The sequence below is a fragment of the Anoplopoma fimbria genome, chromosome 3 (assembly GCF_027596085.1).
Source record: "Anoplopoma fimbria isolate UVic2021 breed Golden Eagle Sablefish chromosome 3, Afim_UVic_2022, whole genome shotgun sequence".
Lineage (NCBI taxonomy): Eukaryota > Metazoa > Chordata > Actinopteri > Perciformes > Anoplopomatidae > Anoplopoma > Anoplopoma fimbria.
In genome coordinates this window covers 5,811,814-5,916,166 of record NC_072451.1, presented here as the reverse complement: position 1 = coordinate 5,916,166, position 104,353 = coordinate 5,811,814, and the positions used below count along the sequence as shown (strand labels likewise).

The window sequence follows — 104,353 nt, the reverse complement described above, 5'->3', positions numbered from 1 at the left end:
AACATTTCAGGATCAGGACTGATTCAAAACACCAGCAAATGACGCAACGTGCTGCAACCCCTGCTGTTTCATGTTAGTGCCATTACCTCTCATGCATCTGGTGTGTGCTTGATCAAAGGTGACAATGCAGAATGTTTTCACAGTAGGGCTTGTGCTGATCCCGGTGATTAGCACCATGTTATAGGAGTGTTGACTGCGCTCGCTCGCTTTACCCTGGTGATCTCACTTTAGCAATGATAATGAAAGATTTGAAACACCCTGCTAATTGAAATGCCTGTGCAAGGCAGCAGCTGGGATGCATGCTTTGCTATTATCACTACTAATGGTTTTGATCGGAAAAAGGAAACAGGAAGAGGAAAAGGGAGCCCCATCTCAGTCCCAGGAGCCCCGGAGACCCTCAGAGGCACAGTTTGTGTTTTCCCATTATGGCACCTATGTATATTTTATCCCAACTGATATTCTGTCAGCAACTCATGCAGAGTAGAATTTGGAGAGCTGGTTAATTGCGAGGTTTGTCGATAATTGTTCATTAATTCTAGTTGGCTCCCATTGTTCCTGGCCAGGCACATGGGTCCAGGTCTAAGCAGAGCTTGGCAGTAGGTTTTAAACGAAGGGGAAATGGAACAATCTGCTTCACTGCCCCTGCTGATCCCTCGGGTTTCAGCTATTCTTTTCTTTTTTTCTATCATACCTCATGTGTCAAGGGCATTCCCTGTTTCCAGCTTCTGGAAACCTGCAGAGGACAATCATTGTAATAGCTGGTGGAGGCGCACAGCAGGGGACCAGATTTACGTTCTCTCCCCATATTCCCCTCAACAGACTGTCCAGAACGTTTGTTCTTAATAAATACCACAGCTTTTTACAATCCTGTAAAATATTCTCTTCAAAGAAAATGCACACCGAAAGGTTCATACATCATTTGTTTTGCTTTCGACAAAAGGGGGGATTAGCATGCTGTTAACATTTATGTTCTGATTCTGCTCCATATGAAGTGGAAATTCTAATGGATTGAATTCTTACCAAGCATGTGCATGCTAATCACACCGCTCTGCTATTTGAGATCCGCATGCTGACTGCTGAAGGGGAGAGAGAGGCGCCCATTGACTCTATTTGAATCCATTGGTGAGCACATGCTCCAATCTCAACACGGAGAGCCGGGGTTATAAAGTGTGGCGATGGGAAGTACACCAGAGGGCAGAGGCCAGTGGCTTTATTGCTATTTGGAGCACTGCTGTGTGTCTTTGAGGTTTGAAAAGTTTGAATTAGATTTGCTTGAGCACATCTCCAGCTGGGAACTATGTAAATTGACAGTAAGGAAACTTATCTGTGTAAGAAAAGTTAAAGCCGCTACCATCGGCTCCGCAGCCACAGGCCCTACCATTTTATGTCCTCTACACTGAGACTAGTCTATAAATCATCATGTTCCAATGATTGAATGGAGCTCCTCTTGTTATCTGGTGGCCATCAACACCGACAATGTAACCTCATGAGCGTATCCTGCTGATACAATCTATTTCTGGTTTGGTCTTCGGGACTGAACTTTTTTTCATTTGAGGGAATCAACCCAGCATGAAAATATCTGTCAGTGTCTTTTTTGTTCTTAAAGAAAAACAGGATGCCTATTCATGTGCTGTTTCTCAAAATAAAGGAAGAATCCTATCCCTTCAGTGTGCGGCTTAGAAGAATACATTTCAGCTTTGATTCAGTGTATATTCAGTGTGCTGCAGGCTGCTGTGGCCCGTAGACCCGGGGCAGGGCAATCCTCCGTCATGGCTGGTGGCCGTTTATTCTCTTGAACCGCAGAAACATATGAGGAGCCGAAGCACCTCTGTGTTGCAGAGGGAAGAAAAAAAAAAGGCAATCATTTATTATTCAAATGAAATGAGGTCCGGCAGATGGTGGAAGAGGGGCCGTGGGCATACGGCAGAAAAACCTCCTGCTCTCTACCTCTGTGATTTCAGTCAGCCCATGACAAAATAAAAGTTCAAAGGGAATCAGCAATCGTGACTGATCTCATTAGCATATTTCCAATGAGCAACATTAGAAGCTGGAGGAGTTGGGGGATTTATCCCATGCAGGAACTAATCAATGTATGCTGTGTGTGTATATATATGATACTGCAGGCTTCACTTACTTAATTTACTGTTTACTGAGTATACCAGCTATTCATTTGTACTGTGGTATACAGGCCTTGGTTTTGAAATGAAATGAAAATATTCTGATCCGAAGTTCATTCTCGTGGAGTCAAGGATTTTTTTATTTTTGTTCAATCTATTCACATTTAGTATACAGAATGTTCTGTTATTGAATAGTTGCGGAAGAGTGAAAGGGGCCATTGTTTGTCATGAATTGTATAAACATTTGCATTTATTATACAGTACATGTGTAAAAAACATATTTTCAGGTTTCTGTAGCTTTATATAATTCCAGTGTCAAGAAAGAAAATGAAAACTGAATAGTTGTTTAAGAGACTGTAAACAGAGCCCACACACTTTGACACAAAAATGGCGTGTTAAAGGAATAGATAAACATTTTGGGCTTTCCTGCTGAGAGTCAGATGAGAGGATCGATAACACTCATGTCTGTTTGTTAGTTATGAAGCTAGAGGCAGGATACATTGAGCTTAGCGTAACTATTGGAAACATGGGAAAATAGCTATCCTAAAAATCCTCCCACCAGCAACACTAAAGCTCTTTAACGTGTTATTTCTTGTTTGCTTAATCCGCACTAAAACCCAAAGTGTAAGTAACTTCATGGAGTCTCTGGTTGCCTGGAGTCACTGCTTCCAGCCAAGAAATAGTCCAGTAACACCCTGTAAAGCCACTTTGTTTTTTTGGATGGATTAAACAAACAAGACATGATGTGTTAATTAGTGAGCTTTAGAGGTGCTGCTTGGTAAATTTGTATTACCTTCAGACAGAGGCAAAGCTATCTTATTCTCTCTGCTTCCATTCTTTATGCTAAGCTAAGCTAAGCTAACATGCTGCAGGCCCCAGTTACATGTTTACCGTACATTACATTACATTACATTACAGTCATTTAGCAGACGCTTTTATCCAAAGCGACTTACAGGAAGTACAGCATGTACATACATGAGAGCGGTATTGATCTTCTCATATAACTCTCTGCAAAAATAAGCATATACCTCCCTCAAATGTTGACCTATTTCTTAACAAGCCATGTTTGTGTCAAATGGAGCTCTTTTCCCTGTCTCCTTCAGGCTCTTTCAGTTTTTCACAAAATATGCAGACCCCGGCATAACATAAAATCTATGTATTACTACACAATAGTAAACACAATAGTAAACTGTATTATATACTGTGAATAGTTATGTATTTCCATAAATGCACAAAAGCTCTTTTCAACCTGTGGACACTGCAGCATTGTGGAGTGCAGTTGTGTCGTGCCATTTGCCCGAGCACTGTGAAACACGGCCATGTGTTGGGTGAACAAACCAAGGCTGGGCTTGTAAAAAGAGTAGAAAACTCTTAAGCTGCCCTTCAGACACATAAGACTTCAGCACCTGTCAAGGGGTCACTAAAGTGTCAGCCTGTGACCATGTGCAGCCAGAAGCTCGCAGTCAGCCTATCATACATGGAGTTTACACGTTATATTCTTTATTCTGTGGGAGGCCGTTCACCCTTCTTTACAGAACAGAGTACCACTCCATCTCTGATTTGAAATATTGTGCTGGGAGATGCTCTCGCCCCCCTTAGGCACGACTGTATTTCAAAAAACTGAAACTTGAGCGAGTTTTTCTGAAGTTCCCTGTGGTGCTGTTCTTTTGGACCACAACAGGCCACAAATCTGGCAGCGGCAGCTTTTTTTCCTCAGTGAAAATACAGAAAAAACATCTACCCATTAAAGCATAAGAGGAATTTGGTTTGGGAAGGAATGCAATAAAGTGTGTTTAAAAAAAGCCAAATTTGACTTTACACAAAGGATCTAAGAATGTCGCGGAACCAAACGAGGCATATAAAGGAACAAATAGATCACAATCTTTTTATTTATGGGTTATAAAAGAAAGGGGCGGTCACATCCTGCAATAGGGTTTTTGGTTATCACATCACATAGGAATGTTCCGTCTGCAGAGTAGAAAGAAAACTGCTGCACATAAAATCATTCAATTTGTTAATCCTAATTTGGAACTGATCATGGAAACAGTAATAGGTTGGCAGTTTTACTTATATTTGCATATTAATTAATAGGTTATAATTCTAACACAAAGCCTTCCTCTTTGAAAATGTGTTACACTAGTCATAATGGAGGTCTTTAAACAGAAACATTTGGACATTTGGTTTGGCATCACATGGCTCCTTTGTTCAGCACAGATGAAAAAATTGGCTTAATACATTGCAGATTAATATAAAAAAAAAAAAATCCCATTGCTGGGAAAACACCCAGATCTTGCTTTATTGCCTATAATCATGGTTATGAGTGTCTGTTTTGTAGATTAATGACTAAGGCGTTTTAAAACAGAGACAAAAGCGGAACAATTGTGTGGTAAATTGTAAATCTTGATTTAGGAGGCAGATCAGTGTTAGAAGCTTTGACTTTCTTGTTTCCTCTTCCTGCTGCCAGATAACCAGAGTCCTCACTGAAGCTTTTGGCAGCTCACACCTGATACTCTTGCAATATCAGTTTGTGAATCTCTCTCCTCTTTGCAGTGGCCCCTTGTAAATTCCTCCTGCCTGCTTTAAATGCATTGTAGTGCTTTTGAAAATGACGAGACCACCATGTTCCTTGGAACATACCTTAGCTCGCAACAGGTTCTTCTTTCTTTTCTTTTTTTCTGCCTCCCACTCAAACACTCGCCCACTTGCTCCTCTCCACGACCAGAATAGAAGCAGAGCAGCGACATTGACGAGTCCTCCGGGCCTGCAGGCTGACGTTAGCCCACCCTGTGCTGAGGCCGGTGGAGGACCACCCCAGTAGGCTATTAAGCCAAGGGTGCCTCGGCCAATTTACGACACCTACACGGGAAGATCGCACTGTAGACACTTTAGAAGGCAAGTGTCTGAGTCATAGTGTCTGCTTCCTGCTTCCATTCAAGGGTTTACTTTTCATGCTTTATCATGCCAACAGATTTCTTTGTTGCCGTTATTAGCATAATTGCTATCCTCCAACAGTCACACTCACGTTGTCTTGCATACTTATTATTATTTTTATTATTATTACATGCCTTTTTTTGGTCACTTCTATCTTGTAAACTGTTTATGCATCAAATACCATTCATTCTTATGTTGATGTGTGAATTATTTTTACTTAGTTTTCTGCATTTCCATAAAATGTGCAAAATACCTCTTTGACTCGTATCCCCTCCTACAGCTCCCAAGATCATGTTCTTATTGATAACTGTGACATTTTATAAATGATCCCATACATACCTACTCTGTATTGATATCCCAGAATGCTCAACATTGCACGGTCTTGACAACATGTACAGTTTACGATATATGTATAGCATTTAAATGCTCATTATTGCACACTGATCCACTGTATATTAACCCACTATGATGACATGTACAGTTTATGAGTTACATAATGCATTGCTCTCTCTGGAGCTTAGTTGACCTCCATTTAATTGATATGTCTTTCACTGTAATTAAAGCAAACTCCATTTTAATTGGAAAATATTCAGTATTTCACAATAAGCAAGTGTTGACAAACTCATTATAATAACATTTACAGTATATGAGTACTTAAGAGTTTTATAATGGAGACTCACGTTGTTTTTTCTAACATATTTTATTATTATTGACTCCTGAAATCTATCAAAGTTTAGTGAGCCTTAAAAGCGATAGACAAATCAGAAGCACTCCCTCCGTCTGACTGCACAAAAGGAGTGAAATTAAGACCAGACTGTGGACGAGGCTTAATCCACAGCAGATCCCCCCCCCCCACCCTCAGCTTGAATAAAGCTTTGCAGCGTGGCTCTCCGCTACGTCTGCTTGCTCTGGAAACAAGCCTCTTCTGTGAGCGGGGGGAGAGAAAAAATTTCATAAGCAAGGCAAAAGGTAAGGGATAACCTCCCTGGCTTCCTCTTCAAATAGAGGCATGCTGAGCTTCCCTGGAGAGGGTGGAGGTATGGGGGGGGCACAGGGGAGCATTCAAGCCCCTGTCCCCCGTCGCTGCTCAGTTTTTAACCAGCCTTTTCCACAACCCAGTGTGCACGCAAGTAAAGCCAAAATAGATAATGAGGAATGTCAGCCTAGAAACAGAAAATCACCTCTACCAAGACCAAGCTGTTCCACGGGACTGGATGGCATTCCACAGCAGCTCTGAGTGATTTATTACTACCCCCAAAAAATAAAACAAGTCCCCCAAAAAGACATCTAGCTACACAGCTGGTTAATACCAACTGGTTGTGACTTGTGATGAGTAATGACATCCCCTTTGAATCCGTCGCTTTGTTCTGCCGTGTCTGGATGATGGATCATTCTTTTAAATCCATTTTCAAGATGTGCAGATTATCCGTTCCATAATTATTATTGTTTAAAATCGGAGCCGAGAACTCTAAGAAGTCATTTTCCCCTCCGTCGGGTCAGCTGTGTTATCACGTTTCTGCGGAGAGCCGAAGCCGTGGATGTCCACTTTTCACTGGGGCTCATCAACAGTAGATCCAGGGTCCATACAAACCCAATTAAGAATCAATTTGAGCCAGTGTCAGACAGTCTGGCGCCTGGAGAGGGGTAAATGCTTTTAATATGAACATTTTATCGTTGTCTCACAGTCTTCCATCGTCTAACAGTCTGGCGTGTGTAAAGTATCTGTCATGATTCCTTACGCCTGAATGCTACCACAGTAGTATGTCCACAGACCTCAACACATGGCATGCATGTGAAGAGGAAAAGGTAGAAAAACCTGATATGTGAAACAATCCCACTTGAAAGGCATAAATCACAAAATGCTCCAGAACAATGAGGTTTTGACAGTAGTCGTGATTGGCATATTTATTTTCTCTGCTGTTCAGTCTCATTTCATTCCCAAGACGAATGGCATGGCATGAAATGTGCTCTTGAATCATGTCAAACATATTTGACGTGGGCACAGATTGATGTTGTTGCCGTGAATGCTTTAAATAAAAGGAAACCTTTGCCACTCATGTATTGCATATAGCCTTAGTAACTCATGTTTCCTCCCACCTCACATCTATCACAGTAAGAATAATGAAGTTGAGTATGTATGTGGATCTGTGTGTTTGTTTATTATTCTCATAGCTGCATGGAAGACATTATATCACATCTCTAACGGAAAAAACACCACGTTTTACACCAGGTAAAGTCATAAATAATATTCTATATCAGACCAAATAACCATGTTCACTTCTCCCTATGTTTTACAGCACACATATGTAATTTATAGTACCATACTATACTTCTGCCATCTACTCCCAACAGGTTGCACACTCTAGCTGTATTTCCCATCAATTTGTAGCATTTCAGATAACAAGAGCATGCACTTAGAGCAAACAGCGCCTGGAAAAAAAACCTATGCCACAACAGCCTCCTTCTGGCGTCTCTCTCCACGCTGACATACCTGTGGCTGTGAAATGCTGTGATTACCATTTGATGCAACGCTGTGCCGAAAGGAGCTGTGCACAGAGTTGTATGCCTCTGAAAAGCTGAGTGACTGTCAAGGAATGAGTCATGTTTTCTGAACATAGTCACCTGAGCATGAAAGTAATTTTTACACAAGTCAAAGATGGCAGCGATGTTTTCATGCTGTTATTGATTTAACAGTTGTTGTTGTTTTTTGTTGTTGTGTCTGCCGTACTGTTTATTGATGTTTTGGATCAAAAATCTGGCCATGTGAAGAAGCTTTGGTGACTCAGTGACTTGGAGAACCAACTTTGAGGCTAGCTGGTGTGCTACAAGCATTTTCTAAACAGAACTTATTTTATTGTTCTTTGTGGAAAGCTGAGACACAATACTGAGGTTTTCTGTCACACATATACACACATACAATTTTTAACAGACTGTTAGCATTCAGGAACTACAGCTCCTGTGAAGCTCTGAAAGTGAACTGGAAAAACAAGAAAACCTCATGTTGTTCTGACTTGTGTGTTCAGTGTTTTCCAAGTAGATTACCCCCACTTGGCTAATTTAAACATGTTACATACAAGCAGCTGTTGGAGGTCAAGTGAAATCAGACACAAACAACTTGTGTATCGCATAATTAGCTATATTGACTGAATTAAAGTCAATGTTGGATTTTATTTAAATGTAATCACCATCAGAAATTCCCAATATCTACTGTATTTGTTGTATGACTGCAGAGGTGGTAATGAAAGGGTTAAATGCTGAGCATTGACAATATGGGGCTACATACGTTGAATAACCTTGAACTGCGGACAATGGCTGACCTGAAGCATCCATATTTGTTCCATTTTCCAACATATTATTTAGCGTGTTTACGCAAACAGAGATCGTATTGACAGAAAGTCTCACATTGCAGCATATGATTCATAAAAAAAGCGACCACAACCACACCCACGCAGGTGTGGCCGTGGTTGGCCTCTGTTCAGGTTGAAGATGGGTGAAGCAATGCTTGGAATTAATTAACTTCCAAAGAAAGGTGGTAAAGGGGTGATTTGTCCCGCCCCAACAGATACCAGACTAACAAACAGTGTCAATCAAACAGTCTGTACAACCAAATCCCTGAGAAAATATCTTATCAACCCCCCAGTGCTTCAGCGTCACAGAGAGACCAATTAAAGACACTGTTTATGAGAAGCTCATCATTAGGTAAGATGAACAGAAGGGCTTAAGGACTACATTCAAAGTCCCAAACCACCATAAAGACCGCTTGCGTTCCACTAACATCGATGCCTCCATGTGATTTTTTTCATGACGGATTTATTTCGCCTAACCTCCTTGTAGGCTCCTCTGCAAATCAATGACTTTCAACCAACCTTTGAACAGGTAATATCTTCCCGTTTGGTGGATTTATTATTTATTGCGTATGTGTTTGTGTCAGGGTTAAACTGTACGGTATGCGTCTGAGCTGCAGGTACTAAAAATAGAGGCAGTCCCAGAACTCATACTTGAGTGACAGGATTCCTTTTCGCTGGCACGCAAAGATGACCCATTTCCTCTTTTCTTAAAAAGTTAACCACCTCCTACTGCATGATGTTATGGTATACATTTACTGCTTCATTCAACTATGGTATTTTCTGCCAGACCAGTTGTTTTTAGAATTACATAGTTTTTTTTTTCTGTCTGTATTCCTTTAAAGAAAGATCTAACTTGGGAATTGAGCAGAAACAGTGTGAAGAAAACGTAACTATCAGCTACCGTTGAATGGAATCATTAGATGCTGTAAATCTTTTTTTTTTTTCCCTGTCGTTTTTCTTTTTTTTTTTTTTTTTCCTCCTCGCCTTTTTCACGCTGGAACAATGAACATCTGTTTCCAATGTTTCAGTGTTTCTGCCTCATGTGAAAGAGGGTAGACTCGCTGCATAACAACAGAGCAACAACATGACTACACTCTAAGATAAACATTCACCGCTGGAAAGTAAATTAAAACAAATGTTCCCAAGTGCTTTACCAAGTGCTTTAAAATGCTCACATTTAGATTGAGATGCCTTCTTAAGATAACACTGTTTTTTGGCTGAGACACGCTGGTATTTTTGGAGCAAATCACACAGCTGGAAAGCAGTCACTCCGGTACATTACTTTTATTTGCTTGGTGCTTTTCCCCCTTATAAGAGCATTTTTACAGACGTCCCAAAGACGGCAGAGGCAAAGTCCTGTGAGCCAAAAAGATCTAGTGAGGAGACAAGTCTGGATCCATGTTGCTTGTCAGATTTTATCTATTGTAGAGAGGTGAATTCGCTTTCTATGCTTGATCTAACTTCTGTCAGTGGAGTCTGCAGTCGACAGTCTCAAGGGGGAAAAATGGAGGACTACGTACTGGAACTTCCAGAAAGGAGAATATACTGTACAGTTCTGAAATACTGAGCCACCTCCAAAGCAACTTTAAAGGTCCTAATTAATAATTGAGTAGCCCTGTGCTGTCTATAAATAGATAGACTTTATATGGATGGATTTCTTTTTTTGACTGACAGTATTTAGCTTCCAAATTAGCTGACTTTTAGCTAGCCTATGTGTAATGTTTGAATGCATTTTTGCAAGACCAAAGATTTGAGGGAGTGATACACTACTTATTTACATTACATTACAGTCATTTAGCAGACGCTTTTATCCAATGTAAACAAGACTTTAAGAATTTAAGAAATAAGAATTTTCTACGTATGAAATTTGTCTTATAGTCCCTTTAGGTAGAGTCACTTTCATCAGTGCGTTGTGAGTTTAAACATAGCTTAATTGTAATGTAAGTCTTTACTGGAGATTTAAGAATTGCAAAATGTGTAAATGTAAATTTTGCTGATAAGTTCACGGAGCTGGATGCTTGGGAATTGTGTCAAGGAACTGTCATTTCAACTTTAGCTTCCCATAACCGTGATTGTCTGTTTCAAACATCTTACAGCCAACTGACCGTGTTGCTAGCTATAGCTATCGAACCAACACTGCGCAAAAAAATGAACAGTGAAAGCAAGTGTAGGCGTGTCAATCATCTTGTCTATACATCCATCCATCCATCCATCCATCCATCCATCCATCCATCCATCCATCCATCCATCCATCATAAACACTTATCCTGTTCAGGGTCGCGCGGGGGCTGGAGCCGATCCTAGCTGACATTGGCCGAATGCAGGATTCACCCTGGACATGTTGCCATGGTATCGAAAGGCACATAGAGACAGTCGGCCATTCACGCTCACATTCACACCTACATGCAATTTAGAGCCCTCAATTAACCTATGCTGCATGTCTTTGGACTGTGGAGAAAGCTGGAGAAGCTGGAAGAAAACCAACGCTGCCACATGAACATTTAAACTCAACACAGAAGGCCATCCAGCCCGGGATCAAACCCAGGTCCCTCTTTCTCTGAGGCGAGTCTGCTACCAATATAAAGGCTATGGTCAACATACTTGACTTTACTAGACTGGAAAGTTTTATACAACTCTTCTCAAAAAAACCCACAATAGTATACTTCAAATTACAAAATGTTAAGCTAATTCATAAGGCTAACTGTCAGTTAGCTTTTCCACATTGTAAAGCTTCTAATGTTATTGGTGTAAACCGGATTTAGTAAATAAATTAGTAGTTGCTAAGAACTTAGGAAAGACTACAAAAACAATCTAAGTAATGGATTCATGAATGAATGGTGCCAACCAACTTTCCTGTTCCTCATTGGATTCAATCATTGTCTTATCGTGAATGTGGTGGAGTTCACTTGTGGCTGAGCCTTATAATCGAGCCCTTTCCATCATGGGAACCGTCATTACAAGACCATCAAGATCATGATCATTCCCACCCTTTTTCATGCTGCCCTGTGATTACAAAACTATAGAAAGCTTCTCCACACAATAAGCTGGGAAATGGATGCCGCAAAGAATTAGCTTTCCTCTCAATGCAAAAAGAACAGACAGGGTTTTTGTCTGCGTGAAACGAGAGCATTTATCAAATCCCTTAGAAAATCCTCCAAAAACTCCTTTGATTTTTTTTTATTATTTTCCCTTACAGCTACGACATTGCTTTTGAATTTGTGGCTTTTGATCTTAATGAGTAAAACCACCAAATAATGACTCAAGACATATTTACCGCAGCATGCCCAGCTGCCCTCTTATTTATCGCATGAATGTTTGTTGGAACGCCCCCATTATTACATGAGGTTTAACCCCGTAATGTGAACAGTGCATTTAAAGTGGGAACACACACAATGCATGAGAGGATGTAATCAGAAACAACATGTAGAGGTGAAGAATTCTGACACTGCGTCTCTCTGTGGGGTCTCTGTGGCTGCGAAATACCACAAAAAACGCTACCACCCAAAAAATGTAATTATCACTCCCATAATCAAATGAAACAGCTGAGGTTTGGATTCACAAGAAGTGGAGTTGACATTGTATTTGAAGGCATGTGGGCTGCTGTTTTCTTGTGTTTCTCGAGCTAATCGTCAACAGGAGGGCAATTTCAAAGCAATGGGTGTTGTTGCCCTGAAACTCCAATACAAGAGTTTAGTCCAGGTCCTCACATTAAAGTGGGAAAAGATCAGCTTGCCTATTTATTTTCAGAACAGGTGTCTTATTAAAGGAGATTCATCGATCTATTAACTGTCTTCTTCCTAAAGCCTTCTTTTCACCAGCAACCCAAGTGACCTGATGTTAAAGATACTTTTTCTTAAAACACTTGAGCTAACGACAGCTACTTTCCAAAATAAATAACATTTGTTGTGGCTGCTGGAAATGGTTTAAACAGCAAGTATACTTTTGCTGCTGGGGAAATGGTACTTTTTGAGTCTAGACCAACGGATAAGAACTTTCATCTGTGAACCGGGCTGTATTTTTATAAACCTTTTTGCTAAAAAATAAATAAAAAAACATTTGAAAAACTCAACAGCCTCTTTTGAGAAATCACGACCCGCTTACTCAGGATAATCCACAGATCTCGTTGTCACATAGGAGTTCCTACGTGAAACAGCTGTTGAGAAATTGCTGTTGAGTTTTTCAAATGTATTTGTGCTTTGAAGCACCAAAAGCCGTCTGCCTTAGAGTCCAATTATACTCAAGCGAAGACAGGCATCTCAACGGACGATATCTCCAACACTAGGCAACTCATACTAAAAGAATGTAGATTGATAAATAGCACTACAGCTAAGAGGAAGAATAAGTATTTTGGATTTTGGGGTGAACTGTCCCTTTAAGCTATAATGCAGAGAAAAGCAGTAGCGATCATGGTGAATTATTGGTGTGGATGGCATTCATTCTCCCCGGTGTTAATTAACATAAATTGAGTCAGCGAAAAGCTGAAGACAAATGTGGAAGTTAAGCTACGGCAAATACTGAGGGAGTATACAGGAGCGTGTTGTTTCTGCGCTGCTATAATTTCAATGTGGCTTAAACTGAACTCATAAAGACCTATAATTTACAGCATGTAAGTCTGTTGTTATGAAAAAGTCTGCTCTCTCTCAGTGAAATTTATTTACACTCTTTTTCATGAGTCAGCAGCAAAACTTTTCAGTTCTTTTGTGCCATTACTGGGGTTTTTTGATTGCAAACTGAACGCAGACAAGAATGACGGGTTGCGGCAAAAAAGCAAAGCTAAGCATTTTCTGACAACTTCGCCGGTCCTTTAAATAAAAAAAAAATAAGAAGGAAAAACAGAGACGAGAACCGGCTGTGTGTATTTACATATATACTGCATTGACCACAATGAATAAAACACCAGCGAGCCAGGCTCTCCTGGGTCAGCTAATATGAAATAGAGAGTTTACACTTTCAGTAGTAGGCCATACATAAACATTGTCTCTCTAAATAAGAATATGTGCCATTGGATCAGCATCATTACATCTGTTTTCTTTTGACTCTTCCATTCTTTATTATGTAAAACTACACCTCAGAAAACATGCGAGCTCTGCACTAATCCTCTCACTTTCCACCTGGTGAATTTGACCCAAATTCACATTTCCCCCCGTGCGGCCAGGGGACTGTTTTTTTTATTGAAGCCATGTGTAACGGAGACCACTGACTCGGCTATGTACTTTGGCTCTTGAGAGGAAAGAGAAGTCATATTTAGGACATTAATAGTTACAAACTTGGCCATCGAGTGTTTGTTCTTAGACGGACACTTTTTTCAAGGAAATATGTCCTTTGCGTGAATTTGCACCACTGAGGTAGCTCTTTTATTACAAGGCTCTAAAAATAGGCCGAGTGTTGGGGTGGTATGAAAGCTCCTACTCGCAGTACAATATCATGTTCAAAAGAGAGCTGCATGGGGCTGAACTTTAGAAACCTGAGGAAAATGTTACCATAAACCGGCTTCCAGCTGGGCAGATCATTTTCCCTTCCAGTACATCGATTGTTGTGAAATTACAACAGAAACCTCACATGATATTTAGAGGTAAAATGATACAGCTCAAGACAACGTATTAGATATTGCATGTCACATACGCAGAAAGTCCGTCTGTGCAGAGAGACACCTCTGCTGACAATGAGGAAACAGCTGGTAGAACAGCACAGGTAGACATTGCACATTTCATGAACCATTAGCGTGCTGTGTTGCTTTTGCTTATCACGTGCGTAATGGATTCTAATGATAGCCTTAAAGTGGTGACTGAATAAATCAGAACACTATGAGATACATTTATTTTCTCATGTTTTCTGGGTACTGTTTTTGCGAGACAGAAAAGATACGACGCCTGCAGCTTGCACATCCAAAGCAGTCAACAAAATCATGACTAAATAATTGGGGGATCTGCCGTGCCCAAACACGCTGTTGTCCAGTTTGTCGTCGGGATTATATCATATTTGTTCGCAAATGGCAATTTAATGCTAATGTTTTGCAGCTTACAGTAAAACCCTAATGGGCTTTCAGCTTTGAAGTGTAATTTCATCGAATCATTTCCAGTCAACTCAGTTATAGTGTCATGTTTTTTGGGGTGCCAGGTCCGTTACAATTCTGGTTTCCATTCACGACCATAATATCAGGATCCTGTTTGCCATCTTTTCCATTGTTACCAACAAACGAGGCATGGCGTGCGTTAAATATGATCAATGCAACAAAACTCCTAATTGCATCATGGATGATTTCCTCAGATAAAGACAATCATCTGTGGAAACTTTGGAAAAACTTGTAATGTGTCCCTGTTGACAATAACACAGATTTGTTGTTGACTCTGTGTGATTATTGCTCAAGCAAAGAGTCTGATGCGGTTCACACCTTACATAAATGAATGGAAACCAATGGCTGCCTTGACCATTAGGAAAAACACAAATGGGGATATTAGACCGATACTGACTGAAATAGCTAGATATCAATAACAATGGGGCTGATCTATTCAATTCAGTATTCAATACATTATATATATATATATATATATAACTCCTTAAGTTTTCATCAATTTGTTGCCGCATTAAAAAAGGTTACATTGAATTGTACACAACGTCCCCACAGTGAATAAAACACTGGAATACATTTTTACCCCAAATACCTTCAATTTTGAACTGTTTTGCTGTCCAGCTGATACTCTGTGATCCAATGTCAGTAGTGCTCACCTTCTATTTCTACTGTGAAGTTTGAAGAATAGCTTTGCTCAAGCAACACACCTGTTAATTCCAGCCGGAGACATTGTTGTGCACTTGACACTGACACGGCAACCTGTTTCTATTTAAATCTGAACAGATGCTAAGCCTCTAGCTTCTTCTACTAATGACTTCTTCTATTCCTATTTAAAGGTGCAATATACTGAATACATATCATATGTGAAGATATATCAGTGTAATGTCAACCTGAGTAGAGAATAAAGTAGTTCTTCCCGTTCTTTTGGTACGTGTGTGTGCATGTCAGTGTGCCGCAGCTTTGCACTGCACTCATACGGCGGTTTCAGCTGACCGACGGCGACTTCGTGGAGGCGTAGTGTCCACCTTTCAGTCTCCCCTGAGGTCAACACTGTGACCTCTGTCCGCACTTTTTCCACGGCGCACTGTTAGCGCCGTTAGCACCGTTAGCTCAGAGCTGCCGACTCAGCCGTCACCATGTTGCAACTTCAACTGTTGCTCAGACGGATATTTGTCTCTTTCAGCCCTTTAAATTGTGAGTCTGACTGAAACATTAAGCAGCATTTTGTTCTCCATGTGCAAAACATGACTTCTTGGCGAAACCTTCATACAATATAACATCTATTTGTAAAGAGGACTGTCAACAACCTAAAAAGCATGAATGACCAATCATAAGAATGTAGAGTAGTCCTCTCAGCCATCTCACTGTTCCCAAGCAAGTTTTATAGGCAGGCAATTCGAAACCTTTGAGTGCCCTTGTGTGTATATATGCGCTGTATAATGGGAGGGGTAGTAGTGAAAATGATATTCATGAATCCCGAATGCACTTTGAATTTGATGCAAAAAGAAAAAGTTGTTGAGAATTTATATCAAAAGATTTATGTCTCCAAGAAGCTCATGTGATTTAGTAGCTAGGGTGCACGTTAGTATATTTATGGCAACTCGATTTATTTTGTGCGAGGTGACGGTTGAGGGTTAAGCTTTAAAATTGTTTATTGCCGCTGTCCTTCAGAGCGTATATTTATGCATTTTCATTCACACTGTACATCCTGCATACTTGCTTGCTGGCTATATTGTACATAACAAAGCTGGATTCTTTCTTACATACTATTTACTGATTCTATCCAAAATGTACACATCACACATACATTTCTGACGGACCGTTAAATTGTTCTGCGCACTTTATGTATGTTGGTTATTGTTCATATTGTAACCTATAAATAAGATACATTCCTTCTTACTCATTGGTTGACTGTTTATTTTGCACATAATAGACCTGCAACAATTGAGTATTTTCATTTTCCAATTAATCTGCCAATATTTCTGAGCTGTCATTTGATCAATAGAGTTATAGAAAATAATGAAAAGGTATTTTTAAAAGTCCCTAAAGTCCAAATTGACATCTTTAAATAGCTTGCTTTATCTGATAAATCCTAAAAAAAACTAAAATATTTAGTTCATCGTCAAGTTAAAACAAAGAAAGGAAGAAAATCCCAGTGAGAAGCTGGAACAACAGAATGTTTGACTCAGAGGATTAATCAAAATCAATACACCTGCAGATTAATTTTCGGTCAACTGACTTTTTAATCAGCCTACTTATTCTTTCAGCTCTGCTGTAAATGATCTCATCTTTATACATCTTTATACACTTCCCTGCTGTTTACTACATCTGACATGATGCTAAGCTCTTCTAGAAAAGCTACAAGAGGAGTTTCAAGTGCAGAAAGGAGGATTAACCTCTCTGATAACACCACCCCGTTACAGAGCTCTTCTTGTTAAACAAAAGCAGAAGATAAAAAGTGATTTCCTCTACTTTACTTCTATGAACTCCACCATAAAAAAACAATTATTTTGTCTTTTTATTTCAGGAAAATACTAATTTTCAGTAAGGTGTGTTTTGGTAACGAATGGCCCTTTTACACTCCTGATTAAACAGTGGGGGGGATCCTGATTAAAATACTAAGCAACATGGGTTTGTTTAAGCTCGTGAGGGAAACAGCAGATCGTGTTTGTGCTCTAAATCTGAGCACACGAGATAAGGGTTTAATATTAGCCTTAATGTCTGTGTCTGTGTAGTTGTATAGTATGTGTATTTATTGTCTGTGTAGTTGTATAGTATGTGTATTTATTGTCTGTGTCTGTGTAGTTGTATAGTATGTGTATTTATTGTCTGTGTAGTTGTATAGTATGTGTATTTATTGTCTGTGTAGTTGTATAGTATGTGTATTTATTGTCTGTGTCTGTGTAGTTGTATAGTATGTGTATTTATTGTCTGTGTCTGTGTAGTTGTATAGTATGTGTATTTATTGTCTGTGTCTGTGTAGTTGTATAGTATGTGTATTTATTGTCTGTGTAGTTGTATAGTATGTGTATTTATTGTCTGTGTAGTTGTATAGTATGTGTATTTACTGTCTGTGTCTGTGTAGTTGTATAGTATGTGTATTTATTGTCTGTGTAGTTGTATAGTATGTGTATTTATTGTTGTATAGTATGTGTATTTATTGTCTGTGTAGTTGTATAGTATGTGTATTTATTGTCTGTGTAGTTGTATAGTATGTATTTATTGTCTGTGTAGTTGTATAGTGTGTGTATTTATTGTCTGTGTAGTTGTATAGTATGTGTATTTATTGTCTGTGTCTGTGTAGTTGAGCTGCTGCAACACTTGAATTTCAATAAAGGAATATAATAATAATAATAATAATAATAATAATAATAATAATAATAATAATAATAATAATAATAATAATAATAATAATAATAATGTGCAGGCTGTCATGATGAACATTTCTGGATCCGGTCCGCGTTCTCTCCAGGAACTCCGCTCCGGGTTTTGCGCTCCGCCCTCCCCAGCCAGCTGCTGCAGAGCAGGGGACCGCTGCTCCGTTCCTCCTCCGCCTTGTTCGCCTCCAGTCCGGCTGCAGCTCCGACGGTCTGCGCGGCGTGTGGATGCGGCGCAGAGGGAACGACCGAGAAGCGCACGGACAGCCAGACGGTACAAGCCATATAATCTCTATTTGCTGGAGGGCTGGAGGTGGTGGTGGAGGTGGAGAGGAGGTGGTGTATATGTGCAAAGCAAAGGCCCGCAGGAGACCTCCAGACAGACTCTCCGACGCGCACGGAGTTTCATTTTCGCAGCCAAACCAGGACGCGCATCTCCGTCTCCTTGAAGTGATCCTTTTTTTTTTTTTTTTTTATGCAGTCTCTCCGTCGGAAGGAGCCAGGACGCACGCACCAGAGGAAGCAGCAGGAGGAGGAGGAGGAGGTGGTGGAGGAGGAGGAGGAGGAGGAGGAGGGTGGAGGTAACGAGCGTTACTTTTCTTTATTCTAACAAACAGACCTCCTCGTCATGGAGCTATCCGTGCGCTCCCGGACCTTTTGGCTCGCAGAGGAGCAGATACCTGCCACAGGAAACACCTCCATCTGTCCGCTGTGAAGAAAGTGGAGCATGCAGCCGAGATCCAGCCGTGCTTAGTTTCTGGGGGCCTCTTGTGAGAAAGAAAATAAATATATAAAGGAGAGAGGAGAGAGAGGAGGAGAGGGGAAGGTGGGGGGTGGTGCGCTCCTGGTGTTGATCTGAAATTCACACCCCATGCTGGGATCCATATTTTGGCACGGCGGACCACAGTAAGTAGCCTTTAAAAAGCGGATGTTTTGAGTCTTTCAGGGGGAGATGCCGGGTTATGCCTCTGCTCAATCGATACCATTTATTTACGCTCCCAGGATATCACAAGGCAAATGTCAGAAAACGGGCCCACGGGCTCCTCCAGCAGTTTAAAACTGTTGTGATGAGATCAATACATAGTCCATAGTATGGGATGTTGCTCTGTGGTGTCTGGAGCCTGCGGGCGTTTTGATTAAAATTAAGTTGTTAGGTCAACACAATGTGGATTTCAGTGTGTATATATATATATATATATATATATATATATATACACCTCTATGATTAAGACAAAGAGCCCTCTAAAGAATGCATATTTAGAAAACATTGACAATGTGTGAAAATGCTCAAATTCAAGGTGTTTTCAGGTGTGAAAATGTTGATTATTTTGTATATATGATAACACTCCTACTGGATATGAGGCAAAAGCCATTTAGGAGTTGATTTATAAGATATTCAGCGTGATAACATGGTGAAAAAAAAAAAAAAAAAAAAGAGAGAGAGCTCAAACAAACATCTCCACCCAGTTCCAGGACACCAGGAGCTAAGTAGTTAGATGTCAGTTACCGTCTCCATTTACTTCTCCATTTTTTGCGGCTATAAAATAAGATCATTTCACAGGGCATGTATAATTCACAGACCTGACCCAGCCATGTGTGATGATGGGACACACACACACACACACACACACACACACACACACACACACACACACGCACACACACACACATTTATGCACACACACGTAGAGTTTTTACAGGCGAAAGGAACCATATCTCATTCTCACGTGAAGAGATAGGGCCGCATTGACTTCAGCAAGAAACCCCCAGGAGAGCGGGACTACGGTGGGCTGAATTATGAAGGTTAAATAACATTTACACATAATCCATACTGTCAATGCCAAATCCGGATAGTGCTGCAACCTTATATAACGGGCAAGTTAGGAAACTGAGAGCTTCCCCACTGCTCTGCATGTACTTATATAACAGCTGTCATGCAGGGAAGTATATATATGAAGACTCTTTCCCCAATCCAGTTGTCTTCCAACATGAAAGCAAACCAAAAGCATTCAGCAATTCAGTTTTGATCTTTCAGAGCTGCAACATTATATAAGACGTATGCACAGCGTGAGAAATTGACTCGCCACCAGACAAATCCGAGCAAATTTTTTTTGACCAATTGCGAAGAGAAGTTTTTTCTGTTATGCCAGCCATTTTGGGGGGGGAACTAGATAATAAAAAAAAGAGTCTCCTTGGTGGATGTGGCTGCTTGATGCTGACATTCTTATCAGTGATTCCTGTAGAGGAAAAGGTCATTTTAAGCCTCCGCCAGTGGGCCATAAATGGGACGCTTTTACTGGAGATGTTGCGCTTTGAAAAAAAAAATCCTCCTCGGCATTTCAGCTCAGACTAAAGTCTATTTCATGAAACAAATGCTTGGACAGTGGGTTGAAGGAATTCAAAAAGAGGAAGAGGGGGGAGGCGAAATGTTCTCCCTTCCTCCTCCTCCTCCTCCTCCTCCCTCCCCTCTACCTTCCCTCCATCTCTCACCCTCCCCAGACGTGCTGGTTTGGTCCATTTGTCTGTGTGTTGTCTTGGGAGGAAGTGCCATCTCATCTCACATTGGGCAAATGGTTTCAATGCATGCTAGTGTGAATTCTAGCGGGTTTTTGTAACTGCCAATTTCCATATCAAAGTGTCTGCATTTCAATGGGGGAGAACTTGAGCTACCAGCCCCCTTTCCTCTGAGCAGTTTTGTTCTGATAGAGTGCTGCTGCTGCTGCTGGTGGTGTTGCTGCTGGTGGTGGAGGAGGCTTCTGACAGGCTTGCTGGACACTGCAGTTGGTTGTGTGTGTGTGTGTGTGTGTGTGTGTGTGTGTGTGTGTGTGTGTGTGTGTGTGTGTGTGTGTGTGTGTGTGTGTGTGTGTGTGAGAGAGAAGCAAGTGTTTGTGTTGGAAGCCGATTTAGTGTGGATTGGGAGAATTTCGTTGGCCATAATCTAACACCAGAAGCCATGTATTTAGTGGAAACGTTGGACGGCGTTCAGACGTAGTTATGTGAAAAAGATTTGGTCCTGTTGTAACATTTCCCCCAGTGTTCCTCTACAAGAGCATAAAACACACGCAAGGAAAAGTCTGTGTTTGACTTTCAAGGAGAAAGAGAACCCACTGCATACGAGGCGCGTGGAAAAAAACTAATTATAAATAACTTGACAAAATTCTATTTACATATTTTGACTGGTATTTTTTTACCAAAAAATGGATTTGTTTTCAGGTTCGAAAAATAACTGTCTTAATTCCACATTCAGTGAGTATAGATGTTGAGATGCAGAGCATTCAAAGCCTTGTGAGCAACTCTGAGTACCGAGCGGTGTCTGATTGTTTTTCTGTCGCAGAGATAATATTTATTTCCCATTCTGTGCAGCTGTTGTTTGTCAGCCAAAGAATGCGGCAAGACTCTGTTTATTTTTGATGGATTTCTTCTCCGTCTTACGATACATGGCCCTAATGTTCCTCTGCAAATTTGAAGGCAGGGTTAATAGAGGAACATTTTGGACCAAAGAGACACAAAGAAGTGCCTTTGTGAATGCTTTTACTTCGGGAGTAGGATCATCGTAGGTTAATAGTGAAAGAAAGTGCAGTGTGTGAGATGTTATTACACAGACACAGGGAATGTAAATGCCATTGGGAGCGCAGTAGGGGTCGGTGCCCCCCCCCTTCATGGTCATCCCGCTCCTGGGTAATAACATGAGCCAACTGCTCCCCAACCTGCTGCAGGAGAAAGCTCGCTCCGTCTTTTGTTCGGACGAAATAACATCACAAAAACTTGAAGAAGAGCCAGCAGTGGGAGTTTTGCATCCAGAGAGCAGGAAGGAGGAGGGTGGGGGTGGGGTGGGGGGTGGTGGGGAGGGGAGGGGAGGGAGAGAGAATAAAATAGAGGACTTCACCTGCCATCTTCACTCACGACGGGCGGGTTTGACAGCTGTCTTGTTCTGTTCCTCTGACACGCTCGCTGTGAAAAAGTTTGGACAAACAAATGGACAGAGAGAGAGAGAGAGAGAGAGAGAGAGAGAGGGATGAATCACGATAGATGAGACAGTTCTGATTGTCTTAGGGGAGGAATTCTCTTTACATCAACTTGTGATGTTCGGTGCATTTTCTGATGAATTGTGTGTGTGTGTGTTTTCTTTTTTTTTTCTCTCTTGTTGTGCTGACTTTACACCAGTCATCTCCTGTTAGTGATTTCTCCTACAACGACTTCTGACATATCCCAGAGAATAGGGCTCTCTTTGTTGAGTGGAGGAAAACTCAGAGTGGAGTGGAAATCCTGCTGTGGTGTGCTGTGCAGAGTCTGGTTGTTCAAATTATTAAAAAAGCTGCTGAAGGGGGAGAGGTACAGGCATCCTGCTCTGCCGAAGCTGCTATCGGTGGAGAAATTGGCATCGGGGCTCCTCCTAAGATGGATTTCATCCTGGGTGAGTGTTGCTGCAAAATGGTCTAGAGTTTGGAAAGTAGTCTCCGATTCTGAGGGGCTGACACCAAACCTGACATTTACCGGTGATGCTGTTGAGAGGGCCAACCCAACTCAGAACGGATATTTTTTGACATCGAAGTTGTTCACATTTGGCCTGTTAGCCAGAGAAAAAAGAAAAACACACAGCAGAGGAGCGAGAGAAAAAAAAAAAAAAAAAAAGCAAAGGGCATTTTGTTTATTTAACTAAGTGCTTTGGGGGTAAATTTCTCATTTAACTGCAAAAACCCATCGTAGCCATTTTGCGGCTTGCCTCCCAAAAAAATAAAGAGACAGATGACTGGAACGAATGATTATGCGTTTGGGTAGTTAACCCCGATGGATGGATTTATGGTCCTGCTCCTTTTCACCGAGAAAATATATCTGAGGGAGGAAAAGAAAAAAAAAAATCTACCACCTCCTGTGTTTTAAAATGACAGTTAACTTTCCCCCACTGGTTCAAAATGGATGTTTAATGATCAACAGAGGCTTGGAGCTTAGGTCTAGCAGTCACACTGAATCCACTGCAGAATCCACTGAGAGCCCCCCCCGCCCTTCTCTCTCTTGTGTTGTTAAAGGACGCTCCTGCTCTAAAGAGAGGCTGATTCTTGAGTGATGGATCATCGGAGGTCTCTTTGGGATGTGTGTTAACTCTTTTGGTGTGTGCGGATCTCTCTCGGTTGGGAGCCGTCGGCGGTGTGTGATGGATGGGTCCCGGGTCTTTAGGCTCCATCTATCAGAAGATTAGCACTGACCTGTGAGTTGTCTGGGCCGCCCTCGGAGCTTCTTCTCCAACACTGGCTGGCATTAGCATATGAGGACACTGCTCTGTCTCAGGGGGATACAAAGATAGTGTGCTTTATTTGGTTCTGTTTTAGTGTGGGTCACAGGAAGTGTGCAGATTAAAGGGCTGAAGGCTTTGTGTTGGTATTAGGTGTATCTGACAGGTCATCTGTCTTCAACTGGGCGAAATGCTTCTCTCGTCCTCAAATTCCTAAATAGTATCATGTAATTATCCTAGAAATTGAGGTTCAGGCCATGCTTCACTGCAGAAAAAAACAAAAAATCTCTCCCTGTCCTCCTCCACTGTATTCATGAATCACATAAAAATGCAAATCACTCCACTGATGTGGTGTAACATTGTTACTTCTCATTTGGTATTGAAAAGAGAGAAATCGTAACAGGTATGCAGCCAAACTCATGTTTTATTTTCCAAATGAGTAATCTGCAGGTTCTCTGCTCGTGGAAGGCCGCTTGGATTCTTCTATTAAATGCTTTCACATGAACAAGAAACCCGTTTTTCTCGTGGGCTAAATTGAATACTTTTAAAGTTTTACAGCAGATTCTCCATAATGATCATAAAATCCTTCCACGTTTAGTTCTCCTATCTAACTCTTAAGTGAAACAGCCGTCTGCCAGACTGCAATTGTTTTTTTGTTGTCTTTAAGAAAAGAAAGATTGCTTTTAATTCCACTTTCAGAGAGCTGCTTTTTATGGTGAAATAAAGGCACGGGATCACCTGCACCTCGCCGTCCTCCATGTCTAATAGCTATTTGATGCCCACTTGGTGTCACTTGGTGTCTCGTGACGAGAAGCCAATGTGTTTTCAAGGTGAGGATATGTTGTCAAAGCCCTCGAACGTTGCCGGCGCTCTGATTGGCAGGCGTTGTCACAGAAGATGAGAAGCGGTGGGAGTCGCACAGCAAAGAGAATCTATTACCTGGGATGGCAAGGCGTGCTTTCACAACGTGTCAGTGCAGTCAGCCATCTTGCTCTCTCTCTCTCTCTCTCTCTCTCTCTCTCTCTCTCTCTCTCTCTCTCTCCCTCGCTGTCTGTTGAATAGTCCCTCCACGGTGCAACGAGGGAGCAGCTCTCAGGTTTAATTTTGGTGGCTGCCATAAGTCATTTCAGTGATGATACTCGGGTTTCATTCTATGATGAATTATCATGTAAAACAGAAAACATTTAAGTGTTCGTCAGCAGCGGTGTGTAATCTGCTTATGAGTGCTGGCAGTCAAAATTAAAAAGAAGCTAAATATTTCCACGTAAATGGCATCCCGGGGATAAAAAAAAAAAGAAAAGAAAAGAAAAAAGTAGGCCTTTCACGTATAGTTGTGCCGATTTCCTCCATTTCAAAAGCCTCTTTTAGACAGAGAGAGAGAGAGAGAGAGAAAGACTGCAGGCTCTGTGAGTCGCAGTAAGAGAAGGAGGCTTGTTGTTGATCAGCCAAGCAAATCAGATCTTGATATTTGAAGAGTTGAGTTGTGATTGCTAATCACTCCACTGCTGAGTTTTAATTAGGAGACTCATAAGCATTATGTCATTTCTCAGCAGAGCATAGTCGAGCGTCAGATGTACTTAAGAGAACAAATAATTAGTTTTCTTCCTAGTGAGGGCTACAAAAACAAAAACAGGTTTGGTTTTTTTGTGCCATAGACCATTGAGTATTTTACTTTACATTAAATACGTATGGAATTGATTAGACTATCGCAGCGTAGTCGTGTTGCATTTGAAGTTGTGTCCTTACACTATCTTAAACCATATCTTGACCCTATTAAGGGATAAAAAGACGTATTTTGAGCACAGCTGCCACTTCTTTCACCTCCAATGAAAGCCTGAATCTAATCTTAAGGCTGCTTTCTTTTGAGATGAGGCTATAGATTGGACTGAGCCTATTGTCAATGGGTAGGTTGGGTTCTGTCCTGTGCTCCTAAGACCTTTGTTGGGACATTTTAATTACAGCAGAGCTGGATGTAATTGATATAGGCTTAGAGGGATTTCACTGTCAATGAGAATGAGCCTGGGCGTTAATACAGCCGAGCAAATGCTTCCACCTCTGTGCTGCACTGACACACACACGCACACACACACACACACACACACACACACATTCACACGCACTGTGTCTTCTTGTTGACTTTCCCTTAATTCGGCGAGGCGTCTGGCTTTTATGTGTAATGGTTGGAATCAGCCTCACAGGGCTGGCTGACACGTCGTCCTCCCTCTGCCTTCCACTTTAACATATCTTTTGCCAACATTGTCGCCACCTGGAGTGTCCTCTTACGGAGCACATTCTTCCTGGTTCCGTGTTGTCACCCGAAATCTTTAAATTTTTATAAGGCTGTTAGATAATGCTTCCTCGATGAGGGTGAATTATTGATGGTCTTGTTCGTATGAGTGGGACAGGGCAGGCTTTTAAACTCTCCGAGCTGCTGGGTCTCTTATCCGGTAACTAAGGGACACCGCACAAACACCCAAAGGAATGATGTACTGGAGGAGGGTGGGAGAAAAAACGGAGGCGGGGGGCTGAAAATAAAATAAAAGGAGCATGCATCCTTTACACTACTGTTGAGCTAAGCCTCGCAGCACAGGCGGAACTTGGCAGCAGAGAAAAGCATTGCATCTACAGAAGCATTTTCTCTGTTTTTGAAGCATTGAGTACGGTATGGTGGCTGTGTGTTTGCTGCTTATATTTGTTGGTTTATATCTGAGTACACACAGCACTCTGGCCCTGCTTTTTTGTTTTTGCTTTTTTTTTTGCAGACAAATGTTTAAAGTTTGGTGCTTTCGTTAACAGAGGATGCTCAGGCAGTAATGGGATGTGAGGCTGATTTTTAATGTTTTGAGTGGACAATTAAACTTGGTAGCCACTAGAGATGAACTCAATAGTTGATTAGTGGATTTTCTGCTTTTCTCTGTTTTTGTTTCACTGTAAAAAGAACATCTTTGAGGTTTGGACTGACGGTCGGACCAATCAAGAAATAAAAAGATGTCTCATTAGGCTCCTTAGACCGTCTTTATTCTCATTTTTCTGAAGTTTCATACAGTTAAAGATTCATTGATTAATCGTAACAAGTATCAACGGAGGAATCGCTCATGAAAATAATGGTAAGTTGCAGCCCTAGTAGCAAAAGTTAACTCGCCGAGAATGTTGCCGTGTATTCACAGTTCAAGGGTTTTTCTTGAACTGCTTAACCAAAAGTAATTTCTCGCAGAATTTTAACAGATACGGTGTCCTTGTATTGTTATATCGACGGTCCAATGCAGCATAAACATTACTTATGAACACTTGTTGGAGGAAGAAACCGCACAGCTTTTCAGAGTCTTAGCTGTTCTGTTTAGTGAAATGGAGGTTTGACCCTGAGTGACTAACACTGAACCATGCTGTAGAGTGTCACACACACACACACACACACACACACACACACACACACACACACACACACACACACACACACACACACACACACACACACACACACACACACACACACAGCTTCATTTCAGTCAAATCCGTCCTTCGACACTAAATGTACGCCCGTAAATAGCCCCCCAGTTTGCATCACAATGGTGCAAGCAGAAAAAACTTTGTGGAAATGCTGGTAAAGCGTATAATTTGGCATCCTCTAATTCAGCGGTATTGTCCTTTTAAGATACATTCTCGGCTCCTTTTTAACCTTTGTTTAGATTCGAGGACGTTTGTCAGCTTTAAAGTGCTACATTTGGCCTCGTAAACAGTCTGTCCTTTGTCAAAATCTCACAGATTTGGTGCATTAAAGACCAAAGTTGCATTCCAAGAATTGACCCAATTTTTTGGACACTTATCTAGTTGTTTAAAGGCCATGTTGTGTAATTATGTTGTATTTTTGTCCATTCTGACTTCTCAAAGCTAGGTTTGGCTCAGAGATCTCAGGAAAACGTTTTAAGCTTTTTTCTTTAACAGTAGAATGAGTCAAACTGCTATGAAGAAGAACCAGCACTGATCCATCATTAAAAATAAAACCAAGTGCTTTACAGCTGAATCAGGAGTAGTAAGTCTTAAATAATATCCACGAGACTGTCAGGGCAAAGAAAGGAAGAGAACAAGAAAGTAATTATGTACAAAGAAACAAGAAAAACAAGTCCATCCTGTTCCCATTTCCCACTGGATAGGCTGCAGATTGATGCCTGTGTCTTCGTTTCCAAAGGAACAGACAGAGTGGGTGGACAAATTAATAGAAACCAATACTGAGAAAAACGACAATGAATTGAAAACAGGCATGAAACCCATCCAGGCCTACAGCGAGCGTGTGCATATTAAGTCCATGGCTCATTTCCAACTCAATACAGCCAAACTGTAGAGCTGGACAATATTGGTAAAAAAGATATTTGCTTGATATTTTTAAGCCCCAGTGAAATACTGTATCTCTACAAAAGTAGTTTTTTTCTTCTAATTGGAGCAGTGATTCAGAATAATCTGCCTCTGATAAATGCTATTAGATAAGAACAGGACAGTACAATTATGTTTTTATTCAAGATTATAAAGCATTTTTAATAATGTTTCAACAAATAATATTAAAATTAGACGTTTGAAGCCAGTGCCTCCAGGATCTCTGGGAGTTTGATTATTACAACCCCAAATACATGAACCAGAACATGAAACACATCTATGAACGTAATGTTGTTTCCCTGCCGTCTCCCAAACATTCATACGATATTTTTATATTCCCAATTCCCAAATCAGAGTAGACACACACTGGCATTAGCTGCCTCGTTAACTTGGTTCTTTATTGAAATGTAACATTTCAGTTGCTTCTGTGGTGACTGTTATCAAGTTGAATTATCAGATATGTGCCAACTTCAAAAAAGGCTAATCATCATTTTCTAAACAAAAATTAACCAACTACTGGTTAAATTATGGAAACATAGTGCTTAGAACTTTTTTTTATATGAGAAATGAATGAATATAATTTTTTTTTTTTAAATCATGACTTGAAGCTGTACCCATATATTTTTTTTTACATAAATAATGGATCAAATGACTACATGTAATGTTTAAAGTGTCGCTTGTAGTAATGAACCCAGAGAGAATTCTCACATAAAATCTGCAATTCTCTGAACCACAGTATTTAGACACTGACAGTAGCATCAATCATCAGGTATGAGTCTGAGAAAGTGTCCAATGGCAGTCTGGGCTGCATACAAAAAGTGTCAATACGCAGACCTAATCAGAGACCTGCACAGGTCCAGTTCTTTTGGGGCAAGATTGTATGAAATGTCAAATACAATGACCTTGAGACATTTAAATGTGTTTTCCAATGCCTTCCAGCGATTGAGGTTTGTATACACTGAATCACTCTAAACAGCAGCGGGCTTCTGAGTGCGCCTTCCTAGTTTTTATTTTTACACCGTTTTTAAAGCTGGATTTTTCTGTTCTTGAATCACAAGTCCAGCCGTTGAAAAGTCTCTTTCAGAGGGATGGCGATAGCCTACATTTTACGTAATCAGTGTGAGGTTTTCACACGAAAAACAATCCAGGCGACGGATAATATTAATTGATTTAGGAGTTATAATACTGCCCAAGTATTTTAATTTCTGACTTCCTCATATTTTTGTTCTCACCCGCTGCATTCCTGCACTTAGTTCATTTTTACATGCCCCCCACATCTTTGAATGTATATACATATATATGCATATTTTACCCATTTGACAACTAATTTGCGGAATACAATATGCATGACTCTGACGCTGGTAAACACAATTCAACATCCTCAGCTGAATAACGTTGCTTTTACAAAACAAGTACTGATGAGGCAGATGCCCTTTTAGAAAACACACACGTCCAAGGCCGAGACACAAACATGCATTGGGTTACCTGGCTTATCAGCAAAGAAATGAGAAACTGAAAAGATGTCTGCTGTTGAATGTTAAACACGGCGGTGGGTCCATAATAGCATTGGCAGCCATCTCGCGGGACTCGTTAGGACCGGCGATTACTCCACAGTGTTGTGTAATGGCCAAGGTGTATGAGACAATTTTACAGGACCACTGTAGCAGCGCTGTGTTCTGCAGTGGTTTCATGAATGAAATCAAATTCCTCATATGGTTTCCCCCAACGTCATCAGATCTAAACAGCATTTAACATCAAGGGGAATACTGCAGAGCAGAGAGTGAAGTCCATTTCCACCTCCTTTAGCTCTCACACAAGCAGAGGCTTCAGGACTTGTAGATACAGAAGTCAGACCTACCTCTGGCTAGGATCTTAGTATTTGATAGGTTTCCACTCGCTCTTCCATTGTAGCTCTGTTCCTTTAAAGGCATAATTTAATTTTTTTTTTTACTATTTTAATGTAGTTGGTATGTATTGAGTGAGTGAGAAGTGGTGCAGCTATTTTCCCAATTTTCATTTTCATTGTTTGGTCTATTAAATGTTCCAAAATGGTTAAAAAAATGACATCAGAATTTCCCAGAATCCAATATGACTTCTTCAAATAGCTTGTTTTTATCAACCAACAATCCAAAATCCCCATATTTTCTGTTCAGCTTACAATGATGTGAAACAGGACCAACAGTTGACCATTAATGCTCTTTTGATGGACCAATCCATTCTAATTGATTCAACTCTAGATTATTTTATTATTTAATTGTCATATATTCTCGGAAATAATCAATTTAAATAAAACTATACCCTTTATATTTGAACTTTTTACAGTTCTAATGTTCAGTTTCTGTTGGAAAAATAAGTTAATTCACCTTAATGGTCATTTCATCAGCTGTTGTGAGATTGTTGAATAGTGAATGTATTTTGACATCATAAAATTAGTCGTATTAATATCGTGATAGATATTTCAGCACTATGTGTGTTTCGTAACTTCACACCACTTGCTTACTTTATTTAACACACTTTCCCTTGATGATTTGTTTTGAACAAGTGTAACACTCAGGCAGCAGTTCAATGCTGTCACCAGGCTCCTGAGTGCACATTATAGCCTTGAATTAAGGCGAATTAATCCATGTCACTCACCGAAGACACTGAATGAATAGAGACCACACAGACCGTCCACGGTTAGAATGCAGCCCATGTGCTGACCATGCATAGGTAATGCAAAGCAGACTGGATTCAGGACAAAAATGTGCTTTGAGTTGGACAGAAAACTTCAAACTTAACCATGAATCCACTGCAGGAGGTGATAAGACCGGTGCACGTGAAGCCAGCTGTGAAGTCGCCATCGTCACTGCATCACATTGTTTCCAGCTGAAAGAAAACATACAACAACTTTAAATAGCACCTAAATCTATAAGATGCACCGAGCATGACGTGTTGATCGGGATGTGAGGAGATCTAATTAACAGGTGCTGATTAAAAACAGAGTCTTACTTTATAGCACTTGACATAACAGCTGTGTGGCTGAAGGAATGGAGAAGCTTGTTCAATTGGCAGATCTGAGAACTGTAGTAGGTGCTACATGAGTTTTATACAAAGGTAACTTGAGTGTTACATTTTTTAAATATGATCTTATATGTGTTGAGTACAAATTGAGTGAAACATGCCAGTGAGACTCTTTAATTGGTGGAGGTTGTACCTGCAGTCTAAGAGGAGTGCAGCTCAAGGCTGGAAAATATTCTGAAAACTCCTCTGCCTCTTTTTTCTTTCTGGTTAAATTTTTTTTTCTACATTCTCATATCTCCACAGTCAGTATTCTAAAAATAAAGCCAGGAATGAACTTTACTCTAATAAGAGTCATCTATATATCTAGTGTCGAGACTGCAACTAATGATTATTTTCATCACTGATTCATCTGCAGATTATTTACTTGAATAATTGATTAATTACTTGACTCATTAAACCACAGAAAATAATTAAAAACCCTAATTTCCTTGAGCCCAAGAGACCCCGAGAGATTCAATTTACTAAAATGTAAGACAAGAAATAAAACAGTAAATCCTCCATTTCTGCAAGCTGTTATCCGGCTCAGCAATTGTTGTAATTTCCGTCTTTAAAAATATTTGCTGATTTATCTGTCGATTGACTAAACGATTTATTGATTAAATGTGATTTTTAGTGACGTTATTGTATTAATAATGCAGGAATTTACAAAGAATTTAAATTTTTACATATTTTATATTATTTTTGAAAGCTCAATCACCAATTCCATAATGATGTGTTATTTGGTAGATTAATGTGAATATTCAGACATGGATCATATCATCTCTGACATCATGTGCCCCTCGCCCATGCTACTTATGTGCACTAATTCCAAGTTTATTTTTAGGTCACACCACAAACTACTTGCTCCCCTCGAGTGTTAATGGTTTCTGCTCAATTTGCATTTATTTTTCAGCAAAAAGTAAACTTACTGCTGTTTCGCTTTTGGCAACAAACGTACAACTTTGTCCACTTTGTTGTGAGCCCCATTTTGATGGGATTAATTTTACGGGGGTGTGGTGTGGTGGGATGTAATCTTAAATTGGAGCATGTCTGTAATTTTAGTCCCATCTGAATATTGCCATGTCAGTAATTTGTGCGGATTTAACCGGCCAAATCTGGGACCTCCCAAATAACCTCTGATAAAACCTCAGCCACTCCAATCCAATATGACAACCCTGAGATAGTCTGCAAATATTTTGTAATTTCCTTTCAGAGGAGGGGGGGGACTCACACACTCGTCTGGCTTTTACCCAAAATTGACATCATTCTGCTCCAGACGCCCGTTTCTGCTCCTTTTCCTGTTTTGGTCATCGTTTAAACAAGTTTGCTGTCAGTTGCGGAAATTGTGTTTGATTACAAAGATACTTTTTTTTTGTCGCGGTGGCAACACACGAAAAAGCGCTGGAGACTGATTACACACTTTTCCCCCTAGCCTGCCTGTTGTTCATTAACACCACACATGTTACGTATTAGCAGCTTACTTTATGTGCATTTTGCTGGAAGCTAATCCAGTCTGAATGAGGCTCCAGTGTGTAAAAATTTAACATGGTGTTGCTGGATTTTCCCCCCAGAAGGTGTGAACATCAACACATCACCTGCAGCAAATGCGTTGAAAGAATGAATGGATTTGTAGTGAGTGCGTTGTTAGTTTATTGGATGGGGGGGGGTTTTTTTAAGGTTGGAGAGAGCTGGAGGTGAGCAGTGTGCGTGTGTGGGTGTGTTTGTGTTTGTGTGGGGAGTGCTAGAATTATGCACTGAGGAGGCGAGAAGTGCGGCTCTCAGTGCATTTATGAGAAAGACTTATCGAGGAAGAGAAACCTCTCTTTACCACGTCGGTGTGGAGCTGATCTCTGCTCCTCTCCGGTGACCCTACTGCTTAACCAACTGCTCCGTGGTCAGTTTATTCATTTCAGTGCCAAGCAGGATTGGCTACTGAGCTCAGAGTGACCTGTGGCCAATTATTCCAGAATGAAACCGACATTTTAGTCGTTTTTTCACCATACATTTTTAAATTCGTAGTTGAGTTTTTTTGGCAGCCTACATATGGTCTTAATAATCCCAAGTAACCGTAGCAGAATGTTGAGGTGGAGAATGTGAAAATGAGTGTATTAACATATAACATTTCTAGAGCAAGCAGTTGGTTTAAGTATGTTAAGATTACCAGATACAAAGTGTATTTATACGCACGTCAGTCAGAGCTGAAACAGTAAGCTGATTAATCAAAAGAAAATTGAAAAGAATACAAATCAAATCAAACTGGAACAGATTTGAAGCAAAATGATCATAAAAGAAATCACTGGTTCCAGCTTGAATATAACTGAAAGGAATATGTTGGTGGGTTGGATGCTTTGAAGACACTGATTGGTCTGCATTCTCTCAATTTCTGAAATTTTTTTAGACTAAGCAATTACTTTATGAATTAGAGCCAAATTCCTTTATCACAATAAGTAGTAGTTGTATATCTATATAAGAACATAGCATGTTCTCTGATATGAAATCACCACGTTTTTGATACTCATGTGTGAATTAAATACTTGACAAATAAAATATAGAATATTTTTCTCATTTAATCAAGAAATAATCAGGTTTTCCAAGAAATTTCAGTTAGTATGTGCTTTTATTTCTCAGTTTAGACAACGTAAATGTGTATCATGATATGTATTTTCATTACGACTATAATCGATCATATTGAATTATCGCCCAGCTCTACGATGAATTGTACAAAATTAACAGCCGTTTACTCAACAAACAAAAGATAAATATTTCTATTGATAACTGAAGTAAACAGAGTTTCATAATAATTCCTTGACAGAGGATTTCAACTACAAACCTTGACAGAAACGTCCACTTTTTCCCGTTTTTCTTCACCACCCTGCTCCTCCACACGGCTCCTTTTTAAAGCCTCCACACCGCCCTCTCTTCATTTTGCTTGACACTAACCTGGTTGTTCAGTCTGGCTCTTCTTTGTTCTCTTCACTTTACTCAGCTTCTTTGCTCACCCTTCTCTGTTTCACTACGTCCATCTGCCCGCTGGCACTATATCTTATCTACTGCCTCAATCATTTGGCCAAGAGCTGCCGAACACACCAACTGTTGTGCTCTCTCACAATAAAAATTGTAAACGCGTTGCACCTTTCAGGAGGTTTCTGTTCGGGGCTTTTTTGAGCTGCACTGAAGAACATTTCAACTTAAAAGCATATTTTTTTTTTTCTCCAGAAGGTCTGCTTTTAATGTAGAGCCATTTATCCTGAAAACAGAAAGAAAACATGAAAGCTGCAATTTAAGTGCCTTGACGTTACAGTTCTGCACATTTAGATGCTCCAGTGAAAACATTGTGACCCACACCTAAACAGAAGATGTAAGAACTTCCGTGATCTATTAACAATCTTATAAACATCTGTTGACACATAAATTATTTATAGGCACTGAACCGGGCTGTAATTATGATGGAATAAATAGCACACACTGGCTCATAAGAAGTAATTTTCCTAATAATTAATCAAAGCAAAACTAGAGCTGAAACCATAAGCTGATTAATTAACAGAACCTTACAGCAAAAACAGCAGCTTAGGGCAGGGTGATATGGAGAATATCAAATATCACTATATTTCTGTCCAAATACCGCAACATCATAATGATATTGTAGGGATATTGTAATGACTGTAATGTAATGTAATGTAGGGCTGACCATTGGTGCTTTCAAAAAATGTTTACACAATGAGATTTTTGATAAATAATCATCAGTGATGTGGATATAATGATAAACTGGGTAAAAGCAAAACATTATAATAACAAGAACAGTCTGGTAAGTTTAGAAAATGACATCACTTCACTGTAATGCAGCAAAAACAAGGAAAAGACAACAGTTACGACTTATTACGATATCAGAAATGGAAAGCGATATCTATTGTTGTATCACCATATTGATATAATATTGATATATTTGCCATCTCTACGGCAAATGTTTTGATAAATCCTCCTTACTGACATTTCTTGAAGCAGAAAATTACACATTCTGTGACTAATGCTAAAGTCTTTTCTCTGGTTCCAATTGTGAATATCTCTCTGCCTTTTTCAAGAAAACACTGAATATATTTTGGTTTTCTACTGTTGGTTGGATAAAACAAAACATTTCAAGATGTCATTTTATTATTATATTCCTTTATTGATCCCTATGGGGGAAATTCGAGTGTTGCAGGATGTGGTACAGTGAAAAATGTCCAAACAATTAATTTAGATTTCTTTGTTGCATCCCCAAAGGAAACCATGCAACAAACTGTACATCAAAATGGAACAAAACAACATTAATTATTATGACTTCTCTAATCACTAATATGATCTAATGTTATCACATCTGGTTTTCATGTGTTGCAATGAAAAGAAATCATTAAAAAAATGAAATAGGATATTCTATTGCTCTCAAGTGAAAACTGCTCTTAAACCTCATCATCAAGACTTTTCTCAATTAATCAGTTGGTCCAAATACAATATGTTCTGTCCATTCAACAGTTTAAAACCCAATTATATGTATTAATTTGACTATAATAGAAGACTAAGAAAACCAAAGAATGATCACGATTGAGAAGCAAACCAGTGAAATTCTACTTGAAACATGACTCAAAATGAAATATCACTGCTGCTCTTTCTTCAAAAAAAAAAAAAGCTTAAAGAAAGTTTGTTTATATATAAAGTTGTAAAGAGTGAAGAGTTGGTCAATAACATGTTATTTTTGCTTTACAAAATGCCTTCATTTTCTGTAGATCCTCAATTGAGAGATCGATATTGTTTGAGCGCGTGCAGCTTCAAACCGAAGTTAACAAGCTGTTTATCCTAATAGAGAAAACACTCTCTGCAGACGGAGCTCGGTGTCAGCCCATCGCTGTCTCTGGCAGTTGATGGCAAGCTCTCTACATCTCTGGTGAAGCCAAGGAAATGACATCATGTCCCTGTAGGGGTTGAAAGCACAGCCCTGACAGGACTGTCATGACAAAAGAGTTCCTTGGTAACATCAGGGTGCACCAGGACAGAAATGAAAGTGTCTGGAGGCTGTGTTGTCTTAGTTCCTCTAGTTCCCGTCTCCCACTTCTAGCCCATCAACTATTTTCTGAAGTCTGAAATTCCCCTCTCACATGTGTGTGTGGTTTTTTTTTCACCCTGAATGTAGGGCATGGGGGCGGGGCTAGAAAGTTCTCCAAATTAGCAGTTATTCAAAGAGTGGAAGACGAATCATTGTGTTGGTGAGATCCAGCTCAACATCTCTATTTCACTTGTAGGTTTCCAGCTTACACTTGGACTTGCGCGTTGGTTTTTGTTCCAGTCTTACTTGATATGTATGTATGCGCTCTTTATCTCTCTCTGCTCGGCGTTGACAATTGAAAATAAATTAACATTCCTGGGCTTTATTTTTGTCTTCTCTAAGCCCGTGGAGAAAACTTGGAGGCGAACCCGGGAGGTCAGGCCATACTCACAGGCTGTCAATCCTCCCCGGTGACCCCAACGCCCCTTTTCTTTCTCCCCCTTCCATTCTTCTCCTCCTCCGCTCTCCCTCTCCCACCCATTTAGTCCCTCCCAGGCTTAGAAACTCCCCAAAAACTCCCCCCCTTTCTCTCACCCGTTCTTTCACTGGACGCCTCTCCAGCTTGAGTGAGGCAGACACAAGCTTTGTCAAAGAGGACTCGCATTCATTCAGCCGGCTGTTGCACACAGCCTTGTACTTCATGTGAAGACATGTGGGCTGTCTCCTTCTATCCATTTATTTTAATTATCTTTTAATTGCTCGCCGTCCTCTTTTAAATGCTTGCTTATTATTTCTATCAGGCTGATGTGAAAAATTGGCTGTGGACTGTGATTCTCTCCATTATCTTAACTGATGATAGATTTCTCTCCTTGGGTTTCCACTGTGTATGTATGGCAGACAAAAGAAAAACAGATGTCGTGAGTGTTTGCGTATCATTTTTCATTTCGTTGGTGTGTTTTTTTTTGGCCTTGTTTCCAGAAAGACATACTGTTAATAGAGCGAAAACCTGAGGGAATATATACTTGTATTTTTTTAGGACGAGGAGCTGAAGTTGCAGATGAAAATGAATAACTTTTATTTAGCCAGTGGTCTTCTGGTGCATATATATATATATATATATATATATATATATATATATATATATATATATATATATATATATATATATATATATATATATATATTATATATATATATATATATATATATATTTTTATATATATATATACATATATATATATAAATATATATATATATTTATACATATATATATATATATGTATTCTTTTCCCACTCCACTCTCTTCCTTATTCTAAATCAGTCTTTAAGGCAGGTACAAAAAAACAAAAACTTGTATGGCACATTTTAAAGGATCATGAAGATATCGTCTCAGAAACAATGAACTATAAATGTCATTTTTCGTGGCTTCTTGGGAGTTTGGCATTAAGAGTAATTAAAGGGACAGTTCAACCTAAAATCAAGAGTTCATATTTTTCCTTCCTACCTGTGGAGCCACTCATCAATCTGGACTGTCCTAGTGTGAGTTGGAGACATCGCTGTAGAGATGTCTGCCCTTTCTTCAACCCAGAGGAACCAGATCCTGTGGTTTATATTAAATGTTAGAGTTTATTAGATTTAGTGTAGGTGGTGACAGTTAGTCATAACTGTGTACGATTTCTTTCTTTAACACATCTGCCTCACTGGAACACGAGGATCATTATGTGAAAATAAAAAGTTGGCCAAGAAACAAGTAAAGTAACCTCAATTCCCAGATTTATTTGGCGGAGGGTGTAGATAATTCCTCAGCAGCATCTCTGAGGGGTTAACGATGCCTCACCTACCCTCTTAAAATCATTTTCTGCTTGATCTCAGCGCCCCACAATCATCATCTCCCTGTCCCCTGATGTGAAATTATGATAAGTCTGTCACTGCTTGTGTAAAGCATCTTAATGTTAATCGCCTAATCCTTTTATCTCAAGTCCGGACCGATTCAAGGCAGAAATCCCACCAAACAAAACAGTGGCGTTTCTTTTTTAAAGGAAGATGAGCTGGGCTGTGTCCTCCGCCAGCTTAAGGGAGAAAGAAGACGTGTTACTCAGCGGGGTGACGGCTGATCGGGAGAAAGAACCCCGGGGTGGGGAGGGCAAGTCTGCATCCGCGAGGCCCGGCGGGCTCTCGCCCCCTGGTGTCTGCAGGGGCTGAGTGGCTCAGCGGGCCCAGCAGGCCAGAGGGGCAAAGGGATGTCCCCCCAACAGTTTCCAATCTCCTCCTGTCAACCACCATTATGGTTTCCCCCGTGGCCACCGGGGCCTCATATTTGCAGAAGATAAATGGCTGAGGAAGAAGTCACGTGTGTCTCTGGAGATTTGGAGTTATGTCCAATATTGAACTGGTGGCAGTCTCGTTAGAAAAGACTTGAGAGTGCGAGCAGCCTCAGCAGACGTGGAGCGAGACTTTTTTTCCAGCATAGGAGAGCTTTCACCCTCCAATTTGGTCTTATCTGATCTGATCCGGCGCCACTGGCAGATAAACAACTGGAAGACAAATAAAACAAACAATCCGTATAAAACCCACCCAAGTTTAACTGATAAATCATAGGTTAGCTGTATGTGTGTTTCCTTGGCACAGAGCGCTGTACAACTGCACGGCCGGGCTGACCTCAAATGAAAATAAACATTCTCAGGCTGCCAGGTTCGGATCCAGTGGGCCTTTTTTTTAATTTATTTTTTAGATCAGCTAATATCCTTTGGACCAGGTGTCGGTCATGCAGAGAAGGAATCTCATAGCGACTTAAATTATTACTCAGTATGCTAATGTGAAAGCTTCCCATGTTTTGTGGGTTCTCATGTTGCCAAAAATATCCAAGCGCATTAGTGAGACCCGGGGAGCGATCAGAGCTGACTGCTGTGCTGCTCAAATTTAGGTTCATTATAAAATAATCAGGGTAGCCGACGAGTGGCTCTGGAGGAGCGCCATTCAGAGACGGGGAAACATTCGCTCTCCTCTGCATAGCGACGGCTACCAAGTGGCCGGTCCTGTTTACAGTGTGGATAATGTGTGTGCTTGTGTGTGTGTGTGTGTGTATGTTTCTGTGTGTGTGCATTGGAGAGATGCTGAATGGCAACCACATGGGAATAAACAAGATACGATAAATTGGTGTGCGTGGGTGTGTGGATGCTGTCTCTGCATGTGTGTCAAGCAGTGTGCATGTCATCGGTTATATGTTTGTGCAGGCATGGGTTTGTCAGTCTGTGTGTGTGTGTGTGTGTGTGTGGCTTTTCACATATGACACAACACATCCCTCCTCGGTGTTTGACTTCGGTAAGCAGCTTATCTGTCTGCTGTGTGTTAGTCCGTCTCAGGCTCTAACCTTTTGCTGCTTTTGCAGACAAAAGGGTTGTTTTTTTTGCCACCCCCTTGATAAGGATGGGAGACAAAGTAGCTCTCAGAGCGGCTGTGTCTCTAATGGCGTCCCTGCGTGAACGTGTTGCCGGAGCGACAGGCTTTCTCCCGCGGGAGATCCGGGATTATATGGGGAAGGTGGAACGGGGGAGAGTGGGAGAACGAGGCAGAGTAAACATTGTGTTGTAACACGTCGCAGAGACCTGAATAAGTGCCGAGGACCGGGCACCCTGTCTGCTTTGTTTTCATGTCGGTTCGGTCATAAACATTTGGGAATAAAGTTTTAATATTTCTGTGAAAGTTTAGAAAAAAAGGCTTTTGTTTATTCAATTGAACAGCAGGAAGCTTTTTGGCTATATTTATGCACACATCCAGATTAAAAATGAAACACCCGAAGCTGTGATTAGACCAGAGATGAAGGTCCATTTCCTCCATTTTTATGCTCTTTCTTCTAATTTTTTCCAGATGAGATGATGACCGGTGATGCTTCTCCGAGAACTACTGATCGTTGACATCGCTCCAGCTTCCTGCGCCCCCGCTGCCACACACTGAACCACTGTTATTATCCAAAAGGCTCCCTGGATCGTCTGCACGCGGAGCACAATGGCCTCTGCACTGTGGAGGTGTCCGATGTTTCGCTGCCTCTCGCTCCTTCTCCTCTGCTTTCACTGTTCACAAGGTGAGTAACCATGGAGTTGCGTGGCAGAAAGTGTTAATGTGATTCGGCTCAACCTTTCAAGACGCCACTTATTATTCCGCCTATGAATGTGTGGAATTTATTAGCAAACGTTCTTCAGTTTGTGATAATAGTTTTCCCTTCAGTGGTTTTACCCTTCGAGTGTAAAAAAACCAACACACATTGAACTTAACTCGTTGAATATTCCTACCGATCCATGGACACATTTCATTCAAGTGTAGAGCAACACCAACAGTGTGTCGGGAGACCTTCCCCTAAAGGCTCTTAACTGCACTGTGAGCTTCTTAGCAGATTGTCTGCCTGTACTCAAGGTGCTGGAGCTGCAGAGAAAAGATGCATTTACCTTTTTCATTTTTGCCTAAACCAGATCATTGTGAGCAGACAGTGCACCTGAAAGCATCAAAAGCATGATTTAGCGGCACACTCGGGAACCGGGAAAGTGTGTGTCGATGTTTTTAATTGTCTTCAACGACGTCCCCAAAGCTCTTTTTGTAGCTCCTTCCCTCACTTTTTTGATTAGTGCATTTGGCTGTAATTACAAGTATTGTCACAAAACACTCCCGTCTGTTACATGCTCATCAAAACCTCTGATGTTAGTATGTCTGCTTAATGATGATTATTATATTTTTTCCCCCCTTTCATTCGTATTGTACCGGGAAACAAAGTAACCCAAAATCACATGCTTGTCTGCCAAGCATTGATTACAAAAAGATAGTTGAAGCACATTATTTTGGGGGCTTCCTTTTCAATTTGAATTTTGCTTTTTTTTTCCTTCTCCCTCTTGATGTTTTGTTCCGTGATAGATTTCTCTTCCAGTATTATTTTAGGTCTGGCAGTGGTGTACAATTTGTTAACAAAGACGTACTGCTATGGAGCAGGCTATCCCAGCAGTCTTTTGAGCACAGATGCATTTTTTTGGGGTGGATTAGCAATTTTAGATAATATAAAAGGGTCTTACTGAGGCATCTGAAGAATTGCTCTGTGATTTGGCCGGACTTAGAAACTGAATTGAATAGCCCTGTTGGATCTCTTCGAGAGGGATACTGCTTTGGTATGCAGAAAGTCAAGGTTTTGGGTTTCAGTTGATGTGAGGGCTCTCAGGCCTTAGAATGCATATTTGCCCATCCATCAATAAAGGAATGTGTGTGTGTGTGTGTGTGTGTGTGTGTGTGTGTGTGTGTGTGTGTGTGTGTGTGTGTGTGTGTGTGTGTGTGTGTGTGTGTCTGAAAACAATATCTGATTCTATCCACATGCCACTCACCTTCAGCCTGTCCGAGCCCCGAGGGCCTGCATCCCGCCGCTTATGATCTTCGCTTCCATCATAGTGCCAGCAACAAAAAACTCCACTTGATAATTACCTCCTGTCCCTCACCGGGAGAGAGTATAATCAGGTTATCGCTTTCACCCAAAACATTCCTCGCGCTTTGAAATGCTCTTTGACATAGCTGAATAGAAAGATGTGTTTTTCTCTCTGCTGGTATTGACTGAATGAACGCCAGTCAGGACTCTGTTTTGACAAACTTTTTACGAATATGTGCGAGATCAAATGAAATGAACTGCTATCAGGCTTGCAGGTAAAGTTATAATCCTTTAAGCGGCTATAATCAATATTTTTTATTAAAGTTACTACGGGGAACTTTCATTTTCTCTTCATTTTGTGGGTCCCTGTGGACGTAAGCGGGCAGTGTTTCCCAGCACCAGAATCTATTTAGAAAACATCTCATTTTACTGCAGCAGTCCGCCCTGCCCAGTCCTGGTTCTGGTTCTCCTTTTCTTCCCTTCCCTCCAGTGGGCCCAGTAATATGACCTGGGCCTTTAGCATTTCAATGTTGAGGCTGCTCCAGGGGGCAACATTCGGGTCTGATAAGTGGAGGAAGTGCGGAAGTGCCTTTAACTTGCATTCTTTTTAATAGCCATCAGGGTGCAACTCCTCTGGTTGCAAAAATAAGTCCGATTGTATAGAAGTCTATGAGAAAATTGAGGTTGCTACCATGGTGTTGTTTGGTCTGAGAGTTGTCCGTGTTTTCGTCTTAACACTTTCACAGTGTTTTCTTTTGTGACTTTTTTGGTCGCCTGAAAATGTTTTATTCAGAATTCAGTTGTACTTAGCTGCACCCTCTCGTGTCACTGCTGCTTACAAAAAAACAAGATGACAACGGCCAAGTTGCCAAACTCGAGGCTTCAAAAGCATAATCCACAAACCCCGGTGACTACGTCCACTCCTTATATTTAGCCTATGCTCTGCTCCTGGCTGGAGGAGGAGCCACTGCTGCAGGGCTCAGAGCTCTCCAGCCTCGACAGCAGGTTGGTGGCGGCCGTGAAGCCGGATCTCGGTCCGACCCCGGTGGGCAGGTTCCTACAGGTGGCCCTGCTGGAGTCTGAGATGAAGGATTTATCTGTTGAACCTGCATGATTTTATCTGATTTCACCAGAATCCAACATGGTGGTACCGATGACAAGCATTAAGAATAACTAAATAGAAAGAGCCAACCTTCTCCCTGATGGTATCGCTTACTTATGAAGGTCCTGTAGAGGCATAACTATTAAACTGAGAGTGTTTTATAAGCAGTTAAAAGTTCTTTAAAAGTTAAAAGTTTTCAGATAACAATGTCGTAGTGATGAACCTACAGATGGGTTATCTGAATCTGAACCAGCCCTCTGTTTTATGGAGCTTTAAAGCAATATTCTGCTCATTGTTAACCCGTTACAACTTTATTGTTTTGCTTCACTTGCTCTCATAGCAATGCGTTACACTGCAGCAGTTTTCAGCTAAAAAACTCAAAAAAACAGCCCTGCAGAGTACCTGCTCAGCACCAAACAGCAGACAGACACAGAAAGCGAGTAGCTGGTGAACATAGTGGAACGTTTAGCAGCCAAAGAGACAGATATTTCCCTCGGGAGTTGGTAGAACCAAAAAAAAAGAGTGATTATTGGACTTACATACACCTGGCTTCCAGAAATACAACTGCTAACGAATGCTAATGTTGCTCTGTAACTGCTGGAAGTTTTAATTAGCAACTGTTTGCCAACATGTTCTTAATATCAACTTAAACGCTGATGACATTGTTATTTTAGAAGACACACTATGTTGGCCACTTATTAGCTTTTAATGGAAAGTAGTTAGGTAGGAATTGTTTTATTTGCTTCAGTAGTAGCTGACAGCTTAGATACGGTGTAAAGAAAGTGCATGTGAAGGTATTTTGAATCCAGCACGGGATTGTCGGACCCGTCCACTAACAATTAATTAGTCAATATAGAGAAATAATTACAGACTGTAAATTTATTGAATTACTATTGCTAAAAAAATACCATTATTAGCTTTAAAAAATGGGATTTGAAGGCTTGAAACTATTCAACTTTAAATCATGTCAAATCTTTGTCTTTTTAATATTTTGAATCGAGTACACAGACTATTTTAAATTCTCCATATATGATATTTCTTCTTCTCAATGTTTGGCCATTTTTTAATTTTTTATAACAGTTCTATAAAATGACGCTGCCGCTAGCTCAAAAGGAGCTCATGCAGGTATCAGATTTGTTTTAGATGCTTCAGACCGCCCAGTCTGCAGATATGAAAGAAGACGACCAGTTTCAAAGGGAGCAGCCACAAAGGTGGAGCAAGTGCACAGCCACATATCTGCTGTGACTGAATGAGAGCTGTTATCTGAGTCTCGACAGTAAAGAAAGACAGATGTAGGGGGGATTAAGTCGTAAAGTCTAGTGTCAACGCTTTTAGTTAGCTGTTGTGTTTAAATGTCAAAAGGAGAGCGAGCCTTCATATCTAAATATTGCGTAAAAAGAGAAATGTAAAAAGATTAAAGTGCTTTGTGTCACATCTGCAGAGTCGGAGATCAGAGTGAAGAAGGCAGTGTTTGTTTAGGTCCAAGCAAGAGTTCCAGCATGGGCAGAGTGAACGAATGACAGACTTTCTATGCAGTTTTTTTGAATAATGCAGTCAGTAGAAACAAGAATCATGTGTAAATAAAAATGCAAAAAAAAAGAGGCAATAGATTCCAGACAAAGATTTCTCTGCTCTGTTATTTTTAACCCCCTGCTGCTCTGGAGAAACACACTGAACATTTCTCTCTCTAAGGGAGGATTGTGAAATATTCCTTTGGTTAAACATACCAGCATGTTTGTGTTTCTCCCCAAAAGGTTGTAAAGGTTAACAATACGTCTCAGTGCAGTATTTGTCTCAAGCAGTGCCATACATTGTGCTGATGGAGGACCCTCCCTCGTGCCACACTGGCATTTTCCAGCCCTGGGGTTGACTGAATGGGGAAGCTTTTGTGCTCTAACTCCTCTCTGGCCCCGGGCCATACACATCCAGTCTGTCATCCATTGATATGCTTGGCTTGCCATTTTATAATTCATATTGAATGCTGCGGGTCCATGGCAGGGGCGATCATGAATTATCAGCTAAACCATGGGAGATTCACAGATGACTGGTCAATCTGTGTGGTGAGAACAAGTAGTGAAAAAAAAAAAGAAGATATATCAGTCTTGCATGAAAATTCTGCCAGACTGGAAGTGCTTCGAGAAATGAGGCAGGGGTTCATCATCTGGATTGAATGGACTTTCCTACCACATGGAGACAGATAAATCATCACATTTCTTTCTATTTAATACGGTTTTGTCAGCGTTTGCCACAATCCCTGCAGTCTGCAGCTCTTCAGTTCCTGCACAGAGATATATGTCCGTACAGCATTGCGCAACATTATTCTGCTTTAATAATAAATAACCTGGAACCTGGAAAGTTTTGAATCATGCGAGAACATGAAATTGAAATGAGCCATAGTCACATGAATCTCCAGGATCAGTGTTTCGCTCAGAGGAAATGAAATACAATATCACCCTCGATAGGGTCATCCCAGATTTATTGGAATAGCGATTTCCTGTGTATGTTTTTTGGGGGAAAGCAAAACGAAGCAAGAAATGTTTCCATCCAATATGCGAATGTGAGAGCAGAGCTTCTTTTTCCCTTTAGGAGAGGAGCTTGTTCTTTATTGTGTGTTTTAGACGTGATAGTAAAAGTTGTTGTTGTTGTAAAGCCAGCTGATAAACAAACACTTAATTAAATGGGCTAGGGGCAACAGATTTCTGACAGTTTGATTTCATTTGTTAAGCATGCCTTAAATCTGTCCTGCTCGCAGCGTCTCCGAGCCGCTCCATTCACACCCCTTATGGTAACAAGTTGTCTAAACACTGGAGCAGATGCCTACCTCACTCTTTCCTTTCTTAAACGCTGTCCGCACTTGTTTTTTTCTCCAGGCTGGCTAATTCAAATAATAGATGATTCCCGCTTACAACCACAAAGTAGTTTGCCTCAGAATCTAAACTTTTGGATTTGCTCGGTGTAAGTCTGCTTCACAGGAGGCTTCAGCTGTCATAACAAAGTAATGCATCTAATCTTGAGTGGAAGCAGAAGGATTTCAAATAAAATCAAGTCTACACTATAGAAAGCTGTAGATTTTTTCCTTCCCTTTCTTTGTGTTTGGGGAGGTGTTTGCCAACAATATAAATCAGGTTTGGAACAGAGACAAATGTATTTACGGAGGCAACAAGAACCTGTCGGATTTCAACGTTCACCCAGTACTTTTGAATAGCTCGGAGGCATGTCAGAACTAATTTCATTTGAACAAAAAAGCACAAGAGCTAAACAAACATGCAAAAACAAAAGGAGGCGTATAACATTTAACACCAAAGGGACATTGTGCTAAGGCAATCAAAGCAGATTGTTGCTCTCACTAAGTACCTGCGGCAGCGAATTCTCTTTTTTTCAGCACAGCCACTCCAGCTGTTTTTATTTTTTTCTCTAATCGTGACATACATTTTAAGCATTAATTTGTTAAAGAGAGCTTGATTTTAGAGACAGATCGCGTGTAAAAGAACACGAAGGCCGCTTTGAACAAAAAGCCCCCTCGCTGTTACAAAAAGGAAAAGAAAGCGGGGCCTCAATTATATTTACTCGGCGTGAAAATCATTAAAAAAATGATGCATTTGTCTCCACCTGTACTCCTCGTTCCGTATCAGAAATGTCATAACAGCTCAGGTCCCACTCTTTTTTGCTGGTTATGATTTACACAGTAACGGCTTGTGGTAAAACTAATGTCGACAGCGGGGAAAGGATGGCAATCAATAAAATAAATGATGATGGATTCAGTAAATGTGCTTTTGTGTGTTTTCTGTGATTCCATTGTGTGTTTTAGTGTGTGCAAAGATTGTCTTACATGTCCGTTGTTAAAACAGAGAAACTCACAGAGAGGGACTGGTGTGTAAATAGAAGATGAAACTGTTTCCACTTGGTGTCTCTTTCATTTCACTCACTTCTGCATGCCTTATGGTCGTGTATGATTCAAACCGGTGTAATAATGTGTGTTGGCTCTCTCTCTCTCTCTCTCTCTCTTGCTCTCTCTCTCTGTCTGCCGGCTAGCTCTCACTACAGGCCATGAATGCAGCTCTGTTGCTTTCACTGTATTAGTAATCTCCTCAGGCTGAGAGGCTGTGCCATAGAGCATGACCACACCGTGTTTGTCCAGGAATTAAATGTCACCTAAGGGTGGGTCACCTGCAAACAAAAGGCCACCAGCCGATTTGCAGGTATAAACAGTCAAAGATAAGAAAGCCCTCTCCTGCCGTGCAGGAAATTGAATAAGTACGCGGCAAGAAAAAGAAAATCGGAGAAACAGCAAAGCACAAAGAACGTTATTGTTTGCCTCGCTCTATCGGTATTGACCCCCTTCTTGTAGCGTAGAGCCCCGTTGAGTGCGAGAGCTACAATGGCCCTCGCAGACGATGTGGGGCAGGAAGCTGTCCGTCATCAGGATCTCCCCATCTGTGCATCTCTTATCAGCGCTCCTGCTTTCTGCTCGCATTGACCGGAATGCTGGTGGAAGGGAATGGGGCAAGGTCATCACGCTCAAGCCAATCAAAGTGGTCAGTGTTCCAGAGATAGCAGCGGGTTATTGCAAAGGAATGTGCCTGGATGTTTTTTTTGGTTTTCTGCGAGAGACTCCAAACAGAGCTGTATGAAGAAACAACAAAGACTTCCCCTGTTGCACCGAATGTACACTCACATGGGTAGTAGTTCTATGCATACACAGTGTGCTGGAAATGTCTTTGTATGCACGGGAGTCTCTCGAAGGGCCGCTACTACCGGCAAAATAAAGAGTCTCATGCTCGATGCCAAAAGCGTCCGTAGTCTTGCTAGCTGGGCTACTAGCAAGCCTCCTAGAAGCTACTATTTCACGGTTTCCCTTCTTTCTCTGTATAAGAAGAGAAACAGTGATGAAGTGCATTATAAGCGTGCTTGAAAAAATCTGTACAGCAAAAGGGAAAATGTAGCAAAGTTTATTGAGCAAAATCCCATATTTCTTAATTGTTTCACCTCCGTTTAGTTTTTACAAATTGTGATGATAAATTATGATGTATGATGATTACATTAGACAAACAAGAGTTTTTTAGCAAGGCAACCCCCTCCAAATTCAATGATAAAAACTAAATGTCTGAGAGAGTCTCTCCTGTACGCATATATCTATATTATTTCCCTGAAACTGGAGTGCAAGCGCAAATTTTCTAAATTGTGTTGACTAGAAGCCTGTGTTGTTTCAGCGAATGCAGTCTGGAAAAATACCCAAAGCAAGACAAACAATGTTAGCAGGAGCTCAGGATGTGTCCTGTAGACACTCCTAATAAGAAGCATCCATTTATCTAAGCCAGCACAGACTCTGCCTTAAATTGCATTTAATCGTTGTATTTTAATTTGCAATGATATGTGCACTTGATAAAAGAGACCAACTAAAGCTACCAATAATGATTGCGTCTTGATGAAACACAAAAAACTAAATTGAATGCCAAACAAAGACCAAATTTGCACTGCGCCCCTTCATCTGCATAAACACGGAACTCAACTAGGCCACTCCATCCACTTCGGCACAAGTGGGGTAATTTGGAGACGCGAAAGCACCAAAATGGACTCCCGCCTTGTGGAAGTCATAGCACCACTGCGTTAAAGGCTACTTCAGGCTCTGCGTGAAGATAAAGACCGCGTCCCTCATCAAAACTGTCTCGTCTAGGCCCCGATCTCTGTCATCCTTGTATTCTGTGGTTCATTATTCATGTAATCCGTGTTCCAGCTGCAGCTTCTCCTGACACCCTGTCAATGTGACGTACTGAGTAAGCCTCCTGGGCTCGGGCTCTGCTCAGGCAGGGCTGGGTGGAGGAGGGCTGATTAGGAGGGTGAAACGGGGAGACTCTGCCCGAGCAAACAGGAACAGAGACACAAGCATGTGATGGAGACAAACCCACATCCTCCTCCTCTTTCCCCACTTCATCCTGCTCTTTTTTTTTTTTTTTCTTTTTTACCCTTCTCCATCCTCACCCTGAGGGAGGCACCTGACTTATTCTGAGACATTTTCTTGAGCGGAAAATCCTGTGGGGGACGTTCAAGTGCAGGGGTAAAATGTGGGCTTTAAGGGGAGTTAAGCATCACTCCGCATGGATCAAACCTGTGAAACTATACCCCTGCTGCACTTGGGAGGGTTTCTTTAACTCACCTCTTTCTGTATGTTTCATCAACTACCCTGCAAAAAAAAAAAAAAAAAAAAAGGAGATGCAACAATATGTTAGATATTGAACAAGCAATGGACTAATTCTGTCAAAATGGATCTCCCCATGAGCATATAGGTGTTTTCATCTTCCAAGTCGAACATTTTTTTTCGCTCAAATGTTTAGCCTGTGACAGTTATTTATGACGGGGTTGTTTTCTTAGTAGACAATACAAGGTGTCGAATTATACTTTGCTTTAATCCGACTGATGTGTCCATAGACCCGAACAAAAAAGTAGACTTTACATCTGGTAATGTCTCTGAATTATTCTTGTCACTCTGATTTATATCGAGCACTGACCCTCTTTACATTAAGAGGATTATACAGTATTTATTAGTGATGTAATGATGCTTCCCTGCTTCATCGCCGTTCTTCTTTGATGTGCGCCCACAGGGTCAGGGACCATGCAACCAATCGACAGAGGAGAAAAACCTTCATTCTTGCAACCAAATTAAGACACAGTCATTATAGCCGGGCTTTTTTTTCCTTTAGTTCTCACTCCCCTGGGAGGAATTCTTCATCTGCAGCTGAGCCGGCTGAACCAAAATAATCCACCGTGTCGACTGTGCATCAGTTGTGGCAAAACTTGAGCATTTTCTGTGAGTTGTGTAATTCCAGACATCAAAATAGGACAGTCTGTGCATTTTAAATATTCTGTGTACACTGTGGGGTTGCTAGATGCTTCATTAAGAGGTCTGCATGTCTGGTACAAACCCAGGTTTTATGACTGTGGCTAATTTGACTAATGGGTCATGGTAACTTTACACTCCTCGACTCCATTGTGGAAATTCAGAAAACATGACTCCAGTGAAACAATATATACTGGCTAACAAGCCGCACGAACATCCTAAAATACAATAGTTACCAATTACTTTTTAGTTTTTACATGAATCATTTAAAATGCTTATCTTTGAGTCCAGCTACAACACAGACAGTAACCTTTTGGATTAGCTCGGTTAGTCAAGCTAACTGTCTGCATTTATAACTTATTTTATCAAGTATATCTTGATTCTACTTTAACATAGGACAACAGATGTTGGTTCTTTCAGCATCTGTCTTGATTTTGGGGAGGTGTAACAGTCACCAACTCAGTAATGTAAATGAACTAGTGGGCTGATGGATTGGCAGCTATTGGTCCAATGTAGTTGCCTACCAAAGCTAGTCCAGTATGTTAGGTACTTTGTTTACTTTCAGAAAGAGACAAAATAAAATGAAATAGTTGAGTAAATACAGCAGTTCGCATTTGTGCTAAAAGTTAGATGTATGATAAAACTGGAGCCAGCAGCTGGTTAGCTAAACCCAGCATAAAGATGTTAATTGACATGTTGTGCTTGAAAAATGACACTGTTGAGTCGGGAAGTCCAACATCTCATTTTTAAAACTTTGTTTTTTGTATGGGTTAAACAGACGAGGTATACTGTTTAAGTTTTGCAACTTAGATATACTAGATTTTGTTACCTCTGGACAGACTAAGTTGGCCGTTTCCCCCTGTTTTCAATCTTCAGAGTGATAATTATCTAACTGTCTGCTTGCTTTATATTTACCGTACAGACATGAGAATTGTATCAATCTTCTTCTCATCAAACTCTCAGCAAGAAAGCAAATAAGCGTTTTTCTGCAAAAGTTGTATGTACTCATTTAAAATGATTTATGTAACAAGTACATTTACTTAGAAAGCTTCTGGAGGCTCATGCAGCTTCTACAATATTAAACAGAGTTTGTTTCCTGAATCTCTTAAGTTATCATGACCCAGTAGTCAAAATGGCTGCAATTATGACAATTAGACCCAGACGTAAAATACGTCATTTTACCTCCTAAATTGCTTGCTTGTGATCAAGCTTTCCCTAAATATGTCCCACCTGAGGAGTTAAGAGGACGCAGCAGGGTATTTCACACTTAGCCTCAGCAATATGAAAAACCTTTAAACCCCTTAAACGAGACGTGCGTCAACATGGAGGCTTGTGATTCTCTCCTCCCACCTGCTGGGTTTTTTTTTTGTAAGTTGAGAAACATTCATGAGATAAATTAGAGAAAAGGCCATGGCCCTGAATACAAATGGTGTCTTTGGAATGTGGAGTGGCTTCACTGCATTCATGTAAGCTATCACCAGACAGAGAAAAGAGATATGACTCAGAGCACTTCATCCAACCACAAATGGACTCTATCTATGTGAGTCCTATATTGCCAGTTTCTATTTTAGAATATTTATATCGGAATCAAGAGTGTCTGATAGCAGTTGTCTGGGAAAGGCAGGAGTAGCCCCGGGGTTTGTGGTCTTGTCTGACACCGCCTTTAGAAACAATTCCCAGCAAGGTTGGACTACAGCGAGGACTAAAGTGTCATGGGAAATGGTGCCATATGTCCAACTAGATTTCCAGTGTTTCACCACATTACGAGGGTTGGAAATGAAATATGAGCCGAGTTCTCCGGGTTGTTGTCTGTATTTGAAAGGCAGGTGTTATTTTGTGAATCCCAAATCTCCATTCTCATCTCCCACCTCGGCCCTGTGTGCCTCTCACTTCTGATGGGCGGTCATGTACCACACTTGTGAATGCGTGTCGCACATTTTACACAGCAACACTGGAGGCCTCACAAAGTTATTGTGAGAATGGAAATTTTGAGTGTTGTCTTTGTACTCTGCAAGCTGAATTAGTCCAAGTATTTAGTATGTCAGTTTAAAGGCATGTGCATGGACTATGATGTGCTCTTACATTTTATTTAATACATAAAAGGTTCACCGCATTTTTTTTAAAGCTAATTTTATTCCTTGGCCAACAATCAAAAAGTTCCACTGAACAAATAGAAATTCTGCAGTAAAGAACAAAGGAGCTGGAAAGAAGAGGCAAAACGTTGATGATGCTTTGTTCCCTTATATTAGGAATTCAATTTCTTTGCTTATCCTACTTTATGAATTACCATTGAAAATCTCCACCAGAGCAAAACATGCTGTAAAACCACTCTGTCACTCCGGATATTGGATTACGGAGGCATCCCCCGCTGTTGGAAGAAAAAAGCTTGACTCTAGGATCTGCGCTTTCTTCCAAAGATGTTGGCTACCAGTAATATGGGGTATAAAACAACATAAAAAGACAAACAATCTTGAAGTGCTCCTGCTGTGACCACGGTTGGGGCACTCTTATTTGACTAAAGGCTACACCCTCCTTTATGCTGCAGAGAAAGCGTCCCTGTCAAGCCCAAGCCCAGAACAATGGGGGCCAGCCATGGGGAAACAGGGCCATTTGCATGCAGCTGTTTGCCGTTTCCAGGACCACAAAGGCCAATCAAAGGAACCTTAATGGAGGATGACAAGCGTCAACCAACGCCTTTGCTCTCTGTCTGCGCCGGCCCTAGCCACTCTGTCTACCCTCCAAAAAAATGGCCCACTTCTTTTTGTTGTTTTGCTTTTTTTCTCCTTTTAGACGGATCAAACATTCCTCCAGCTCTCTTTATCCCACCGTCTGATGCTCTGATGCAGTGGAGTTTGTAGGGTTAAAGGTTGACCGTGACTGGCTAACACGCAGAGCAGCAGAGATGAACCTCAACATGTGTGTGATGGTCTGGCGCTTGCCGTCGCCAAATGGCAACATCTCGACACCAAAAACCTCCATTATCTTTCCGCTTCATCTCCAGGGTTTTTAAGAAGCCACCGAGTGTAACTCTGTGGATGATTTCAAAGGCACCCATCTGAGTCACAGCACCACTTCCAATTTCAAGGGTGTTGATAGAAAACAAAATATGTATTATGTGGGGGAGGGGTGGGGGGGATTGTCACCAGTGAATCATAGGCTGTCTACTGGAGAAGAAGAGAGACTCCCAGAATGCAACATATTGTGAAGCAGCCCTTGGCCCTCGCTTTGCTCTCCTGAGCTCAATAGACGGCTTAGCAGGCAGGTCAGGGGGAGGAATCTGAAAAGCTACTTTCCTCTCAGTCACTCACTGACCAGAATGCATGATAAGGCTTCGTGTCAACAAGGCCAGGAATAGGGATCACAGCCAATTATGGCTGAGTCAAAGTGGCAGCCATGGCAATTTGACTAAGTGGTCATATAACGCATTATTCAATTCCCTCACCGTTTGTGCAATTTAACGTTTGAGTCTGAGGTACAGACACCAAGAGAGCAGGACATTCCCTTTTTGCCGCCTTTTTTTTTTTTTTTTTTTTTTTAAACTCACAAGCGGGGATCGTGTTATGGATTTTTTCCTGCAGTTTTCTTGACACCGTTTTCCCTGCAGCTGGTGCCCTTCTGTCGCAGTCTTCAACTGCTGCAAAGTTGAGCAGTCAAACAAAGCAGAGAATGAGAGATGAAAAGCTTTTCATACCTCCCAAAGACATTAACATTTGTGCACACAAACAAATCCGCCTCTCTCCCCAAAAATCTCGCAAAACTTGTTTAAGCGGAGAAAATCAACACAGAAGAATACCTACATCCAGAAACCTTTGTTGTCACAGGGTTTTCTTTCCTTCTTAGCTGGGCTTAAATCCTAAGATCTTAGGCAACGTTCAGTTAAGTCGACCAAAAGTATATCCGCTTGAATTCAGCTCTCGTTCTACAGAGAAAAAAATTAATCTTTATATATATTTTAACTTTTTACTCAGATTTGTCATGACTTGCCCAATTACGAGTTGAAAAGACAGTCATTAGTGAGACCTAGACTATACTAGAAGAGGCAATTTGTTCTTTAGGTCGCCTGTGCAGTCCGGATACTCCCCCCTATTTGATGCAGTGTTAGCCTATGACCAGAGAGATCCATACGGGCAAGGGAGGAGGAGGCCGGCAAGGCACAATCCCAATCAATCGCTCGGCCTCTGTTGACAGCAGCATGCCATTATGCCACAGCGGTCTGATAGATGGACTTGCCAACGGACAGCCAGAGAAAGGAGGTTACGCGGGCGGATGGTGTGTGCATGCGTTTGTCCGTGAGGTAGTTTTTGGACAAACAACACTCTCTCTCCGCTCAGAATTTGTTTTAAAAACCCCATGAAAACTCGTTCTTTCTGTCTGCTGTCTGTAGCCGCTGTGATAAACCCGTCGTCACTCCTTCCACGAGGAATGGCAGGCGGGGCGATCATTAGTCTTCTCCAGTAAAGCCTGGCGACTTCACTCTGTTTTTTATCATCCGCCGTTCTGGACAGGTTTTCTGAAAGGTTTGGGTAATTGCAGTGGTTATTGGAATAGATGGAGTGACCCCACAGCCCTCCACTTATGGTTTCGGCTACACTGACGTCTCCTAATGAGGTGATAAACAGTCCAGCTAAGCAGAATCTACTGGCCATTAGACAGATCATGGCACTATAATGAAATGTCTAGTGGCCGAAAGCCAGAGAATTTATAACATTAGTTTCATATTTTGTTATACTGCGACTACCAGCAACGCTGAAGCCTCTCCTAATGTGGGACGACTGCGACATTCTAATCTCAACGATGTTTCACGGATGTGTGTTTGCTGGTGTGACATGTGCACACCGACATAGAAATATCATTATAAGTGAGTTAGCAGGCTGAAATGACTAGCTGAAATCAGGGTTAGGTGTCTTGGGGGGGGGTTCAGGGTAGGAATTTCAAGCCGGAACCACTTCAACTTTGAGCAGTTCAAACAATGCTAATTGCGTCAGGCCCTGACTGTCAGAAGTGTGAGGATAATTAGAGTGAGGGGGCAAAGTGAACCCGAGGTGGTAAGTGTTAGTACATGACAATGCTCTGGAGCCAATGGGAGCACGGTAAAGGCAACAGGCTGAAAGGAGGGCTAATTGGGGGAGAGCGGTGCAGAAACGGTAGCTGCCCCCTCTGGGACCCACTACTGCTGCAAACAACGGCGATTATTGACAGTTCATGCGGTGCTCTGCTTGCACTTCTTAAATGGAACACATTTGCATGCTCTACTTAGATTTTGCCTAATTGTTTTCTCAGAATTGCAGACACTTAACATTTTCTTTTTTTACTTTGGATCACTTGAACTTCAGATAATGGATTTCTTTCTTTCTTTCTTTCTTAGTTTTTTTCCTTGCCTTTTCTCTCTCTTTGCAAATGTTCATATATTTAGATTCACCCTATTTGTGACATGACATTTTGTTACTTATACAAAAAGGAAATACAGATGGATAACCTATTCCGTTGTGACTTGCTGAAAGTGTGTGGGGGGGGGCAGATTTGTTACATTTTCCCTAAAGTAGAGGTATTTGGCTGAGCTCCCATCTGCTGTGTTCCATGTATAGATTATTCCTCCTGTGTGGACTCCTGCCTCTTCGATCCCCGACACTGTAAAATAGATTATATTACGCTCCGTTCTGCCGGGATTCTGCTTTTTTCCTCCATCTTTCTTTGCAGAGCAAGCAAAGCTAAATAAACAAATGAGGGGGCTTTCATGGCTGTAAAGCAAACTATTCTCTGTCCAGATAGGATTGGCCTCTGTGGTGGATGTTCTCTAGGTGGAGGCCTTGCTGATACTCGGTAACCTTTGCGTTTGCTCAGGAATTTATGAGGTTACCATTGGTCTCCAATGACCTGATTTGATGTCTTATAGCCAACATCCAAGACCACAGAGAGATGGAGAGATGAATTGTTTTGTCTCTCTCCATTCCTGTATCGCGTGTAACGGCCCGACTGTTTAAAACTGCGGTAAACATTGGACTGCTGTTGCGTATTTATTTTTGTGCCAGCAGGGCTTTCACCGCAAGATGTGTGGTCTTATTGTATGGAAGCAGTCATCCTTTTAACTCATTAATTGTATTATTTGCCTAAAGTTTCTATATCTCTGTGTCTCCGTCAGGGTTCAGCCGTGCGGCCCTGCCTTTCGGGCTGGTCAGGAGGGAGCTCTCATGTGAAGGATATGCTATTGATCTCCGCTGCCCGGGGAGTGATGTCATCATGATCGAGACGGCCAACTACGGCCGAACCGACGACAAGATCTGTGACGCTGACCCGTTCCAGATGGAGAACGTCAACTGCTATCTCCCCGATGCCTACAAGATCATATCACAAAGGTAAAAACGCTGGGGAGAGGAGGGATCTTATTTCACAAACATAACCAGGAGCTGGGAAAGTACGGACTTCTTTTTTTCTCTCTCTCTCTCTCTCTCTCTCTCACTCTCTTTCTGCGCCCTGTTTTTTTTATGCCCACAAAGGAAAACGTTTAAATTATCGCCCAGCTCGTGCAGCCACCTACATACACGAACAATTAATCAACATCTCACACCTTTTTTAAATTTGTCTTTATTCCCTCATTGACTAGATGTATGTAGGTGGCGTTTTGAAATCAAAAAAAAAACTGGGGCGCAGATTCATTCTTGACAGGCAGGAATTGACATCCGTGCGGTGCGGCAGAGCTCTTCACACCAGCTGCGCGTTGTTGCTGCTGTTTGAGTCATAATCAGTGTAGCTCGGTGAGACCGAGAGAGTCACATGAACACCCTCTTAATTCCCTATCTAGAACATTGGGCTTGCTTTGTTCAAACACTTGTACTGCATTGAAGTGGCGGTGCCTCAGGTAGTGAGCGGTGCCCATCATCGTGCCTTTTATCCCAGCTACCCTCTCACAGGATGCTGCTTCGCTGTCAAACGACAGCATAGCAACACTTCAGCTCGACTGCTGCTTACCCCTAGAGGTGTGTGTGTTTTTAAAGGGCACGGGATGAACTATTCATAGATAGTAACCAGTGCAGTTCATCTTCCAGTGCACTGCTCGGCCCTAACCTGGCCCCCCTTAGGCTAACTCCTGAGCATCACCGCCCACCATCTTACTCCTCTGGGTTTTCTCCCTGATTCACTTCTGTATTTACCCTCATGATGCAGAACTACAGAATAGCTCAGGAATAGATCAAGTCCTACTGTCTTACTCTGTTTTTTTTAATAAATTTACACCCGAGTCCCAGCGCTCTCATACAGTCACACATACCTGACAGTGTCCATGCCCCTTGGTTTGCGGCCCATATGTTTACAAGTCAGACTCTAACTTGCTGCAGTCGAACTTCAAACTTATCTCCATGGAAGATCCCCTGGAGGCGATGTGCGAGCTAAAGCTTTGAGAAGACAAAGCACCACCAGCCATGAGCCAGAATTATTCTAATGATTCAGATCAGAGGAAACAGGCTCCCTGACCATAATTAAGGTTGATGTGATAACCAGGGATGTAAAAGCAGTCACAAAGCTTTGGGAGACCCTAATCAGTCCTCCTTCAGTCCGCGGCAAGCTAAAACAAGGGGGGTGTTTAAACGCCAAAACCATTAAGACACAATTCTCTGCCAATGTCGGGGAAGATAAACAACAGGCAGCAGCATCACAGACTAGATAAACAAACATATTAAACTAGATTGGGGAGACAGAAACAGTGGGAAGTCTGCTTTACAGAGCAGCAGTTTTGTTGGTTTGGAAATTGCCGGGGGAAAAAAGGAATTCATCAGCAACTTTTTTTTTCACAACAAAAGCGGCTCGACTGGAATCGAATGGCTTGATTTTCAACATCTACATCAAAGTGTTTTGTCACGTAAAAAAAAGTCTGGATGATGATGAAAAAAAAAGTGACTGGAGAAAAATGTACAAAGGTACTGATTTAATATACTGTTTAATATTCAGGTGATCGTTCCCTCAGAGATGTATTGTAAATGGATGATATATCCGACCTCTCTCTCTCTGTTTGCCGACCTTGGTCCCTCCACCGCTCTGTTTTCTGCTAGCGTAGGTTCAAAAACTATTCACTCACAAGAAGATAATCTAAATAAAGCTGTTTCGCTGACTTACCTTACCTCATTTCAATGGCCACCCACAACGGAATGGATGTTTTTCTCCGGTCAGAGGTGCAGCTCTTAGATAGAAAGCAAGCAGGATTCAAACACTTTGCTGCCATGAGATTGTGCTCAGTGCAATAGAGATTACATGCAGCAATTTCAGCGGCAGTTTAAAACAGAGGAAGCGTGTCTAAATGCCTAGCAACAATGCCTCCCTTTGCTCCCAAGCATCTAAAAATTGCAGTACATTAAATGCCAAGAGTGAAATCTCACTATGTGATGGAAATTAGCAGTGGTGCTCTTTCAGCTCATTGTTTGGGTTTTTACGGGTAGCAACTGTAATGTTTTGGTTCAGTCTCGCCACTTTCATTGGACTCAACCAAAACAGGCAGCTGCTTCAGTGAAAAGGCGTTGTTGTTGGTGCTGAGCAGGTAGCACACACCTGCTCAGCACCAACAACAACCGACAAAGTGCAGCATTTAGCAGCTATAGAGCCAGATATTTCCCCCAGGAGTTGGTGGAGGAGACCAAAACGGAGCTAAAAAGGGTTGAATAATGGACTTACATTAATCAGCAAGCCAGAAACAGGACTCCAAGTGAATGTTAATGTTGCTCCATGTCATCTTAAATAGGTCATTGTTTGCAAACACATTTGCCATATCGACTTAAAAGGTGATAATTTGTCAGTGACATGTTCACAGTTTACCCCCATGTGGCATAAAAAGTACTCCATTACAAGTAAAAACCCTGCAATAAATGTTTTTCTGAAATATCAACAATTAAGTATTGACAGTGTACTAAATGTACTATCATGCTAGCTGCTTTCAAAGTCTATATTATTAATTGCATTTTATTATCAACATGTAAGCAAAAATGTATTATTGTAGCCGAAGGAGGTGGAGTATATATCACTACATATGAATTTAACTATAATAATCCATAAGAATGCATTATATTAAATGAGCTTTTTTGTATCTCAAAATTGTACACAAGTACAGTACAAGAGTAAATAGAGGTTCTACTGTTTGGAGCTAGTGTCAGTCAGACTTACAAACTTCAGAATTAAATCGATTATCTCTGGATGTATTTGAAGGGACTCTGTCACTTTCATCTGGCGTCAGTCAGTTCACATTTTGACGCGGTGACCCTTGTCCCTCTCAGCAGCTCTCTCCTCAGTGAAGCCATAAAAGTGAATCTCTTAAGTGCAGCTGGCACTGTTCTGTCAGTGATGTTTGAGCTGATGCTATTTGTTAACTTCATAATGGACTTTGCGCCCTTTTTATTCATATATATGATATTTAATAATCCATTAGCTTGAAGGAGAAGGCTTTTGTAATGAAAATGCATAGCTGGATTTCAGGGGTGCAGCCTGAAAAGCAAGGTCTCTGTCTGGTTAATGTACGTACATTTACCTTTTTATTCATGACTGTAACGTCGTGCATAGTTGAGAGTGCAGAGTCGAGGCCTTGTGTGCTTGTTGTGCAACACAATCCCATTTTGAAAGCGACAGAAAGCCTCTTGAATTACTAATGCTTCTTTGAAAGTCATGTCCAATGTTGAAAATGTATGTCCAACTTGCATGACTGCTACTGACCCTCTGAAATATTAATCTCAGGCTTGCAAATTGTTGAATGTCCTATTTTGGTGCCAATTTCTTCTTGTTTGCCTCTTTTACTGCTGACATTATTCTCAATCCCTCGGCCTCAAGAGAAACTTGATTGAAGTGGAGCCAATTCCACCCTATACAGTATTTACACAAACTCCGTCCTCTGCTCTCCTTCTTTCCCCCCTTCTCCCTCTTTACTTGAACTGTTTTAGCACCCAGAAACATCAGCAAACACACACACACAAAAACACACGCTAACTTTGCAATTCACTCATCAGACTGTCAATTCACCATTTCCATTATTTCATACTTGAGGGCAAATAACCTCTCGTAATAAAAAAAATGACATTCACATCTCGTTTTGTTACATACGTACAGAGGAGCAGCCATTCCAGTCCACTCGCATGCCACCGCCACCTGTCCTGTGTGTTTTAATGAATGTCTTCCCCTTTCAATAGCTGTATGAAGACGCTGTTAAAGGAAATGCCATTGCAAATTCCTAACATGCCTGTAGCTGCTCTCTCACTCTCTTATTCATTATCACATATATTCATTTACATTCATTTACACTTCCTTAATGCCTTCATTCCTCTCTCTGTTTGCAAGGTGTACACTAGAATGCATATGTGACAGCCCTGGCTGGGATTTCTTCAATTTCTTTGTGGCCGTAACAATGAACCTTTTCCCCCCTCCAAGCTCTGTGTTATTAATGTTGTCTTTGCCGAGTGCTCTTGCTGTGGGTAGTCATGATGAAATCTCTGGTCAATCTTTTTTTTTTCTAGGTGCAACAACCGTACGCAGTGTGTGGTTGTCACTGGCTCTGATGTCTTTCCCGATCCATGCCCTGGCACCTACAAGTACTTAGAGGTCCAGTATGAGTGTGTTCCCTATAGTAAGTATCGCCATCCAAATCTCACTCTGAACTCTTTATTGTTTGCTTTTTATAAAAATGTCTGTAGACTAGACAGATGTGCTGTTTGTTTTACAGATGGTAATTCACCTGGAGGACTAGCTTTGATAATTATAATTTAAGATGATGTATTAAGTGTTGAAGTCATTTAAAGGGTCAGTTAACCAAGCTTACAAATAAGATTTATAATTAATATGAAGGAAAAAAAAGAAAAAGACCTCCAGTGGAATCCAGCCATGCAGATAGTTTGGGTTTAATTTGTGCAGTTTTTTTAATATCCGTCTTCAGGTCTGGGTTTTGATAGCTGCTTCCTTTTTGGACCTGGCTCCCGTTTGGCAGAACACCCAGATTCGTTAAGCTCAAAGGCTAAAGACCCCCTCATTGGACCTTATTGTTATTTATGTAAATTAATGGTAATTCTGTAATGGCTTGAATGAGACTGCTGGTTGTTGTCCTGTTAATGTGCTCTCTGCAAGCCAGTGTCTGAACTCAGCCAAAGATTGTTTGTGAGGGAGAAGAATCCTCAGCTTATTAGTTCAACAAGACCAACTTCTATACAGATCATATCAATATTTTAGGCTCCATCTCCGGTTTTTAGAGCAAGTAACTGAGCTACAGGTTGTGAACATTAATTGTCTGCCTCTAAAAACTGTAGTGTTTTAGTGTAAGTGAATACAGATAGAAATGTCACTTATGAGTTCTATTGATACATAAGTTTGCTTAGAAATTCGAAAAGGATTGAGGCCACTGGATTTGGATTCAATACAATGTTATCGAACTCCATCCTAGTTGGTGTTAGATTTCTGCTCGCAGCGCAACCAAAATATATGGAATTTTGTTGTTCACAACAATGAAACATTTAAAAATACATTTCAAAATTGAAATCTTTTTCACAAAAAAAAGTGTTGGTGTTGCTCTGGATAATCCACAGAAAACTTTTGATTGGAACATCTTTCTGCTTAAGAGATAGTCCCTCTGTTGCTGTGAGCAGCACAAACAAAATTCCATTCACCTCCGTTGCATTTGGATGGCGATGGAAAATCTCAAAAGGAAAAAACAACCAAAACTATCTGCATGACTGGATACCAGTAGGGGAAACTAAGAAAAAAAAAATGGGTGAACTGACCCTTTAAATCGCTTTAATAACAGTGTTTAGATTTTATGTATTTTGCTGATATAATAAACAAGAGATTACAAAGAAATGGGGTACATTATAGGTCTCATATTAGTACATTACATTCACAGAAACAGACTGCACAGACTCCTAGAGAAAAACAGTCTAAGTGATATAAAAATCATAAATGTTTAACCACATTCCTGTAGTCGGTCATGGATCAGCTTTAGTGTTTCAGAGTGAATTCATGATTTAATTAAATGTACTGTAGAGTTGGTTAAATCCGGCACTATTTTAAACTCTGTCTACAGTATCTGATTTGAGTTAATCTACCTTTAAAAGGCTGTTTCAGAGTAGTTTATAAGAGCAGCTCGAGGCCTGTGAAAGTACTTGGTATTAACATTGATGAATTGTAAACATCTTCAGAAATATTCACCTCTTTTTCTCTTCTTTTAAACAGACCTCCCTTTCACCTCCTGTCCCGTTCTCTCTCCCCCCCTGACTAACCTCTGTGCTCTCATTTTTTAAACTTCTAATCTTTCACATATTGTCCCCCAGCCTCCCCCTCTCCCCCTTTGCCCCCCCCTCCACCCAGAGTGTATGCAGCTTCAACAGTCCACTAAAGAAACTCCATATTAGGCCGACTGCTCATCAGTCATCTCATGTGCTGTTGCTCTCTTTGGCTCATTTAAGAGTTCGATGTGTGTGTGTAACATTAGCACCGCGTCATTTTTTTTACGTGTGTGGGCGAGCGAGTTTCAAGTTTTTTGATTTGTGTTTATAAAGTTTGAACAAATTCCACCCTCAGTCAATACATGCCAAAAATAATAACTCCTGTGATGTTTCTCTAAGAATGTTATCCATCTCAATATGATCAGGAGATTTTGTTTTCTCTTTCCTCGTGCCACTTAGGAGGCACATTTTTAAGAGGGATTTATTCTGCTTTCACATTGGCCAAAGCATTATTTTGTTGGCAGTTAGAGACGGTAGGAATGAGAAGTTTAATGCGCTGGAAAGCATTGGCACATAGCTCGTCTCCAGCCATAACTTGTCTGTTTTTATATCCTAGGATGAGAAGACGTTGCACTGACAAACACTTTTTTCTCCCCCCTCTAGCTCTTCTTCCCAAAGCAGCCCTGCAGTTCATCTCATGGTCATATCCTCCAGCTAATTCTTCTCTTTGTACCTGCTAGTTGACTCATGATAACCTTTCTCTCCCTCTTGCACTCTTTTTTTTTTGCTTTCTTTTTTTCCAATGCCTGAAATAGAAGTGGAGCAAAAAGGTAAATGAGTGGTCTGGTCCCAACTCCCCACCCCCCACCCCTGTCCTCCTCCCCTCTGGCTCCTTGTTCTGTGGTGTTGAGTACGGCTCCCCTCACGTCTCCTCCCCCCTTCCTGATTGCCTCTCCTGTCAAAATGCTAAACCCCATAGGAGGATTGTTTGCACCCATGGAGTCCAAATGAATTTCTTAAAACAGAATTTTCAAATGACATCCACGGTCATCGAATGTAGTTTTTTTTCCTCGCAATGTGAAAGAAAAACACCAACTGTTGGGTGTTGATTTGTTCCAGAGACTCTCGCCTAGCACTGTGTTAACCCTTGAAGAATGAGTAGTTGTGTGTATATTGTCCTATTTGGCGTAGTCTTAGTTTGCTTGGCCCAACTTCTGCTGCACCCATAGCACGTGATGTGAAATAGCAGTGATGGCTGAGTGAGATTGGCACGGACAAAAACGGGAAAAAAAACAACAAGTTTGAAAGGAAGACAAGATTTCACTGTGTCCCTTTTTTATCCAGAACCAATTAATTTAAAACCGTCTAAATGGGAACCTTGCCATGGCCTCTCTCACCCATCAGTGGTTACTCCTGTCTTCTGCCACAGAAGTAGTGAAAATCCTTTACCACTGTTGTTTGGATCTATTCCCCCGACCTCCACTTTCATTTCTTTACCTCTGCTTTGCTGCCGCCACCACCATCAACTACCTGTTGTTCACTCTTATCACAAGATGTGAAAAGTCTGTTCCCTTTTTCATTTTGGTTCACGACCCTCAGTCATGTCAGTATGCATGTCCGGTGTGTCCATATACCCAGCTGTTCATGTGGCATTTGATGACAGAGACAGGCTGGTATAAAAAAAACAAAAAAAAGGAAAAGTGTGAACTCTACTCCTCATTTTCCATGTCTTTCATTTGCAGGATTTTTACCCTTTATGTTCTTTTTGTTTTGTTGTGTCCCTGTTAGGACGTAGCAGCAGACCCTTGAGATGCAAGCTCACGTTAACGTCACATTTCTCATTCTATGACACATTTCTTTTCTTTTTTCCCCATATTCATTAGCGCTTGAACAAAAGCATTAGTTAAAAAAATCTTTCATCCAAATTCACAATCCCTGAACTTTTTTATCCTGCACCTCAAGTTGTACAGCAGCAAGAATGATGCGTGTCAAATGTGTTGGCCTATTTCTTTAAATCAGTCGCCTTACTGTATTCTTGTTTCACTCTCTTCTCTGTCACTAGTTTTCATTTGTCCCGGGACTCTGAAGGGTGTAGGAGACGCCACCTTCCTGTTCGAGGCGGAGCAGCAGGCGGGGTCGTGGTGCAAAGACCCGCTTCAGGCCGGCGACAAAGTCTTCTTCATGCCCTGGACGCCGTACCGCACCGACACCCTCATCGAGTACGCCTCACTGGAGGACTTCAAAAATGGCCGCCAGACGACCACCTACAAACTGCCGCACCGCGTTGACGGCACGGGCTTCGTGGCCTACGACGGTGCCATCTTCTTCAACAAGGAACGCACTCGCAACATTGTCAAGTTTGACCTGCGCACTCGCATCAAGAGCGGCGAGGCCATCGTCAACAACGCCAACTATCACGACACCTCGCCCTACCGCTGGGGGGGCAAGACCGACATTGACCTTGCAGTAGACGAGAGGGGCTTGTGGGTAATATACGCCACGGAGCAGAACAATGGGCGCATTGTGGTGAGCCAGCTCAACCCCTACACTCTGCGCTTCGAGGCCACATGGGACACGGCGTACGACAAGCGCTCGGCCTCCAACGCCTTCATGGTGTGCGGCGTGCTCCACGTGGTGCGCTCGACCTACGAGGAGAACGAGAGCGAGGCCAGCCGGAGCCAAATCGACTACATCTACAACACCAAGCTGAGCCAGGGCGAGTACACCGACATCCTGTTCCCCAACCAGTACCAGTACATCACCGCTGTGGATTACAACCCCAGAGACAACCAGCTGTACGTGTGGAATAACTTTTACATCGTGCGCTACGACCTGGACTTCGGCCCGCCGGATCCCGCTGAAGGTGAGAACCTTCTCCGTGTTTTTTGTTTTAATTCACTGTCCTTTGTGAAAGCGTCCTATTGTTTGGTTGCAGCCTGGCATGTCACAGATGGCTGCCTTTTCATTTTGGATGCAACTCAGGTGTGATAAAGAGAGGAGGGTTGTGTTAGTCTTGGGGAAAGGGCTCATTTGCAGACAGAAATTACAGATTCACCTCGGAATGAGGGAGAGCCCCCAGTGGGATCCAGACCCTTCAGAAACCAGCTTCTTTATTACCATGAGGCACGCTGAGGCACTCGCTCCAGCAGAAGCTTGGACCCTATCAAATTCTTTAATCTCCGGCCTTATCCGAAACCATTATGAATATATATATATATATATATATATATATATATATATATAAGGCTAGGAATACATTTTTAAAGTATTGCGCACAGTGTGACAGAGGTCATTCTCCTTCTCTTACTTTAGGATTTCAAGTTGTGTTGCCATGGCTACCTTTTTTTTCCTTTACCATAGATCAGGAGATATAATAGCCATCCTATTGTGTCTTGATATTTTCAAGCACCAGCGTGTGTGAGTTATGTATATACCACGTGGTGAATCAGCGTAGCGTAGTAGCTGGAAAGAGATCAATTACAGTGAAGAATCTCGTCAGGCGGTTAGAGGGCTTATATTAATCTGTGAAGTGCTGAACGGTGACATACGTGTCATCAGACAGGGACCTTACATTAATACGATAATGGGCTTAATTACCTGACTGCAGCCACCTTATCCAGCAGAGCCGGGCTGAGTCTCCTGTGTGAAGTGGGGGGTTTTGCGGGGGGTAGACAAGGATCTTGACCTGACTTCTGGTTACTTTAGAAGCCCCCCCCCCCGAGCACTGGTCTGAATTAAGCTATGATTTTTAACTTCTGGATATTCAGGAGGGGTTTCCACGGGGGGGGAAATCTGATTCTTGACCCGAGCTGTTGAAGAGAGAGGGGGGGGGGGGGGTTAGTGTCGATGTCTCAATGGCGGCTGTGTGCTCCTGAACTCTGGCCTCTTGTCAACAAGTCCGTTTGTTTTCCTGCCGTTCCCTGGAATCTCCCCGGCGTGATAACTCGACACCCTCGACGGGGGCAGCGTGGCGTCTGCGCCCCGATCTGCTGAACAACCCAAGCCTCAATCAAGAGTATGTTGGAGGACATATGAAAAATACTCAAACTTTAATGAGTTCTCCATGCATGCAAACTGCCTGCTCAACTGTTCACGTCCTGATGTATGTAAATGTAATTAACAACTGAATTATCATAATTACCCTCCTTGTCTCAAAAGAGGCTGTGAGAGGAGGAAAGTGGCCATCACAGAGCATTTTCAATGAAGGGTTTAATGCGCTCTCTCAGCTACTGTAATGCCTCGCTAAACATAAATGCCACATAGGCTTAGCGTTGCCACTTGCTTTGGGAACAGTGCGTTTAATCAAGGGAACCCAACAGAACATAGTTGTTGATTTCACTCATTATTCCAAGTAACCGTTTCCGTCCGCGACGGCGTTATTGGGATCCAATCAAAAGTACGTCCCCGCAGCAGAACTTGTCACTGTGGGTCATTAAGTGTGTTTTATGGGAACACTTTGAAATGTTGCGAGCTCAAGAAGGAGAGAGGAGACTTCTCAAGATGCCACGGCCGGCAGCAGCAGCGGCGGCAGCAGCAGCAGCGGCACACAGGGCTTTGTGAATGGCACTTGAAAATAATTGGTTCTTGTTTATTAGGTTTTTTTCAGATCTGCCCCTTTAACTTCTTTACTGTGAAGCTATTAGGATTTATTGCAGCCCATGATGTGGCGTTGAATTAAACAACCTATTCTGCAGGGTAATCTAATGGTGCTGAAATAATGTCTCTCTCTCTCTGTGAATCTGAGGGGCACTCGAGGCGTAAAGGAAATTAATTGTGCCCATTAAGATTCATCGACCACAGAGCGAAGTTACACCAAACCCACTGTTTTTGCTCTTCGTTGTAGAACTCGTGTAACACGAAGAGCGTCTCTGTCCTTTTCTGTCAGAGGCATCAACCTTTACTGCGATGCTCATCCTAGAGAGGTGCTGAAGCGTCTGCAGGATTAGGGGGTTATATTAAGGGAGTTTGAGCAAAAGTGATCAAAGCAGAAAATAATTGACCTTAGCAACTTGTCTGCATTTTCCTTCACCTTGTGCAGAGTGTTTGTAACAGTGCAGGTTTTCTTAATTCTGGCCGTGGTTGAAGTGATTAAATAAGATCTAGACCCATATTGATCGCTCCGCTTATTGTTCCAAACAATTCGCACACATTTAAAGAAAATGTCTCCCCTCCGCTAATGCATTGTGAACACAAACCAGCAGTGATCAATACTTAGAGAGTCCTCCACCTCAGAGGGTCTCTCTGAAAAGAGGTGCTTGCCAATAAAAAGCACACCAAAGCGAACACCGTTACAAAATTAGAAGGACACCGGTAATGCATTCTCTGTGATGTACAAAGGCATCAACTGATTTCAGTCCAAAGCATAAAAAAAAAAAAAACAATCAAGACGGAGCCAGCAATTGCCGAGAGCATTTCAAACTAACAAGGAGAGAAAGGAGGAAATTAATTTGTATTTGAGGTAGCATTGATCTGAGGCCTTAAGGACGAGACGAGAGCCATAAAAATGAATGGCTTTGTCCAAAAGGCTTAGGCGCTCGCTGTAATCTGGAAGCAGTGAGCACAAGTGGGCTCGGCGCCGAATTGAAATGTCAAGCAAAACCACTATTTCATATCCTGCATGCCACACGATAGATATCTATCCTCACAAAGCTGGTGTTACTTTTTTTTTTTTGCTCAGCCATTTTGTGGCTAAACCCAGCCGTGCACCTCGCTGCACTCTGCGCTGCTTTTACATCCCTGAACGATGCCTCCAGGTGAGCCGTCAAGACAGAGGACATTTATAGATCTATCATGCTCTAAGCCGGTGTTCCACCCTCTGAAGCATGATGTTCGGCAACAGGAATAGAGGCTGAAGTGAAGGACTCAGGAGATTTGCAAGTGCTCTAATTGTTCTGCTTCAACACTTTGGAGATTATGGCAGGAAATTGTTTAAGTATACATTATAGGCATGGACGACAGAGAATTTAGGAGTGTTTTTGCTCCGAATGTATTTCTGTCTGCACATATATCTTCCTGTCTGCATGCATGTGTCTTTATTGTGAGCCACCTTCCTCAGACTCAGACTGGTCTAGTTGTGACTGTGCTATGTCTGCTGCTCTACACAGCTCAGTTTCAGGCCTCATAAATTACCCCTCGAGGACACAGGATATGTCCGGCAGAGCTTTTTCTGTCTGCTGCTCTTTAAAGGTCGACGCCATCTGCGTTCTTTTCCGGGTTTTTCAAATGGAAACGCCCCACTCAGCCGTCAGCAAAAAATGCAGTGACGTAGGTTACCAAAGGAAGCTGATCAATAAGGTTATGAATAATGTGAACGTTAGCTGTGCTACCTCTGGAAATAACTGAAAGGGTTAGGTAGGATTTTTGAACGGGGGTTGTGTTTTTATACTCCCTTTTTCTGTCAAGGTCAAATTACTGTTTTTGTCAGAGGAGTCTGGTGGCGTTTACGAGAACGTAATAACGGCTCCAGTACCCCATCGGAGAGGGCTCTCTGACGGCTGTGGATGGGAAAAGCTTACATTTTTTTCATTATTTTCACAGCTTTACCTTGCCATCAGACTGCCTTTTCTGATGGATAGCTGAAGATCTCTTCAAAGCCATTAGACTCCATTGACAACAATCAGTAATCATACTTTGCAGAACACGGGAGTTGCTGGTCTACAGCTGCATTGATCGGTTATCTTGTTTTGTGTTATTGTGTGGCTTTTGGATCCGAACTAATGTCCACAGCAGTACATTGCTTAGCTTACTCCTGTCTGCACATGGAAAATATTTCTAGAAAGGCTTGGGGAAATAGCATTGAGGCGCTAAAACATTGAATGTTCGGATTTTAATACATAAGGAACACCACTGGGAAGCTCCAGAAATAAAAAAAACCTCAAAGATAATTGAGCCGCCCTTCAAAGAACAAGTGTTAATAATACATTGAGGCCACTAAACAATTCCTCAACGGCTTGAGTTTTTTTCATTTAGCAGAAATAAAGACAAGATAAAGACATTTTTCACAGCGTTAACTAAAATAAGTGCAGATGAATAGTCTTGCGGCTCTCTACCTTCCATTCTTAGCTCTGTGCTCCCGTCAAGTAGGCTTGGATGAAGCAGAACAGCATGAGCGCATATAAACAGCCTAATGTAAAATTCATGTCTTCTGGGACTTGTTTCTCTGTCATTAATTACCAGCGCTGGCTCTAGGTAAAGAGGCAAAAAGACCAACTGTAGCTCGCACACAGTTCTTATCCTCAGAGACAGTCTTGTTATTGTGTCAAGCTTGAACGCACAGCGAATAAAGATACATGAAGACCAACACACATGGAGTCACACCATGTCTCGCTTATTGTGGCGTAAAGGGCCACCGTCAGCGTCTCAACATGCCTATTCTTTTTGCTAAAGCAAATGTTTGGGAAATACATTTATTCACTTTCTCGGAGATCAAAACCACTCTCAAGTCTGTTCAGTATATATGAAGCCAGTGTTGCATAATTTAGTAATATGTTACAAAAATGTGTAATTATTTATTTCCTATACAGTTGCACTTTCGCTGTTTGAGTTGGATGATTTTCATCTCTTTAAGTAAAGAAACTCTCTGGGACGTGATAGCTAGCCTCTACCAAAAGATTATAACTCTGCACAGGCAATGCTGCATTCAAGAACCAGCTAGTTTTGCTCAGATATGTGAAGTCACTGCAGCTAACAGTTAAGTTAGCTGGTCAGTAAACGCCTCCACAACCTAAACTTCTCTATTTCCACATCTTAATTAAAGAGTGCAGTAACGAGTAACTAAGTTATTTTGCTGTTGAGTAATTAGTATAAATTTGTTTTTAAATGAATAGTATGTATGGGTAATTGATACAATATTTCATAGTGAAACCAAATGCTGTAAAAAAATTAATTATTTTTATTTTGTAAGTTTCTAATCTGTCCCTAAGAACGTAATGCAACAAAAACAATCCAAATTTTAATGGTGGTTTATTAATATAAATTTCTTTTTTTTTATAAAAAAGCATATTTTGTCATTTATCTGAAAGACATTAAGAGAAATTGGTCAAACTGCTTTCTAATTAGACTAACAAAAAGGCTATCATTACGGTTTGGTTTTTCCTCCTGTCCTACCCATTTCTTTTTTCAGTCACCAGCCTCCACTGTGTTCACAGTATGATGAAAAAAAAGTCACAGGTGTTTTTCTTTCTTTCTCATTTGGATCGACAATGGAGAGTTTGCTCACCATTTTACATGGTTAGAGAGGTGTGCGGCTGAATCAGGCGCTTTTCAGTTCAAGGACAGCTAACTTCCAAGGGAGAGAAAATGAGACTGGAGCTCACATTGATTGGTTTTCAGCCTTTAACAGTGGCAACAGAACCCGCTAAAGTAGAGATGATTTCTTAACTGAGCTCTGCCTGTTCGATATTTCCTTTTGTCTGTTTGTCATTGTACTGGGAGGGATTAAACCTTGTAAGCGATTCATCTTCAAAATTTAAACCAATTGAAAACAGCTTGATTTGGCTGCCAGTTGCCATTGCTCTTCCCTAATAGCAGGTATTAGGCGGCTTATGATCCATTCATCCTGGCGTTTGCATGGACATGTAGATCATTTTTACTGCTCTGACTGCTTGTGTGTAATTTGAGTTAAAATGCTCTTTTAGTGCAGCGGCGAGAGCTACAAAAGGCAAGGACAAACACAATATACATCTCTGATCATCTGATTATGGTTTCATATTTTTTTTGTCATCTTCCCCACAGTTTCGAAAATGACTCTGGGGGGCTATAAAGTGGTAAAACTAATTCCGCCTCATCTCTGATGTCTTGATTGATGATCTTGCATTATGGTTTTCCCCTTTTCTTTTTAGCCCTGTTTTAATTTACGCACTCTGGTTTAGACTCAGCTGACAGCCATTTTTCAAGTGTTCAATCTCAAACTCTTCCATTATTTACAAGAGGTATTATTCAGCATATGGCAACCGTATGCCTTTGGTGTCAGATTGCCCATAAAGAGTGACTTCACCGCCTCTTGAGGGAAATGGCAGCTAATTGGTGCAGCCCTCTCTTGGTTGAGTGCTACCAGAGGACACAGGGCTCTTACTGGAGGGGAATGTGCTCCTCGCAATCAAAAGAAAATTGTAGCGCGCATGGTGCAGAGACATCAAAATAAGCCCAGGAATGCTTACACTTCTGACAAGAACGTTCCTTGATGCCGTATTAAATGAATATGTTGTTTATTTGATGTTCTCCATGTGCTTTAACGTCACACTCTGATAACCAAAGACATACTGACTGTAAATAGCCACAAAGATAGTATCTTGTCTTTGATTAATAAAAAATCACTCAGTCGGATTAATAAAAGCGATATGTTTCATGATTCTGCCCGAAAGAGTGAACATGAGAGAGAGACAATGACAAAGTGTCTAGTAGCATGAAATGACAAAATAAGAATGATACGATATGGTAATAGAACATAAAATGTATAATTCATAAGGTTTTATCTCCACTGGATTTTGTGAGTGATTAAGGGGATTAGGACGGCCACTCGCTGTTATTTTCATTTTGGTTTAATCTGCCAAACATTTCCTCTATCAATAAGATTAAACGTTTGATCTGTATAATGTCAGAAAATAGTGAAAAAATGCCCATTCCGATACCCTTCACAAATGGGTTATTGATCGATTAGTGATTGAACAACTGGCTGGAAACCCAAGGAATACATTTACAATTTAAATTAACAGAAAAAAAGCCGAAACGCTCACCCTAAAAAACTTACAGTGATAACCAGAGAACAATCTGTACTTTTGCTTGAAAGATGACTCATAGTCCTCATTAGGCAGATCAGCAGTTCAGACTGTTTATTTGTTTATGAATAATACCTGTTATAAATTATATTCAGTGTTACAGAGCGATACCTAAGATTTGCTATGAAGTTAGCAGAAGCTATTGACTCCCTTTTTATACAAAAATACCCCAAAATCCCTGGCTCAGGCTTCCAGTCTGGAACATAATGTGAATATTAACTGGGGTTTTTTGCCTTAAATAATGTTAAATTGAAAATAAATTAGGGTTTCAGACTGTTGGCTGACTTTTCCCCTTGGGCTTTATGGAACTATGGTTGAAATTTTACACAAATTGTGACTAAATTACTAAACACGAGAGAATAACATTTATTAATTATGAAAATAGTAATTAGTTGCAGCCCTAACAGGTGAATGTGGACAAATATATATAATTTTAAATCCCCAGTTTTATGCATCGTCTCTGAATTGATTGCATCACTAATGTTAATATATGCTAAAAGCATCTGCCGGATTGAAAAAGATGCATTAAAACCCAAATGCCTAGGCCAAACTAAATACTTCTCTGTCCCGTGTAATAACTTGTGATGAGGTGTGGGTGGTAGAGGGCTTTGGACCCGTGACTCCCAGCAATATGGTCTCTGGAGCAGGTTAATCAGGGGGATGACAGCAAGCTGTTCCAGGAAATGCATATTAGGTCTCGTATCAGCCGGTGGAAAAGCAGAAGTTTGCTCAGGTATGGGGAGGTTTAATACTTTCAAACCCAATTACACTTGCCCTTGTATTGCATTATATGCATATATTGAATCAACACAGTCAGTCCATGAATCATGCTCACTTTCCCTGAGACAATAAAAAATCTTCACTGGCAGTACATATATTTGAAACACTTCTTGTTTAACCCCTTTTCTTAAACAAAGTGAGCTGTTTGTCTGTTTAGGAACACTTTAAATTCACTTTTCTTTATATATCTTACAAAATAAAAGTGGAAGACTACGGCAATCCTGTTTCTTTTCACATTTCCAATCATCTTAGGTCCTTCTCTAGCCTTCGTTGTTAGTATTTCTGAACCCCTTCATAGCCGTTGGTGCTAACTGAAGGCTTCATCATCGTCAGTTCACTTTAAATGAACATGTCAGCTGTTGCTTTTGCAGCCTCACTGGCCACTGCCAACCTGTGAATGTGCAGCTGACAGTCACACTGACTGAATGTGTAAAAAGGTAATTAGCGAGGGCTCCTTCCAGGGGAAAAGGTCACGGAGTAAAATGTCACAACTCGGCCAACACTGTCGGGTTATTTAGGGTTAATTTTCTTATAGTGACCATCACAGGAACTCTCACAGAAAGTCTTCAACCTCCCGTGGCCTCATGACCACATCGCCAGATATCAGCTTTTTTCTAATAAACTCAGATATTTCACTGGAATAAAATAAAAAAGCAAAGATTCTCCTGAAATGTGGGCTTTGTCGCCGTTCTCTCTCAGGAAATGGAGATATGTGTCTGATGATGGAGTGTCAGATAGCATGGTATTGCATTTTCCCAGAAGCACCCAGGGGAAGTGAAGACAACACTATAACGCCTTTCTCAACGGCAGACCTCTTTGTGGGTAGCTGTCTTTATCTCTAAATATGATCCAGTGGTTGTGGGTAAGAGATGTATGATCATTCATACAGGAGACTAGTATATCCGTGTAGACACACACACAGATACACACTAACAATCACTCCTCCTTTCATATTGGCTGTATAGGATATATAGATTTCCTGTTTCTGCTCTCATTTCCTAGTTATCTCCCGGCCCTCTGCAGCAGCTATCCCTCTGTGTACATGCAGTCATTTCTTTAGCAGGAGCACACCTGAGCAAGGGAGCAAACACAAGCGCAACATGGATTTGCCTCGCACGGAAAGCGTGGATTGAATACAGTGGAATCACATTATTGCTGATGTATGTTTTTCGCTCGGAGCAGTGCAGTTCTCCTTCCGCACACCAGCTTTATCAAAGTGAGAGAGATGAACCAGGCAGACAAAAAAGTGAAATGCAGACAGGCTTTGTCTTCATTGTTGACATTTAATCAGCCCAAGGTACTGACTCTGTTGGGAGGAAATCACTGCTTTGTCAAAGGATGCCCCACCGCCACTGCTTGTCTAATTTATGGGCTTAAGTACACTAAAAATAGCAGGAGATAGATGTGTCGTGTTGACAGGTTTTGCCTTGATTTTGTTTAGTGAGGGAGCAGCAAAGAGGTTGGAGTGACGATTGAAAGCTGCACGAAGCTTTTTATTTCCAAGAATTATGGGCAGCAGTAACTCTGGCAATACCAACAAGCCACGGGACTCAAAACAGTTGCAGTTCCCCTACTGCTAGAAACGATGGGAGTTCAAGGCAGGGACATTTATGACTCGCGCTCTAACAGCTCCACTCTTCTCTCGCTCTTAGTGCCAACCAGCGAGGATTTCTCGCCCCCGTCCTCCGTGCTCAGGACCACGGTCGTCAGCACCACGGCCGTGTCCACCGTGAAGGGGCAGGGTGACACCACTGCAGCAGGCGCCGACCCCAGAGATGGGAGGGACCCGTTCGAGGACAACCGTGGATCATCGGCTACAGCGGAGCCCACCGTCCCGGAGCTGCCACCAACACCCAGACGCTTCTGTGAGGCGACCAGGAGGAGAGCCATCGACTGGCCCCAGAGCCACACCGGGAACACAGTGGAGAGGCCCTGCCCCAAAGGGACCAGAGGTAGGCCCACCACCTGTGTGTTTGAGACATGCTGATGACATCCTATAACTAAATAGTACATTTTTTTTTTAAAGGTACAGGATATTTGATAAATATTCTGAGATGGTTTTAATCCTTTATCCACCCATTGTTCTGACTGCAGGATGCTAATGCTATATAAAGCTGCTAATACTATAAAATAAAATGAAATCCAGGTACATGCAAATGTGTTTCCAAGGAAACTAAAACTCGGAAGTTTAATAGTATTAGATAGTATAAGTATGCACATTTTATTTTTACAGCAATTTTTTCATCTTGTGTAAGTCCAGCTATTTTTAATCATCTTTATTATTCTCTACTGCTACGGCTCTGTAGAGGTTAAACAGGATTAGTGGGGTTTCCTTTTTTTTCTCTCGCTTTTTCCATTAACATTTAAGCATTTCAGAACACAGAATCACACTTTCAGCATACAAATGATCCGGAACAAAGCTTCAAAGATCCTGACTAAATCTGCTAAACTGGCCCTGTCACTTTGTTTGTCTTCATTTAGTCAGTTTATCTGCTATTTTCCATCTTTGCCTCCATGTACTGAGTCTGTGACATTTTAGCTGGGGGGCATGTCAAATTTAAAACTATAATATAGCATGATTAGAGCCTGTCACTTGCCCCCGAAAATTGGTAACATTGCTCCTGTTTGTGTGTAATTTCTTCGTTTCCCCCGCTAGCAGAGCACAGAGAGCAATGAAGATGATGGTCAATATCTGGGAATTTTATGAAATAGAAAGCGCTATCAACGCCCAAAGTCTAGTTATTTCTTAATTACATTCAGACCATTTATTCACGGTTATTTCTTCGCGTGCCAAAATCCATTTTTATAAGTGTAGGGCGTCAGCAGTAAGGGGTCCATGATGCTGTCATACCAGTTCAGTTGACAATGATACTCACACAGGAAGTCTCTCACTAGTTACCTTAACACCTCGTCACAGAGACTGACAGAGCTGTCACAATACAAAGCACGGATGAAAGCGAAAAAAAGAGACAATGTTTTGACTGTGGGGGTGAAAAGGGAACAAGTCTTGGATTATGTACAGTGTGTTGTCGCTGTTGTCAGTGCCTCTCATTAGGAGTAATTTTCATCCAGACATGCATGGCATATACAAAGTTTACAATGCTGCAATGCTTACAGGCAATAACAAAACCAGAGTCCACTGTTATTTTCTGTCATTTTGTCCGAGCTACGTAGGAACCTGATGTTTTTAGTATGCCTTTTACTTTATTTTTTTGTTCTGTTTGTCTAGACTGTACAAAGCTTGCACCCTTTCAAATTGTTTGGAAGTGGTTTGTTCCTGCCGAGCAGTTTTAGTTTCCTGCACCCCAGAGTCTGTGTGAATGGGGGGATCAGCGGGAGCAACCGTATCCCAGCAAGGTTTTGGCTTCCCTCCAACTGTTGTGTTTATTCCGTGGTACTGCAGGCATCGCCTCCTTCCTCTGCACCGTGGCGGGGACCTGGTGCTCCAAAGGACCAGACCTCAGCAACTGCACATCCCACTGGGTGACTCAAGTGGCACAAAAGGTAAAACCGGAATGTGTCAATTACAAAATAAAGCAGCAAACAAACAATGTTCGACCCCTCAAATCAAACATCAAGTGATCTCTTCTGCTCGCTTGGTTTATATTTTCTCATACCAGCGGAGATGTGGTCAAGGGTAAATATCATGAAAATGGGTTTTTCTTTTCAAATGTAGCTTAAATACAGTGTGGGAGCAGAAAGAAATGAGCTATCAGGATTAAATGCCACGTTCTGCAGCCAGTTACTGAGAATCAAAGAGCCAGAGCTTCTTTCTTCACTGACTCTTCTGCTTTGATGTTCTGCAGTCATGCAGGTAGAAATCTAAAGGAGACACACAGGTAACAGTTTCAGTAGCCTGAATGCACCGTAGTGCAGCACAAACTCAGGTTTTTCTGATTTTTCTTGACCTTAAAAAACAACTCGCACATGCAGCAGCTTCAGAGAGGGTTTCTGGGTGCTGGCAAGAGGGTGACCAACTGAAGAACTGTGCCCCATATCCAAACTTCACTATACTACCAATTATATGCAGGTTATTGGAAAGGTTACTTAAGAAACAGGCAGTATCCACAGTAAATCTTCTTGATGTTTGATTGTGTGGTTGACACTATTGTTATATAGAAGCTACTTACGTATGCAAAATATTCGAATACATTGTGAACGGTGATAATAAAGCTTCAGAATGATCTCGGGGGAAAAAAACGATTCTTTGGAAAAACATTAATGATGCGTTCAAGGCATGTTGGCGCAACTGGAAGAAAAGGAAAACCTCTTGTTATTCCAACTCAGGAATGCTCAGTTATTATTCCAAGATGGTTACACCCGTATTCTTCGATGGGGTGTGAGTACAATATGAGTCACAGTTAGATACATTTATTTCTACATACCCTCTCATTAAATAGTGAAACTGGAAACAAAAAGGGTACAATTGGCTGAGTTGATTGCATCGATATTGAATTTTATTTAGATGTAATTGCCACCGACGGTGGTTTTTGCAGCCTCTACGCCAAGAAAAATTTGTTGACACTTCTGTAGCTCTTTCTGCCAAGTCGGAGATAACACTTGTCAGAAATGTCTAATATATCAGACTCAGAATTACACCTTGGAATCTGAATGGTATGCATGTTATTCCCACTCAGTCACTCGTAATTATGGCCTGTGTGATATGACATGAACGCTGCACTGGCTTTTCTCTTTGTGAAGTTTAATTGGCAGTGCAATTCCAAAGTCACTTTTTGATTGATGTGTGTGCATGTGTTGCTTCATTTCCTCTCGGTGCAAAGTGGAAAAGTAAATAGATTTCTGTGTATACTAACCTCAAAAGCGTCATTCCATGGAGATTAGCATATGGTATATAGTGTATAGCATGAATATGTAGAAGGAAACTGCGTCACAGCTCAGTTAAGGCAGATTGGTAGAGGCTGGGTATAAAAAGTAAATCACTTTATCACAAAATAACTGTTCACTGATCACAGATGAGAAGACAAACACTGACAGCTAATCATTGATAAGAGTATTGGTGTGTATTATTTTCTTCAGCTTGTTAGTTACAGTTATGCTATTATGTTCCCTGCTAAACATGCGATCCCTTTGTTTGTATTCATTCTGCACACAATTACTTTCTTTTCTTTCTGATCAAGCAATGTTGCTAAAGGGATGATGACTCTGAGGTGTATGCAGGATTCATTATTTCAGCTTCAGCTTGCAGAACCGTCTCAGGCCCGCTTCCCTGACGCTTCACTGACTTCCCCCCTGTTTTCCTCGCTGCTGCATTTAGATCCGAAGTGGCGAAAATGCTGCTAATTTAGCCAATGAGCTGGCACGCCACACACAGGGCCCGGTGTTCGCGGGAGACGTCAGCTCCTCGGTGCGCCTGATGGAGCAGCTCGTGGATATCCTTGATGCTCAGCTGCAGGAGCTCAGGCCCAGCGAGAAGGACTCAGCTGGACGCAGCTTCAACAAGGTACTGTGAAACTCCTATATAGCCTAAACTTTCTACCCTTTTTTGCCCAAACTCTGTGTCAGCATGACTCAGGACATTCATTAGTGGGACACCCACCAATACACCCAAACCTGCGCATGCACTCAGCCACATTAATGGGCAGGCACGGACTCAGGTGAGGGGGTTAAGGGAGGCAGGTCCAGCCCTGAGGGGGAAGCTCATTCCTCCACATCCCCCATGGTAATTACCGACTTTGGAAACACAGGCTCACCTGGCAGTTCTTAAAGGAGCTAATGGCCACGAGCCCCCCACCAGCACAAAGAAAAAACTTCATTTGCTGACAAGAGTGGAACAGCTTCTGCAGGCACTCGTCAAAAAAAAGAGTAGGCCCAAGAGACGTACCTACAGCTCTCAGCTAGAGGCAGTCCCATGCAGAGATGAGTGACAGTTTGAAAAATACATTGTTATTCAGATTTCTTAGACAGCAGTTGCTGTATAAACAAAGGTAAAAGGTTATTTGCACCAAACTGTCGCCCATTGTGTGTGCCTTTTATGTTCAAGACAGCTACTGCGCTGGTACACAGTTGAAGACAAGAGCTAACTGGTTTCTCACAACAACAGCGTGAGATTGGCCAATGACAAGAAACAATGATGGATGCTAAAGGACCAAACCAGTGGTTTGATTATCTTTAGTATAAATCAAACCAACATTATTTGTATTCAAGGAGCTAAAACCCTGCTATGGTTCTTTAACAAATCAACAAGTGGTACTCAGCGGTGTCCATGGCAGCAACCTCGTCCTGGTTGCAGAAATATTTTCCTGCATATGTTTGCAGAAGGTGTTTATGATGTGGAGGTTACAAGTCTGGATACAAAGAATATTTTATCTCTTTGTTTTCCTCTTCTGTTTAAAAAAAGATACGGTATGTGATTTTCTCCGGTTTGAGTCAATTAGGTGGGATTAGTTAATGCCAAGACGCCGTCCATGTTGTTGTTGTTTTTTTGTTTAACTAGAATATTCTTTCCATGCCATGAAATTCAAATGACCTCATCCCACATTGTTTATCTCCCTCAATGTAATTTAAAGCATCACTAATGGGCAGCATCAGAATCTAGTCTCAGCATTTTTTTTCCCACAACACTACTCTTCTCCTCCCCTCACTATTATATGACCCATATTCACATTTAGAATTCCCCCGAATAGCATTTAAAGCTGTCGGAGCATTTCAAGGTTATAGTTTATAGGCCGGTGCCTTTTTTCCCCTCTTTTCATTAATTCTGTAAATGGTAAGTGGCATGATTTAATGCGTCCTGTGTTCTTACCAGCTCTTTTCTACAATCTGTCTTTTGTGCTTGATCCTCTTATTGTGTGGAAAAGCTTCAAAAAAGAGAGAAGACATGCAGGGCGTACATGAAGGTATAACTCCTACTGTAGGCTTTTCTGTGTTGCTTTTGTACCCCCGTCTTCTAACGCCTGACCAGAAGCATGCAGCACTGTCTGTCTCTCTGTCCTTGGTTGTCCTGTTACAGTGAGTGCCTGGTGACCTACTGCTTGTACAAGATGTGGCTGCTTCCTCATCTGCCTCGGCTGTCTGTTCTCCCGTCATTCTGTCCATCTGAGGATGCCACTGTCAATATCACTCTGTCTTTGTCCTGATTCTTCCCCCCTCCTCTGTGTGCTATCACTTGTACATCTTTCTTTCGTTTTTTATCTCTCTTCCTCTTCTTCCTCCCCCACTCTTTCTCTCTCTCTACGTCTCTCTTGTCGGCTCTTCATACATTGTGTGAATAATTGCCTTCCCACGGTCGTAATTGCACCTCCCTGTCAGCTAGAAGTGTGATCAAAGTGGCAGTGTGCTCAATTTTCACTTGCTTACATTGTACAATTTCTCGTCTCCCTTGTCCCCTTAGCAAAAAAAAAAAAGAAAGTCTCCTATCCCATTGCAGTTGTGTTTTATCTGTGAGATTAATTTCTGAGCACATTAATATGTTTATGTTCCATTCTGATTTTTCAGTCTCTCCCCCCAAGACATTTTGCATTTCCTTTGCTGTGTTGAGTATATTTCCTCGAGTAGGTTCTGCTGAAAGACAAGGGCATGGTGTAAACACTGGGGAGGACATGCATTGCATGGCATAATACAAATGAACAGATTCTGTATTTTTCTGAGGCTCATGGGACCTCCCTGCAAGTTTGAGTTGTTTTTACTTGAGGTCTCATTTTACTGAGAAATAAAAGGGCGATGAATTTCCCTCAGCTTTCTTAGAGATGACTTTTTGGCCTTCTAAGAGCTCAGCTTTATGGATGGTTGTTGTCTTAACACAGAGGTTCAAATTGGAAATAAGTGGTTAATTACATTTTCATTTGCTCACCTCTGGTTTGTCTAAAGCAGCCAAGGTTTTTTTTATGTTATGTTTGTTTCTTTAAATCCATCAGTACAACACTTCGTACAAAATACAAAATTTCATGGCAATCCATCCTACAGTTGTTGAGGTATTTCAGTTTGGACCAGACATTCATGGTGCCCAGAGGATGAATCTTTAAGACTTGGGTGATCCCCTGACTTTTCCTCTAGCTCCACTATGAGGTTGACATTTGTGGTTTTGGAAGAGCACTTAACCATTTATCCTTTGCACACTGATGATGGACAATTTAAAAAAGTATCTTAATTAATGCAGCTGAAACAGAAACATAATTTTTTATTCCATGCATTATTCTTCCTCGTCAAAAAACCGGCAACTAGATTACCCAAAATGCAACTCATCTGCAACAGTTCAGGCAGAGATTTGGGGGTCTTGTCTGGATGGTTACCCTAGATTTGCAAAATGTGCGAAACTCTTGCTAGGCTTGCTGCTATATGACCTTCCCTTAACATCAAACATTCAAAGTCAATGCCTAACCTCAATTTTGCAATTTGAGGAGAGACTAGATGTTGGTGTGCTATACTAGTAGGGGTGGGTGTAGCCTCAAGCTGCTAGCCTGAAGCAGAGATGAAGAGCGGTCCCCAGAGGGTCTGGTATCTTCACCTCCTTCTAACTCCACATCTCCAGATGTTTGATCATTTTTATAAACTTATAAACTGAGGCTGAGTCAAGTGACAGCACTTTAGGTAATTTATCAAACCTTGCACCACTCCTTCTGTAGACACTAAAGGCTTTATACAACTTATTCCTCATCTGTAGTGCTTCCTAAGACCTTTTCTCCTTCTCATTTTGGGCAGGATTTAATCGCAATTTGTCTCTAAATACCTTGTGTTGTGTTAAATAATGTTTCATACACTTTTCAAATATTTTGGTTGATTCTTGGAGACAACTGCTGAGGTGCTGTCCATGGCGTTGAAAGCCTCGCTCTGTAGATTAAGTGTGCTAGTGCTGTAATAACTGTCCCCCATCCTTATGAGAATGCCTATGTTGCGTGCTTAACTTCACTTAAGGGTCCAGGTTTGAGGGGTTAGAAAATGATGGTCACTCTAACCGTTAATCATCCGCCGTCGCTCTTGAAGTCACCGCTATTGTTTCGCTGGCCCCGTTCGCCGAGCTCATTTCATTTTCTCAAGCTATAGCGAGCTATGGAGGCTCCTCTGGTAGCACCCCCAGTGGTTTGTCAAGTGACCTCCAACAAGGCAGAGAATTAAAACAGTATTCAGTCCGAACACGGATTCTTTCTTTGCTACACAAATTAGAGACAGGCGACTTTTCTATTCTCCTTTTGGAATTCATGGGTCCTTTGAGGATGGCTTACCAGGATGATGGCTCACCAGGGGGATGGGGGGGGGGGGCATGGTCTGGTTGTAAAGACTTCGACCATGTAATGGCCACTGCTCTCTCTCCTGCTCACACACTCACTCACACACACACACACACACACACACACACACACACAGACAGAGCGACTTAACTCCCATCATAGTCGCAGCTCACGAGCTTCCAGTTGCCGGCAAGGTCGGGGCAACAGAGATTGATTTCTGTGCTCATGCCCAGATATGAAGACACGCTGAGAGCCCTGCGTCTGGATACAGTCTTCGCCGCTGCGGTTAATATGAGCCCAGTGGTTAAATGTTGCGGTTAATCATATATCGGCACAGACTTTGGTTGATCCCCTTTCTTGTTATTCCAGGCAAACGGATAATCCCGTCCGTGGTCAATTAGTGTTTTGGATAATCACAGCTGTGACTAATTGGTACAGTGAGCAAGGGCTTGTTGTCCTTAATTACCGCTCTTGTGGTGGGCCTTGCTGTGGTTAATGGCACCTATGGTTAAATTGTCACTCTGATTTACCACACCAAGGGCTGAGCTGGATTCTGAATCTTTGTACTGTCAACGTTGCGGTTGGTTGGAGTCATGAACTCCTCAAAGGTCAAAGGAAACTTGTTTTATCAACATATGATACTTGTGTGAGTTGTGTGGAATGTTTTGCTTACTTACTGCTTATCAGAATGCAGGAAATGAAAGGATTGCCTTTGAAAACAAGCAGAAATGTTCCCCCGTCTTCACTCAAACTGCCACTCTGGACATGGATTTCAGGGATAATGCCCACTTTCCTGCAGGAGAATAGTGTTCAAGGCCATAATGGCCAGATCCCGTCAGGGAAATAAGAGTTTTGTTCATGGTGGTAATTGTTCTTTTGGATAATAGCAGCTTAAAATCAGGAATTGAGAAAGCAGAATTGTAGACAGCCTCATCCAGTGAAGGGAAGAAAAACATTTGGTTTGTATTTCCTCTTCCCCTGAAGCGCTTTTACATTATTCAAAAAAGAAATTGGTCCAATAGAGGCCTCTGAGATTTTTTCGTAAACAGAATATTAAATAATACATACTGCATTTATTATGGTCATTATTATTTTAATACCCCTGACTTTCTTGAACCCTTGTGTCTTCAGTCGGAGTGATCTTGATATTTCAGTGTGACTTGTTGTTGCTGCTGTCACTGTCGGCCATGCATGCCCTTTTTTTTAATCATTTGCTGCCCGGTCCCCGCTCTTTGTTATTAAACTGAAGTTATGATGGGAGGAAACAGCAAGCTGACATTTCACTTGTCTCCATGGATACAGGCGATTGTGGACACTGTTGACAACCTCCTGAGGCCGGAAGCTCTGAAATCCTGGAAAGACATGAATTCCACAGAACAAACGCACGCCGCCACAATGCTTCTGGATACCCTGGAGGAAGGGGCGTTTGTCCTTGCCGAAAACCTGATTGAGCCGGCGATCGTCAAAGTGCCCGCAGAGAATATCAGTAAGTTGCTCTCCAAAACCTTTAAAAACAGACAGAACTACATGTACACGTGTGTCACGTTTTAGGCTGTGCACCACCTGTCACTAAAATAGATTCAAACTGAGTGAAAAATGATGATGAAACTGGTGGCTTTTTTTAGCTATAAAATGAGAATATGATTTAAAAACTTTCTTGCTGATGTCACAATAAGTCAGATTTGTGCAATGAACTGTAATATTTCTACTCATAGCTGTTAGTTGCTATGGTTATGGTCTCCTACTCACCCTTTTTGTCTTATACCTCATTGATTTTTTATCTTTTTCTTGCATAGTAAAGTCACCTCATTGAGTGTGTGCTACAAGATGAACTGTGCAGACCTCTGGGGGGAAAACAAAGAAGCCCATTGAATGGCATTGTTCCATTCACACAGCACTCTATCTGAGCCGTTCCCATTAAGTGGTAGTTAGCTAAGCTGATAAGGACTAGTTGCTGTGTATCTACCAAAAGCACTGATTAATACATTGTGTAATTTGCTGTATATTTGGCCACTTAATCACAGCATTCAGGCAGTTTTTCTGAGCTCGTCAGGCTCCCGCTTATCTCTGCAGCAGAGATAATATTGCAGCGGAGAAACATAAATAACAGTCACATGAAGAAACACAAAACCTTCGGAGAACAGCTTACCTGACCTCCCTTGAAGAGTTGGAAAAAATGTGAAAATGATTGTTGCTCCTAATTAGCAGTTTGTCGACGCCAAAAACGACGCCTCCGGGCAACGCAACAAGGGCAGGACGGGGGGAAAAAAGGATGGAGAGCAAAGAGAGAGCTAGTAACTAGGCGGAGGGGGAGTGCAACCAGAGAACAATTCCTCATCTCCGACTGTCAGAAGCCATCTATCTGAGGAAGTGAGGCCGTTTCTGATGGGAGGGAGTGTGCTGATACGTGTGTCCTCCTGACCCCTCAGTAATTTCACACATCAAAGGGAGCACCACCCGGCAGCTGGCATACCGGAGAGTGAGGGGCTGCTGGAATTTGGAGGATTTTCAGAGATTTGCTCGTCGAGGCCCAGAGTTATCTGAACCCACAGGGGATAGAAAAAGTAAAAAGTAAAAGCTCAATGATATTTTTGATCCTATGAATATTTGACATTCATGCTGCAGTAGGCTGCATGCTCGCATTTGCTCATCCTCTATCATCGCCCTTGTTGTTATTTTTCTCCTTGTGCTCTAGCCTCGGAGGCTTTCACAATGCCAGCCAACAGCTTAGTGACATGTTTTTTTTTTTTTTTTTAAGTAAATGACACTCTACAGGGTCTTGCCAATAAGATTAGATTCTGTTACTGGTACATTGAACCTTGAGTCTTTACACATACCCTGCCGGGCCTTAGCGGCAGAGCTCTATTAAACACCATGTTCTGCTTTGGAGATGTAGCCAAGGCTTAATACATCTCTCTCTCTCTCTCTCTCTCTCTCTCTCTCTCTCTCTCTTTCTCTCTTTCTCTTTCTCCCCCTAATCTCCTACCATCTCTTAGTGTTGGATGTGTACGTGTTAAGCACCGACGGCCAGGTGCAGGACTTCAGGTTTCCTCAGACAAGCAAGGGTGGAGCGTCTCTTCAGCTTTCCTCCAACACGGTCAAAGTCAACAGCAAAAATGGTGAGAAAAATTCATTTTCAGCTTGTCTTTTCTTTTTTTGGGGTTGTTTCAGGCGTTGGCTGGTGATGTAAAAAATGATGTAGTAATTTTTCGAACAAAGCGTAGTGCAAATATGCAAGTTTTTTCCCCACTGCCAGGAGACCAGTGTGTTTTTTCTGGTGTGTGACGCTCAACGTTGTCGAGTTAGTAAAAATGTTACGATGGTTACTTATTTTTTTTATTTCTGTTACTTATTTATTCATTTTCTCTTTCAAACTCTCAAACCAGAGTTGGTGATTCTCGGAACAGTGCACAGACTGTACTGTAATCATTTTCCAAATCCCTGTTGATTTAATTTATTATATCTTCTCTTCAACGTGAGTCACATACCATCGCACAGGAAAAAAAGGGCGGAAAATAAGCGTATCCAACCGGCTGTGATGTTTCCATCACTACTGATCGGAGCTACAGCCATGACAGAATTCTGCAGGAATGAGACCTGAAACTCGGCAATGAGTCAGCATTTTGGCACTTCCGGTTCCCTTGTCTCTTAAGTCAATAAGTTTTTCTAATGGGTTCTTTGGATGCCTGAAATAAGGTCTGTGGTCAACAAAAGGTTAAGAGATTTAAATGTTTTGTGCTACAATATGAAATCTGTCAGTAAAAACCCCCTTTAATGAATTTTGAAGCTTTAATTTGGCTGCTAACAAGTGACTAAATGAGACTACCAAACGTCATCAAGCAGAACAAGTCCACCTTCACAGCCTTGTTGTGTATACTCGCATCATGAGACAGCGGTGTTGTTTATGTAAGAGAGCTATGTGATCCTGAGTTAATTGAGAACAACAGCTGTTGTGGTTTGGATTTAACAACACAAATCTAACAAGATTCTGGTACATTGCTAAATTGAGTTTCAACTCAACACTAAAATTAAACAACAAATTTAACGCCAACCTAGCAGAGATGCAGAACTTCAATAGGTCACTGAGGATAAAAGCACCCATATCCAGCTCTCATGGTGCAAATTCATAATGGGATCAATGCTGCCCCCAGTGCCCCAACCTTCAGTCAGTTCATGGACACAGGGGTCTACAATGAGCCGCTTAAAGGAATAGTTTGACATTTTGCGAAATCCGCTTATTCCAAAGTTTAAAAGTGGTATCGACCTTTGCGTCTCAAGAAAGCGAATCAGCGTTGTTCCTAAAATGTGGAACTATTCCTTTAAGGTTTGGTGCATTCACACAATGAATGAATACATATCTCTTCACTCAAGAGATCATTTGTAATCCACTTGTTTATGCTCCCTCTGGATGTCTCATGATTGTATTATATCCGGTTGCAGGTGTTGCCAAGCTAGTTTTTGTGCTCTACAAACACCTGGGTCAGTTCCTCAGCACCGAGAACGCCACTCTGAGGGGAATGGGGGATCCGAGCAAACGCAACCTCTCCCTCACCGTCAACTCCCACATCCTGTCTGCTTCTATCACCAAGGAGTCGAGCCGTGTGTTTGTGGCCGACCCCGTCATCTTCACACTGGAGCACCTGGATGTAAGTTTCCTTCTGAGACTCACCCTGAACACACTACGGAGCCGGGCTGCCAAAATACTAAAAACAGCTGCATAAGCTTTTTCTGTAGCGAGGGGCAAATGTAGAAAAATGGTTTCTGTAAAGAGAAGGCATCTATATCATGCCAGTGTGTGATGAGAGGTGGGAATAGATGGGTTAGAGAAGCTTGGAAACTTTCATTGTAACCTTTTTTATTTCCTTCTTTTCTTTCAACAATTAATTGTAATTAAAAACTTAAATTGTGCATATACTAATTGGTAAAACACACATAAGCACAGTCTAGTCACCAGGTACACTGACATCCTGTTTCTTACAGCTAGAGATATGAAATATACAAGGTGTGTTTGTGTACAGTCATGCATATTGCAGCGTATATCGATATATGTTTCATGATCTTTCTCTCTCTCTCTCTCTGTCTGTCTTTTTTAGAAGGAGCACTACTACAATCCAAACTGTTCCTTCTGGAATTACTCGGAGCGGAGCATGATGGGATACTGGTCCACTCAGGGCTGCAAACTGCTGGAAACCAACAAGAGCCACACCACATGCTCATGCAGTCACTTGACCAACTTCGCCATCCTCATGGCTCACCGGGGAAATGTGGTAAGTGGCCCACTCCTTGTGGTTTGCACGCGCTATTTTTCTGTCTCAGTTAGTTGTTCTTCCGTCTCGCTGACAGATTTGTGCACACACGGCAAGAGCAGGAATGGCATTTCAGTGGAGGTAATTAGATTATTGCTGGAGGAGAAGGTAAGGGTGGGGGAGGGGGGGGGAGGAGGAGGAGAAAAGAAAGCAGGCTGTCACTTTAAAAGAGCGAGATTGTGGATCAGGATAGGAGAATGCGTTACCATTATCAGAGGTAATTATGTTTTACCTATGGTCCGTGTCTAATATTCCTCCATGCGTACGTCCCTGAGAATCATGGGAAACAGTATAACCTCAGCTTTAACTTGTGTTTCCACCCCTCTTGAAGTGGTGCAGGATCCATTTGGTCGCGAAATGCAATTACAATCCAATTACATGATAAATGGCATGTGAAGCGAGGACCTATAGCCAGTAATAAATGTGGAGGATAAGTTTGTGGTTTGTTTAATAATACGTCCCATTTCATGAACTCTGTCCCTGTCATCTGTCTTAACCTCAACCTTAACCACAAGTCGAAACCAGAGCCCCGAGGCTGGGCTTAGCCTCACACCAATTCCCTGCACATCACCTCAACTGCAACTCCTGCCCTCAATAAAATTACAAATATCACAGGGGGAATTGCCTCACTTTGGGGGCCACCGTGTCCTTGAGTGATATTTTGCATGTTCAAGTCTGCTATTTTCACATTTGCCTGGTTCCCATCTTGAAACCCGCTCAGTTTTTGATTTTTTTTTTTAAACACGGTGTGATTTGACCTCAGAGAGGAGAACCCACATGTGGACGACACATAACGTGGTGGCAGTTCTTTGTGGCAGTTTTTTTAAACTGATTTCGCTTTCTGCAACATGTGCGCCATCTCTTAGTGTGACTTTTTAGCAAAAATGTCATGCTAAAAAGATGAACATTTTGGAAGATATCTACTTGATCTGTCCAACTCATATAAACTCTATCTATTTTATTAAAAGAGCATTAATAAGGGAAATTTTTAACGGCCTCTATGAACAGGACAAATGAACCCAGCATGCAAAACCCTGTTTCTATCTCCATATAGTCACATGACTTTTATTTTTAAGACAATGTGTGTGTGTGTGTTTCTGTGCAGGGGGAGGGGAGCGTCCACGAGCTTCTTCTCACCGTCATCACGCGGATGGGCATCGCCGTGTCTCTCGTCTGCCTCGCCATCAGCCTCTTCACCTTCTGCTTCTTCAGAGGTCTGCAGAGCGACCGCAACACCATCCACAAAAACCTCTGCCTCAACCTCTTCATCGGCGAGCTCGTCTACCTCGTGGGCATCAACCTGACAGAACCAAAGGTAGCGTGGAAATTATACTGCAGAGGGTTTTTATCATTCACACGGCTGATGAATAAGCTTGTCCGCTGTGTTTAACCTTTTAAACAGGTGAATTTATCTTTCAACTGGCTATAAAGTGGTCGTAATGTTAGCAAAAAAAGGTTAAGATACCACATATATATTCTGTATCTGCTTGTTGAAACACTTGTAGATCTGTGATGCTGACTGAATGAAATATTCAAACTTAGGAGGAAGGGTTTTTTTGTTTTTTTTCTAGGCTTCACCATTTTACCAGATAGAAATATTCTATGCATGCATGATTTAATACGCAGTTCTCCTACATCAGTTCTATCTTTGGCAACTTTGGGATCTTCAGTTAAACTGAAAATAAAACTCTATGGCTTTGAACAAAGCTTGGTTGCACAATGTGCATTTTAATGATGGACCCACCAGTTGTTTTTTGGGAAATTGTACATTTTGTACTCTTCTACTTACCAAGAATGAGAACAACTTATTGACATCTTTGTATGTATAATATTAAATGCTGTTTTTGGCTAGTGATATTAGCTTAGCTAAATTAATTTAATAGTTATGAATCAGTGCCATCTAGAATTTAAAGATAAACATTCTCAATTCTCAAATATACAATTATTTGTACTTTTTGGTCTAACGCTAACATTTTAACTGAATTGCATTTTCACAAATACTGTAATCTCTTCCCTGAGGTAATTAGTGATGGTATACATATATTTTAAAACATTGCTAATTTATCACCCCATGAAGGTGTTTGCCTTCTTCACACATCCAGCAGATACGGAGCAATATTAGCATTCATTTGGAGCAGTGTTTCTGTCCACCTGATAAATGTAGTGCTAATGTTCTCTCTCTTTTTAGCTCTGATTTTGTCTCTAAGGACTCCTGAGGGAGATATTTGGCTCTTTGGCAGCTAAATGCTCCACTGAGTTCCACGGCTGGTAACTAAGTTTGTCTCTGTTCCAGGCAGGTAGTGAACAGTAGGTTTATCAAAGGAACAGCTGCCTGCTGCTGCAGCAAAATATTAAGCTGAAAAAAAACTTTTGACATTACATGTAGTCATTTGATCACATCAAAAATATTTATTTGAGCAGTTTTTACCAATTGTGATCTAACTAAACTGGTCACCTAAACTTTTAAACTCTAAACAAACGCATAAAATAAAAGTAACTAGGAAAGTCAGATTTGAATAACCTAACTGTCCCTCTGAACACCGCCAACCCCTTTTGTCTTTAATTTCATCATGTGTCTTCCTGTCAGCTGGTGTGCTCCATCATCGCCGGCGTTCTCCACTTCTGCTTCCTGGCTGCGTTCGCCTGGATGTGTCTGGAGGGCGTGCAGCTGTACCTCATGCTGGTCGAGGTGTTCGAGAGCGAGTTCTCGCGCAGAAAGTACTACTACGTCTCCGGGTACCTCATCCCGGCTGTGGTGGTCGGCATCTCAGCCGCCATCGACTACAGAAGCTACGGCACGCAGCGGGCGTAAGTGTGACATCTTTGTAGAGGTTCTTCTTTTGCAGGGATAAAAATGAGGGGCATTAGTCATCCCCTTCTCCCAATCAGCATGCATGTATGTGCTAATGATGGCAATATCACAAAGAGTAGTCCACCTCTGCCCCCTCGGAAAATTTACACCCTGACACGGCTGTGACAGGGTGTAAATTTCAGGAGGCTGTGAGCAAAGCTGCAGCTTTAATGAATGCGCTGGATAGCTGCTCTGGCCCGCTGGGTTTTTATTCTTCACATGTGGATAATTGCCGTCCTTGTCAGTTAAAAGTTTATGCACTTCTTTCGCTGGTCTTCATCCAAGCAGCAAGCTCCATGATTTGTAAGACTGCAATCCTCTAATTTATGGAATTTAAGTAAATGCTTTTTCTTTTTTTTTTCAACCCTTACATTTTATTGCTGTAGTCTTCACTTCATTTCTGTTTCCTGGTGATAAACACAGATCGAGGTACAATTAATTCCCCGACCATCTACAACACAATGTTTACCGTTCATGGTCTTTGGGTATACACAGTCAAACATCCCACATTGTTAGACCGTGAAGTCATGAGACCAATAGCCGCTGCCTTTTAGACTGCAGCTTGTCGTGGCACGAGGCCAACGCTACCTCAAGGTCGGGTTTTCTTCTCTGTGGTCGGTGGAGTCTCTATTCTGTTGCTGTGTCGTATCATCTAGCCAGCTCTGCCGAGGCCTCGATCGATAAGACTCAACTTTGTTTTGGCAATGAGATGATTTAATGAACTGAACATCACCTTATGCCCACTGCAGATGCTGGCTGAGGGTTGATAACCATTTTATCTGGAGCTTCATCGGACCTGTAACCTTCATCATTTTGGTAAGTTGTTATGTTGTGCACATGTATGATAACTTTCTTTTCTCTTTTTCTGTCAAAGAAAATCTTTGAAAAGAGTTTATAGATTTTCTCTCTCTCTCTCTCTCTCTGTGCTGGCAGCCTCTTAGCTCTGCTTTCTCCGATCAATTTGCATGAAAGTAAAGTGGTCCCATTATAGCTGACACGAGGACATCAGTGTCCATTCAGCTATGAAATCCTCTGAAATCAGAATCGGTGCGCAGCAACAACTCAAAGCTGTTTGGTCCTAGCTGTACATCTAGAGAATACTCCCCTCCCGCAATCAAGACGAGGAATCGTCTCAGGCATGAAGGTCATTTGCTCAGTGGGAAAACAAGGGTGATGGTGGTGGTGGTGGGGGGGGATTGAACATGGAAGTAATGAGTGGGTGGGCCAGACAACCATTATCACAGCTCGTAGCCCTGCTGAGGATCATGACACGTCCCCAGCCAATCCCAGCACACGGACATCTCCATCTTCACCCTTTAATATTTTATGTGGTGGACTGGGTGTTCTTGATGCACGCATAACAGACACACACACACACACACACACACACACACACACACACACACACACACACACACACACACGCAAATGCATGCAGGCGGGATTGCATGCACGCATCCCCTGAACAAACACACTCCACATATCTATACAGGCTCCTATGGTAGCACACATGTAAATCTGTCCATAGGCTGTAAATACACTCAAATAAACTGGGAGAAATGCTGCGTGGGGAGGTTTTTTTTTGCGCTGTTTTTTTGCCAGAGAAGTAAGAGACCTGAATATTGTAGAGGACGGCCCCTTGGAGACTGGGCATGATGGGGGGGGGGTCCATATGTAGTTTGCCTCAGCTTTCTGCAGAGTGCCTCCCTGCTTGTCCGTCTGTCCGTCCGTCCGTCTCATCGGATCTGTGTCATCACTCGTGGCTGTGTTAAATGCATCTCCAGCCTCTGGACTCATGCGGACGTAAAGCGGCCCCAGTGGCTGCGAAACAAAACTCGGCGTTACTCTAAGCTGTGATCTAAAAGCCTCTTTCTGTCTTCTTAGCCACTCCTTTTTTCTTCCATCTTTTCCCCCTGCTGTTGTTGGTTTCCATCTGCTTTCCACTCGCACTCTTTGTTTCTATTTTAAGACCCTTTTTTACTGTTGCCCCGTTTCAGGATGCGTCCATATGTTGTATTAATGCAGATTTTTAGGGGGGTTATTTATGAATGAAGAATTTAAAATTAAGTATTTGATAAACTGTAGATCATTTGGCTTTGTTGTCATGCCAGCGTGTACTTTTGTTTTTCAAAATGCACACTCGGATAGAAGTTTTTAATAACGTAAAAACCCCGAACATAAAGTAGCTTTTCATTTGAATATTTACAGAAGTGCATTTCAAAGGTTTGATATGGAATTGGGCCAAATCCAAGCACACCTCCTCCCTTTCCCCTCGGTGGCGTCGGGCCCTCTGGTACTTAGAGAGTCATCCTGAGAGCATGGAAACCTCTCTGGACGTATTGGTTGATTCACTTGAATGTTTTTCCTGGCTTCAGTAAAAATTCCTTCTAAAATATGGCATTGAGCTCCATTTTCTTTTTTTTTGTCTTTTCTCTATTATCCTGGAGCTTTTGTTCGCGGTACATCAGGTCTGTTTGGACTCCATCAGATACACATTCTTGTATTTGATGAGGATTTGTTCTTTGGTATTGACTATAATGTCAAACAAGACAAGGCACTTTCTACGCAGCTTATGTGGAAGGCCAGAGCTGTGTGAAGTAGAGCAAAGGAGTTAACCTCTCGCTGCTGTTTTTTCTATTTGGATGTCGGTTTACTTTATGATCTGCACTGAAGCATTCAGTTATGATATTCCTCCCAGTATAGGTATGCTGGTGTTGATGCTAACTATAGAGCCAAAACCACTTTACTGTAGATTGACCAATACTTTAAGTCAGTGGGAAACATAACTACAGGGGGTAGAAACCACTGGTGGAATACAAACAAATACATTTACACATGTGCTGTACTTTAGTGCAGATTTGAGGTACTTAAATATTTATTTTTCATACCACTTTATACTTCTACTCCACTACATGTCATGGGGAAATATTGTACATTTTCTACTCCACTATGGTTATTTAAACATGAAGAGATTATAGAGGATTATTTGTAAGTGATTGAACAATATGATATACCAGCAGAGCCAAAACGATTAGTTGATTAATCAATGCTTGACAGAAAATCAAATGAAAACTATTATGTTATAGTCATTTTTCATGGTTTCTGAATCAGATAATGTGAATATTTGCTGTTTCTCCTTTCAATTATTTTAATAATCAATTAAGAAAATAATATTTAATCTTGTAAAATATATATTTTTGAGGTTTTAACTGGACAAAAGAAACATTAAGGAATTGGGATTCTGACTAGTTTCTGAATTTTTACAAAACAAACGATTAATTGATTAATTGAGAAAATAATCCATAATGAAAGTTATCAAGAGTTGCAGCCCAAAATACAAATATTTTAAAATGTCATCCACCTCAACCAACAGAAAAATACTCTCATAATATTATGATATAATGTGTAATATTATGGCAGTCACACAAGACATGTTTCTACATTGAGTATTTCAATTTTATTTCTTTCAATACTTTAAATACATTTTTTCTAATTACATTCTTTTCCGACTGTTTTCTTGTAATGGGGTATTTATTCAGTGTGATCAAAGTACTTTTACTTTGGTAAAGGATCTGAGTACTTCGTCCGCCTGCCGTCAGCAGCAGGAATCGGATGCCTTTCTAAGTGCAGTCTGTTAACCCTGATGCTCGTCTGTTTTGACAGGTCAATGTCATCTTCCTGGTGGTGACGATGTTCAAGATGGTGAAGCACTCCACCTCCATGAAACCGGACTCGTCCAGGCTGGGGGGTATCAGGTGAGGGGTGACACTGTGGCAGATTAGATGGCCGCTCTGTGGTTTGCTTGCTCTGAGACCGTGTGTGTGTGTGTGTGTGTGTGTGTGTGTGTGTGTGTGTGTGTGTGTGTGTGTGTGTGTGTGTGTGTGTGTGTGTGTGTGTGTGTGTGTGTGTGTGTGTGTGTGTGTGTGTGTGTGTGTGAGGTAATATGCACCATTACTGCTTTTGCTTCCCTCCCGGAATTTCTAAAGCCACATTTGACCAACACGTTTATTTGATTTCCTCTTCTCTTAAAACCCGACTGAACCAATATTTTTCTCTTCCACATTTTATTTCGTCCCGTATAGACGCTGCCTTTTGAGTTCATTTTATGATTTCACTATTTGCACTACGCAGGGTTATATTGCCTTTTTTTATTTCTTCATAACTGCATTTCTGACCTCTGGGTATCTCTTTGCTCCTATATGCTGGCATAATTTACAGGCTTCCTTAAGAAGACGTACTCCACCACATGCCTTATCGATTTAATGATGGTGAAAATGGGGTAAAAAAAAGCCCCCTCCCCCAAGTTTCCGCTGCTGCATTTACTCGATAAAAAAGATAGGTCCCGGTCCATTTCTGTGCCTGGGTTCTTGTTCAACAATGCGTTTGAGGGCAGGCCAACATATGTTATGAGGGCGCATTTTTTTTTTGCCAGCCGCTCTGATTTTGGTCCAGAACAAACCAAAAAAAAAGGCACTGAATCGGGTTTTCCAGGTTTGTTTTCAGAACACAGAAAGTCCACATTTGTGGATGCTGAATTTCAACACCATCATGTTAAGAAGTCAAAACTAATTAACTGTCATTAATTAGGGTCTCTCTCAAATCAGCTGTGTAATTAGCTTCTGTGTCAAATGTGGTAACTCGTAAAAACAAAAGTTAAATAATTGGTCACAGTTTGTTTGATTATTTAGACAAAAATAAAGGTTTTGTTTAAAAAGCAACAAAAACTGGACAACAAATCTAATCAGCCATCAGTATATTTTCTCTGTGTCTCGTCTCTCAGTGACATGTTGTCTCCTCTCTCCTCTCTCCTCCCTCCTCACCGCGTCTCTCTAAATGTGGCTCTCGTTTCTCTCTCGTGTATCAATAACAAATAGCCATCCTCATTGACTGTGAAGTTATCTTATTTCCTTGAGGCTTTCCTGGAAGTCGCCGAGGAAAAAACTTGCTGCGTTTGCATGCTTTTCAAGCCAACAACTCCAAAGAAGACCAGGGAAATGTTTTTCGACTCGGTGTCAAATACCGAATGCACATTCATCCCAAATCTTTGTATCAGCGTTCATACACCATGATGCCGCTTGCGCAAAAAAGCTAAATTGCTTCTGCTTCTTTGTTTTTTAAGAAGCTGCTGTCCAGGAGCAGAGAAATGTGGAATAGAGCAAAGAGGAAACCTACTATAACTTTGCCGTTTCACTCGTTAATATCGCTCTTCTTTTTCTTTTGCAGGTCGTGGGTGATGGGAGCGTTCGTCCTACTTTGTCTGATGGGGCTCACGTGGACCTTTGGCTTGTTCTTCCTCAATGAATCGTCCATTGTGATGGCTTACCTCTTCACCATCTTCAACACCCTGCAAGGGATGTTCATCTTCATCTTCCACTGCCTCCTCCAGAAAAAGGTGTGAATTATTCCTCCGGCGCTCATCTGGAATTATTAGTTGTGTAATTGATTAATCGAACAACAGATTTCAAATGAAGAAATAATCATATTATTTATAATATATTTAGTTATTTATAAAACCAAAAATGCAAACAAAGAAATGTTCTTCCAGCTTATAAAAAGTGAGGAATTGCTGTTTTTTTCTTTTATTTATCTGCAAATGCAATATTCTTTGGTTTTTGGATGAAAAATACATCACTTCAGAAATTCTTAAATTTTATTGACTAAACAAATATTGACTTAATCCAAATAATTGACTGATTAAAATACAGTATAATAGAGTCAATTAAAAATTAAAAATAAATTGACAGAAATATATTCAGTAACTATTCTCATAATCAATTAATCATTGAAGTCATTTTTTTGCTTTTCCTTGTCTTATAGTAAATTCAGGTTTGGGGGTTTCAGACATTTTGGTCTGACAAAACATGACATTTGAAGAAATCACATCAATTTCAGCTCAGGAAACTTTTAAACAATTTTCATTATCAGTTAAGTACAGATTATTTTCTTAATCGATCAATTACAATTAAGAAAATAATCTGTTTTTAACTGATAATGAAAACATCATTAGTTCCCACCTTACTGTCATAAATTTCAAATATGGCACCTACTATTTCTTTCTAAATCCATCTAATAATTGCACTGTAACTCTGGATACATTCTTACTTTGCAACACTTGCATCATAGTGCATTTCACAGAGTTTGTTTTTATCCCTTTTTATCCCTGTCCTACAGTGTCGGCATTTAAACAGCTGTCAGCCGGATGGCATTTGATAAAGATTAGGGATTTGCATCTCCCATGGGGGGGGGTTTCTGTCGCTGTCTTGAGTGCTCAGTTTGTCCTGATCTTTTGTTCCTCATCAGGTGCGCAAAGAGTACAGCAAATGTTTCCGTCAGTCCCAGTGCTGCGGGGCTCTGCCGTCTGAGGGACCGCACAGCGCCGCCAAGACAGCCACATCTCGGTCCACGGCCCGCTACTCGTCTGCAACACAGGTACGTGTGTGACACCGGGGATCAGATATGTTGGGGTTTAGGAACATGTGAAAAGGTTTCTTTAAATGTATTCCAGTTAATATATGTTAGTGGAATCAGTTTTTATTTTTTTTATGGACTGTTTTGGTTTATTTTTATTTTCATTTTTTTACTCTTTTGAACAGTAGGTCTGGTGATATTGTTTAGTTTTTAATTGTAAAGAATGAAAAAGACCAGAAATAAAAAAAAATGAACTGATCCTACAAACAAGTATTTGTTTTTGTAGACAAAACCTGATAAACTGCAGCTTCTCCCTCTGTGCAAAACAGCTCCATTATTATCCCTTCATTATGACGAACATAGGCACTTCAGTTTATTTTGAATTGATCCCACACATAAAATAGGTGGTGTAAATACTCACTGGAGCACCAATTGCACAGTGTTTGTTAAAAACTACAGTGCTTAGAGCCTTTCTAAAAAAATGAGAGTATATACTGGTAACCCGTCTTTAAAGATTTATGTCCTCAAAAACAAATGGCTTTTTGGCTGAGAGCCACAGAGAGTCTGGGGGAAGTTGGACAGTATTGATGGTTCTGGTCTTTGGATTTGTGGACAATAAGAAACATACAGGCTATCATCCTTATCCTTTAGTCCTCTAAAGACTCTAAAGCAGAGATTCTTGATGCTTTCATACAAATACACCTTTCAAAAGAAATGTCAATACTGTACTTTATGTCACATTTCAGGGTTCACTCTGTAATGTTAGGCTTTGTTAGACTGCCACGGTCACATATCAAAAGATGGGAATGATTGGCTTTACAATACAGTAAAGTGTAGCCAGCAGACAGACAGCATTAATGTATTTAATTTCCTCTTTTTAAATGGTCACATTATACCTGTTACCATGACCCTATTTGAAAAGAAAGACACCGAGAGAATTATGAAAAATATAATGTTCAATTGGACACACAGGTCTCTAATCTCTATTGAGACTTTAAGAGATCTATCTTAAGAGCAATTTGGGGAATTTTCTACAAAGCTTCTGCTCCAACTAACCTGAAAAAAAAAGAGCTGCTGTGGGCCGATCCTTCAACTTACAGGCTGTGCGATTCGTGGACTATCCATTTTTTGTTTCGGTTGGATCAATAGCGGGTGCAAAGGCTTTGTTTCACCGTAGCATGACCATATCATCAGCAGGGGGGTTAGTTAAGTCTCATATACAAGTGTAGCTTCACGGAACCCACGTAGCTCCTCGATCCGCGGGGCCAGAAGAAGCCTTGAATAACAGCGGCACCATGTTGAGTCCTGATCAATGGCTGCTTTTCTCTCCACACAGAGCCGCATAAGGCGGATGTGGAACGACACTGTGAGGAAGCAGTCGGAGTCCTCCTTCATCTCAGGAGACATAAACAGCACCTCCACACTCAACCAGGGTGAGCAACCGTTTCTTCTGCCGCCACCAGAAGAGAGATGAAGCTCTGAATTCATAATAAAAACACTTCAATGAATGCAGCTTACATGGATCTGTGGTGGCTCGGGAAAGAGCAAGATGAGACCGGATTTAGTGTTGCATTTTTCTTTATTTTAAGCAAGGGGAAAAAAATTGTTTTAAATGCTGCCTGTGTACCAAAGTTCACAGCATTTTTCCTGCACTCCTTCACTCAGGTGCATCTTAAAAAAGGCGAGGAGCAGCAGACAGAACGATGTGTGATATTAAGTGTGGCAAAAAAAAAAAATGTTACTGATGAGGTATTGAGTTCAGATCGCAGCGACTCTTTAACTCATCTGTGTGACTGTCAGGATGAAGGTGGAGCTGGAGGAGACGAGCAAAGTCAGGCCGAGGTCAGAGCAGGTTTTTGGGAGTCATCCCGGCTGCAGACTGTGCCAGCGTGGATTTGGCTGCAGTTATGAATAAGTTTGATTTCTTTATTTATTTAAAACGCACATGCCAGCGCAAAGTTTCTCAGCGATCCGTCCAAATGACTGAGGATTGTTTTTAAATTGTTGAGGATTTACACAGGCATGCTCGGGATGATAGGGATGCTGTATTATTCATGGCAGGCCACTTAGACATGTTTTGTCTAGTGTCTCGACTGGATGAGTTTGTTTAGATGAAGCTGTTCCACGTAAACACTGGAGTTGATTGTGTTGCTACGCTTTGGTCAACACTTGTCACGATAATGTTGTTTGTCAGTCACATCAGCTGACTGTTTGGATAAAGTCTCGCTTCGACCAGCGTTTCTATGGCGGCTTTGTGTCCATAACAGAAGGCAGACGGATCGTAGGTCATAAATCTTTTGCGGTGTCAGATTTTGGACGGCGGATGTTGGTGTTTGTTTATGTCGACAGCTACCCAGCGCACCACCACAGACCATGAAGTACAGTATCTCCAGCTCTGTTTTCCTCAACTGTTTTTTCCCCGTTCTCTCTCTCTCTCTCTCTCTCTCTCTCTATCTTTTCCTGTTATTTCAGGGATGACTGGCAACTACCTCCTAACTAACCCTCTCCTCCGAACCCACGACACTAACCCTTATAACAACCTGCTGGCAGAAACGGTGGTGTGCAACACCCCCTCTCCACCAGCCTTTCACTCCCCAGGTGCACATCCACCCTCCGCTTTTATTCTTACATTGATTTGTGTGTGTGTGAGTGTGTGTGTTTGTGTGTTTTTTAGTTTTTTAGTTTTAAGGTAAAACTTTGACAGCTTGAAAAATACACTTATTCACTTTCTGGGGCTGAGTAAGATGAAACGATTGATACCATTCTCCTGTCAGTCTGATAAATTCAAGGCTACAGCCATCCAACAGTTAGCCTAGCTTAGCATAAAGACTGGAAACAAGGGGAAACAGCTAGCCTGGCTGTGTCCAAAGGTCACAAAATCTGCCTACCTACATCTAAAAAAAAAGCTGACTAATTGACAAATTAAGTCTTGTTTATTTAATGCATATTAAAATGAGAATTTGCCAGTTCACGAAGGACTATTTCTTGGCTTTGAGTAGTTGCTAGGAAACCAACGGAGACTCACAGAAAAGCAGGCCAAGCACATAATCCCCTGTAAAATATCAAATTATCGTTTTTACAGTTACATTCTTTTGTAGGGATTGAACAAACTACATTTAATGAGTGTCGTAGTGGCCACGCTAGGTGTTTCTACCTGTTTCCAGTCTTTGTGCTAAGCTAAAAGGCGGCTAGCTGTCGCTTCATAGTAAAGAAACAGAAATGAGAGCGGTATTAATCGTCTCATTTAACTCTCTCCTTTAAGTGTGTTAGATTTATTTAAAACATGAACATTCTTCAGATCCTGGCTCTGACACAACACGCATCAAAAATGTTGAGCGTAATTACTGTAGATTACCATTTGTTCTTCTTCATCCCCACCTTCACTCTATTTCCAGTAGATCTTATCTAAGCGAGTTTGTCCTTTGTGAGCGCAGAAGGAGATAAACTCACGTCAATGCTATCTTATCTCTTCTACTGAGCGGTCACGTGGGAATTCCTCTCCGTTGAATACGAGCCTCACTCGTTGCTCTGGATCATTTAATGCTTATACACTTTATTCACGGGTGAAATCTCGACAACATGTTCAGATTGTCTTTAGTTTAGTTGCAATTAGATCGATTCAAATCATGTCAGTGTTTATGGTGACCTAGTTCTTCAGTGGCAGAGCAAAAAGAAACCCAATCAAAGAAGAAGAAGAAAAAAAAAAAACAGAAGCTCATGACGCAATGCGGGCAGAATCATAGCCCTCAGATATTCCCAGGCATTTGATGATAAAAGAGAATATACAAAAATGGCAGCATGGTGAAAGTGTGTGAGGAGAGGATATGCAGGAATGTATAGCTTTGACCTGCCGCAGTCATCGCAGTCGTGTTCTGTGCTGCGAGCTCGCTTACAGCACAATGAGAGCACTTCACACTCGCCGATAATGAAGCAGGGTTGGGACCAAACAATGTCTGCAAAGAAAATCAAAGACTTATTTATTTTATTTTATTTTTCTGCCTGTGAGCTCAGCAGCAGGGGAGCAGCTCGGATGCAGAAGTCAGTGCGTGTTCAGACAGCTTGTGCTTTATTGCCTTAAAATGTTTACCTGCTTAATGCTTGTAGTAATTACATGTTCACATTGGAGCACCAGAAAACAGATAAAAAAAGTGGTGATATTAGTGAGCACGTAATTTTCAATGTCAGCGTTAATAAAAAACCTCCTTTTAGAAACATCACCCCCCTCTCCTCTCCCCTTCCCTGAGGCAAACCGCTGCACTTAGCCGTGTTTCGTACACAGGAGCAACAGGAAGCAGTGACAAACCCCGGGGAAAAAAAAAAAGGTTTAACATATGGAAAGTAGTTTTGAGGATGCAAGGCAGCAGCATGACACACAAATGTCAAAACCTGGTGTGAAGATCACCAACCAAGTATGAAATACGCGCCGAGAGACTGTCAAGTTTAACATAAGCTTTTTAAAAAATGTGTGCCTGCTATAGTCATTACATTTAGCTCCTGGAAAAAGGATGAGCATGTCCTCTATTATAAGTGTATTAATACTAAGTAACACTCTGCAGATGTTCAACCGATGCAGTAAAAAACCGGTGAGGAGAACATCTTGGATGAATCTCTGCTGGAACGGTTCCCAGAGTGCAGCTGTCGCCGTGTCCACTAGAATTCTGTTCACATCATTTCCCCCCTTTTCTCCCGGTAGACAGTACCTGGCTGCATAAAATCACTGCTTGTGCAGAAACAAATGCAAATTTGGAAGTAGGGTCTATTCAGAGAGGTGTCTAATAATCTTCCACCTCCCCCCTTTATTTGCCATTTTTGCTCTCTGTGCTCTTTTCACTCTTTTTTTTAGGAATGTCTTTGATGTTTTTTAGAGGTTTCTTCTTCTGTTGCTACCATGCTTTTTTTTTTCTGACACATTCATTTGAAACCTTAGACTACAGATTCCCCATGTGTTTTTTGTTTTTTTTTCTTTTCTCCTGTGATGACCTCCCCCTCACTCTGTAAAATGTCAGCCTTTCACTTACAGGCTCACAGTGTACCCAATAAAAAAGAAAAATCCACATATCAAAAAAATCAGGCCCCACTTCACTGTCATCCTGCTCCTCAAACTTAGTCACCAGGCTGCACAAAATTAGAGTACTCCACTGTGTGTGTGGGTGCGTGTGTGTGTGTGTTGGTGTGTGTGTGTTGTTCACATTTTCAAAAAAGTAAAGAAAAAAAAAAGCAATTCAGAAAGAACTATTTGGGAATGTTTCTCCTTTTACTGAAGACAGAAAAAACACTGTGCTTGCTGCTGAACCCTTTCACCTGCTGAGTCCAGGATTCAGTTGTCCTTGATTTGTCCTTTAGCTCTCTCAAACTGTTAAACACGTAATTTCCCTGTCATTCTCCATCCACCTACAACAATTTGAGCAATGCATCACTTGGGGCTAAAATGACAGTTAATAGCAAGGACACAACGAGTGGGATTGACTGAATCCAGGCTGGATGTTGAAGCTTTCCACTTTGGTCTTATTTCAGTGATTTTGTTGTTTCTGCTGCAATTGAAAAAAAGCATCTGTTTTTTACTTTTTTTGCACATCAGCTGTTCTTAGGCCAGATAGCCTGAGCAGACACACTTGATGTGAGTGTTGGCAAAGTGAGTCATTGCACCGTGCCTGTGTGTCGTGGTGTGTGGGGGTTGTTGCTGTGCTTGTGGGGCCCCGGTGCAGAGAAGAGGCCGGCCATCTGTGTTCGACATTACTCTTTTGTCTTGCCTTCTTTTTTAACAGGTGGAATGTTTTATTCATTGTTTATGTCACAGCACTTCCTCATCAGCTTGTTATAATTTATTTATTTTGCTCTCATCCTATCCTGTTGCTTTTTGTATGCTGCTGTGTTGTTACCTGGTCATCCGCTTCTTCGTAGCGTGTTGCTGTGCTATGTTTTTTTCTTTTGAAGTTTTGAAGTCATCCTTTGTTCTCATTTCTCCAAATATTGTTCAGGATAATCTCTTAGATTGGCTTTAATGATATTCAGCCATAATGAGGGTGGACATGGTGGGGAGCTGATTGGGTTCTCCTTTGAATTTTAAAAACTTTTATACATTTGCATAAAATTTAAATTAACCCAGAGATCAAAGAGCACAAGAGTGCAGTGTCCTGAGCAGTATCAAGTTGTATGTGGATGGTGTAGTGGACACTGTGTTGTTCTACACAAAAGGCCCGAAAAATAAAAAAAATCTCACGCGCTCTTTCCGCCTTTCCTTGCAGGACAGCACTCTCTGAGCAACAGCAGGGACATCAGTGCCATGGACACCCTCCCCCTCAACGGCAATTTCAACAACAGCTACTCCCTGCGAGACGACGACTATGAGAGCGTGGGCGTCAGAGCCCCGGGTGACCTGGGGGGCCTCCACCTGGATGATGTCGCCTTTGAGAAGATGATCATATCTGAGATCGTCCACAACAACCTACGGCCCCGCGTGGCCCCCAAAGGCCGCGAGCACCCGAGGGAGCAGGACCGAGCCTTGCCTCCGCAGACCAGAGTGACGGTGGACCGCGGTGGGGGTGGGAGCGGCAGCGAGGATGACGCCATCGTGGCGGATCACGCCGAGGCTGCGTCCCCCCAGAGGGGAGGTGGAAGAGGAGGCCACGCCACCCTGGAGCTGCTCCTGCACCCCCACCACAAGGAGGCGCTGGAGGCCCCCCTCCTGCCACAGAGGACTCACTCCCTGCTCTACAGCGCCCAGAAGGCCCCCCGGCGCCTGGAGGGGCAGGGCGGCCATGGCTCTGAGACTGTTACTGCAGTGGAGGACATGGGCTCCCAGTCGCCCACCAACAACAGAGACTCCCTTTACACAAGCATGCCCAACTTGAGAGACTCACCCTCGCCCTCCGCTTCGCCATACCCCCCCGAGGAGGAGGAGGAGCTCTCCTCCTCGCCACGAAGCGAGAGCGAGGACGCGTATCACAAAAGCATGCCGGAGCTGGGCGACGCTCCACAGCCCCTGTCCTACTACCACATAAACCGAGGCACCAGCGACGGCTGCATCATCACGCCCAACAACGAAGACTGCGCACAGGAAGGAGAGGCGCCGAGCGACGGACAAATGCAGCTCATCACCAGCCTCTGAGCCGGCCCCTCTCTGTTTGCACAGGTTTCAACAGATGGCTGCTTTTCGGTTGATGTCAAGAGAGCCGGCAAAAGTCTGGCTCCGCACTCCACATGCCCTTCCTGTTAGGACAGGAAGTGAAATGTTGTCGGGTGGGAAAAGGAATGAAGAAATTACTTTTTTTTTTGCACACAGATCCCATTAACACACAAAACACGTCCATCCGAGGCCAGACAAATGTGGACTGTGAAAGCTCTGCTGTTGGACCAGAGAGGTGCAGAGAATAACACACAGGCCGCCGCGTCAGAGATGAGTCTGGCTTTTCTGTTGTACTGTTCTGTCGAAGAATGAGGGATGAAAAAAAAAAATACTCCAAGCAAAGAACTTTGAAACTCCGGACATATTCGAGGGGGGACTTTGCAGAACCAGGGTCTTTTTAGTCATGAAGTCCAGAAGTAGAACTAGTGTGGCTCCACTGCACAGTCAGGACTGTAAAGTTAAGAAACCACTAATTCAGACTCAGGCCTTATATTTTCTCTATTGCACATTTAACTGTTGTCAAAGTAACAGCTAAAGAAAATATATTTTGCTGTACCACTAGTGTAAAAATTCAACAACAAAAAAAAACAAAGAAGAAAAAAAAGAAAAGAGAAACGGCAACCATTCAGTAGTTATGCCCTGTCGATGTTAATACGATTCTTCAGACAAGGTTAATCAAAATCGTGGAAATGTGCTTCTTCCTCTCACACTTGACTCGTTGTATTATGTTTGAATATGAAAAAAAATGAAGTTTCGAGAGATCCATATGAAATCATGCTCACGTCTCTGCTTGTGAAGTGCTTTTGCTTTCATGAATGATGATTCTTTTGCCAGTAGTATATTTGTTAACACCGGGCCATGCACAGATTTGGAGTGAATTTGGAAAATTGTGTAATTTATTTTACTTGAAGGAATTGTCAAGTTTAAAGACTTATGTTCACGCCAATGCGATATTGCAATTTTTGCGGACATATTTCATCCTTTGACACTAATTAATTTATTAACTGAACTATTCAGAATAAAAAAAAAGGAAAAAAGAACATGGCAGGAAAGTGTGAAAAGTTGTTGCAGCACTGATTAGGTTAATTTTATTTCTTTTGTAAGAGTCCATCATCAGCTGATATTTAATTCAACTCCTGTTTGATATCAAATAAATGTGAAAATTTTTCTTGTTCTCAGAGGTAGTCTGCTTATTCATGTTTTGCATAAAATAAATTGCTGTGACCTATACATGAAGGGGATTTTACCCATTTTTGCTACGGTCAACAAATCCCATGAAAAGACCAAAACTAGCTTTAACTGGGGCACAGAGTGCTGCAGGAGTCAGACCTAAAACCCTGAAATGACTCAGCGGTTTTTGCACTTCCAGTTATCTCGTCTTGAAGTTACTTTTTATTTTAATGGGGTTTTGGTTAGATGCCTGAAGTAAGGTCTGTAATTAACACAAGCTTAAGAAATGTTATTGGTTCGTTCTACGCTATAAAACACACCAGTAAATACCAATCTTGTGAGTTTGAAGCTTTTACATGTCTTTAAAAAGTGGCTAAATCAGACTACAAAGTGTCATTGTACTGAGTAGTCCGCCTTTATAGCCTCATTGTGATTACTCACATCAATGTGTGGTCTAACTCGTTTATAGCCCATCGTTAGCTTATTTCTTCATGCTTCAAAAATCATTGTGTTCCCTTGTGAAGATCATCTTGCTGAACAGAACTTGAAGGGTCATTAACTCTGTTTGACACAGAGCTTCAATTTCTACAATTATTTTCATCCCCAAACCCACCAGTTCCTGATCAAGATGTTCATCTTTTAAACTGGTCACCACTATAGATTAGGCCAATACTTTCATTGCAAACTTTAGTCAAATAAGAATAATTGGTTCTGTTGGGGATTATTTTCAGCTGCGGTTTAATA

General features: G+C 41.5%; 1 protein-coding gene across 2 annotated transcripts; it reads left to right on the top strand.

Annotated features, from left to right (window-relative positions):
* Nucleotides 1-39,498: 39,498 nt before the first annotated feature.
* Nucleotides 39,499-103,610, top strand: LOC129111524 (adhesion G protein-coupled receptor L2-like). Of its 2 annotated transcripts, none has more exons than XM_054623505.1 (19): nt 39,499-39,577; nt 54,971-55,184; nt 59,313-59,422; nt 63,070-63,870; nt 73,216-73,515; nt 74,967-75,067; nt 76,839-77,024; nt 82,051-82,234; nt 83,745-83,867; nt 85,189-85,394; nt 85,842-86,015; nt 87,160-87,369; nt 88,642-88,862; nt 89,655-89,721; nt 92,569-92,660; nt 94,129-94,297; nt 95,206-95,334; nt 96,650-96,746; nt 101,559-103,610. In XM_054623505.1, exons 1-19 carry the CDS (start codon nt 39,502-39,504, stop codon nt 102,419-102,421), a joined length of 4,323 nt encoding a protein of 1,440 aa, XP_054479480.1. In that variant the 5' UTR covers nt 39,499-39,501; the 3' UTR covers nt 102,422-103,610. The 2 variants fall into 2 exon arrangements, with proteins under 2 accessions (XP_054479480.1, XP_054479488.1); XM_054623513.1 differs by having other exon boundaries at nt 101,564-101,762.
* Nucleotides 103,611-104,353: the final 743 nt, after the last annotated feature.

Excerpts from the sequence above, each read along its gene's own strand:
- LOC129111524 (XM_054623505.1), top strand. The coding sequence starts at position 39,502 with ATGGCCTCTGCACTGTGGAGGTGTCCGATGTTTCGCTGCCTCTCGCTC. Across the intron at positions 85,395-85,841 it reads TCACACTGGAGCACCTGGAT|AAGGAGCACTACTACAATCC; the intron begins GTAAGTTTCCTT and ends TGTCTTTTTTAG. Across the intron at positions 89,722-92,568 it reads CTGTAACCTTCATCATTTTG|GTCAATGTCATCTTCCTGGT; the intron begins GTAAGTTGTTAT and ends CTGTTTTGACAG.